This window comes from Cuculus canorus, chromosome 1, assembly GCF_017976375.1.
Source record: "Cuculus canorus isolate bCucCan1 chromosome 1, bCucCan1.pri, whole genome shotgun sequence".
NCBI lineage: Eukaryota > Metazoa > Chordata > Aves > Cuculiformes > Cuculidae > Cuculus > Cuculus canorus.
In genome coordinates, this window is record NC_071401.1 from 126,404,204 (window position 1) to 126,519,330 (window position 115,127).

A 115,127-nucleotide genomic window follows, 5' to 3' on the forward strand; every position below is an offset into this window, starting at 1 on the left:
TAGAATAGAATAGAATAGAATAGAATAGAATAGAATAGAATTTCTGTACATGGAAGGGGCCTAAAAGGATCATCTCTCCCAACTACCTGATCACTTCAGGACTGACAAAAAGTTAAAGCATGTTATTAAAGGCATTGTCCACATACCTTTTAAACACTGACAGGCATGGGACATTGATCACCTGTCTAGGAAACCTGTTCCATTGTTTGACCACCCTCTCAGTAAAGAAATGTTTCCTAATGCCAGTTCTGAACCTCCTCTGATGCAGCTGTGAACCATTCCCACGTGTCCTTTCACTTCATAGCGGGGAGAAGAAATCAGCACCTCCCTCTCCGCTTCCCTTCCTCTGAAAGCTGCAGAGATCAATGAGGTTGACCCTCAGGCTTCTTTTTGCCAAACTAGACAAACTCAGTGTCCTTGGCCACTCCTCACAGGACATGCCTTCCAGCCCCTTCACCAGCTTTGTTGTCCTCCTCTCAATGCATTCAAGTCCATCAACATCCTTCTTAAATTATGGAGCCCAGAATGCACACACTACTCAATGTGAGACTGCACCAATACAGAGTACAGCAGATAATCACCTCTTTTTGTTCATCTGGTTATACCCTGTTTGATGCACCCCAGGGTGAGGTTTGCCCTCTTGGCTGCCAGGGCACACTGCTGACTCATATTGAGCCTGCTTTTAACTAGCAACCCCAGGTCCCTCTCAGCAGAGCAGCTGTACAGCCACTCCTCTCCCAGTTTATACTTATGTCTGGTGTTAGTCCTAGGTGCAAGAATATGATGTTTCAACTAGTTAAATTTCAGACAGTGATGTCTTCCCAATGCTCTGACCTATCTAGACCCCTCTGCAAGGCCTCTTGTCCCACAAGAGATTCAACAGCACCTCTCAGTTTAACATCATCAGCAAACTTACTAATGGTGCATTCGACTCCTGCATCCAGATTGTTGATGAATATATTGAACAGGACTGGCCCTAGAATTGAGCCAAGATGAATACTGCTGGTGCCTGGTTTCCAGCCAGATGTAGCCCCCTTCACTGCAATGCTTTGAGCCCTGCTGTTCAGCCAGTTCTTCACGCAGTGCACCATGAACCTGCTCATCCCACAGCTGGACAATTGCCCAGAAGGTTGCTGTGAGGGACAGTATTTGTAGCCTTACTAAAATCCAGAAAAATTACATCCTGCATTTTCCATTCACCCAGTAGGTGGGCAAGCTTGTAGCAGAAGGGTATCAAATTCGCTAGACAGGACCTCCCTTTTGTGAACGTGTTGACTATGTTTGATGATTGTATTATTCTTTAAATGCCTTTCAACAGCACATAGTATTATTTTCTCCATAATTTTCTGGGTACTGAAGTTAGACTAGCAGGTCTGTAGTTTCCTGGGTCTTCCCTCCCGCCCTTAATAATGCCAGCTAGCTTTCAGCTTCCACTCAGCAATGACCTCCTCACACTCCTAAAGGCCTTTGGTAGATGATTTCATCAGGTAACCAGACATGCATAGTAAGTTCAGTGAAGTCCTGCAACTGGCTCAGTCTTGCCCAAATCCAGAATGTACCAAGTCTTTGTTTGAGGATCTTGCTAAGGGTAGTGTGAGAGGATAAAGACAATTGATATTTGGTACATGATGTGACTTGGTCCATTCCAAGCCACCTGATCAATAGACTTCACCGTCCTTCACAAGAAGTGAATCTTCTTTTAGATGGAACAATAGCAGGGTTGTGCTATGTTAGAGAAGAAAGTTTAGGGCAAAAATTCTAGAAAAGCAGCAAGTTTTGGATTGCCACCAGGCAATCTACTGAGTTCAGATACTGTGTATTATTCAGAATATCTGAATCAGATACACATCTTTATGAAGCCACAAAATGTCTTTCTTTATGACCCATGTGCACCCAGAGTGTTGCTGAAGATCATCGTAGCAATAGCATGTCATAGATATAAAATATGATAGTGCTGGCTTCAGTTCTGTGCTAAGAGATGATGTCTAGCAAGGGATAGTCATAGAGAGTGGGAACAAATTAAAAAAAACCCAACCGCTTATCTGCTGTTTTATCATTCTGGAATGAAGTGAAAGTACAAAACTGCTCCAGAAAAAAAGAGCTACTGAGCTCCTCTTTTACTCACAGCTCTTCAAACTGCTTATCTGATTTTATTCCTAAGAATCACATCTAAAAGAAAACACTCCCAAACTGATTTTGAACTAGTATCAAAAAGAATCAGTCATATTTAATCATGCAAGTTCAGATTCTGAATAATTGGATGCCCTTAGGGTTGGAGAAGCATAATGTAGGCAATATGGTTGGCTAAGAGCAACACTGTGTTGATATTTAGAAATGATGAAGCTCTAAGAATGCAATGGATATGTCTACAGCTTTAGGCAAATCAGATGCCTCTGTATATTGGAGCACCCCCATCTGAAAATATTATCATGATGTATAGAAGGGATATATATTCTACTTTGTCAGAATAATTAAACAAATTTACCACTAAAGTTGTGTCTCTTCTAATGATCATGCTTCCAGGCTTTATCCCTTCTTGCCTTCCTCCCTGTCTTCTATCTTTCTTTTATCCTTTCTTTTTCTTAAGAAGTTTTGCCACAGGCTCTTGGAATTATTTTTTCTATTGGCTAAATAAAAGGGCAATCAACAAACAGAACTTCAGACGCATCAATTCCATTGGCTGCCTTGGTTGTAATTAAATAACTGGAGTTATTAAAGCTCAAGAAATGCCACTGTGTTTAAAACTTTCCACACTCTATTGTAAAACCTCCATAAAGTGGAAAGAAGAAGACTTGACATTCAGCTTAGTCTGTATGGTGACCTAACTAAAGAGGAAGGAATGAATACTATATATAAATACCATAAATGACCACATACACACACAAATTACAGGGCTCCTAGCTGAGAATCGACACTACCTGCTCTTCTTCAGAATGAATTACTTTGTTTCAGAGAGACAAAGAACCATGTCTAGTCTGGCTTCAAACAGTAGGGAGTGGTGAATGGCTGATGTAGGAATGTAAATTGGTAATTAATATTAATTAAATTAATATGTAAATTGTTAAAGCATCTGAAAAATTTAAAAACTTGTTGAGGAGAACCCTAAAAATGAATGATAATTGGAGAAGCATGCGTCACAATGAGAAGCTTAAAAAGTACAAACACAAAATAAAAAAGTATTTACCCAAATATTACCCAGATTTAAAAGTGTCTAAGATATATGGAAGATTAGACTAGAAGATTTTGTGTTTGCTTCTGGCTTTAAATTCTAATAATCCCCTTTATTTCAAGCAATAATAATGAGCACAAACTTAGAATAGGTGAGAACAGGGGTGGAGGAGAAGGGTAGTGAGAGAAAAAGGGAGACTACAACTACACTTAACTAAGATCACAATAATCATACAAGATTACCTTCTTCCAAATGGTAATTAAAGAGATGAAGCCCATTTAGTCCTAGTCCTTCTACGGTGTCTAAAACCAGAGGTGGAGAATACCTTTTACTCTGAGTAGTCTACCAATGCTATGCTATTCAGCTGGAGAGCTCTTAAATCAGTAGGAAAAATGCCTGGGCCTAATTAAACTGTTCTTTGTATGTTGCAGCTGATACTGTTCTGCTCTTTGTGCTACCACTGCAGTGTAACCTCCCTTGTTTTATAAAATAGAGCACAGTTAATTTAAACTCTAAACTAGACAACTGAATGTGGACAGAAAAATCATAACTTGACTTCTATTTGCTGAAGTGAAAATGGTAATGATAATCTACATTACGTACACCTATTTTACAACTCTAGAGAAGACCTCTACCATCAATTGAGATGAAACAAAGGTTTAGTTTCTTATCTGGTCTGTTAAACCTGGTACAACGATAGATCACCAGTCATGTGAGGTGTTTTGCTTTTACTTTGATTCTATGAATTACTTATGTGCACCTTGATGGCTTGATAATTAGAATGAAGTTACTTCCTATAAAATGGCATCAAATAGTGATAACGTAAATACTGAAAAAATAATAAATCAAGCAAAGAATTTCTTGTCTCTCTTTAGGCAGTATATTGTGCAAGAATTGGTTGCACCAGTACACAACTGGTTGAAATATGCATCATTTACAGGCCTGTCTTGACTATTTCTGGATATTGGCTAGTGGACCATAATAGCATCTTGGATTGTAGTGCCTGGGATTAAGACCGTGCTTGCTGTCCCATAACTCCTCATACTCCTTTACCTTCCATGTTAAAGGTGTTCACCTTGAAAGTTACAGAAATTAGCATTCTAGGTACAATGCTGTGTATGACAGAGAGAACATCCTACATCAGAGAGTGAACTCACTACTGCAGGACCCACCCACTGAAGTAACTCTTAGTCAGGATAAAGTAGAAGCTAATTTTATGTAAGATTTGTAATTTCTGATCCATAATATCTAATGATTTTCCCTTTTCTAGTACCACGTTTTGATGCACTCTTCTGCTCTAACTGGGGCATAGGATTTTGTACCTGCAGAGCACAAACCAAAAGAAGGCTGCTGCAGTGCTGCGGTCCTGTGCTTTCTTTTTTGTGGGGGCCCATAGAACAATGCATTGAGCTAGTCATCAGTCACTCTTTACTGAGATCAGTTCTCTGCACAAATACAAATCTACTAGTGCTGGTATAAGGGAGAACGATGGACTCAAGACAGCCCAAGTTTTGATTAGATCGTGCTGCAGTAGAATTTCTCAATTAGCTTGTTTTTCTTAGAATTTCAAAAACCTTCAAAACATTTTCTCATCTGTAAAAGCAGAATTCCATCCTTTCCCTCCTGAACTTCAAGGCGTTGGTTAGGCAAATTGCTTTGGAGTTTGGAGTAGTTGATTGTTTCTTTTTTTCCTTTGTGAACAAGACACTAAATGTTACACCAGCCTTGATGTGCAGTGGATTAAAAGTAAGGAAGACAATAGAATGGGAAACAGTGAAGAAATACCCTGTGGAAAACATTTTATGTAGGAATGTACATGGTAGGTTAGCTGCCTAAGATTTTCTTAGCTTTTTGAGCAGGTTTTCACACCTGCATTGATATCTTTGCTGCCTTGGTTGCATTTAAGGGTAGCTCAGGTAAATAAGGTGGAAGATGCAGCAGTGCCATCAGCTTACATTCACTAGGAGGATAAGATTTTCAGTCACTCATAGAGAAAAACATCTATATTTGCTTTCAGCTTAATAGCTGTTTAGAAGTGCAGTGTGCACAGAGCAGACTAGTGGAAGTCTTAGGATTATGCAGTGTGTACTCAAAGCCATGATGCATTTGAACAATTGTTTTGTATCCCCATTGAAAGGGAGAATGCAGAGGGTTTCAAGTTCCTGGCATTGATTTGAATACTTCTGTGATGTGTAAGAATAAGGGCTCATGCATGAGTCAGTGGAGAGAAGTTAGGCAGCAGATGATGCATATCATGATTAGTTTGAGTCACTTATCCCATTCCCTTTTGCTGCTGCCTAGGAAGTTCTATTGTGGCTTCAGAATCTTGAGAACAAGCTCAAATTGTCTGCTCAGATATGTATGTGATTTTTTTTTGTTATGGAAGAAAGTAACATGTTTTGTACAAAGGTGGCAAGATTTTTGCTGTGAGAGAGAAACCTCACTAAGAACTCTTTTCAAAATTCTCTTGAGTACCTCAGAATGCAAATCATTATGTAGAGCAAGATACTCTTTATTTCCAAGATGAATCGTTAGGTGCCAGGTCTTCTTGGGCAAAACTTGGTTTCTAGCTACTAGTCCTCTTTTCATGCAAATGGTTTGACTAAGTAGCATGCACTTTGTCTACCTAAGCTGTGCAATTGAAAAGAGAGAAGTTTTGATTTTTTTTAACAAAAACTACGAACAGCATAGTCTTTGTAATAGCTTTTGCAAGCCAAACAGTTACATTTCTGTCAGAGAATATAAATTTCAGCAGCTGCATCTTGTTGTTAAGTTAGTTATGAGCATAATATAAGACTGAAGATGAAAACTTGAATGGACTGCAAAAAGTTACACATTGACTTGGCTCTCTCATTTGACTAAACATTGTTTCTGGAAGGCACAATGCATATCTACCTGGATATGACATTTTGAATACTCAGGGAAGGAGTTTATGTCGTGGGGTTCAGGACCTGGAGGTATGGCACAGTTAAGAAAAATGTAACGAAATCATTCCGAGGAAGAAGGCTATCGTTTTCTTCTATTATGAAAGTTCTGTTAGCTGATAAAGTAACATGTTCACATTAAATAAGCGAGAGTCATTGTCTAAGCCAGAGTGGAGTCAAGTCTGGAAACCATCTGTTGATGTTTATGGCGGTTTGAACTAAAACCTAGTTCAAATGGTTTGTAATTAATTGAGTTTGCCATATATTTCTTCCCTAAATAGAAGTACATATTTTTTTACACTCTTAAATGTAATTATGTGCTAGTTGTATTAAGCGACTGCAAATATGTGGATAATACAATGTTATCACTTCAAAGGCAAGATAAATTTCTAGAAACAGCATTAAGCCCAAAAAGAGTGCGTGCACCAATGTTTCAGAATATCCTAGAGATTTTTAGCCTAAGTACCTAAATGTCATTGTAAAAAAATCAGTGTCATTCTCAATGATTCAACACAACAGGTCTACTTACAAATAAAATCCAGCCCATCCTAAGTGCCACCCTTATACGCTTGGCCTGTACTCTGAAATCTCCCCTGCTTTTCTGTCATTAAAAATTAGCTTTTAGATACGTTTACCAGGATAACTGTATGGAAACCAGAAGTTCTTAATAACCTTGTTTACACTCATATTGTGACAAAAACTTCATACCTCGAGTTCAGGCACAGGCAATTTCAAGCCCCTCCTGTTTTCAACTCAGATCTCTGCTGCCACCCTGTGGTCATTTCCTGTCATTGCAGTAGAATGATTATCGTAGCCGCTCCACAAAACTGACCTAGGGTCTTACGAATAACAAAAAAGATTGAGTTTCAAGTTTAGAGAACTAATCTGAGGAATTAATCTGAGGCAGACCCTTTTGTTCTAGACATTTCTCAGCTCATCAAATTCTTTGCAGATTTTTTTGTGTTAAAAATTAAATAGACTGTATTATTTTTCCAGTCTCAGACCAAATTAATTGCATCTACTTGGAAAAATAAATCACCCAGAAACCTAAATCTTGAGCCTTCACATGGAAACTGATATGCAGTATTCCTTTCTGCATGGTTAGCAAATGCAGGTAGTTTTATTAGTGTTAGGACAGTTCTCAATCATCTTAATTTTTGCATCTATCTTTGCACTTGTAGAAATTTGTGTAAAAAGGTTTCCCATTCAGGCCAACAAGCCATTGAATCTGACTAGGTATGTTGCCCTGGATGTTTTTTTCTGCTTCTTTAGCATGGAGGCAACTTCATCAATACAGTCTCTCCAGCCTAGAAGAAATACAGGTTTTTGCAAAATAAGTGTGTTTGTGAAACTCGGTAGTTAAGTTTTTGCAGTTATGAAAAGTTCTCATCCACTCAGCTGTATCTGGTACTTTATCCATCTGGCATCAGATTTGCTGCCATTTCAGCGTTGGACAATATCGCTGAGTCTTTGGGAGAAAAACAAAAACAAACAAACAAAAAACAACAAACAAAGCACTGCAATATTAAGGGTCAATTCATGTATCCTGCTACTCTCCTCCCAGGAAAACAGTCCTGGTCAGTTCTGTGTCCTGGGTAAAGATATATGTTTATCTTTTGCAAGCTGCTAAGACACCTGTCAGAACTTTCTTACCTAAACTATTAAGCCAAACCATTCCAGCTGGATATCCTGAGGCAGGTGTTTGTATAAGAGATGGATGAATGAAGTGGTGAAGGGATTAAGGCACAGAGTCCTGAATTTGTGTTAACAGAAGACCCTTTATTGCAAAAGCAGGCTGCTTTTATGCAACTCTGCTGAATTTCAAAAACCATGGCGTTATCTGATTGGTTACTAACATCTGTCCGCGCGCTCAAACTTCAAAATAACTGTTTAACGGGCAACTGATCACGCCCTGTCCACCGCAATCCCAATTCCTTCTTTGGGCATCAGAAGCCTACAAGTGTTTCTTTTGTTCTTCTGTTTACGGTACTTTTCGTAGTACTTTCCCGGCAATGTTCCTCTGTTGTCCGCTTCTTCAAGGTCCCTCCAGGGCACTCTTCAGCTCGGCCGATTCTGCAGCGCGGCGGTGCCCGGAGACCACCACTGAAGGGCAGCGTAGAAAGTGCATCCTCTGCTTGTTCAAATAAAAGCAAAGCTGGGCTGTGCAACTTTAGGGCCCTGAAGTTCTGTCACTGTTTAAATACATAGAACGATAGCCTCATATCTGGAAAGACTATGTAATGCTCATCCTGAAATCGTAATTAGTGATGAACCTTTAGGCTGAAGTTATCACTCATAAGTTAGAGTTAGTTATGACTCTAACTTTGTCTTAAACTTGTTTGTACCTTTGCCTAATATGCTCTCCTTCTTTATTCTCAGCAGGTTGTTCATGATACTAAAACACTTAAATAATTTTTAAAGCCTACTATTAAAAATTTATGAGATTATTTACATGTAATATCCCTTAATTAAAACATTAATGAAACTACTCTAAAATATATATGATTTGGAATAATTTTTAAAGCAGTTGCTCATCATCAGGTTGTATATGTACACATACAGATGGATAGTTATACAGATCTGATGAACTGGTCTAACAGGACTCTGAAAGAGCGTGTGTTGATGCACTCGCTGTAAAGCATCCAGGAATTAAGAATTTACTTCCTTTTTCTAAGGAAACTTATCTTTGGCATGCTAAAGTTTGCTCCAAAGGGACTTATCTATCCACAGGAAAGTAGAAGCCGATGGCTAGCGCAGGTAATAATACATGGTTTATGAGCTAGCTTTCTTCAGGGTTTCTATTAACGAGGTCCTTTTAGAAGCTGCAGAAAGGCTAGTGAGAGTTTTCACCCTCCAGTGAGCAAGGACCTAATCAGTCATTAGACAAGCAACTGTTAAGAAAAATAATTTGGCTGATGACAAGATTTCTTGCTGCTCCCTCCTCTAAGAAACAGTAAGTTATGAAAGCAAGTAACCTGTTTATTTCTTAGTGCTGACTAGTCCATTTGTACAATATTCCTTCCCCTAGACATGGTGGTCTAACTTTTCCAGATAGGTCAGCTGGCCTAGCAGCTATAAACACAACTGCACTTGTTTGGGTAATTTTCAAATACATAGAAAAAGACAGGCTTGAAACACATATTATCTCCTCTTGCCTAGATAACTAGGTAGAAACAATCCACTTGATCAATGAAGTGAACAATTTTGAAACACTTCAAGTGAGAACTCTTTATTCCTACTTGTTGTAACACATCTGAATAATGGCTTGGGGGGGAAAAAATAGAAGGATAAATAAAAATCTGTCATTTAGGAATTCAAGGCTAGTTCCAACATATGAAATGAAACTGATCTATGACTCAACTGAAGAGTATCAAGACACTGCTTGTCTGGTACTTCCATGCTGCATAATACTGTTGCTGATCTGTAGTAGAGTTCCAGTAAACGAGGAAGAGAAGAGGGATGAACACCTTGCTTTTGTATCCTTCCTACCTTTTAAGAGAGGAATTAATCTTAGCTCATACCTCACTAGATTTATTCTCATTCTTCCTGGATATGTTTAATTGATTGTTTTAGTTGCCAATTATTCATATCAAGATGACTCAAGCAATGGAATTCCCTCACTTCTCTTGGAAGTACATACCAGTATGAAAGCTTCCCCAGGCTTCAAGATTACCCTTTCAATCCCCTTTCATGCCTGCTCACTTGCAGGAGACACTGCCAGTTAGAAGGATAGTCACTGATTACCTCAGAACCTTGTAACCCAGCCAGGGCCATAGCGAGAACAAGGACAGAAACAAAAACTCCCAGCTGAATCACTTTATTAGGATCCATGCTGGAACACGTCTCAGCTGCAGAATATTTCCTATTCAACAAAATTAAGGTCAGATTTGCCATTTTACTGCTTCTTCACCAACCAAGGCCACCCAATATCCCAAATAAATTCTCACTGAGAATTAACAGACATGTCTTGCCCACTGTTTGTTAACTTTCCCTATGTTTTTTTTGGATTCTATTTGTGCTGCGAGCTGAACAGTGATGTTTTTATGCACTGTAACCAGTATCTGTACCTATTTGCTTCCATTTCCTCTCCCCACATTACTTTCCATAGCACAAACACATACATAGAATCATAGAATCATAGAATCACCAGGTTGGAAAGGACCTACTGGATCATCGAGTCCAATCATTCCTAACAATCCCTAAAGCATGCCCCTCAGCACCTCATCCACCTGTCCTTTAAACACCTCCAGGGAAGGTGACTCAGCCACCTCCCTTGGCAGCCTGTTCCAGTGCCCAATTACCCTTTCCATGAAAAATTCTTTCCTGATGTCCAACCTGAACCTCCCCTGGAGGACCTTGAGGCCATTCCCTCTTGTCCTGCCCACTGTCACTTGGGAGAAGAGGCCAGAACCCTCCTCTCCACAACCTCCTTTCAGGTAGTTGTAGAGAGCAATAAGGTCTCTCCTCAGCCTCCTCTTCTCCAGGCTAAACAACCCCAGCTCTCTCAGCCGCTCCTCGTAAGACTTGTTCTCCAGCGCCCTCACCAGCTTCGTTGCTCTTCTCTGGACACACTCCAGAGCCTCAACATCCTTCTTGTGGTGAGGGGCCCAGGACCAAAGACATTATTCGAGGTGTGGTTTCACCAGCGCTGAGTACAGAGGGAGAATCACCTCCCTGGACCTGCTGGTCACACCATTTCTGATACAAGCCAAGATGCCATTTGCCTTCTTGGCCCCCTGGGCACACTGCTGGCTCATGTTCAGTCGCCTGTCAACCAATACCCCCAGGTCCTTCTCCTCCAGGCGGCTTTCTAGCCAGACTTCTCCTAGTCTGTAGCACTGCATAGGGTTGTTATGCCCCAAGTACAGGACCTGGCATTTGGCCTTGTTAAACCTCATGCCACTGGTCTCATCCCAGCGGTCCAGCCTGTTCAGATCCCTTTGCAGAGCCTCCCTACCCTCCAGCAGATCCACACTTCCACCCAGCTTAATGTTATCTGCAAACTTGCTAAGGGTGCACTCAGTGCCTTCATTCAGGTCGTTGATAAAGACATTGAACAGAGCTGGACCCAGTACCGAGCCCTGAGGAACCCCACTTGTAACTGGCCTCCAGCTGGAGTTAACTCTATTTATCACCACTCTCTGGGCCCGGCCATCCAACCAGTTTTCTACCCAGGAGAGTGTGCGCCTGTCCAGTCCAGAGGCTGACAGTTTCTGAAGCAGAATGCTATGAGAAACTGTGTCAAAGGCTTTACTGAAGTACAAGAAGACTACATCCACAGCCTTTCCCTCATGCAGTAGTTGAGTCACTTTGTCATAGAAGGCGATCAGGTTAGTTTGGCAAGACCTGCCTTTCATGAACCCATGTTGACTGGGCCTGATCACCCAGTTCTCTTGCATGTGCTTCATGATAGCACTCAAGATCACCTGTTCCATGACTTTCCCTGGCACTGAGGTCAGACTGACAGGCCTGTAGTTCCCTGGATCCTCCTTGCAGCCCTTCTTGTAGATGCGCACAACAACAGCCAGCCTCCAGTCCAGTGGAACTTCCCCAGTCAGCCAGGACCGCTGGAAGGTGATGGAAAGGGGTTTGAAAAGGACATCCGCCAGCTCCTTTAATACTCTTGGGTGGATCCCATCCGGCCCCATAGACTTGTGGGTGTCTAACTGGGCAAGCAAGTCTAACCACCTCCTCTTGGATCATTGGAGTCTCATTCTCCTCCTCTAACTCCTGGGTTTGTAAACAGTGGGAACAACTTCCCTTACTATTAAAGACTGAGGCAAATAAGACATTAAGTACCTCAGCCTTGTCCTCATCCCCTGTCACTGTTTTTCCTTCTGCATCCAATAGAAACTGAATAATCTCCATAGTCCTCCTTTTATTGTTAATGTATTTGTAGAAAGATTTTTTATTATCTTTCACAGACTTAGCCAGTTTCATTTCTAGTTGGGCCTTAGCCCTCCTGATTTTTTCCCTGCACAATCTCACTTCCTCCCTTTAGTCCACCCAAGACGCCTGCCCCTTCTTCCAAAGCTCATAGACATTATTCTTCTCTTTGATGTCTCTCAAGATCTCCCTACTCAACCAAGCCGGTTTTTTTCCTCCTTTTCTGGAACATGTGGATGTCTTGCTCCTGAGCTGCTAGGATTTCATTTTTGAAGAGCACTCGTGGGCTCCCTTGCCCTTGAGGACTGTCTCCCATGGGGCTTTGCCAACCAGCCTTCTGAACAGTCCAAAGTCTGTCCTCTGGAAGTTTAATGTGACTGTTCTGCTAATCCCCTTTTTCATCTCACCTAGAACTGAAAACCCTATCATCTCACGATTGCTTTGTTCCAGGCGTCCTCCAACCGTCATATCCCCCACAAGGCCTTCTCTGTTCATAAGCAGCAGGTCCAGGAGGGCAACCTCCCTTGTCGGCTCACTCACCAGTTGTGTGAGGAAGTTGTCTTCCACGCACTCCAGGAACCTCCTAGACTGCTTCCTTTCTGCTGTATTGTACTTACAGCAGATATCTGGAAGATTGAAGTAACCCACGAGGATAAGAGGTAGCGATCTAGAGACTATCCCCAGCTGTTTATAGAAGAGCTCATCAGCGGCTTCTTCTTGGCTGGATGGTCTGTAGCAGACTCCTATCACAATATCTGCCTTCTTGTGGGCTCCTCTGATTTTAACCCACAGACACTCAGTCCCTTCCTCACCGTAATTGAGCTCAAGGGTATCAAAGCACTCTCTAACATAGAGGACTACACTGCCTCGTCTCCTACCCTTCCTGTCCCACCTGAAGAGTTTATACCCCGCCATGGCTGCACTCCAGTTATACAAGTCATCCCACCACGTTTCCGTGATGGCAACAACATCGTAGTCACCTTGCCCTACAACAGCTTCCAACTCCTCCTTCTTATAGCCCATGCTGTGTGCATTGCTGTAAAAGCACTTCAGCTGGGCTGGCAAACCTTCAGCCCTTTTAGTCCTTTTAGTAAGGACTTTAGTCCCCATAGGAGACAAGCATGTCCCATCCCTAGTTAGAAAGCCTGGGGTGCATGGGTCACCGTGTGATCAAAGAACCCAAAGCCTTTCTCTTCACACCAGGCTCGGAGCCAGGCATTAATCAACCGTTTCTCTTTGGCCTCCTGCTCCTCATTCCTTAGCACTGGAACGGAAGTAAACACTACTTGTGCCCAGAGCCCTCCATCGTTCTCCCTAGAGTCCTGAAGTCTCTCTTGATGGCTTTCAGCTTTCTGCGCTGTATGTCATCATTGCCGATTTGAAATACTACCAGAGGGTAATATCTGTCTCTTTCACCAAGAAAGGAAGTTTTCTAGTTACATCCTTCACTGATTCCCCCGGTACGCAGCAGACCTCCCTGTGGAGCGGGTCTGGTCTGCAGAAATACTTACTACTTACAAGTATTTATGTAACTGGAACCTGAGCAAGGAAATGCAAATTATCTATATGTCAGAAGATAGTAAAGATAGTGCCCAACACCCTAAACTTTGCTATTAGGCAGAGGAATAATGGTCTAACGAAAAAGACCTTTTCTTCTAAAGGACGTACTAGTATTTTTCAGTACTTTTTCCAGAAGTATGTGTACTTGCAATCAAAATTATTTATACACACTAATTTTTTTTTACCTTTCAATGGAATATTTACTAGTGCTATTAATACACTCTCTTTCTATACATATTTAATATTTATATGTATAAAGTTGGATGCTATGTGCTATGCAGATATATGCAAGTGCATATGTTAACGTATGTTTTATTTAACAAATATGTTACATTTGTATTTATACATATATATTAACATACAATTTTCTTTTAAAAGGTATAAAAGCGTGCTGTAAATATATGAGTATTTCTTGGGTATAGATAATGCAATAGAAATTGTTACAGTGGCCTGAAAGAACACAGAGAACTTAAGAAAACAATTAGCCATAACTGGAAGATTCCGATAGTATTATAAGAGATTCTTATGCACAGTTACAGCTCTGTAAGGCTATCAGTCACCTCAATCACAGAAGCCCACTCATTTGGAATCTAAATGATCTAGACTTCAGAAATGGCAGAAGGTTTAATATTAAATCTCCAGCATGACAATAAAATGACATTCTAGACTTGCACGTGTATTTTCTTCTGAGAGAAATGATTCTTTCAAGCTTGACTTTTAACCACTTTTTAACTTCCTGCAGCTCCGTGTTCAAATAGCTAATAATTCTGTAGTCAGCCTCCAGGTTCTTTCTTATCTTATATATAAAGACTTTATATTTTGTAAAGGCATCAAAGCCACTCCAGCCTCAGAGGTTTATGAGTTTCCTTTCTAAAACTCCTAGTTAATTGGTCTCTAATGAGTTTCAGGCTTCCCACCTTATTCTCTGTCTGTTGGAGGACAAAAGAACTTTTACAATCCCTTTGTAGGTAGTAATGTTTGCTTAAGTACAGCAAAGCAGACCATCTGTTGCTTGGAAGAAGGACAATTTTAAGCTCATTTTTATAAAGGGTAGAAAAGGTGACTGTGGGAACTACTAGCCTCACCTCTGTGCCTGGGAAGATCACAGAGATATGGACTTGATGGGTGGACTGTTTGGTGGATAAGGAATTGGTTGGATGGTCACATCCGGGGAGTAGTGCTCAACAGCTCTATGCCCAGCTGGAGATCCGTGAGAAATCGTGTCCCTCAGAGGTCCATACTGGGACCAGTGCTGTTTAATGTTTTCATCAATGATATAGAGAGTGGGATTGAATTTGCAGATGAAACCAAGCTGAGTTGTGCAGTTGTCACACCAGAAGGACGGGATGTCATCCAGAGGGAGCTGGACAAGCTGGAGAAATGAGTTTCTGTGAACCTCATGAAGTTCAACCAGGCCAGGTGCAAGGTCCTACACCTGGGTCAGGGTAATCTGCAGTTTCAGTATAGGCTGAGGTATGATGTGGTTGAGAGCAGCCCTGCAGAGAGGAACGTGGGGGTGCTCGTAGGTGGGAAGATTGACACAAGCCAGTAATGTGCACTCGCAGCCCAGAGGGTGAACTGTATCCTGGGCTGCATCAAAAGAAGCATGGCCAACACATTGAGGAAGGTATTTCTGCTCCTATACTCTGCTCTCATGAGACCCTGCCTCGAGTACTGTGTCCAGTTCTGGAATCCTCAACATAAGAAGGATACGGAACTGTTGGAACAGGTCCAGACGAGGCCATGAAGACGAATAGAGGGCTGGAACACCTCTGCTAAAAGGACAGGCTGAGAGAGTTGGGGTTGTACAGCCTGGAGAAGAAAAGGCTCTGGGGAGACCTTATAGCAGCCTTCCCGTACCTGAAGGGGCAACAGGAAAGCTGGGGAGGGACTTTTAACAAGGACGTGTAGTGACAGGATGAGAGGGAATGGCTTTAAATTGGAGGGAGGAAGACTTAGATTAAACATTAGGGAGATTAGACATTAGCTTAGACATTCTCCAGGATGAGGGTGGTGAGGCACTGGAACAAGTTGCCCAGGGAAGTTGTGCCCGGGAATCTTGCCCCTTAAGTGGGTTTGTCAGTAATAGAGACTTGACTTCTCATTTTCATAACACGGCCTGCTTCTTTAAAAGCAGGCAGAGTGGTTTTTATTCTCTCCTTATGAAAAACATGATGCTGCATGTTGTTATTATATTGCCTTAGGGTATCAGCTTATTTTACTTTAAGCTAACAAGCTGATGAAGAAACAGCTTCTTTTTTTTTCCCATTTTGGCAGACTGAAGTGGCTGGGTACATACAGAGAGATGCCCTATAGCTCTCAGCTACAGACATGATTACTCTGGACTTGCTGATCTTTATTTTTCTTAAAAATTATTTATTTCTGTTAACAATGACACCTTTATTTCCAGACTTTCCAGAGGGATTATTAGGTTTTGTATTCAGCTGACGCTCCCATGCTGGGATGGAGAAAGATGAAAGGTTTGAATATTTAATTAGGATTCTTTTTCTATCAGTTTTCTGATTACAGCAGAAGGCTGGGAGTTAAAGCGACAGTTTGTGTTCTGCCAGTGTATTTCCAGAAAGAATGAATTCAGTTACTGAGTTTTGTATTACAACAAGAATCAGTGGCCCAGGGTACTTGAGACTGGCTGATGAACTTGAAATGGGAACAGAAATCCAGAAATAATGCAGAGACTATGTGCAAGTTCTGCATGCATCTCGGATGTCACCTGCTAGAAAATGCTGAGACATGGCAGTGTAGGATTGGGAGGTAATTTGACACCTTGTACAAAAGTTGGTCAAGCACAGTAATTGTGCAATTATCCTAGAATGCTAAATTACCACCTGAGTCAATTTATTTCCTTTGTGACATTTTCATCAGTTCTGTAGTCTTTTAAAAGGTGAATTACACAAGGTGCGGTGCACACACATACACACACAAAAAAAGACTGTGCCTGTAACACTCTTTATTTAACAAATTAAGAAAGTAAAACACAATCTTCAAAATGGTTCCCTTCTGAGCTGAGACACAGCTGCATATGATGCTGCCAACATCCAAAGCCATTCCACAGAACATTTTCTGAAAGGCCTTTGAGGATGTCTGTCAATTTTTGTTTCATATCTTCAAACAACAAAAAATATGTTCCTTGAAGCGCTGACTTGATCTTTGGGATCTCTTCACTGTAAGTCTCTGTCACTAACTGAAAAGTTTCCATTGTGGATTTCTTCAGTTTCACAAGACACTTTAAGTTAACTCACTATTCACTCTCGCACATTGACATTTCCCAACTGAGGAAAGAAAAGTTCTATATTTGAACATATGTCCACTTGTACTGAGTGAAGTGATCGAGCTGAGTCTTGTCTCACTGTACCAGGTTAGAACATGTTCTATAATTATCTCTTTGACCCTCCCCTCCCTTTCTTGGTTCCCGAGCTATAGGGTCAGTCTCGGGGTTTTTTTTGTGTTGGGCCTCATAGATCTTCTGGTTATGCAGCATGTCTGATGTTTAAAAGGTGGTTCATTCATGTATGTGTCTTGCAATTCTCAGAAGCGTCTATTATCTTGAGAACAAAATTGTCTAACTAAGTCTGTTTTGCTGATGCAGCAAAACTTGTTTCCTATAATCACTTTATTTCAAGACTATGAATGGGCAATTTTTATTGTTCCAGGATCTGGGAATCTCCCCCGTTCCGGGCCTCAAAGGATAATGATGTGCAAGCTATTCAGAAATGTCTTGCTTGTAAAGCCTGTTATACTCATCAGAGAGGTAGTGCCCCTTCTTGTACTAGCCTTGGCTGAAACAGTCTTGAGAACAAAACCTTTTAGTTCTGCATGTTTGCATAACAGGCACAGGGCTGCAGCTGTAGAAGAGATTAAATTTCCCAGGAGAGAGTGGAAACAGCTGAATGGTGGGGATTCAGCACTGAGATGGTTGATTTATTATTATCTCTCTGTGTTCAGTAAGGGAGACACCTCTTCATGTGGCTGCCTTGTATGGCAATGTGGATGCTACTCTGGCTCTGATGGAGGCAGCCCCGAAGCTCGTCAATGAAGTAACGGCATCTAAACTGTAAGCATGTAAAATGGCTGACCTGAAAGGGCAGTGTCAGGACACCCAAATGGTTCAGAATTGTCCAATAATCACCCAGATCCACATTAGAAATTCACTCGGGATCCAAAAACAGCCAGTGAAAATGACCTGCTCAAGGGTGTTCTATTTTGTTGTTCCCTGCCTGAGTTGCTTAACACCTCTGGATACTCTGTTTTCATTACAAGAAATAAACTGTGTACCTATGCTGATCTAAGAAACTTATGTACCCAAATTGTGTACATATGCTGACATAAAAACCCAGAAGTTAATTCTATCCTTGCAATATATCCTGTTCTTGACCTCTTTTCTCCATTTCTCATTCCTATTTGCTTTTTCTGGATTAATAATTGAGCAGAGTCACTTAGTGATAACCTCTGCAGAAATTTTTCAGTGCTGCAAGGAGCAGTATGGATTCAGATGATACTTTTCCTGTCTGAAGCTCATTCTCACAGATGTTGCTAAACAGAGACATGCCAGAGGGAGCAATATAGGCAGCTGTGGGCAGGAGCCTACTCCCTGTCCAAACACACTCAATAAGAGGAGAATGCATCTAAAGCTTTTGTTCATTCATGTAGCCCTCAGGAGCTGTTTTTCCTAAACTTCAGGCTGTTACCTTTAACTCAGTGAATTTTTCAGGGAGGATGTCACTTTTAAAGAAATATTTCATAGCAATTCTGTGCATTGTGTGAGAATTGCATCCTTCTATTTCAGAAAAAGACTGAAAAAAAAGGATTCGTAGTGGTTTACGCAGGAAACCTAACTACCGTTATTTGCCTGTTTTGAAACAAGGTTCTTTATTTCTCTGTTTCTCAGTTTCTCCATCTGTAAAATATACTGAATTATTTCAGACCCATAAACAAAGGCTGCTGCAAAATTTGGTGAAGTAATATTTCCAAGTGTTTGAGATACTCACATAAAAGCTATTACAGAGCTGTAGCAGTATGAGTAGGAGCATAAATGGAATAAATATTGCACTAAACCATTTTGAGAAATACTGAGAGTAAATATTGTTAATTCTGAGTAGTAATTCATTTCACAGTTGTAATATCTGGGTTTGGGTCAAAACAAACTAAAGAGTTCACAGATGAGAAACTAGGCCAGATACTCTGGTCCTTCTCACAGGACAAAATCCAGAATGTCTTCTGTAAATCACTCCCAACATGCAAATAAGTTTGAATTGAGAATTTCAAGAAAATGTAAAGAACACATGCACTTCATCTCCCTAGTTCCATGGATATTCATTACTTATTCCCATGGAAATCTTTGAAATTCCTATATTTTCCCAAGCATCTCTCTGTTTTTCACTAATAAAATATCTCTGGCTGAAAATTTCTTCAAGACAGATGAAAAAGAATGCAAACCCAGAACTATTTTCAACTCCAAATTTAATTTCTATTATCATTTCTCCAAATTCTATAACCTGCTTGTCATATCTCATTCCCTTTATAAATTTGGGTTATTTCCTTAAGATTTTACAGGCCTGAATTGTCGTTTAATAAAAACTAGAGCAGTGCAATAATTGTAATTAGTTGATTTATGTTAGGCAATGATCTGGCCTGTATTTAGTAACTGACAATGGCACAATCAATGAGTGTAAACAAATAAGTTTAGGAGAGCAATTTACTACTACTTTTTATACTGACCCTTCAATTCTTTGTTAGTGATACATCTGTATTTTATATCCCTGCCGCGTGTATATGTGTACATTGTGCTTATATATGCATGTACACTGATAACATTAAAATCTGCTCCTACTGAAGATCATAGATCTTTCCATTCCACTGAGTTTTCAATATTCTCCTCTAAAACTCCTCCTAGGCCATTAGCTAATTTCAGACTGAGTAAGCATAGAAGCTTCCAAAAGAGGGGCAGTTATGCAAGTATATGTCTCCACATAGTCTTTGTAAATAGAGACATTATGAGACTGATAAACTCCTTTGCATCCTACTCACACTATAAAATAAGACTGAAGTGGGATATAGACCTCGTACTACTTCTCTGTGTATGATAGATTTCTCTTACATGAACGCTAAGAAGGTAGATACACACAGGTTCTGTTTTGCCCTGTTAACAGAGATCATCACTAGGAGCTATGATTATAAACAGGAGTCAAGAAAATTATAATCTATTCCTTTCCCTTTTTGCTTGTCCTTTCTGATGTTTGTAAATAATCAAGTCTTTTCTTTGTAATGCTTCTGCTTGTATTTCATTATATGAACAGTTCTTTCTCTCCTGTCCCTAAAACCAATGGGAAATTGCTTCTTTCATTTCTGAGTGAAAGCCTGAAAACAACCTTGGTGTAAATCATCCCTGGGCCTGTGTGGCTTTGCAGAAGTCGTCCTGGGGGCCCTGGTAGACACCAACTGGACTAGGACCCAGCAACGTGTCCTTGCTACGAAGAAAGCTAATTGTGTCCTGGGCTGCATTAGGAGGAGTGTTGCCAGAGGACTGAGGGAGGTGATCCTTTCTCTCTACTCAGCTCCGGTGAGGCCACAGTTGGAGTCATGAGTCCAGGTCTGGGCTCCTCATTACATGAGTGATGCTGCATAGAGTCCAACAAAAGGCCACTAGAAGATTAAGGCACTGGAGCTTCTCTCCTATGAAGCCAGCCTGAGAGAGCTGAAGCTGTTCAACATGTACAAAAACCTGAAAGGAGGGTTTAAAGAAGGCAGAGGCAAACTCTTTTCAGTGATGCCCAGTGACAGGGCAAGAAGCAATCAGCACAAAATGAAACACGAGAGGTTCTGTCTGTATGTCAGAAAACACCCCTATAGTATGAGGGTGGTTAAGCACCAGATCATGTTGACCAGGGAGGTTGTGGAATATATTTAGCCCTGTTCATGACAGGTTTGCTGCACTTTCAGCCATTTTGAACCTTTAGGTCTCACTAAAGAAGAGGCTTGTTCAGAGGGTCTAAATTCAGGATATTAATTCAGAGGAAGAGAAGTGGTCTGCTGGAATCTGATCCAACTTCTAAAAAATTCCAGTATCCACAGTCAGAGAATATATATTTCTCTTCAAAAACAATATCAATTCACCGTTGTTATAGACGTGTTCCCTAGAAAGTTCCAAAGTGTATGATTGAATACAGCATAGCCAAACGTTGTGTTTGTCTTGTGATACTATGTCTGTATGATGTAACCATTATATTTCTTTCATTCCAACCTGCTTGGATAACTCAGGAGATGAGGACAGAATATTGGCCCATCAGACACTGAAATCAGGATCCTTGAAGTCCATAGGAAGAGCTAACTGACGTAGTTATAAATAATGAACTCATACATAGACATGCACAGGAGATCTGGCTGTCTTGTCCTATTGTTTGGGCTAAAATCTGATGGTTTAGCTTAGAGAGATAATCAGATTATGCTGGCCAAGGCTGTTATAGTTGTCTTGTTGGGTTTTTTTTTCCCCTTTCCTCTTCTTTTTCCTCCTATCTTTTCCCTGTCAATTTTTCATATCACCTTCCAGACCCAAGATCCCAATGGGCTGGGCAACCTCCACAACCACTCAATGGCACTTTTAGCACCTTCGAGATCTTCCTCACCATCACTGATAGCTACATCAGCTACAAAGTAGACCTACCCTTCATATATGGCATCACTTACTCAGCCTTTGCTGTTATTGTTCCTCATGCTCAACCTGCTCATTGCCATGACAGCTGACACTCACTGGAGAGTTGCTCATGAGCTGGATGAGCTTTGGAGACCACGGGTGAGAAAACTGTTCAGCTATGTAAGTCCCTGTTGTGAATTATGAAGAGTTTGTTGGAAGGGACAGACTGCTTGCAGTCCTACAAGCAGCACAGTTGGGACACAAATAAGTGATGCATGTTCAGTTGAGGAGAGTTATGGATTTTCTTATGGAGAGAAGAACTTATGAGCAAAAGTAGGGCTAGATGAGAACTACATGTAAGTGTTTCATTACCTCAAAGGTGATCAGAAGTGTGGATTTTATCTTTGCTACATTGGTCTCATGGCAACTATGAAAATACTGTTTCCACTCTTCCTGTATCCCTCAATGCCTGCAATTACTTACTGCAGGTTGTTGCTGCTACTGTCATGCTGGAGAGGAAGCTTCCATGATGTCCTTGTTCTGCAATCTATGTCCAGAAATACTATCTACGGGACAGATGGAATCTCAGGTGAATTCTGTTAGAGTAGACAACTAAACAAAGTAAATTCACATGTGTATACTCATCAGGAAGGACCATCCTGTTCTAAGAAGTCAGAACCAGTGAAACAAACCACATAATGCAGGATGGGATTGTTGGGATCTGACGTGGAGTAGGACAAGAACAAGGGAAAAGATAGAACCAGAGTTTTAAAGACCTTGTTATATTATATTAGGACCTACTCCCATACCTCAAGCAGAGAAATTTTATCTACAGTTCATCACAAAGTGAGGAACAAGCATCATTAAGTGAGGAATACATCTTGCAGGAGTCCTAAGTAAAAGTCTCAACATAGTCACAACCCCATAAACCATCGCTGTCAGAAAACGCCTCTTCATGCTTGATCTTGAGTATCATCTAGTTCTTTCCATTCACTCCCACTCTTGAATTTCAGTAATTTAAACAATTCCTATATCCAACCTAAGTATCTTGGGATGATACAGAGGTGGCATGAAAACTGCCTCACATTGTTTGACCTTGTCAAACAAAGACTAAAAGTGGATATTATTTCTCTCACACAAAAAGAAGAGCAAATTCCTTTCTGCAGGGGAGGCATCATGTCACAGCCACAAGAAAATGGACCACACCTAGGACTGTGGTACTGAAATTCTGCTACATTCTGACTGTGGCTGGATAAAATAAGTCTCAAGAATAGTTCATTGATTCTATGATATATATTTGTGTGAAGCTACTCAACCTAAGATCCTCAGTGTTAATAACCTAGTTCTGTTTCCTAAAGAGGGCTAAAAAGCATCCTAAATTTGAATAAAACCAGTCTATCAGTCCTAACAATAAACATTACATTCTCACTAAGTTCTCTGTGGACACAGTTAAGCAGCTATTCACATTATCCTAGTATGTCCCTAAGCTCACATTTGGTTTCCTAATTGGTAGGTGCAATAGACTGATCTTTCAGTTTGTAATATTTCACCTGTCAAAAGAGTACATTGCTTCTCAGTACAAATCGCAAGCAACCCAGCTATTGGACACCTGCTTTTCTTGTTGTAGGTTTCTTCATTGGGGAAACCCAAATTTGTTTACCATGATCATTGTTATTATTGTTGTTGTTAGTTTGTTCTTGTTATAAGTCTGCAGAGATGCCAGGTTAAAATTGCAACAGTTTTGCAACTTGATTTATAGTAGAGACATTAGAGTACTTTAAATTACTGACCTTCTTAAAAGAGCAGCACTGATAGATCTATTCTTAGACAGCTTATTTCAGACAGTGCCTTTTCACTCATATCTGTCAAAGTAGCTGACTTCTCTGAATAAACCTGATTTTCTTATTTTTAATTACCTGTTCAATAGCAGAGTCAACATGGTTCAAAGAGGAGTAATGCCTGTTCACAGCAACAGAATTGTTTATAAATGATCAATCTGCTACAGCTGTCCAAATGCATAGACAGCAGTAGGTTTGTAAAAAAAATTACCAAAATGCAATGAGAGAGAGAGAGTTGCGTAGATGTAACTCAAATTCTTAGTTTTAACTAGTGGCACTAATTCTTAATTCTAGTGCCACTGTAAACTGGAAAAAAATCCAACCTTACTTAGCATGGACTGAATTTAAGGGATTAGTTTTGAGAAGGAAACAGCATTACTGCTGCTAGCTAAGCATGCTTGGTCTTGTATAACAGACATAAATAACAGACCAAATTCTATGAACTAGTTCAGGCATAGATGCCAACCCACTGAACTTACACTTGTGAGCTGCTCCTACAGCAGCTGACTGAAAGGCCACGTTACTCTGTCTGTTCAAAGAACAGAGGTCATGGAAGAAACTAGAAAAAAAATCTTGATATATCTTCATGTTTCAAGGGAGATTATTTGAGGAAGAGAGTTTTCTTATCACCCAGACAAGAGTAATAAGATACATAAGCTACAATAGGTTTTTGAGGGCAATTAAGCCTACTCTTCTGTTTCAGATAGCAGAACACTACAAAGAACAGATGGTCTTTGAACAGATCCATGTTACAAACCGGCAAACTCCAGAACACACAGTGATTTCTCATTAGGTCAATGCAGCACTTTCAGTCACAGAGAAGTCGAACAGCTTCATATAGAGACAATGATGATCTTGAATGCCACAACAAAACATAAATTCTGAGGCAGCTGCCGTTTTTCCCATATAGTTTTGAAAAGTGCAGGATCAGACTAGCTTTTTGTAGGACATGGGGATTGCTTTTCCATGCTGTCTTTTAACATCTAGAAATTCAAATTTACATGTGAACTACATCCTTAGGATGCTTGATACTCATGAATAGTTGCTGGCATGGATACATGTGAATTGCCCACGGCATTGCTACCTGTAGCATCAGCTTGTTTCAGGGAAGAAAAAGAATCAGTTTTGTCCTGAACCAAAGTCTATTGTTTAGCTGCATCTGTATGCATAGGAAGTGTGTAGTTGACTGCTGAGAAAGCATGCCAAAGGCAGGATAGATTCAAGCTGGTTACCTTCTCTTAGACTAGCCCCTAGGTTGATTCATTAGCTGGAATCCCTGACCAAGAAGCAGCTCTACCTTCTATTGCTTATTAAAGATAAGTTCCTTGATATTGCTCATCATTTCCTACCATACTTAGAGGCTTCATTCAGCTTAATAGCACGTGAATTGTCTAGGACTAAGTATGTTACAGCAGCTCTCCTTCAGTAGCATTAGGCAGCTTGTGCTCCCGCAACTATCCCTCATATAGTGCTGCCAAAGGATCCTTGAATTTTAAAAAACAAGCGAAACAAAAAATAGGGACTGTAAGCCATATCATCTGCACGTGCACTGAGCGTGCTTGCATGCCAAACAAAAATCACTGTGTAGGTCATACTGTCATTGTTTCCTCAACCTCATTCCAGGCCTACGTGCAAAAATCTTAGCTTACATGCTTGTCTTTGATTACTCTGGGTGAGCAGGATCTGCTTTTGACAGCGTGTGCACAGACATGCAGCTCCTGGCTGAGAGTTCCACTTGGCTGCTGAAGCAGCATAGGTGTGAACATGCTTGCCTGGTGTACTTTTTGGCAGCATCATAACTGACATGCTGGTGCAGACTCAATTGTCTGTCCAGGAGACTGTTCAGCAAGAGATAACAAAAAGGCATGTGCCAGGAACCTCATTAGTAATAATTACAAAACAACTTGCCTTAAAGTGAAGTTCCTCCCTGTTTCCAAATACTGAAAAGTTGGTCTTCAAGCAGAAGAGCTATTAGTGTGCAATATATTATTTCCAATTTCTGAGTTTTCACACAAATGCCTAATGCCCTCATGAAGGTCTGTGCATTGATACCTATGAATTTAATTTACTCAGTCTTCTTATATATTGCATATTATAGATATCACGTTGAGTAAATGTGGACATAAGCTCCTTAATCTTCCATTGCTTCTCTGGCAAAGAATATGGCTCTGTAAAACTTTTTTTGCATTGTTTCTCACTCTTCTTGTGAAGGAATATCAGGTGCCTAGGGGAGCCCCACTTCTTTCCCCCCTGATTCCTATCCCTACCTGTTGAGGGTGCTCATACACTGTGGGATATCCCAGATGATATTTATGGAAACAGAACATAGGATTTCTACTTTCACGTAAGATTGAGAAAAGTGAGAGCAGGGTATTTTCAATGCTTTTGCCATGACTGCCTCTCATCCATGCTTGCAGAGCTGAGGGACCAACACACTGACAAGTAACACAAGACGCATTGTGACACTTTGCATCCCAAATTGTGAAAGAAGTTAAGTACTCTGAAAATAGGGAACACCCTGGAAACAAAGAGAATGGGCAGATTTCTTACAGAAGACAGTTGCCTTTTTGCACTCCATCTGTGACCCCAAGGCACTGTGCAGTTCTAGCCACAATCGGGACATCTTGGCACTATCACAGGGATAGTTTTCAACCTTGCCTTAGAACAGGAAGAACAGCACATATGATGTCCAATCACCACTTGCCTGCCTTAGTATAAGGAGTAAATCCCTTTCTTCTGATTGTGACAGAACAACTTCACCATAACAACTTCACCATAGGCTTCATATGCAATCAAAGTAAATGTCCTGCTGCCTGAACTACCACCAAGCAGTACATTTCACTGCAGCTCCCCATAAAGGGCTATTAAACCTCCTTGTCACTGACGTGAGATTTGGACAAGGCACCTATTTTGTCTCCCACTGCGTGAAGACAGAGAATGTATTTTCTGCATATGTTTCCACTAGGCTAAAAAGAGATCATAGGACTTGAACTAGGTCACTGATTTCTCCACTAATATTGACCACCCAAGGAATGCAAAAAGCATAGCCTTGCTGTGTTTCCCCAAATGGCCCGCAGAACTTCTAGAATATACTCATATGAATATGCATACATGCATTGTTGTCTTCTGGTGAATACATGTGGAAGGTGCTAGAGACCTCTGATTCCTCTTAACATATCATGCTTAATATGCTCTCTGGAGAGGACACCACCTGTTCAAGTCTCAGAAGCTGTAGGCGGAGCTGACAGTCAACATGAAACCATGTAACTGGGTATGTGAGTATTCTAAGTTTGTAGAAATCTCTTAAAAAGCAAAAGACTCAAATTTTCCAGGATAGGACTCACTCTTGTTTGATGTGTTTTACTTCTTTAGAATCTACACACTCTCATTTTATTGCTGTGAATATTTTATTCTTGTTTCCTTGTATTTTTATATTGACTTTTTTGTACCTGAAAGAATGCACTGTTATTCTCCCATTTCAAGTAAAAAGAATTAACAATAACGTTGCTCCAAGGGTGTGATAAGAGTCTGAACTGTGTTGACTATTTTACTGCAACTGCTCCGGTGATCTTCCCATCATATTATGGGATTCTCCAATAACTATTAAAAGTGGCTTCTCAGACTTCAACTGCTAGCTTGACTGGGAGTTAAAGTTACAAGGCTTTTGTAACCTTGACAGATGGAAAAATACAATAAGTTCATGACTAGTTCACAGTGAGCCAACAGATGGGCGCAGATCAGAACCGCTAAGGTTATTTCCTCTTCAGACACAATGAAAGTATCTTTATGTAATGTCTTCATTGGGGTCTTGCTTAACATACTCATTTCCATTTCCCTCTCTATGCGTTGGTGAGGCAGACAAGTGTATAATCTACTAGTTTTCCTCTCAAGCTCAAGCTTTATGTTTTCATACTCCTCCATGAGGACAGATGGAGAGACACAGTCCTAAAACTCTGCTCCTCCTCAAAGTAGATCTTTCCTTAAGCAGACACTAGTCTGTCTGAAGAGAGACAGAGCTCTGTCATTCTGGTCCCTCTCAAGCACCTCTTATCAGACTACATAGCTGATCCCAGTGACATTGTTATTCCTTTTTAAGGACTGAAGTGACTTGTGGGACTTCCTTGATGACTCGACAAGAATTTGTGAGAGATTCACTTCCCTTATTCCAAATGTCTGTTTGGTGTTGACAGCTGCAGGTCTGCATTTTCTTCAGAAACAATATTCAACCAGCTGTGCCCACTGATGTTGCTGGCTAAGATGAGAAAAAGAGCAAGTATTTTTCAATAGCAAAGGAAATCAGATTTTTTGACACACTCTTCAATGTCTGTAAGGGGTCAGAAGAAAACAAACCCCAAATGCTGTCTGCTTGGGATTTCAGAATATCAGAATTTCCTCTCAAGAACAGGCTTGTGAGGACCAGAATCTTTTTGTTTCCCTTTCTACTTGCAGATTCAGCAGGATGGATTCTAGGAATCTTTATTGTTGGAGTCCCATAACTACAGTTGCATAGCACCACGAACTTGCTGCTCCTTGCATCAGCACAAAGGATTAGTAAGTATCCCTCCTGGATCATGGAGCATGCCCAAGAACTGCACACAAAATGACACAGAATTTTGAGGCCTTTACTCTCAACCTCTTTACCAGCTTACAAATCTTATTGCTTACCACATACTGTGCATTAATTAGAACATGAGTTCCGGAGCAAGCTGGCATGCCAAGTGATAGCTCGATGCTCATCTCTATCCGAGTAATGATCTCTCACACCATTATGGCATTCTTTTGGTAAAAAAAGGTGGGTTTTTTTGTTGCCTTCATTATGTCTTTGTCGCTTTGCTAGAATCCCAGCTACAGCAAAAGCCTGCTGATGGCTTTGTAAAATTGTCTGATATCTTTTGCTGGCAGAGAAGAGGCAACAGGTGCTCATGATCTGTCCATATTATTCCATCTCCTCTCCATGTTGTTACAACTTTCCTTCCCTTAACCCACTCCCAGTATATGATGTAAGCCACATGTATACGCCACCAGTTATTTAGCTCTGCTTTTGAATCATGGCAAGGGTTTGTTTTTGCATGGATACGTAGTGTGCACTCTCTGTGTCCATCAAGTCTTTAAGCAGCATACTGACATCTCTTTTTTCTTACAGTGAAAACCCCTCTGAATTCCCCAGCACCTTTCCAGAGCTTGAGACTAGTGGAATAAGGATGGTGTAAACATCACACTTCAACTGTTTCACGCTGATTCAAGTGGACTCGCATGAGCTGGATGCTGTTCAGAATCTTTTTCTGGTGGCCAACGAGAGTGATGCCAATACGCTGGATATCTCTGGAAAAGAACAGAGGATGTGGAAGGTGTTAAAATTGGGTTCTTGTTCTGAACAGTCCAAATACATTTCCCTGTAGATCCAAGTCAAAATGTCTGATCTACTGATAGATATTCCTGCTCATGGCAGGGGGCTTGGATCTTTAAAGGTCCCTTCCAACTCAAAACATTCTACAGTTCTAAGCACGTTCCTTTAACTGGCTCCTGTCTTCTAAATAACACTTGAACTTAGTATATGCTTACAAAGAAGATAACAAGGATCAGCAATAGAGCTTTAAACTAGATATGAAAGGGGAATGGGACAAAACCAGGCTTGACAGAAAATAGCTTGGGGAATGGTGTGCTAGCAAGAACCTTTGGTCCAGCACTCCAAGTGGCAGAAAAGATGCAACGATTATTGATGGGTTAGTAACTACAGCAAGTAGTCACTTAGGTATCAAGACTGTTCCCCTCAGGAGCATGGAGGGACCAACAACCAGACGGAAGTGCATCTACACCAATGCACACAGCATGGGCAATGAACAAGAGGAACTAGAAGTCATCGTACAGCAAGAAAACTATGATATAATTGCCATCATGGAAATGTGGTGTGATGACTCGCATAACTGGAGTTGTGCCACGGTTGGCTATAAACTTTTCAGGTGCAACAGGCAAGGAAAGAGAGGCAGTGGGGTAGACCTTCATGTTAGAGGGTGTCTGCCTTGAGCTCAATAATGGTGTCGATAGGGTTGAGTGCTATGGGTAAAAATCAGCAGAACGCCCAATAAGGCCACCTGGTCAAGAAGAAGAGACTGATGAGATATTCTACAAGCAACTGGAAGAAGTCTCGCAAACACTAGCCCTTGTTCTTGTGGGAGACTTCAATTTACCAGATGTCTGCTGGAAGTACAATACAGCAGAGAGGAAATAGTCCAGGAGGTTCCTGGAGTGTATGGAAGACAACATCCTGACACAACTGGTGAGTGAGCTGACTAGGGAAGTCATCCCACTGGATGTGAACAGAGGCTGTTTGTGAACAAAGGCAGCCTTGTGGGAGATGTGACGGTTGGAGGCCACCTGGGCCACAGTGATCATGAAATGATAGAATTCTCAGTTCTTGGAGAAGTAAGGAGGGAGGTCAGTAGAACGACCACCTTGGACTTCCGGGGGCAGACTTTGGACTATTTAAAAAGCTGATTGATAAAGTTCCATGGGAGACAGTCATGAAGGGCAAAGGAACCCTAGAAGGCTGGATACTCTTCAAGAATGAAATTCTGGTGGTGCAATAGCAGGCTGTCCCCGTGTGCCCGAAAATGAGCCAGCGGAGAAGAAAACTGGCTTGGATGAGCAAAGAGCTTTGGGTGGATCTTGGAAAAAAGAGGAAAGTCTATGAGCTTTGGAAGAATGGGCAGACATCTCAGGAAGACTATGAGGATGAAGTGAGATCATGCAGAAAGAAAATCAGGACTAAAGTCCAACTAGAATTTAAATTGGCTGGTTCTGTGAAAGATAGTAAAAAAAACGTTTCTACAAATATATTAACAACAAAAGGAGGGTCAAGGAGAATCTCCATCCTTTGCTGGACACGGAGGGGACATTAGTGACAAAGGCTAAGGATAAGGCTGAGCTACTTCATGACTTCTTTGCCTCTGTCTTTAATAGTAAGGTAAGATGTTCCCTTGGTAGAAAGCCTCCAGAGCCAGAGGACAGGAAGGGGGAGCAGAACAAAGCTCCAGTGGTCCAAGACGGTGATGCGGCCAACAGGCCAGCTGAAGTGCCTCTATATAAACACACGCAGCTTGGGCAACAAACAGGAGGAGTTGGAAGCTACCATGCTGCTAGAAAGCTATGATCTGATCGCCGTTACTGAAACTTGGGATGAATCCCATGACTGAAGTGTGCTTATTGATGGCTACAGGCTGTTCAGAAGGGACAGACCAGGAAGGAATGGCACAGTCGTTGCCCTCTATATCAGGAAATGGATAGAGTGTGAAGAGGTGTCTCTGAAGAATAGCCACGAACAGGTTGAAATCTTATGGGTGAGAATATAAGACCAAGGCAACAAAAGGAACCTTGTGGTTGGTGTCTTCTACAGACACAACATCTGCAACAAAGGAAGCTTGGCCAGTAGGGCAAGGGAGGTGATTCTTCCCCTGCCAATTCTGGAATTCCCAATATAAGAAGCATATGGAACTGTTGGAATGGGGTCCAGAGGAGGGCTACAAAGATGATCAGAGGGGTGGAGCACCCTTGCTATGAGGACAGGCTGAGCAAGTTGAGGTTATTCAGCCTGGAGAAGAGAAAGCTCCAGAGAGACTTTATAGCAGCCTTCCAGTACCTGAAGGGGCTACAGGAAAGCTGGGGAGGGACTTTTTACAAGGGCATTTAGTGATAGGATGACAGGGAATGGCTTTCATGAGGAAGAAATTGTTCATGATGTGAGTGGTGAGGCACTGGAACGGGTTGACCAGGGAAGTTGTAGATGCCTCCTCTCTGGAAGAATTCAAGGCCAGGTTGGATGAGGCCTTGAGCACCCTGGTCTAGTGTGATGTGCCCATGCCCATGGCAGGGGCTTTGGAACTGGATGATCTTTAAGGTCCCTTCCAACCCAAACCATTCTATGATTCTATGAAATGTTTAGAGACCTGCTGGGTGAATTAGACATTCACAAGTCTATGAGGCCAGATGGGATCCACTCAAGGGTATTGAGGCTGCTGGTGGAGGTGCTCACCAAACGCCCTTCCATTATCTACCAGCAGTCTTGGCTGACTGGGGAAATTCTACTGGAGGCTGGCAGATGTTACACCCATTTACAGAAAGGATCAGAGGGAGGATCCAGGGAACTACAGGCCTATCAGTCTGACCTCAGTGCCTGGAAATATCATAGAGCAGGTCATCTTGAGTGCTATCACACAGCACAGAGAAGACAACCAGGTGATCAGGCCCAGTCAACATGGGTTTATGAAAGGCAGGTTCTGACAGACTTACCTGATCGCTTTCTATCACAAGGTGACCTGCTTAAAGGATGAGGGAAAGGCTGCGGATGTAGTGTACTTGGACTTTAGTAAAGCCTTTGACAATGTTTTTCACAGTATCCTGCTTGAGAAACTGGCTACCACTGGCCTGGACAGCTGCAGCCACTGCTCAGTAAAATCCTATCTAGATGGCTGGGCCCAGAAAGTGGTAGTAAATGGATTTAAATTCAGTTGGAGACCGGTCACAAGTGGTGTCCCCAGAGCTCAGGGCTGTGTCCAGTTCTGTTCAATGTCTTTATGAATAATTTGGATGAACGGACTGAATCTACCTTTACCAAGTTTGTGGATGACACTAAGCTGAGCAGAGGTGCTGATCTGCTTGAGGATAGGGAGGTTCTACAAAGGGATTTGGACAGGCTGGATCAATGAATGGTATGTGGTTTAACAAGGCCAAGTGCTGAGTCCTGCACCTGAGCCACAACAACCCAGTGCAGTGCTACAGGCTTGGGGAAGAGCGGCTGGAAAGCTGCCTGGCAGAGAACAACTTGGCGGTGTTGGTAGACAGCCAACTGAATATGCCCAAGTGGCCAAGAAGGCCAATAGCATCTTGGTCTGTATCAGGAACAGTGTTGCCAGCAGGACCAGGGAAGTGAGTGTGCCCATGTACTCAGCGCTGGTGAGGCCACACCTTGAATACTGTGCTCAGTTTTGGGCTCCTCACTACAGGAAGGACCCCGAGATGGTGGAGCATGCCCAGAGAAGGGCAATGAAGCTGGTGAAGAGGCTATAGAACAAACCTTATGAGAGGCAGTGGAGGGAACTGGGGTTGTTTAGCCTGGAGAAAAGGAGGCTGTGGGGAGACCTTATCACTGTCTACAACTACCTGAAAGGAGGTTGTAGGGAAGTGGGTCTCTTCTCCCAAGTGATAGGTGACAGAACAAGAAGAAACAGCCTCAAGCTGCGCTGGGGTGGGTTCAGATTAGACATCAGGAAAAATTTCTTCACCAAAAGGGTTCTCAGGCACTGGCACAGGCTGCTCAGGGATCTGGTTTAGTAGTGGATAGGTACGGTTGGACTTGATATTAAAGGTCTTTTCCAACCAAATGTTTCTATGAATCTATCACTCTATATGTTATGGCTTGTTCTATGCAGGTGGTTATTACCTGTGGCAGATGTCATAAACATTGTGATGTAGTAGCCTCTCTGGAACAATGACAGTATGTTTTGTATCATGTATATGGGATCAATAATAGTGCTTATAGAAACAGATTACAAATGTGCAATGGTATGGAGGGTGTCCTGAGGCTCCAATAAGACGTAAGGAACAGAAGCTATTTTACTACAGCTTCCCTCTCCTTTTTCATCTGTACATACCCTCCACATAGCCCTTACTAAATATTTCTCACTCTGCTTTCCCTCTCTCCATGGAAAAATCAGTGTCTGGTATCTTCTGCTCTCTGCCCCTCTACTTACTCCAGAGTCATGTGTGATATGACATCAAATGTAATCAGACCAGCCTGGTCAAAATTCTCCTTGTAACAGCCCATCTTGATAGCATCCAACCACTCATGGGCATTGCTGAGCGAAGGGAAATCTGGAGGAGAGTTGCTCAGGAGAGGCTGAGATGGTCTGCAAAAGAGACAAGTTCTAAAATACCAAGTTATCAACATCAGCTGATCACACTGGTAAGGTCAGAGTTATGAGAGGGAGAGAATGTAACCTCTGAAGAGCACAGAATTGAGCAGAAAAATTATATTTGTTCTTTATGCCTTGGTCCCTAAAGTCCCACCTTGTTACCCTGTTTGTAGACTACCTGTGTTCCCTTTTCTGCCTTAGTTTGAAAACAATCAACCCAAGAAATTGATCGTTCCTTCCTATTTTGTACTCTCTCAGGCACATTCTCTTCTTGCTGCCCAGATCCTTCCACACTTTCCGGGTCTAGACCTATTAGCTGGGCAAAGAGTTGCAGTGAGGAGGTTTCTGAGGCACAGAGATGAGACATTATAACTTTTTACCTTTGTGACTAGTTCTCCCTCTCCTAGATGCACTCCTTGGATTAGAAAGCAACCTATGAGACAAGTGCATTTTTTCAGCTCTAACACCCATCAGATAAAAGCGTAACAGTAAAAGGCTAAATAAAATGACTGTTTATATATGGCATTTACTCTTTTCCCTGCCATCTTGTGATCTGAATCTGTCTCAAAGCAATAAGTATCTTTATGTGCTGTTTTTCAGTAAACTGGGCGTGACCAGGCACATTTCCTCTCCCGTATCTGTGACATACATTGCAGTGAGACAAGATGTATAAACGCAAGGAAAAACCCTCCAGGCTAGCCATCATCAGCCCAACAGCCATATAGTTCTGGTGCCATTTACCCCCCGTGAGACTTCTCCTTCGCTGATATCCTGCCTCTGGTTCCATCAGGCTGCAAAATGCAGTTGGGATAAGGGATGCAATCTGCAGTTCTACTTAGTTTTAGCTACAGAATTCCTTCCCTCCATAAGCTAAGGTCTTGTCTTCTTTCATCACTTCTTGTGATCACATAGTATTTTATGATCACAGAATATCTTATGCAGCTGAATCCAGATGTGTCCCTCCCTTTATTTCCTAAGATCCCTCTCATGTTCCTCCTCAGTACACCCCATCAAGAGATTCATCTCCACACACAATCAGCACTCTGAACTCCTCATCAATCATTAAGTCAATCAGGATAGACAGTTCTTCTAACACTCTCCCCCATTTTTTTTTCCCTTCCTGTTTGGTCCCAGTCATAGATGTAAGGTTTGGAAAAAATACTATACAGCCTGATTTACTGCTTTCTTTTCCTCATCATGCCTGCCTAGAGACAAGAGCTATTATTTTGCACTAAATCTTCATCTTACCTGCTGCTCCCAGTGCCAGTGGCTTTGAGGGCAGATGGCTTGCGGATGAGTTTATCTAGGGCACTGACTATTTGCTCAAATTTGGGTCTCTGGCCCCGCTCCTTCTGCCAGCAGTCAAGCATCAGCAGGTGCAAAACAGTTGGGCAGTCCGGGGGTGGTGGCAGGCGATAGTCTTCGTCAATGGCATTAATTACCTGCAGGAAAAGAAGAACAAAACTTTATCACAGCTGGGAAAAGAAAAGACAAACACACTTCAGTCACCTGATGGTATACGACTTTCTTCTCCTTGAATTGATACAGGACAGAGAGGCAGATGTACATTCTCATCACTTTTAAAACTTACATCCTGATTGGACATGTCCCAGTAAGGCCTCTCACCATAGGACATCACCTCCCACATGACAATGCCATAGCTCCAGACATCACTAGAGGAAGTGAACTTGCGATACTGGACAGCTTCAGGGGCAGTCCAACGGATGGGGATTTTGCAGCCCTGGAAAGCAATCAAAATGCAGCCAGAATGTTAATGAGATAAGAACTATTTGTGAAAATGACATAACTGAACTAATCGGATGCCAGTAGCATGACTGAACTCTGAGCATGGAGTGCCAAGCTAGTTGATGCTGTCTTGTAGACATTGTTGGTTTCAATTCAAACTATATTGAAGGTTTCCAGCTTGTTCTATTAACAAATATAGATGAAAAAAACAGAATCATGCCCCCTCACTGCTACAAATCCCATGATGATTTCAATTTTATAGCTCTTCTTTGCAGCATTTGAGAGGAGGAAGACAGTCAAATCCTTCTGAAAGTCACAACCATTTGGAAATCTAAAGCCATTTAAACACTTCCAACCTGCAACAATGATGACTGATACACTGAGTGGCTAGCACAAACTTCTTCCCCTTCCATTTTGACCTATCTGACTGCACGTATTACCTGCCAGAAGAAATATCATTCAGGTGCTGGTTTTTCAAAACACATATGTCTAAAACTTGTTTCATTTATCAGTGATTAAATTCTTCCCCACCCTCTGCATACCAAATGGAACTTTAAATCTGGCTGTAATAATCCCAGCCCTTTTGTGGTATATATAACAGATGTTAGCGCTTCACAGGCAATAAGTCATTTTGATGGTTGGTTGTAAGACCATCAATATACTTATGCCAGTTATCTTTTCTCCAGGCAAAAAACCCAACTCTTTTCTCTAAGGGTGGTAGTACAGGACTTCAATCGCTACTTCAGTCCTTTCTACCTCCTGTAAGAAGGTAATGAAAGGGGCAAGATAACACCTTCATCAGCTTATGAGGTTTGTTCTATTCACCATCATTACACAAAGAATGGCACTGACTCCATTTCACATGGTAGAGTGGGTCGGATATTTAGCTATTTTTTCTTTTTTCCTGGTTGGGAACAGATACCACACAAGACAGAAGTCCCTATCCCACTGGTCTCTTTGGTCTCAAGATGGACCAAAAAAGGTACACCAAATAAAGGAGGAAAACATTAAAATATTACAGATGGCAGTATTACAGTAAATCGCTCCATAGTGGTAACTCACCAGAGCTCCAGTATAGGTAGGATTTGAAGCATCATCCTCCAGAAAACGGGACAAACCAAAGTCTGACACCTTGCACACAAGATTACTGTTGACTAAGATGTTACGTGCTGCCAGGTCACGATGCACGTAGTTCATGTCTGAAAGGTAGCGCATGCCAGCTGCAATCCCCCGTAGCATTCCCACCAGCTGTAACACACTGAACTGTCCCTCCTTCTGCTGCAAGTGAGGAGGCAAACATAGGCTTTTATGGTGACAGAACATGAAGCCAACAGGGAAGAATAACAAACATCAATGTAACAAGGTTGATTTATGAAGTCAGAGAACATATGTCTTAACTTCAGCCGAAATCTGAAGGTTCAGGGACAGCAAATCAAGAAAAGAGGGTGGGCTTAAGACAATGAGTTTCAAATGAAGTCAGACAGTGGTGATCTTCTTCTGAAGACAATCTCATATGTGGCCATATCCTCCTCTAGCAACCTATGCCTATGCCTAGTCTCATTAACTACTAAGATGGCTAAATGAATGGGAGCAGACAAATCTTCTTTCACTGTTTTAATATCTTTACAAAGCATTCTATGCAATTCTACACAACGGGTTCATGTGGGCTTCAAGACATACTTGCCAAAGCATTTGTGGCTGAATTAGCATCTGAATCAGTAAAAAATGGAAGTGAAGTATCTATACAAAAAAAAGTCTGTATTTATGTTTCATTACTAGAAAAAATATTGGAAACTCCAAGTCCAAACACAACTACAAGTTTCATTATTTCATTACAATGCAGAAACTTGAAAACATTCACTGGAATCAAATTTGAAAAACATTATTAGAAAGGCAAACTTTAGAGCATGCACATAAGGAACTGGAAGACTGCATACAAAATAAAAAAATGTAGTTTGTGCCGAAGAAGTCTAAATTAATGATGGGTGAGTTTTTGGAATATTTTCACCATCTTGATCCCAAACCACTTACTCTGGCAATTTGCTATTATTTCTATTGCACCTGAAGAGGGCAACTGAGGACTTTTAGAGACAGGAGTGAAGCAGAAGGATAGGCAAAATTATCAGATCTGAGATTGGCACATAGCAAGATGAAGAGGTAACGGTTGTGGGAGACTCTGGTTGTGGTACCCTGAGGAAGGAATCCAGTGATCCATTCTCCATGAACTCTGTGACAATCATGACTGGTCGGCTCTTGGTGACCACACCCTCCAGATGGATGACATTGGGATGCTCAAATTGCCCCATAATGCTGGCCTCGCTCAGGAACTCCCGCCGCTGTTCATCTGTATAACCTGACTTCAGGGTCTTAATAGCTACTGTGTATTCACGCTTCCCTGGGTGTTTTAGGCGCCCAAAGCACACCTCTCCAAACTCTCCTGTCAGGGAGGGAAGAAACACACCTCAAGTAAGGAAACACAGCAAAGAATTTTAATTTGGTGCCCTAAAATATTCTACTATGGAAGATTTCAGCTGCTGCTTGGAAATAGGGTTACAGGACTGTTCAGATTACTGTAAAGTTCTTGAAGGCTTTGAATTTAGTAAAGTTGGAGACTACATCTTCAGGGTTCAAATAAGGAGCTCTGAGTCTTCAAAGGGTGTTTTAAACTTGGTTTGGAGGCAGCATCTAAGGATGAGTATGTTGAGATGAATTTTGGTAAAAATGAAGGTTATCTATCCTGAGACACTTGGTGTAACATGCTTGGGTCCATTTCAGGCCAGTACTGTATCAGGTCTCAAGGTGAACAAGAAGGAACTTCTAAATCTGCATTGTCATACTACCTGATCCAATGACCTCCTCAATCTTGATGAGGGACACATCAATCTCCTTGGCAAATTCTAGAATAGCTTCATTTGGATCTTCATAGGTTGAAGGATCAATGTAATACTTGGCTCCTAGTCCTGCAGTGGGGGAGACAGCCCAAAACATCACCAGAATCAAATCCCTAGAGACATGGGTGTTAACGAGTCCTGAAAAGAGACAGACCCTTGACATCTGTTGCTCAAGAACACTTACCTCGTGCACTGATATACTGCTGCAGACGGTCTGTGTATGGAGTCTCTCGCCTTTTACTGCAGGACATAAAGGAAAGGAAAGTCAAAACACACACAAGAGTCTCTCATAGGATGTTGGGATAGGCTTCTCAATGCAAGACTCAGAGAATCCTTGAATTTAGATAGAAGATGGATGTTAAGACCTGGCCCATCTCTTGTTAACAAGTGCATGCTTGCTTTCTATGTGGTAGTTTTACATGTCTGTTTGCATCCCCACTTTAGATATAACAAAATATAGGGCCTCCAGCACTACGTTGAAAATGAAATATTACAGTTTAACATTACTGTTTTGGAAGTTTTCTTACTATTCAGGCTAAATTTGCATTCAAATCTCATTTAATTACTACAAGTTGTTCTTTTACAATTCTAATCTAAGCCACCTCCTGTGATGACTTTTAAGTCCTTCAAAAATGTTCTAAAAGCCATTTGCTGTAACGCTTAATTTGTATAAGTTTTCCCTAAAAGTTAATTCTTCTTATTTTTCCTGCTGGTCTCCTAAAAGCATCTACTTCTACTATTCTTTTCATAAGTTGAGCACCCAAAACAAACCACACAGAGCCAGATGGACAGTAAGCTATTCCATGATATGATTTTTGCATGCACAGACCTAAACAGGTATGGTCTTCATTGTTGTAATATTTACTGCATATATGCATCTAATTTTCAGTAACCACAGGCACTGGCATTTCTCAGATTTCATATGTGTGATTCAAGCAATTTTTTTTCCCATGCAATCTAGTTGTTATTCTTGGTTTGCTCTAAATGTATTTTCCATTTCCAAGTCACTTCCTTGTTCTCAACAGTGCTTGCATTTTTTTTCCCAAAATATGTACAACTCATATGCTTTACTGTTTGAGTACAAAACCTTCTAGCTATGGATCCAATTAGCATCTGAAGACAGAATATCATGGAACATTACAATACTTTTCTTTACTAACAGAACTAATTCTCTTATTCTAATAGGATTTGTTGTGTATTATCACTTGTACGACCTATCTATTTAAATTCTGCTAAGATTGAAAAACCACAAACATTTCTAACGTCAAAATCTTTTTTTTCTGTTGCAGAAAGAAACTGGCTTTATTGAGGGCCTGTACCTAAGAACTCTAATTCTCCTATTACAGCTGAAAGTCAGATCTACATTGATGTTTTTTATAGGTTATCTGACATACTAATAGATTTCCATCATTAAAAACAACCAAGTAGCTAAAATAGGTAAGTGTTTCACATTGGTTATTGCTTCAACAATGAGTACCTACAATTTAGAAAAATAAGATAAAATTATAGCATTTGGTTCTATATATATCCAACAATTTAAAGAACTGCTAATTTCATGTGGTTTTCCTCATTTCCTACATCTTTAAACTTACCTTTCCTATGAAGGAAAAATATAAATTAGGTATCTCCACTTTTTCTGAACCACTGTCTACAAATTGCACATGATCCTTCAAGTATAAATTAATTGATTTTTATGGTATTTCCTTTTGTATAGATTCATTTACAGAAACCCATTAGTGTCTTTCCCCAACACAGCTCTGATAATATTAATGTATTCTGGGTTTGATTTATTTTTTTTTAGAAAAATATATGCTTTATTGAGTTGTGCACATAATATCACATTTCCAGCTGTTACAAGAAATCGTATTTTTAACAGTTCAAAACTACAAAAGGAAGCCACAATGCAAACATAACAATATTTGATATTTTTTTCTTTCCAGAAAGAAAAATATGAAAAGAGAATATACACAGAAGAAAACAAATGAAAAAAAGGGAAAAGAACAAAAAAAATAACTAAAACTAGATGTCACTTCCTAAAGTTCAGTAGTTTATACATTTTTTTAAGGTCAGAATAGAAAGGTAAGTAAGTAGTTCCTCTTGTACAGAGGCATAGCAGAGCAAAGATACAGAAATCCATTACTGAAAAGCTAGGGGATTAATTTCAAACCTCAAGAAATTGAAGGAGCAGGTAATAACTGTCACCTTTCTTCAAATAACAAAGCCCCCATTGCTTACCTTTGTACTCCTACTTTTTATTTTTTAAAATTCTGTCCCTCTTCATTATCTCTACATTGACTTATCCACCCTTTTTCTTCCCAAAACAGGAAGTGAAATTTGCTTTCTTTAACCTAAATTTTATGAGTCAGGGTTCCATAGAACGATTGCTGGGCTTTTATTCTCCAAGCAAATAAGCTATTGTCTCTTGGTCCCGAGTTAAAAAGTATTTAGCACTTTATACTCAGTGGATGTAACTACTTATCACACCAGTTCTTTTTCACTATGTTGTTTCATTCTTCACATGCTTGCCTAAAATGCAATTTGCAGTCCCTTTTTTACAGTGATGCATTTAAAAATCTTTTTACACATGCTTTAAAATGCTTCCCTTGTATTCTTATTGCTAACTAGCCAAATATCAGCTAAGTATTTGAGCAGTTTACCACAGGAGAGGCTCCTCAGATAGAAGCAACAAGGCAAGATCTTTCTTTAATTAGAAAATGGCATCTCAAGGACATCTGGATAAATGTAGATCAGGCTGTTTCCCTTGGGATGGGGTTATGTAGCGGGGGTAAGGAAGTTCCACTGTCTGCAGTGCAGGCACTGGCACATGAGCAGGTCAAGGAATTCACCTCTTGAAGATGATGGCAAGGATGGCAATGGCAGCAATTACCAAGAAGGCTAGACCACCAAGTGCTGAGCCCACGATAAGCGGCAGTCGGTCCTGCACCATCTCGGAGCGCTCCCCTAGCAAGAAAGACACATGCATATACACATTCAAATGCAGAGCTGTTAGAGTTTCCCTTCTACTCAACTAGGGCTCACTCATTATTCCATCCCTACCAGCCTTTTGCTTCCCAGGCTAGTCCTGACAGTTCAACAAATGCTCAGCTTGCTTATTCCTTTACCCTTTCAGTCACTGTGCTTCTCCAGTGCTCTCCTTCCTAATTCTGAAAAGCCAGTGCTCCATCAGAATCCACTTTTCTTTCCCCTTGTCCACTGACATGTGAGTAGTCATTTAAGTATAGGCCAGGTCTGCATCTGGTCTTTGATCTCATTGTTCCCTATTAATTTAGCTCATAGATGAGATACATGAGTACCTTTGATCCAGACCAATGAGTAATATGTTACTCTCTACATGAATGGATGATACTGCTGGCAGGCAAACTTCTGCATATATGTCCTGTGCCCCACCTGTCTTTAGGACTTTTACAGAGCATTCAGCTGTAAGATGTCCTGTGGCAGCTGAAGACAAAACTGCAGCGGTGTGTAGTGCTATGTACTGTACTGTAACACCCTCCTAAAGAGAGTTCCACTGACACACTCTGCTCCTGCTGGTCAGAGGCAACAGGGAGTAGGACTGGGGAATATTGTAGCAGCAAAGGTTAAGGGAGTGTAAACAATATGCTGACAGCATGAGGCTTCTCTGAGTAAATAAATCTGCATATGCAAATTATGCCATACAGAAATACAGGTTGAGTAGGACTGCCTGAAAGCAGTCCTTCAGAGGACAGGCTAATACAGTCAGGGAAACGCACAAGTGAAAGAGACTCATGTGCAGATCTGAGTACAAAATGATAGCACTTACCTCGCATTAAAGTCTGGAAATACATCTTTCCACTGTATGGGCCATAGCCCACTGCTGTTCTAGCTCGTACTTGGAAGGCATAGATCTTGCCTGGACTCAGATTTGATATGGTGGCCATGTTGGTTTCGCTAGTGAAGGTGAATGAATTATCCTCATCTTCTGCCTGTGAATGTCAGTGACCAAAACAGAATGTGAGACTTCTGCACACATCACTGGCTCTCCTCATTAAGGAAAGCTAGTTCCATGTCAGCCCAATATTCTTTGAATCTTTACAGAGCCTCCTAACCAAAACTGCTACTCCAGATCTGACTTTCCTGTCGACTGCTCGTTGCTCCTGACTGCCACTTTTCACACCCTTAGGCCTAAGCTTCTCACAAAGCTCTGCCAAAGACCCTCAGTCCTGACCTAAACAAAAGTGAGGACAAAACTACCTCGTCCTTTTGTTTTAGCGTCCTTTTGTTTCTTGCTAAGCCTATTCATTAAAAAGAAAAAAGCCCTAGCCTGTCTTGAAAGTTTGCTTTCTACAGGCTTCAAATGTATTCTCCTAGGAGTATCTGTAGCAAGGACACCTGTAATGCTTTAACCAGGAAGCTGCTAGACATATTATTACAAATAGCAGGCCCCTTTACTGCTAAAAAAACACTAGCTCTGCACACTCCTGCAAAACTATTTATGTGAAAGATAAGAATATGGTATGAGAACCTGTCTGAACAGCCCTATGTACCCCCTCCCCTCAAATCAGTTGGATTAAGAGTCATGAAAGACGTGAATGGAGAACAACTTTATATTTGCCACCCTGTAATTTAAGCACATAAAGAGGTCACTGATATCACTGGTATCACTTAGTGAGTAAGAGAGTGCATTCCTCCTTCTAAAATTTCTTAGAGATGTCTGTCCAGGCGTAAAGACCGGCATAGGACTTCCTTCCACGAACACATGACAGAATGCTGCAGTGAGTCAAGTTCTCACCTATACATTTGAACACTTCACATCTTTCCACCTTCATCAGCTGATGCTGAACATATTAGGTTGTTAACTGCAGCTTTTGAGGGTAACTACAAGTGTCTTCTCTTTTTTCACCTGCATTGTCCCGTTTCCCAGTTGGGATATGCAGATAGACCAATGTTAGATGGAGTGTGTTTTATGAACTTCTGGTTTTGCTGCAGCTTCTTCTTCTCTCATAACTGAAATTTTTCTCCACCTTATCCATCCTGATACAGGAGTACATCTCACAGACAAGATTTCCCTGTTCTCATTTGTGTAATAGCTATACAATAATCAGCACTGCATCACTTTCTGCTCACCTTGTCGAAGTAGCGTAGCTGGTAATCCAAGATGATCCCATTGGGCTGGTCTGGCTGAGGCCATGACAGTGTAATGCTACTGGTAGTACGACTCACCTGATGCATCATAGGGACAGCAGAGGGGACTGGAATAAAAGGGAGGAAGGAGAGATTACAAAGGGATGGCTTTACAATGAACTATAATTGAATATTCATTATGATAAGTTAATAAGTTACATCAGCTCTTCCTTTAATATCCCTTAATTTGCACGATGCAGTACTTGATAAAATAACAAGAAGAAATCCAGGCACAATTTTGCTCTACTGGGAGATATAGTAACTGATGACTTGGACAGAAAGAAAATGCAGAAATCCACATCCAACTGATCACGCACAGGAGTTATGAAATTATCTATATTGGAGCCAGAACATTATTTTGATCTTCAAATTTGCAGCTTTCACATGCAAGATGACAAGGTGTTCAGTGCCACTGCCTTGTTCTAGGATCACGCTTGGACAAATGATGTGAAAGTGGTCATAGCAAAAGCAGAGTACCCTACCTCTCTTCTGCTTCTCCCCTAGATTATAATTCTTTGCCTGGGGAAAAAAATCAAGTATAGTGTATCAGAGTAACGGAGGCCTTTCACTACAACATCGCTGTTGCAAAACAGAAGACAGAGAGCACTGATGTGTTAAGGAACAGATTTTGAAGTCAGTTCAGTGGTCCCAGTTCACCTGCAGATCACAGAGAATGAAAGCATCTCATTTTCATAGCCTGATGTGCAGCCTTATGTTCAGACTAGCTCCTGGATCTCAGGCTAATCCCTGCCAGGACTGTTGCCCAGGTATCAAAACTACCACTGTATTGGGAGATTCTCAGTCTCTCTGTGGACCACTGAACCACAGAAATTCATGAATGGGCTTCTAACCAGCACTACTGCCTAGAAATCTTTTGACTGGCTATTGGGAAAGTCTGAAGCTCAGTTCAAGACTTTGAGACGTGTGTAACTGCCATTTCTTCTCACAAACCCGAAGCTCACTAAATTAGTAGAAAGGAAACAAAATATCATCTTGAAGATATAATGATTAATGATTTCCAACACCATTTGTGCAACTAAAATTACATTAAAGATTACAATGAGAAATAATCCAAGCTACTATTTGAGGTAATTTTGCATTATTTTTTTTTTGTCTTCCTGGAGGCACCATTCACATGTTCTGAAGACAACAGAAGTACAGAACAGTTGTTTAACAGCAGGTCTTTTCCTGAATAAGTTAGGTCTTCTAAAAAACGTCCTCAGAGCAGGAAGGGAGATGAATGGTTGTTAAAAGATGAATGGTTGCATGTGAAGCTTCCTGGAGAATGAAAATCCACAAACATCAATAAATTTATATATGTACACACATTTAGTCTCCAAGATCATGCAAAAGCTGAAAGAATATTAGTTTCTCCTTAGAAAGAGACTTGCAAGCAAAAATTTCAGGATAATTGTAAGATTTTCTTCTGCGTGCCAGCTGTCTGTCCACAAAACACTTATCAAGTTCTGCTTTCTTCTGCAAGCAAATTGTCATGTTGCCAAGAAACCTCTGGGTAGGCAGCTACTGAACCCTCGCTTTCTTAAAGGAAAACATTTAAATTTTCAAGAAAAAATACGCCAATTAAAAGTTGCCAGCTAGCTAACTCCACTCTTTTTAAAAATAGACATAAACTTTGTGGATGCGAGGAATGAAGCAGACATTTAGCAAATGATCAAAAACTGCAGAATTGCATTTTTCCCCCTCATAATTTTGAAAAAGATAAAATACACAATTCAAATGGGCTCCAAACAGCTAGGCAAGTGCGAACCAGTAAAAAATGTAAATGAAACAAAAATGTTAAGAGTATAAGAACCGAAACACAAGAGTATAAAAACCAAAATGCTTCCTCTCATGATTACTCCTTTTATTTCTTACAATCGATTGTCTTTCAAACAAAGCTGCACAACTACTTTACCTCCTAATGACAATGTTATGAGAAGGATGGAAGACAGAGCAATTAAACAAGAATATATTTAGTATTTGATACACAAACGAAGAACATTGCATTCAAATAGTAATGCGAGGACAATGGAATGACTGTTGAGTTGACATTTGATCAAGACAGATTCTGCTTTGTCCTTCTGATGGGACGTAAAGCACACACAGGGAGAGGTGTAAACCTAAATACATAACTGCACTACCAGGGAAGAGCCCACTTCCTTCTAATTCCAAAATAAGATTTTGCAGAATGCTCAGAGTTAAATCTCCCCTCCATTCCTGCTCTCCTACCTCTATTCACTCCTCTCCTTCCCACCCCCAACAGTTATTCTTCCCACCCTTCTCATTTCTTCCCAATCCACAATTTTTTGCCCACCTGGAAGGCATACTTAAAGTCAATGAGCAACAGCTGACCAGTATTTTAGTCAAAACTTGTGCATTCTGAGGTTAGTATATACTATCAATTTTCAGCTGCCCATCAACAGGTTATCTTTTGCCAACAGTACAAAGACCTGGAGCTGATGCTGTGCATAGTGTGTTTAGGCACAGCAAAATCTGCACTGGAACAATAATGAGAAATGGTATGCTACTCAGATGGGCAGTATGCAGAAGCAGGTTACAACTAGTAGAATTAGAAATATTGGGAAACATAAGGAAAAAAAATCACTGGAGTGTCTTTACCCAGAATTACGCTCTGTCCAGCTCTTGACTAAAAGCACCACAGCTTTCTAGAATGTCCCTATTATCCAGGTACGCCCATCACTCAGAGTAACTGTGAGGTGGGAGATAAACATAAGACACTTTGTCTTATGTCTCTATGAAACAGAGTTCAGATGTTGAATATATATGCTTGTCTCTCTTTTAAGGACAAACCTTAAGAAACAGTGGCCAGTGAACTCCCTCACCACTTCAAGTTAAAGAGATCTTTAGACTTCTCCTTTGAAAAATTTCATGTAAGGTGATGTGAATACTAATATTAAGATGATGTGAAACGTGAATGTATTTGTGGGTGGACTAGGTACATATTTCCTGCTGGGAGTGTATGATAAAGTTACACTTCCAGCGTTAATAAACTAGGAAATATAAAGTTCAAAGTTTTATGTCTTAAAACAACACCCAAACTACCCCTCCTCTCCTGCCACAGAAGTGCAAGATGAGTATTTTCCTTTATATGCGTGCTGACTATTAAAAATGTTTATAACAGAACATTGTTTTCAAAGCTTATTTCATGTGTGTCCAGTTCTATATTGATTTGTCACTTATATTCATTTTTCCCCTTTTCACAGCGAATTTATAAATGTAGACATGCTGGCTCTATGTCTAACGACAGCTCAAATTACAGGGCCTTCTTCAATTCAATCTGGGCAGCTGCACTAGATCATTGGAAGTTCCTTTCAATTGAACTAGTCTAGTCTGGTCTAGTCTATTCATTCACTGAGTGCAAACAAGTTGTGTGATCAGACCTCTACGGAAGACTGAAAAAGGACTGCTTTTTGTATACTATTTATAAAAAAGAGAATATATGGAAAATTCTTGCACATATAAAACATAATTAAAGCTTTAAAGCAGTCCAAAGACCAATTAAATACAGCTCCCAAATTCTATTTTTGGTGGCCTGTGAGTTGCAACTCTTTTACATGTCAGAAAAAATTTCTTTCCCAGTAGCACACAGAGATGAATTTAAGACATTTTGGGTATCTTGAAAATACTACATTCTCTGAATTACTAATGTTTGACAAGTTTCTGCTCTTTGCTAATAAAAACTAATGTCCTTGACTGTAGAATCAGCTCAAACCAGCAGCATGTACCTGCAAGCCTAAAAATCTACCTACATCAACAGATTAGGTAGGGAATGATTTTGAAGTAAGTGCTGACTAGTATAACAATAGATGGAGATCCCTACAGCCTTCCTGGCTGCAGAATACACTCCACATTTACTATGATAAAGGTGGAGAGTCCTGGAACAGGTCAGACCATAAAAGGTACTTCAATAACTCTAAATGATAGCTATTATATAGGAGAACACCGATTCTTCCCAGCACTCAGAAGACGACAATATTCAATGTGTGATATGTTGTCATATGGAAAAGAATGCAGAAGAAGAGATCGTCACACCTGGGCAAATATGCTAAAGATACAAAGCTGACAGGGGAAAAATGAACCCTTAGGAGTACTTTTGTTATTCCTACACAAGAAGAAAACAATACAGTTAAACTAAGAGTTCATTCAGAGGACTAGAAACACGAAGTTCATCCTCCACTTTCTTTATTTGCTAGTTTTAGCCTGGGAAAATACAACGGTATATAGCTTTTGACAGCTCTCTATTTATTCTTTTCCTATTTTGATCAAGAAAATGCCTCGCCTGTGTCCCTGCTCTTAAATCATAGAATCTTAGAATCACAGAATGCTTTGGGTTGGAAGGGCCCTTAACAGGTCATCTAGTCTGAACTGCCACAGAAGCAGGGACCTCTTTAATTTGATCAGGTCGCTCAGAGCCCCATCCAGCCTGACCCTAAATGTTTCCAGGGATGGAGCCTTCACTGCTTCCCTGGGCAACCTGTTCTCGTGTTTCCCCACCCTCATTGTGAAAATTTTTTTCCTTATATCCAGACTAAATCTGTCCGCCCTTAGTTTAAAACCATTACTCCTATTCCTGTCACAACAGGCCTTGCTAAAAAGTCTGTCCTCAGCTTTCCTGTGGGCCCCCAGGGAGCCTACAGGCTCATGCCAACTAAGTCTACTGGATTCTTCTGTCAAGCAAACAGCTTCAAGCAACTTATCCATTTCCTCTCATGATCTCATAATCATATTTGGCATTTAACTCTTTTCCACTTCTCACACCATTTCACCAGAAAATATTCTGTCAGGTCCTCTTAAATTTCCTGCCACTACTCATAACTGTCCTTGTTCTCATTCAGCCTCTTACACAAGTCTTTGGATCGTCTACCTTTCATTTCTGCAGTTCTACAGCTTTTGGTATTGCCAGGTCCCATTGCTCTCAATTCAATTGATGCAAAAGGCTGCTATGTATATTTTCACAGGAACAAGGCAACCTGGTCACATAACCTTTATCTTCACATATCTCCATTAGCTCTCATAATGTCTGAATTCAGTTTAAAAAAAAAAAATCAAAACAAAACCAAATCTACTTGCTTTTAAAAGTCTGCATAGATCTGCGCCAACACTTAAGTCTCTGCTGTCTTTAGCTCTTCCTCTTCTGTCTAGGAGTGTAATAACTGCCTGAATGAATAAGTTCAGTAACATGTCTCTGGCAAAAGACATTACTACATGCTTCAGTGGAAGGTGTAGGAAAAAAAAATGGACAGCCGTGCACAGAGCAAGTTATTTCACAATCCTTCAAATGAAAACTTGACTTCTTTCCTGAGACATGATATATTTGTTTACCCTTGTAAGCACACATCAAGATGTTAAAATAATCTAACGTTTAACTAATGTTAAAACATTAGTCAGATCAATTTTTTTTAATAATATGGTTGGATTTTAATTTCTTTGCTTTTTTGTGTCAGTTCCTCTGTGAAGCAGCACACTCCGCTACAGTTACATAATAGCCTTTCCTCATGCAGTTCATGCTATTTGGAACAGATATATTTTTCTATATATCTTGACACTTTTTCAGTTACTCACTCTCAGCAGTTCAAACCTGAGCTGAACACAGTTCCCTTCTCTCTCATCTCATTTCCAGACAGTTTTTCTTACTGGCAATTTGCATGCCCTACTATTACTATCCAAACAGGTTTTATTATTACTAAACAGGTTTCAGATGCTTTTTGCTTTAGAAGGTTAAGTCCTACTACATTAAAGGAAGCTTTTCAGTGCCAGCACTTCTTATTCTGTCTTCAAACACATAGTTACTGAACAGTAGGACCATCATAATCAGGTTACCACAGAAAAACGTGACAGTGTAACCAAAGGAACCTGTCATACTTTGAAGCAGGGCTAGCAGACTCCTAGGGGTAAGCAAACTCTTAGATGAACAGTGCTTTTGAGACAAAGATGAAGAGTGAATAGGTAGCAGGTGAAAAAGAAAAAGAAAAGTAGAACTGTTCAAGCACAGAAAGATACCTCTAACAAAGGGGCAGATGGTAGGGAGGAGTTTTTTTGGATCAGCAACTGGAAGAATCAAGAGAACTCCAACTTACGTATGAGTAAGTGGAATAATGCCAGGGCTGGAGGGTCTTTCTTTTATCACCTTTAATTCAATGGAGAAATTTTTTTCGTTTTGGCCATTTGTTCTGAAAGCTTGTTTTTCTCCATCTTGCTTTTTTTATACCCTTCATACCTTCCTGTCCCCTCCTTGTCTTTTTCAGAATGCAAGATCCCAAAATGTTCATCTCTGCTTATATGATAATAACAGTAACAATAATAATTGTTATAATGACACATCAACAAGCTGTGCTGAAGGGAAAAGCTGCTGAAGGGAGGGGGTATGGATGAGACAGGCCACGTGATGGATGAAGCAGGGCCTTGTTAGCATGGGCTGTCATTATGAATCGAGGGCAGCTCATCTCAAGCTCACTCATAATGATCTTGAGGAAGAAGGGAAAAAAACACAGATACAAAAAGCCATTCAGTACACACTGCTGTTCAAGAAAGTTGACCTCCCCTGAAACTGCTTCAGTAAACAAGAGTGGCACCTTATGAGGAGACACCAAACATACCCAGAGACATCAAGAGATACCTGAAAGAGTAGGAATGGTCAGAAAAGTGAAACAGAAGCAAAAAAAATGAGGGTAGATTTGATGATTCCAGGCAGGAGAATGAAGCAGCTACTCAATTAAATTAACCTCAGATACAGACAAATAAGGCTGAGAAGAGCAGCATGAAGAAAGATAAATCTTTGGAACATTAATAGCACATCCACTTGTCTCCAGCAAAAGCTGAAGGAACTGCCTGGAATTGCCATAAAAATTACCCATCTGTCTCTTTTATTGGAAACAAACACTTGAAGCCAGATTCTTAAAGGGACCAGGTATCCTATACATGCTGTGTTATTCAATGCCTGTCAGGTAATGTTTCAAAGGGAAGAAACGGATATTGGCAGACCTCTGGCATTTTCTAAGTGTATGAAATTACCTGAGGTGTATATATATTCCATTCCTTTCTATAACATAGAAGCAGAAATGAAAATACGTGATTTAACCAAGATCATGACGTCACATCTGATTTTGCAGCATTTTACAAGCTTTATGGAAGCCTGGTTTTGCAGGGCTTTCCACAATTGTACTGTGGAATCTCATTAGGGATTTGAGTTAAACATTTACACCTCTCTAAATGTTTACAGATATTTCCTGTCACTCAGTTCAAATTGTTCCCCCTCTTTCTTCACCTCCTCCTCCTCATTACAGCCTCTTAAACAAGCTGCGTAAAATTCCTCCCTGTATCAGCTTACACATGCTTGTAAAGAACAACATATGCCCAGTCTCTTATTGCTGACATTTAGCAAAATTACATGCCTGTATGCATGTGGCTGCCTGAAGCTACAGTCCTTGTATATGATATTTACTGAAAATCAGAATTTGCTTGATGCTGTTCTCTATTTTCCTCAATACATATAAGCCTTCTGTGTGTGATCCATCAGTCTGACCTTCTCTTCAACTTTTTAATCTCTTCCCTTCCATTGACTGCCCACACAAGACATTAGTATTTTAGTTTAGTCAACCTTATGGTTTAGTTTCTAGTTATAAGGATCACATGATCTTTGATACAACTGTACAAAACATTTTAATATTTCTACCATGTAAAGACAAGCCCCACCTCTTTGTTTCCTGTTGACCCAAGAATAATATCCTGAGGTCACTTATCAGAATACCAAGGTTGAAAAGGCAAAAACAAAGTGGAAGAAAATACATGGCACTCAGAAGAACCCAGAACATTTTCATTGAGATAGGAATGGTGATTCTGCTTCTGGATCCTTTTCAAGATTCTATTTAACATCTCTCCAGGAACTGTAGAAACTGTAATTTTCATATCCTTTCATGACCACACGACTGCACAGTACTAACACATGCCATCCCAGAGTCATGTATATTTAGGTGATGAGTAAATGTCATTGTATACATTCTTTCTTGTCATATAGCACCTATATGTAACTTTACCTGTATCTTTACATAGTGCCTATTTCTCTCTCTATTTCTCCCTTCCTTACTTTGATAAGGCAAAGGCGGATAGATTTGACGAAACACTCAATAGCACTTGTTAAAGTGCACTAAAATATGAATTGAAATGAGGAGAATGGAAGGTGGTGCCTAGGAACAAGAAAAGATGGGAAAACAGAGTATCTCAAGAGTATCAGAAGAGCAACGAAGCTGGTGAAGGGGCTGGAGAAAAAGTCTTACGAGGAGCGGCTGAGAGAGCTGGGGTTGTTTAGCCTGGAGAAGAGGAGGCTGAGGGGAGACCTTATTGCTCTCTACAACTACCTGAAAGGAGGTTGTGGAGAGGAGGGAGCTGGCCTCTTCTCCCAAGTGACAGGGGACAGGACAAGGGGGAATGGCCTCAAGCTCCGCCAGGGGAGGTTCAGGCTGGATATCAGAAAAAAATTCTTCACAGAAAGAGTCATCGGGCACTGGAACAGGCTGCCCAGGGTGGTGGTCGAGTCACCTTCCCTGGAGGTGGTTAAGGAATGGGTTGATGAAGTGCTTAGGGACATGGTTTAAGGGAGTGTTAGGAATGGTTGGACTCGATGATCCAGTGGGTCCTTTCCAGCCTGGTTATTCTATGATTCTATGATTCAAAACATAGAAAGATAAAAAAGAAAACTGAACAGGTGAAAAATGCTAGGAAGACTGACTGAAGTATAAAAAGATGAAATGGAGAAGAGAAGGAGATAGAGAAGGTGAACAGAAAATAAAGAAATGCTCTCTAAGACCTGCTGTGCCAAGCTCATGCTCACAAAATCACCATCAAACCCTGATCACATCCCCTGTCTTGCACAATGAAGCAATACATTCTGTCTCACCCACAGAACTACATCGCCCATTGCTGTCTTTTCCAGAGCAGCTACTGCTCCAACAACTCCATATACAACCACATTAGCTGCTAATTTCAGTTTTTCTGCCAAAAGGGAAGAAAGGAAAGCCCAATCACAGAAAGCAGGAATGAGAAAGGCAGAAGTGAAATCACGGAACTAGCAGGGCAAGATCAAAAAACAAAAAAGACAAAACATACAAATTAGAAGAGAAAACTGCAGGATACAAAAGATAAAAGAAAATAAAATGAGAGACAGTGGAAATTTTGGGACTCGGATGCAGGGGCCTTCTCACCTGACTGGCTGGTGCTAACATTGATGGTGGCGTAGTGGGGTGCTTCTGAACTAAATTCAGTCACCAAGTTGACAGCCTGGATCTCAAAGGTGTACTGCACACGAGCCAAGAGGTTGGAGACTTGCACGCGACTTTCTGTCAGGCCCACTTGGCGTGGTTCAAATTGTACACTGTCGCCACAGCGCACGCATCGTCCTGAGGACCCTGCTGGGCATACTTTGCAGATGACATTGAAGAAAACATCCTTGCGACCACCTAGGTCTTTGGGGAGGCGCCAGGTCAGGAGCACGTTGGAACCAACAATTTCATAGCTAAGGTCGCGAGGAGCAGAGGGAATGCCTAGAAGAGAGAATGAAAGGTCAAAATCCCATGAAAGAATGAGAGGTGAGGGAGGGGAGTAGGCAAAGCAGGGGAAAAGGAACACTAGAACAAGTTGCTTTTTCTTCTCATTCTTACTCCTCTCTAGTAATTTCTCTGAGAAAGGCTAAGGAAAAACATATTCTTTGCTACATCAAACATACACATATACACAAAGGAGCAACTGTACTATCACATTTTAGAGACACAAAATTAACACCAAGTATCTCTGTTTCAAGGGTGTGACTTTTACTTTTCCCTAAAAGAACAGCTAGGGTTTAGGGAAATTCCAAACCTCAGAAATTTTGAATTTTGCAAAAGCTTAGTAAAGATTTGTCTCTACTGAAACCTCTTATTCCCTCCTTTGGCTCCTAATATCTCTGAACTCTTTCAGACTTCAGTTAACCTGCTCCATCTATTGCAGGAACAGAACACCACTTTCCATATGATTACTCCTGCTGCCAGCCAGATTCCTGAATGGCATCAGAGGCAAACTCTAAAAAGTGAAAAACTGCCCACACCTGTGCATTCAACACTTTCCCTGCTGGCACTAAGACAGTGAAGAGACAGAGGAAAATGCAGAGGGGCAAGATGGCAAGGGGATGAGAATGGGGTAAGACAATGGAGCCAGAAAGTGAAAAGCTCAGGCAGGTAAAAATAAGCAGCAGTGTTGCACTGCTAAACCTGGGCATTGATAGAATGTAAGACTGGAATGGCAGGGACAGAGACTGAGCTCAGTAACAGGAAGGGGCAAGGAAAACATGATTTGCAGAATATGTCCCTCTGAAGGCTGCAATGAAATCCAAGAATCCTCACTCTCACCACTATTCTATAGTCAAGAAATATCCATGAAAACTCAAGCAAAGCCTTTCCCCTGTCTCACATTGACCAATATAAAGGATGATACACTTTATTAGTAGAGGTGGATGAGGTCATTTTGAGGGATCTCTCTGGCTGCAATCTAGTTCACTGCTGAAGTATTTGAGTGTTTCTAATAGCTGTGTTTCCCTGAGCACTCACATTTCTAGTGTTGTTAAAAAAAATAAATCATGCTGGAAAATGCACATAGAAGACTGTTTAGAAATATATTACTGATAAGATGAAGCATTAGTATATCAGGAAATGTTAGAATTCAATATTGTTTTGTGATTTTAACTGGCCCATTCAGCATTTGCATTGTGGTATATTATTTAATTGCACAATCACATATTGCTTTTCCCTCAGGATTCTTATCACAGTCAATGCAAAGAACAGACAACTGCTCAGGAAAAAAAATCATTTTCTGCATCTAATTTCTCTTTCTTGACCTATTAACATTCATAATCAACAACTGTGAAAAGTCATAACTTATAAGAATCACAGAGAAGCCAATGAAAAAATAATTATTTTCCTGTATATAAAACCTTCAGAATTTTAATTCTGTGTAGTAAGTATGGTCTTTACACTTTCAGTGATAAAGGGAAGAAAATATTGGTAAACTCCTTCAACAAGCAATGTTTACTCCATGTACGAAATAAGTTTTACATTTAATGAGAAATTAGTATACCATTCTCTCATCAAAAGTTGCATCTTATGCATACCTGGAATGGACTTATTTAAGGTTGCATAAGTCATATAAAATTTGACATTTTTTCATTTGTGAGCATCTAATATTGCAACATCACAGTATTCTCAGAACAGTTTCACCAATGTATCAACATTTTAAAAGCTATAGGGGAACACTTCTGCTTTCTCATCTATGTTCAGTGAGTGGATATACACTGTAGTCAACTGCAGGAACAAAGAAAAACCTTGGGTTATTTCTGAAGTCATGAGAAGAGGTGAATTGCAACTTTTCTGAATCATTCAAGCACATTCTCTCTCATTAACTGGCCTTCTTGCTTTCAAATTCTCCATCCAAATTCTTACCAGTGCAGGGAGCATCAGCATTGTCCGAAGCAGATCGATAGTAGCGGTTCTCACACACACATTCACTGGAACCTGGCAACAGAGTGTGGCTGTGGGCAGGGCAAGGATGGCAGAGGTCATCTCCCACAGATACTTTAAAGAAACCAAGGGGACAGGCTAAGAGGAAGAAAATGGGAAGCAAAAGCAGGAAACTCATTAATTCAGATTCTAGAAACAACGTGATGTTATTTACATTTAACTTGTAAGGAAAAGTTATTACATAGAGCAGTTACTACTGGTTTTGTTGCTTTATGGAGCGTGTACTGTTAAAGTTGCCATTTCAGATCAGTTTATTTTATTCTATACAATAGGTACTTCAATTGATTCACTGGCAGACAAAAGAGAAATCAGTCCAGAGACAGTCTTGGCCATCTGAAGTAACTGTCTTCCTTTTACGCACTCAAAGAGCTTTGGCACTAGAGAAGCCAAAGAGCAAAGTCATCTGAGGACTGGAGGAGTGGCTGGTACACCAGACGGCTGTGCTACCATTCAGTGAGACCTGGACAGGCTGGAGATTTGGGTGGAGAGAAACCTAATGAAGTCCAACAAACACAAGTGCAGGGTTCTGTACCTAGGGAGGAACAAACCCATGCACCAGTACTGTTTAGGGGTTGATGTGCTGGAAAACAGCTCTGCAGAGAAGGACCTGGGAGTCCTGGTGGACAACAAGCTAACCATGAGCCAGCAATGTGCCCTCAGGGCCAAGAAGGCAAATGATATCCTGGGGTGCACCGAGAAGGCTGTGGATAGTGGGTTGAGGGAGATTATCTTCCCCCACTACTCTGTTACAGTGAGGCCCTATCTGGAGTACTGTGTCCAGCTCTGGCCTCCCCAGCTCAAGAAAGACAAGGGACCACAAAAGTAAGTTCAGCAGAGGGCTGCAAAGACGATCAGAGGACTGGAGCATCCCTCTTAGGAGGACAGGCTGAGAGACATGGGTTTATTTAGCCTGCAGAAGGGAAGACTGAGTGGGGATCTTATCAATGCTTATAAATGCTTATAATCAGTGCTTATAAATACCGAAAGAGCAAGTGCCAAGAGGATGAGGCCCCAGCAAGGGGCAAGAGGCACAAACTGGAGCACAGGAAGTTCCACCTGAACATGAGGAAAAACTTCTTTGCTGTGAGGGTGACAGAGCACTGGAACAGGCTGCTTAGAGAGGTTATGGAATCTCCTTCTCTGGAGATATTCAAACCCCACTAGAATTTGTTCCTGCCCTAGAGGAACCTGCTTTAGCAGACAGGGTTGGACAAGATGATTTCCAGAGGTTCCTTCCAACATTTAGCATTCTGTGATTCTGTTATCTGGCTGGAAATAGGTATAACAGTTACAGCTATTATCCACACCTCCTCCTCCCCACTCAATACAGCCACAAAAATGGATTTCTTATGCTGCCTTCAATAGTTTAATTGCTTAAAGTAATGTAAGCTACCATGGCTGATTTTGCATCAAAAATGGGAGCAGGTACTTAACTTGGCAGTACTATTGTTTTTCTGCAGGTCTTGAAACTTCTCAAGAATGAATAAAAGCCTCTTAATTTAGTCAAATTTAATCTGCAAATGCATAGGAGCATGCCTAAGCAAAAAGCTGACATAAGGATGGCAATCCATCATACAGGGAAAGAAAAGGAAAAAATAGTAATTTATTAACAATATGGAAGCATGGCACATTCTATGTTTGGCAAAGATACTATGCTGAATTACCTAACAGGAGGTGCTTTGATCTTACAGTGAAGTACTAGGATAAAACTTCTACAAGTTTTCTGTAAGTTTTCTGTAAGTTTTCTAAAGCTGATTCTCTATACAAATTGATACAGTCTCTAGATTTTATGGACTAATGAGCTCAGGCCAAAGTTCATCTGTGGAGTGACATTTGGTTAGTTAATTTCACAATGAATATGAACATAGGCTATCCAATGAATGTTACAAAATAGAACATAGGTTGTTATTTCCTGTACTTACAGGCTTCCACTTCCAACAACAATACTTGGAAATGTTTCTAACCCACGTAAGTGTTGAGTGGCCATTTATGCCTCGTAACAAATAGACAGATTCAGAAAAAGAGTATCTTGGTTATCCAACCTTCTTGTCACATGTGTTCAATTCCCTCTGTTTTGAGTTTTCAAGGGCGATTGTAGAATTTTTGAGACATACTGTGGGACTGCAGGTATGCAAACCGTAACAAAGCTGAAAAGGTTACAGCTGCAGTCCAGACATAACAGCCAGTAATATCTGTGGAGTCCCATCAGCTTTACACCTATTGAAACTATGAATATTATGAATGGGAAGTTCTCATCAACTCATTGCATAGTCATTTAGTGGAAATTTACCATTTTCAGGAATCTTCCTTTATGTATTTCAGATTTGATAATACTGAGCTGAACTGAATGCCCATGTCTTTATTTTCTTACAAGTAATTTTATTTCATCAGTTTCTTCTTGCATCAACCCTGTTCTCAAGCTTTTACCAAAACTGAGAACTAACGGCACATTCTTTCTACCTGTCAAGGTAGACCCTGGAAAACAGTTCTTTTTCCTTATTCAGTGCTAAAGCTTGACATCAAGTGGGACAATGACCTTGTTGCTAGTCACAATAGTGAAAATTAACAGATAATGATAATGTCTGCAGTCTATATGATACTAAAATGAAATCTGTAGAGGACGGATTTTATCCCTGCAGTGCAAACACATATTTACCCTACAAGAGTAGTGCTAAGAGAATTCAGGTAACTTAATCTTTAGTCCAGTTGCAAATAGAAAGCTAGGAAAAGCTGTGAACATGGAAGAATTTGTCTGGTATTTAGTAAATAAAATTTATTTTAAAATAAACATGGTTGTGTTAAAAATAAACAAACACTATTTCTACATTGTGCTGGACACCATGCTCACAAACAAGGAAACGATCATGGGTGATGTGAAGGCTAAAAGGAGCCTGGGCTGTGGTGACCATGAAGTGGTGGAGTTTAAGATCCTAAGAGGAGTGAACAGGGCAAAAAGCAAGCTCACAACTCTGGACTTCAGGAGAGCAGATGTGATCACTTTGGGGATTTGCTTGGAGAAGTCCCATGGGATAAGCCCCTAGGGAGAAGACTGGCCCCCAAAAAAGTAGCTAATGTGCAAGGACTACCTCCTCCAGATGCAAAAGCAGCCCATACTAACAAGAGGAATTCAGGCAAAATATGCCAAGAGGCCTGCATGTTTGAACAAGAGGCTTCTAGCTAAACACAAAAAAGGAAGTATACAGAAGGTAGAAGCAGGGACAGGTAACCTGGGAGGAACATAGAGGCACTGTCCAAGCTTGCAGAGACATGATTAGGAAACGCAAAACCTACCTGGTATTCAATCTGTCAAGGGATGTCAAAAGCAAGACGGGCTTCTTTAAGTAACTAAGTGGCTAAAGGAAGACTAGAGCAAATATGAGCCGACTGCCGAGTGGTAAAGAGGATCTGGTGAGGAAGGATGGGGAAAGGACATGGAAAAGACTGAGGTACTGAATGTCTTCTTCACATCAGTCTTTACTAGCAAGCCTAACATTTAGGAAGAAGAGATTGAGGCGGAGGGGGCTCATAGCAGTTTACTGCTTCATCACAACGGAAGGATGAAGAGCTGATTTCTTTCCAGTGACCAACGATAGGACCCAAGGGAATGGCAGGAAGATGTGCCAAGGGAAGTTACGTTGGGTATTAGAAAGAGATTTTTCACTCAGGGGTTGGTGGAGCACTGGAACAACTTGCCAGGGAAGCAGTCATGGTGCCAAGCCTAACAGTATTCCAGAAGCATTTGGACAATGCCTTCAGACAAGTGCTGTGGGTGTTGGGGTTGTCCTGTGAAGGGATAGGAGTTGGACTCGATGACCCTTGTGGGTCACTTCCAACTCACATCATTCTGTGATTCTGTGAACCCCAGGACCCAGAGACCAGGGGAAGGTCTGGAGTAAGAAAGATCATCTTCTTGGTAAAAGATCAGGTGAGAGAATACTTAGGTGAACTGGATCTACATAATTCCGTGAGCCTTGATGGCATACACCCACAGGGGAGCTGGTTGATGTCATTCTGAGGCCATTCTTGATAATCTTTGAATGATCATGGTGATGGTGAGGGATGCCTGAGAACTAGAGGAAAGCGAATGTCACTCCTGTTTTCAAGAAGGGCAGGAAGAAAGACCTAGAAAAAAGCAGGCAGCTCAGCCCCACCTTGATCCCTGGGAAGATGAAGAAACAACTAATCCCGAAAACTTTTTCCAGGCACGTGAAGGACAACAAGGTAATTGCGAGTAGCCAGAATGGATTCTCAAAGAAGAGCTCAAGTTTGATCACCCTCCTGTGATGGCTTAGTAGATGGAGAGAGAGCAGTGGATATTGACTACCTTGACTTAGTAAGGCTTTTAATACTGTCTCTCATATTATCCTCATGGAGAGGATGGGCTTTAAGCACTGTCACACATAATAGCTTCATGGACAACCTGATGAAGCGTGGGCTGGATGAGCAGATAGTGAGGTTAATTGAGAACTATTCGAACAATTGAGTCCAGAGGGTGGTGACCAGTGGAAGGAAGTCTGCACCAGCACCTAGTAGTATGACCTAGTGGTCAACACTGCAGATGACTACTGTGCTGACTGCAGACATAACAAATACACAAGCTGAAGCGAGTCTACTATCACTAGGACTAGCGTGTTTTGCTTTAGTGAACATTACCATTTCAGGACCATCCCAGAGAAAGCCTGAACAAGAGCAGATTCTCCTGAAACACCTCCATTGTGTGTGACTCAGTGGTCAACACTGGGTCCAATACACTTCCTTTGGACTTGTGGAAGAATAATCCCATGAACCAGTATACCCTGGGGGCTGAACAGCTGGAAAGCAGCTTTGCAGAAAGCATCCTGGGGGTCCTAGTGGATTCCACATTGAACAGGAGCCAGCACTGTGCTTTTGCCTTGCTGCAAAGAAGGTAAATGACATCCTGGGCTGTATTTGGAGGATTGTTGCCAGCAGGTCGAAGGAGGTGATCCTTCCCCTCTACTCAGCTCTGATGAAACCATGTCTGGAGCACTGAGTCCAGTTCTGGGCTCCTCAGTAGAAGAGAGACACGGACACACTTCAGAGAATCCAGCAAAGGGCCACAAAGCTTATTAAGGGACTGGAGCATCTCTTATAGGAGGAGAGGCTCAGAGAGCCGGGACTGTTCAGCCTGGAGAAAAGAAAGCCTGCAGGGACTCAGTGTGCACAAATACTTGAAGCAAGGATGCATAGAGGACAGAGAGAGGCTCTCTTCAGTGGTGCCCACTGACAGCCCCAGAGGCAATGGGCACAAACTGAAAGACAGGAGGTGTCCTCTGAACACAACGAAACACTTTTTATCATTAGTGTGACTGAGCAGTGGAACAGGTTATCCAGAGTCTCCCTCCATGAAGATAATCAGAAGTGGTCTGATCATAGTCCTGGGCAACCTGCTCAAGGTGACCCTACTTGATCAGCAGGAATTTGAGAAGCTATCCTCCAGAAATCTCTTCCAAACTCAGCCATTCTGTGATTGCCCTTAAACATATGCAAATTAAAATGTCTGGATAGATACATGCGGTCTTGGCTGCCCCGCTGCCAGATCTCTCCCCACATACATGATTGTAAGTGTGCAGGAAACAATGAATGGAAAGTTCTTGGCACTAGGTTACATCTCATTTCAGATGTCCAGAAGGGAAATGAGAATACGATTGGCAGGTTGCCTCTGATGAAGGAACTTGAGATAAGAGTTTAAAGGAGACAGAGAGTGTCACGAAAAGCAACAAGTCTATAACTGAACCTGCTCAGTTCAACTCATATAGAAATGGCATCTGGAGAACCGTGGAGTGGACTCCATAGCAACTTAGGAGGCAAGAACTCTCCAGAATGATTATTTTTGCATTGTTTATTAAGGAAAATCAATGACTACATAAACATATAATCTCATGCTGGCATTTTGGGAAGAGATGGCTGATACAGAGACAGGATAACTCTCATTCTGCTCTTGGGTATTTTTAGTTTCAAAAGAAAACCAGCAAAATGAAATCATGCACCATACCGCAAGCAAAGCTGATTTGCAGCGATCAAATATGATTCATATCTTTTCCACCTTCTGAGTACAGTAGACACGAACTGGTTTCCATGTAGCTAAAGAATGGCCTCCACAGGTAGGGAGCTGCTTACACTCATAAGCACTTTTATCCCTTTCCAAAATTGCCTAGGACATGCTAGCTCACTGCATGCAGGACTTTAGTACACAGATGGCAACAATAAGTGTTCCCACGACATGGAGCTTTTCCTAGCATTGCTTCAGTGCAGTCACGCTATAAATAGATTATCAAAGGTCAAGTCAGGAGAAGAGAAAAAAAATCCTGTGGCAAAAGCCATTTCCTTTTATTTCAGCAATAAAAGTGAGCCAAGGGCTGTCCTTCCACACGCAGACAGAATCCATCTCTCATTTGTTTCTGAAGGATGTATTTTGTTCACACCACAAGAGATTTTTCAGTTTACATGCACCTTACATTCCCTTCTTAATGCAAATCATGGCATCATGTCCACTTGCTGTGGTGCTACAATCACTGCAGATGACTACTGTGCTCGCTGCAGACATAAAAAATACACAAGCTGAAGTGAGTCTATTATCACTAGGACTAGCGTGTTTTGCTTTAGTGAACATTACCATTTCAGGACCATAACAGAGAAAGCCTGAACAAGAGCAGCTTCTCCTGAAACACCTCCATTGTGTGCCTGCAGAACAACTTCACACAAAACACCAAGACCAGTTAAGCCACAGGCCTTGTTAATGGGGATAGTATGACTTTTTCATCCCCCAGGCACCAGCACTTTCCTAGAAAACACAGATTTAACTCTCATTGATTCACAACATCCTATGCAAGGACAGAGGGCTGCAGAGCTAGCACCTCAGGGGGCTGAGCAAGCTGCCACTTCCCATCACATCAAAGTTACTATGAAAGAAAAAGGCAGAGATCAGAGTACGCAAGCTCTTTTCTCTCAGCTTGTCTCAGTAATTTTTCATATATTGGCGCAGCGTCAGAATGCCACAACAGTTCAGCTGGGCACAGCTCATCTCAGAAACACCGACCCAATTTTCCTCAGCTCCACCCTACAACACACGTCCCTGCAATGCCTGTATTTGCCTGACTGCTATCTAGAGACAAGTTCCACCTGGGAGGCCAATTTCTGACAGACTATTAACAGTAAGAAATACCAAAACCAGCAGAATGTGGAGTCAGGGGGAGGGAAGGTGAAGAAAACGAAAATGGAAAGGGAGACAGACCAAGAACCAAAGAAGTTAAGGGAGAAAAAGAGGCATTGAAAGGCTCACATGGACAATAGGGGCAGAAAGGAAATATTCCAAGAGTAACCCAAAATATAGTAAGAGAAGAGGGAGACCGGGAAGGGCAGTTGGAAACTTCAAGTGAACTTTGTGTATCCCCAGCAGTGTTTTAGGGAACATGATATAAGTGTTACTCTGACTTTTTTGTACCAAGATATGACCTGGAACTGAACCGGGACATAGGAAAACATTTAGAAGAGCATAACATTGATCTCTTCTTGACTGAGACAAGTGATCTCGTTTTTATGTGGGGGTTTTGCTCGCAGGTGTCCTGCGAGGCAGCAGGAATGAATGCCAGATACGAGAGAATTTGAAACGAACATAGTGTAAAAGCAGGCTTTGGAGTCAGACTGGGAAAATGAATGGACACAGCTGAATTTGAGGCCTAAGGAAAACTGAATGTGCAGAGCTACAGTCTCAAATGAGACTGACTCTAGGCAAAGCAGAATCAGCATGGAGTTTAAAAAAGAAGATAACTGGTATGGGCCATGCCACTTGCTTTATCTAGATAATGGCAGGCACAGCTAGAATAAGCCCTGAACTGAATCAGCTGGAAAGAAGGATGCTGTTTGACAGTTATGGAGGGCAGGATGATGTAAAGGACCTAATAATTGTATATATTGTAGAAATATGATTTAGACAGTACTTTCTTATAATGCAAGAAAGATGGCTCAATTAGCATGCAGAAGACACACTAGAAAAGAAAAATCTAATTAACTTTTAGATGAAACCCTCCTAGTTTTAACCCCCAGAGATAAGCCTATGACTATCTTATGGCGATAGGAAGTAGTTTGCACTGGGGCAGGCTGTTTCTACAACAGTTCAGGTGAGGAAGAGAGAGTGGAAAATCACAGAAACACAAGGAGAGAAGAATGTGGCTTTTTTAAGATTTTTAAACGGAAAAGGAGAGATTCAAATCAACTGAGACAAAATAAAGTCACTCGGATCTGTTTCCCACTGAACTGTTACTAGGAAATGAAATGAGATGAGATGAGATGAGATGAGATGAGATGAGATGAGATGAGATGAGATGAGTAAGGAACTTCTAGGACAAAGAGGTGGAGCTGAAGCAATTATTAGCTAGTTACATACCATGAAGACTGCCAGGGAACAGCCTGTGTAAAGAAAAAAAAGGCAAAACTAGAAGCAAGATTTGAGCAGGGGAAGTAAGGAATATTAGGAAAGGGCAAGTACTAGATATAGGAACAGCAGGGAACTACTTGAAAAACACCAAAGTGTATGTGCACACAGCAGAATTAGGCTCGAGAAACTGAGGTAAGGAGCAACACATAAGACAAAAAAATAGGTAATTTAGCACAAGGCACCGAACATTACTATCAACTGCGAGTTTACCTCCAGGTTAAAGCTCTTATTCAGGATAGGCTAAGACAATGGGTTTGTTTATTATAAAGAAGAGAAGGCTGGGGTGGGAGAGAACTTATGGCTGGCATCAGCCACTTAATGGGAAGATATAAAGGTGTAGGAACAAGGTGGTAGAACACAATACAATAGACACAAGTGTATTAATCTCTTCTTACGCCTTATTACAAGCTCCTTCTATATAGGAAAAAGAAATTTCACCATTGGTTCATCAAATACTAGAACAGTCGTGCAGGGACATCGTGGAATATTTATCTTTATGAAAACTAGACTAGACTAGAACTTGAGTGACCTAACCCAATTTGGTCCTGCTTTGAGCATGGAGTTGGAGCAGATGACTTCCACAGGTCTCTGCAACATATTCTATGGTTTATAGGAAGCATCTTCCAAGTGATTAAAATTTGAGAAGACCTTATTGTGTATTTTTTATAACTGTATATGCAGAACACCGAAGCTTGTGCTTTAACATAAAACTTAACATTTCCTTAGCCTCACATTGAAAAAAAGTTTATCTAGGCTGGATACTTCCGTGGGACTGAGTAGAAAAACAGATGTGGAACTTGATTGGCATAATGGACTGGGAATTAATTTGTATTTGGACTTGAAAAAGAAAAAAGGATAAACTCTGTATTATTAAATTAACAGTTGTATTTCAGTGATTTTTTTCAAGCTAAGAACTCACCTTACTTTTTCATTTGGAATTCAGCTTAGCACTTTATCAGGTAGTCATTTATCCTCTCTTTTTTCCTCCACATTGTAATTTTTTAAATATTTTTTAAAATATCTCAGTCATGAACTCTAAATATTATTTTCAAAAGCATCTGGTAACTTGAACTCCATGTGACTTTTAGGTAACAAGTGATGACAAGCAGTGGGCAGTGAGGGAACCCCAGTTGTAAATGCATTGTGGGGATGGAATATAACAATTAATTTCAGTAATGAATCTGTCGATCTGACAGAAGACAGGGAAGAACAGCCAATAAAAACAGAATTTTGGGAATCAGTAGCCTAAGATGGCCTAATCACCCAGGACTTCAGTGTAGTCTTCTGTGGATGTAGTCTTTTTGGACTTCAGTAAAGCCTTTGACACAGTTTCTCACAGCATTCCACTTCAGAAACTGTCAGCCTCTGGTCTGGATGGGCGCACACTCTCCTGAGTTGAAAACTGGTTGGATGGCTGGCCCAAAGAGTGGTAGTAAATGGACTTAACTCCAGCTGGAGGCCAGTCTCAAGTGGGGTTCCTCAGGGCTCGGTACTGGGTCCAGCCCTGTTCAATGTCTTTATCAATGACCTGGATGAAGGCATTGAGTACACCCTCAGCAAGTTTGCGGATGACACTAAGCTGGGTGGAAGTGTGGATCTGCTGGAGGGTAGGGAGGCTCTGCAAAGGGATCTGAACAGGCTGGACCGCTGGGATGAGGCCAATGGCATGAGGTTTAACAAGGCCAAATGCCGGGTTCTGCACTTGGGGCACAACAACCCTATGCAGTGCTACAGACTGGGGGAAGAGTGGCTGGAGAGCTGAACAGAGGAGAAGGACCTGGGGGTAATGGTTGACAGCCAACTAAACATGAGCCAGCAGTGTGCCCAGGTGGCCAAGAAGGCCAATGGCATCTTGGCTTGTATCAGAAATGGTGTGACCAGCAGGTCCAGGGAGGTGATTCTCCCTCTGTACTCCGCACTGGTGAGACCACACCTTGAGTACTGTGTTCGGTTCTGGGCCCCTCACCACAAGAAGGATGTTGAGGCTCTGGAGCGTGTCCAGAAAAGAGCGACGAAGCTGGTGAGGGGTATGGAGAACAAGTCTTACGAGGAGCGGCTGAGGGAACTGGGATTGTTTAGCCTGGAGAAGAGGAGGCTGAGAGGAGACCTTATTGCTCTCTACAACTACCTGAAAGGAGGTTGTGGAGAGGAGGGAGCTGGCCTCTTCTCCCAAGTGACTGAGGACAGGACAAGGGGGAATGGCCTGAAGCTCTGCCAGGGGAGGTACAGGCTGGATATCAGAAAAAAATTCTTCACAGAAAGAGTCATCGGGCACTGGAGCAGGCTGCCCAGGGAGGTGGTTGAGTCACCTTCCCTGGAGGTGTTTAAGGAACGGGTTGATGAAGTGCTTAGGGACATGGTTTAAGGGAGTGTTAGGAATGGTTGGACTCGATGATCCAGTGGGTCCTTTCCAACCTGGTAATTCTATGATTCTATGATTCTATGACTTGCTGTTTCTGGCCTTCTACACAGAAAAAACAGAGTTGCAGGAAACCTTGCAAGCAAGGCACTCTATGCGTATACATCTACAGAAAGAAAAAGAGCTAAGGTCCCAGCCTTCCTTTTTCCTCTGTAAACTGTCATTCTCCTTCATGAAAGTTTAGCATGAGAAAAAGTTGACTTGGATAAAGCCAAAAGTGTATCCCACACACAACACATCCCACATCACCTAGAGGGTTTACTAAAAGATGTTTTATCACACTTCTATTTAGCTGGATAAATTGGCCATATAGTAAGAAATAGCAGGTAGTCTTATGAAACTAAAGAAAGAAAGCATCTGAATTCATGATAGGGGGCAGGAAAAAAAGGGCTTTCTATCTAACTGCTCAGAATGGTTCTTGTTAGATTTTTTTGTTCTAAATAGAGGCAAAACGTGGTCCAGGAAGAATTCCACAAGGTTCCAAATGGCTGAGAGGGGAGGCAATGCCTGCACACTCCTTTACTAAAGTGTAAGAAGGAAACTTACTTCTCTTTCCTATCCTTGGCTCATTCTTTAGTCTTATCAAGAAGAGTTCTCTGCAAGATCATCAATGGAAATCTGCCCTTGGGCTACTGGTTTTTTTTCTGTATTTCATACAGAACACTGCAGCAACTCTGTACCACAGTGTACTTGTGTTCTCAGAAAGAAGGGAAAACATACAAAAAAATCTTGGAAAGGACTTCATGCAAAGGAACACCAAGCAAGGGGATAAACTATGCTGGCTGAACATGGCTCCAGTCAAACAGCAGGAACACATCCCTAACAGGAGAAGAGATGAGGAATGGTGACCAAGCCAGAGCAGTTGATTTAAAATATGAATTAAAAAAATATACCTTCTAACATAAAGTGTTATTATTTGGTTGTCTTTGGCTGTTCTAAGCTGCTCATGGAATATCAGGAAGTAAATGACTGGAACAGTGTTTCGTAGTTTGGTAGACTGTCATTATTTCAGTTATTTCTTAACATATTTACCATTTTCATCTATTTCCAGCTTCTTTGATAATGGGGATGCAAGGGAGTATCACCTTTCATTGAATGCTACAGAAAACGAAAGATAGATTTTTAAAAATCACTATTTTTATTTGCCAAGCCTCATTTCCATATTTTTTAGTGCCTTAGACTACTATCTAATACTAAATTATTGACTGCTGGTTTACCTTAATTGTGAACAAGTCCTCAATCACTTCATGAAACAGGAACTTAAGTTAACATATTGACAGACATTAACTATCTATTGCATTTGCTTTTGGTGTTAATGTCTTATAAGGAGCGGCTGAGGGAACTGGGCTTGTTTAGCTTTGAGAAGAGGAGGCTGAGGGACGACCTTATTGATTTCTACAACTACCTGAAAGGAAGTTGTAGAGAGGAGGGAGCTGGTCTCTTCTCCCAAGCATCAGGGGACAAGACAAGGGGGAATGGCCTCAAGCTGTGCCAGGGGAGGTTCAGGCTGGACATCAGAAAAAAATTTTTCACAGAAAGGGTCTTTGGGCACTGGAACAGGCTGCCCAGGGAGGCATTTGAGTCACCATCCCTGGAGGTATTTAAAAGACGGGTGGATGAGATGCTCAGGGGCATGGTTTAGTGGTTGATAGAAACCATTGGACTCGATCATTCTGGAGGTCTTTTCCAACCTAGTGATTGTGTAAGAACATGTCAACATCTTTGACTCAACGTCCCAGTCAAACTCTTATTTGAAAAAAATTACAATCCAGCTTTAAAATTGTGTCTGCAGCCAAAACTGTGCTCTACATTACATTACATTTTTTAGAGTACCAAGTGTGGTGCAGTAACATTTACACTGCTGTGAGATCTTGAGTAGATACATACTGAAGCCAAGGAAGCATCAGAAGAGCATGGTACACAAAACTGTATAACATAAGCAGCTTGGTCTGATAGACTGTCATAAACTTGAGCTACAAAGACAGTCATGACACCAGACTGAGTATTCAGGCTTGGCCACATTTTCGTTTAATACTATTACTGGGTGATATGCAATTTATTCTGCTTCCTCCTACAAGCACTTCACAGAACATACCATAGACCTCAGGGCACAGAGGATATTAGAGGTAATGATAATACAATTATGAGTGATTTTTCTTACCGAGCTAGGCTCATAGATGACTGCTGCATGTTCACGGTCCCATGATCAGGCTGCTACAATTTCCCCTTTCTTTTATTTTATCACTAGCTCCAACAGCACTAGCGAAAGGGCCCAAACTAGTCAGGATGGTAGAGTGCATCAGGTCTGGGCTCAGCTTTGCTCCATGTGGCATCTCTCCCCCAACACCGTTGCCTCTTAGCAAAGAAGTGGAACTATGTTAGCCTGGTGAGTTACAAATCCTGATAAATCTGTACATGCAGCTTGACAGGCTGGCTAAGTAGAGTTTCCAACTATATTCCTAGCACCAAGAAGTGGTCACTCCAACTCCAGTCTGAGGCACTAAAAGTGTCAGAAGAGGCTGCCAGTAAGCATTCTCTGTAGCAAATGATTTAATCTCCTGGCTTTGTGAACTTGGCAAATACCAAATAGTGCTAATACAGAGAACCAACAAAGAAGTGCCAGGTGCCTGCCTAATGAGTGGGGGAAAAGGGTCTCTCACCTTGGCAGGCTTGTTCACCATCAACAGGCTGGTAGCCAGCCTTGCAGTTGCATCGTCCAATGGCCACCATCCACTCCCCTTCTCCATTGCAGTGCAACCGAACACCTGAAGACCCAGTCATGCTTGTCTCTTCAGCATTTGGTACACACGTTCCTGGTGACTCTACCAGTGAAGTCCTCTCACCTCCAGCAAAAGTTTCAGGGAAGGAGGCAAATCCTTTCACCACAGCCGGGCACTTGTAGAAAAACACTTGGACTGCCACCAGGGACATGCAGGCTCCTGAGTCCTGGAAGGCTAGGTAGAAGCCACGCTTGGTGAGTGGCCCAAAGCTACGTACTTTAACATTCATCTTTACCACCTTCCCAGTGCTGTCCACCTGGGAAAAGCTTTCATCAGCTGCAATAGTATCCACTTTGGTCCAGGGGCCCTCACGCCATTCTGGTAGCTCCTGAGAGCCTGTGTCAGCCTCTGACTGATGGTAGTAGACTGTGAAAGTTTCCTTGCAAGAAGAGGCCACAATCCGCATGCTGGCACAGTCTCTCACTGAGAAATGGAGACGGACATGGACTCGGTGAGCTCCGCGTCGCTCTATGAAGTGAGTACGCAACCAATTATTCTGACCTGGTTCAGCCACGTTACAGACTTCAAAGGTTCGGATCAGACGCTTCTTGTCATCCAGGACACTTACCTCATCCCACTATCATGGATACATGGGGAAGAAAAGGAAGAAGAAATAGTAAAAAAAACCCTATGGATTCAGTGTTCAATACAGAAATACAGAACAGGACTTCTTCCCCTCCCTTCTTGCCAAGTTTATGACAAGACTTGAACCTGCCAATAGCATGTGCAGCACAGCACTCTAAGCAGGACAAACTATGGCCCGGCAAAGAGCTGTTTAAGCCTGCAAGCAAGAACTGTTGTGACAGAAAACACAATTTATGCAAACCTGTCAAATGTCATGGAGAATCCTAAAATTAGAATCACACTTTCTTTCCTCCTACTTTCCCACCTCTTTATCTCCAGAGACAAAATGCACAACACAAACAAATGAGACAGTGAAACAAGACACTGTTCTCTAGAGAAAACATTAAAGCAGAGGTACCTTTTACTCAACTTTATCACTTTATTGGAGCTGTGCTCTGCCATCTCCAATGCACACAAACCAACTCAGCGTGGCCATCATGGTGGTCCAGGATCTGTTTTGTGCCAGGAGGAAGGCACAAGTGAGGGACAGAGATGGATGGGAGCAGATTACTGCACAGACCTGTAAGACAAACTCCTCCTTAGCCTCTCAACTAGCTTTGCAGAATAGGTATGAGGTCTCGGGTATGACAGACGAAGCACATAATGAGATAAAAGAAAAGGAATATGTGTAAGCAGTCTTGCCAAGGTCACATTGACCAACTCCTCACAACAAGACCTGCATTAATACCAGTGCCAAGAAGAAACACCAAGTTATGGTCCCTAGTGACTCCCTCCTGTGCAAAATGGAAGCACCTATCTGCAGTGCAGATCCTCTTTTTGGGGAAGTTTGATGCCTTTGTGGGGCATGGATTAGAGATGTCATCAGATGATGGAAGAGCTTAGTACAACTTTCAGACTACTGTCCCCTCCTTCTCTTTCACATGGGTACTAATAAAGTCGCAACAAGAAGTCTAAGGTCGATCAAAAGAGATTTCAGAGTCCTGAGAGCAGTGCTAAAAAATACAGGAGGACAGGTAGTGTTTTCCACAAACCTCCCAGTAATGGAGAGAGACTCTGGAAGAAATCAGAGATCCCAAGATACCAGTATGTGGCTTCAGAACTGGTCCCTCCATCAAAACTTTTGGTTTTATAACCACTGAAGAGTCTTTGAAGCACAAGGTATGCAATCCACCTGTCCCAATGGGAAATGAGTCTTTGCTCCTAAATTGGCAGGACTGTTTGAGAAGTCTCTAACCTGTAACTGATGGGGAAAGGGGATACCAACTGGAGAGCTGAAGGTAAACCAAGGGTTGGCATGGCATTGCCTGAGGGTGGCAGTGCTAGTGGGAACATTTATGCTGCTCCTGGGAGCAAGGAGGGCTCAGGAGCACATCTGAAATGCTTGTACACCAATGTAGGCGCTATGAGAAACAAACAGGATAAACTGGAAGCGTTGATCAGTTTCCTGGAGCTATGGTATCAGTGGTATTAGTGAGACACGATGGAATGAGTCCCACAATTGCAGTGCTGGGATGGAGTGCTACAGGCTGCTCAGGATGGACAGGCAGGGCAAGGGAGGTAGAGGAATTACCCTGTAAATAACGGAGAGATTTGTTTGTACAGGTCTCGCAGTTAGGGATGATATGGTGAGAATCTCTAAGTGAGGATTAGGGGAACGGAAAATAAAGCAGATGATGTAGTCGGTGTCTACTACTTATCACCCACCTATGATGTTAGCACTGATAAGTTATTCTATAGGCAATTAGTAGAAATCTCTGGATCAGTAACCCTTGTCCTTATGGGGGATTTCAGCTTCCTAGGCATGAACCACAAATACGATACTGCTGTCACACACAAACCTGTGAAATTCCTGAAGTCTGGGGAACAAAATTTCTTGTCACAAGTACTCAGCCAACTAGGAAAGATGCCCTCCTAGACCTCTGATTTGTGAATATAGAAGGACTGATGAGAGATGTGATGGTTGGTGGTTGTCTTTGCCACAGCGGTCAAAATGTGGATGAGTTTAAACTTTTCAGTGTAATGAGAAAAAAAGAACAACAGAGTTTCTACCCTGAATTTCAAGAGAGCAAACTTTAAACTATTCAGGGAGTTACTTAGCAGCGTAACCTGGGAACCTGCTTTTGAAGGTTTGGCAGTCTATAAATGCCGGCCAATTTTTAAGAACCACCTTTCAGAAGCACAGAAGCAGGCAATTCCAGTGGGTTGGAAATTGACCAAATTGGGCAGAAGACCAGTCTATGGAGCTCAAGATAAAAAAGAAATGGACCTTTGGAAGCAAGGTCAAACTTCGCAGGAAGATTACGGAGTTGCAGTTAGTACATGCAAGGAAGAAACATGAAAAGCCAAAGCTCAGATAAAGTTGAAACTGGCCAGTGTTGCAACAGACAACAAGAAAGGCTTTTTTAACTATGTTATTGGCAAGGTGAGGTCTAACGAAAACATCGGACAGATAATTCTTGAAGGTGGTCACCTGACTAATAAGGATAAAGAAAAAGCGGAGGTATTCAATGCTTTTTTTTGTCTCAGTCTTTAATAATTCTGATAGGCTGTGGGTTGCTCAGTCCCCTGAGCCGGAGAATCACAAATACAGGAATAGTGACTTTCTATTTGAGAACGCTGGAATTTTAAGGAACTATTTGTATCAGCTCAATGTTCCCAAGTCCATGAGGCCTGATGGGATTAATCCCAGAATGCTGAAGGACCTAGCAGATGCTATGGCAGGACCCCTCTCAATCATCTAACAAAGATCTTGGGAGTCTGGGGAGGTCCCTACTCACTGGAAGCTAGCCAGTACTATTCCAGTTTACAAGAAGCGTGTCAGGAAAGACCTAAGAAACTACAGACCTGTTAGTCTAACCTCAGTTCCTGGAAAAATTATGGAGAAAAAATTATGGGTACTATTAAAAGCGTTTAGAGAATAAGGCAGTTAGTTCACAAAGGGAAAGACCTATCTAGCTAATCTGCTATCTTTCCATGCTAAAGTCACTCACCTAGGGGATGAAGGGAAGGCGGCAGATATAGATTTCCTGGATTTTAGTAAGGATATTGATACTGTCCCTCAGAGCATCCTTCCAGACAAGTTGTCCAGCTGTGTGATGAGCAGGTACATGGTGCACTGTGTGGAGGATTGGCTGAATGGCTGGGCTCAAAGGGTTGTAGTGAATGGAGTTACATCTGGCTGGTGACTAGTCACCAGCAGGGTTCCTCAGGGCTCAATTCTGATTTGGAACAGGCTTCCTAGAGAGGTGATCGATGTCACAAGCCCATCAGTGTCTAAGAGGCATTTGGACAATGCCCTTAATAACTTGCTTTAACTTTTTTCAGCCCTCAAGTGGTCAGGCCTAGACAATCTTTGTAAGTCCCTTCCAACTGTACTAAACTATGCTATGCTATTCTACTCTGGTTAGTCTGTGTGGAGGAATGGCTGGAGATCTCATTAGCATTACCGAATAATGGTGGAAGGAAGACGGTAAGGAGGTGGCAATAGTATCCCACTCAGTATCCTCCTCTCTTAACAATCTGTCTTTGAACACCATACTGTGTTCAAATAGTTCATATGTACAAAATCCATACACAAGACTCATTGGTTCCAGTTTCCCTTTCTTCATCAGCTGCACACACACCTTCCCAGCAGAGGTGCAGCCAAGAAAAGGACAAAGGAAATGCTTACCCCATCAGAAGGATGGGTGGTCCAGCCAATCTCTGACATCTCTCCAGTTGTATCCAGAAGTATTTCTGTTTAGATTTAAAAATAAATAAATAAATAAATAAATAAATAAATAAGCAAGCATTTTGTGTTTTTCCAAGTCAGGCTAAAATCTTATCTATCCCTCATAGATTATATATGACAGACTATGTCCATAGCAGTAAATTAAGCAGTGCCATGACAGGGGCAGAGGCACTAGGCACATAATCATGCTACTTCATGGTTAGTAAGTTGTTTGGCAATATTCTGGCCAGATGAAAACTTTCCCAGACAAAGTGTAAGAAGAGTGATAATGTGGAGCAGAGTTACCATAATGAGCAGCACACATGGGACCACCCTCTTTTCAGAAAGTAAAGGGTGGGACAGAGAGATGAGTTATATGAATGCACGCCAACCTCCTCAGGACCATGACAGCACATTTAATTTGCAGGTGTAAATGTGGGCACAAGGCTAAGACACTTTTGTTTCCAGCTCTGGAAACAAATTTTTGCGGGAGTTTAGGATGGTGATGTAGTTGATTCTGTGATAGATTCATTTTGTGGGCCCTAGGCTGCAAAACTCTAAATGAGTCCAGTTTTATCAGAAAGTCAGCGTTAAATTGTCTAATACTTAAATAGCATTATACTGCTCAGGAGAAGGGCCCGTGCAGAACTTCACAGGCCTAGCTTATTCCCAGAACCAGTGTGCATTTCCATTGTTTTTTAATCTACCAATGGGTACAGACACTAGACATGACTGCTCTTGGAGATGCTATCCTCTGTTCAGGTACAAAGAAATAAAGCAGAGATTGTGAAAGTGTAAGCTACATACCTAGTATTCTCCAGAAGTGAATGTTAAGGTCTGAGACAACCCTGGAAGTTACTGGTATGCAAGGATGTGAGCTTTACTGTGTACATTTATAGTAAGGAAATAGGGGAAGAAAAATAGGTATTTACATGTGTTGATACATACTGTACAAATTGACTGCTTTTTCTTAAAAGCTGGAAAGTCAATTTCTTTTGTTTGCTTATTTTAACTTTCATTTTTCTGTCTCATTGCTTTGTTTAGAAAAAAAAAGAAAAAAAAAAACCCAGAGAAAACCAAAATCCAACAGCAACACCCAGCTTCTTTACAAACAGGATTTATCATTCCTCTTGCAAAGGTTTAATGATATCATTCTCCCATGTTTTATGCAGGACAGATCCTCAATAGTTTCTGTTTCCAAGTTACGGATTGCTGATTTCACTGTCCCTATCAATGCTCCTGGAGATTTACCCGACATTAATCAGCAGAAAGAAGAGACTAGACTCATCATAAAGCAAACATGATCAAGTGAACAAGTTTATCCAGACCTCAGGTTTCATCAATGCCCCTGAACTGATGTCCTCTATATTCCTGTAGAAGAACTTCCATTTCTTAGGCTTTCCTGAGAAGCCAATGCAGTTCCTCTCTTCAAAAGCAGTGCAAAATACCGGGGCTCGCTTGCCAGAACTGAAAGGAGCTACTGGTTACAGCTAAAGCACAAACCCATTAGAATTACCTAACACACCATAGGAAATGTTGAGGAGCTCAGTACTCAAGGATAGCTCAGCTCAGACGGCTCCTCGGAGAGGCAAAACATCTGTGAAAGGCCTATGCCTCCCTGAGGCACAGTCCTCTCCAAGGTTGTCCTGGCAGCAGAAGGACTTGGCATTCCCCCATGCACATTACTGTCTGAATTGCACAGTTTGACGCAAGTGTTGCACTCTGTCATGTCAGTACTTTGCCACTGGGATGGCTTTGATATGCTGGAATAATATTACAAAGCCATTTTTCAACAAAGAATGAACTTTTTTTCTAATCAGGTCTGAGTGTCCCACTCAGCACAGTATAAGGCAGCTACCCCATGGAAACTTGGAGAAAATAAAATAGAGAAAAGTTATCAGGGCATGGAAAGCCAGATAAAAAGTGAGAAAGGAAAGCAGAAAAGAGAAAATAAAGATGATCTGCTTAGCAGCCTGGGCTCTGCCATGACTAGCAGGAAGCACAATTCTCCAGATGGCTTCTCATCAATGACCAAGGTATTTTTATCAAGCACATGAATCTTTCACAGGCAAACAGGTACAGGAAGCCTACAGCAGACAGAACTGTCCCTGTCACAGTGAATATTTTAAGTCAGGAAGCTCTAAAAATAATAAAAGTACAGAAGAATGTTGTGTGCATAAATCTTATTTGGCGACCTGCACTCTGAAGTCCCTCAATGTTTTTCTTCTTTTTTTCCCTCCTACTGGCTGTATGCCTTGAACCAGTTCCCCACTCTCACTAACTACATGTACGCTCACAAATATAACACACTGTTAGACTAATCTCTAATTCTGAGGCAAACAGGCACAGTACGGCTCATATTCAAATCAGGAATGGTCCTTGGTCCATCCTAACCTCTGACCTGCACCTGGGCACTGCTTAGGAAAAGGTTATTAGGCATAGGCCAAACCGTTGTCTGTGCTAATAATTTAACAGTATGAATGACTACATTGCAGTGCGCAGGTATAAGCGTTCACTCTGCCACTTTATTAGTACTGATGTAGCATTCCACATACTCTGTGCTGGACCAGACCAGTATTCTGCTGCTCTTCAGTGCAGATAGCAATGATCTGTTCAGCTTACACCCCTTTTGACTTGCTCAAAATCAAGGCTCTTGCAAGATCAGATCAGACACAGACCCATGGCAGTCCACAGTGCTGCTTGAGACAACACTTACTGAGGTGATCTCAGAATATCAACAGAATAATATTCCACTCTGGATTAAAAACAAGGAATAATGAAAGTATCTGAGCAATCTGGAAGCTTTTAAACACATGAAATGATGACAATTCTTCTTTGACTCCTGCTTTAATCTTACATTTTTGAGGAATGAAATTCCAATAGCATATTAAGACTGCTATTTTAGTTCAAAGAAGAGGAAAATAACTGATCTTTCTCCTGTATTTCTCTTCCTTAGCTAAAAAAAAAACCATAATCTTTTATAGCAGAGCAAAATCGATTCATTACACTCTTTGTAAAACAATATTTAGAATTAACAACATACTCATCTGTGTCCTCTGTTCTTGCAGGCCAGAAAAGGTGAAAAAAAATATACTAATTACTTATGCTAGTACCAGTCTATATACTTGTGCCACAAAGCAATCTCGTGGGCTGTACTATACTACGATGTCAACATCAAGATCAACTGGGCAGAGGTGGGAAGCTGCTATTAGAGATCAGGATTTTCAGAACAGACATTTTAATGATTTTCAGATTTTGGTTACTCTATACTTTGAAGCAAGACACTTCAGTGCTCCTGTTACAGGCAAATATTCCCCTGACGCAAGAAGATGACAATTGACCCAAGGATGATTGATTCTTGGACAACCTTCATGAAGGTAGAGACTGCCTAACAGCTTTCTGGATTGAAGAGCACTTGTCCTCAGTGTTTTAACAGTGGAGTGGTGCAAGAAGAAATTATACAACCCAAGTCCAGGCAAGCTATAGCTGCTGAGAAGAAAGCTGGTCCTGAAAAGACAGTGAAAGAATCCTTTCACATGTAGGATTAGAAGCTGTTGCCAAGAATAACCAGAACATAGAATCACAGAATGAAAAATGCTGGAAGGGAGTATAGAGGTCATCTCAATTCATAGTCCAGGTCAAGTTACAGTAGAATTCTGTATATATCCAAAAGTACACATACATTGCTAGATAAGGCAAATGGCATTAGGGTAAAAGATAGCATTCAGAAGGTTCGCTTTGCTATGCAGCTGAATGCCCCAAGCAGCAAAGCCTTAAGAGACTTCTTGAAAAAGAACTGAAATATTACTGGGCTTATTCTGCCTTGTATGATCATGCCTTGAATGTGAACAAGTAGGAGGACTGAATGCTCTCTAAGAGGGCTGTAAAGCAAAAGCAACCTTTCGGCTTGTGCAAAGATATTGTAAGGGGTTGCCAAATCCAGTAACCTCATAAAAGCAAGGCTTCTGCAGCTCCATCTCCCCAGGTCCAAGCAATAGAAGGGATGAGTCGGTATTCCCAATAGGCACACACACAAACACATGCAGACACTGTACATATACAAGTGGCCATCGACAAAGATCAGCACCAACAGAAACACTCACCAGTCACGCAAACAGAAAAAGCACCACCAACGGCCTCACCCTGCTCCCCTTTCTGGCTGGTCAGGATGAAGGTCTGTTAGTGGGAAATATATATGCATTTATATACAACATGGATCCCTGCAATAACTGTCCTTAAACATCCAGTCTCCAGTAGCTGACCTCTGGATCTGTGGTCTCATTTGCTGGCACCTGCACATAGAAGCATCTGAACCTTGAAGCCTCACTCCTGTTCCTAGTAGTTCAGACGCTTTCACTCACCAACATATCCCTTCTCACACAGAGGCACACTACGGATCCTCAACTAACTGGCCTTAGGCATGCAGTCTCCCCAGTAGCTGGTCCTGGATTCTTGGTCTCCTAGGCTGCTGGCACTTGGACATGAGTCCCCAGGGCCCAAACTCAGTTGTTGTAGCGCTTCCTCCACTTCACAGATTCCCACTTACACATACAAACACACACACTCACTCACTCACTACAGATCCCTTCAGTAATTGGCCTTAGACATTCACCCCATGCAGGAGCCGGCCATTGAATCGTCTTGTCTCCAGCTGCACTGAGATACACAATATACAGACAGGACTCTAAAAAAAAAAAAACAAACAGAACTTACGGTTGCCCCCAGTAGTTGTCCTGGACCTCCTGAACCCCTCAGCAGATAGCTCCTCCAGCTGTATTGTTCAGACACACACACATACAAACAAGTGCCTCATCCATCCCCCAGATTGTCTGGTCTCTCCTTGGCTTCGCAACCCAATTACTCTACTAACCAGCTAGTCTGGCTTGATATTTGTTAGAGATCACAGAGTCACTCATATAAGCTAGCTCATTTCAGTTGCTGGCATCACAGATGCACAGATGCCATTATCTTGTGGTCCAACTTAAGTTCCTGGCACTTGATTTTCGTCCCTTCCAGACTCTGCAGTTGCTAGCAGCACTGACATATGGGCCCCTATGACCTATGGTTCAACTCCAGTTGCTGGCATTTAAACATCAATAAACATACAAACTCACAAAATAAAGCCCCAGGTAACTAGTGAAAAACTGAATTTAATAAGAAGGTAGGATAGACTGTGGTGATCAGGTGTGGGTCAAGGCCTGATAGCCATACTGATCAGCAGCCTGTTTACATTTGACATGCCTCTTATGTCTCTACTTGCTCACACTTGATCCTCCCCAAAAACACCTTAATCCCTCCTTTTCCACACCTATGGTTCTTCCTATAAACAACCCACAGGAAGTTCTGCAAAAGCCCCAAAAGATCTTCCCTACACCCCACAGTAAGTCCCACAACCCTGTTGGCAGTAACTCCTCTCAATTTGCAAGGTGTTCCAGAGAGCACTTCCACTGACTTATTATCTTAATGAGCCACGTTCCCACTGAATGGGCTGATGCTCTTGTGACAGCCCTAGGAATAAGTGGGTCAGAGTGCTTATTTCCCTATTAGGTTATTCATGTTCCCCTGCTTTTCCTTGTTCCTCTGTGCTCCTTCAAGTTTGGGGAGATGAGCCTTTTATTATGTAACTGAACAAATATATTTATATATGCAGGCTATCACTTAGAGACAGAACACAGTGAAACCTTTGGGAAGCATTAAACATACTTGAACTTCTTCCAAAACTAAACAGCTATTTTGGCAAAGTAAATGTATTAATGGCTAGTGACACATGCAACAATAACAAGTATTTTATTTTTCAAGAATGAGTTGACGAAATAGGTAAAAAGGTACACAAAAATAGCAAAAAAAAATTTAAAAAATCCAACTTGAACTACTCAACACAAAGATTGCTGATTATTTTTTATCAAAAAATATCTTTACAGTTCAGCTATGACTTAACGGGAAAAAACAAGTTACAGCATATAAAATATGCTCCCAATATAAGAGGATACAAAACCAGCCAATGTGAGACAAATGAGTTTGACTGTTTTCCTGGACAAACCTATATTTTGAAGTCATTCCTGCAATGGATGTTCTTGTACTACTTCTGTATTCACACTGAATTAAAAACCTATTTGGAGCCAATGTGATTCATATGTACTAAGTTCCATGAAGTATAATATTTTTTTAACTACTTGCTATGTTTCAGCAAAATGCTGACACTACCAGATCACTGAAGTTGTCATCTTGATAAAAGAATTCTCACACCCCTCTCAGAAGTTATGTACAATCTGCAAAAGAGAGAAAGGACAGCCAAATGGTCTAGGATAAGGAAATACACAGCTATTTGCAAGGTAGCACTGCTTTTAAACTTTATCAGTGACTGTATTTTCCTTCTCTATTCTTTTGCTAAAGCTCTAGGGAAACTGCCAGTATTAGCATGTTACACAGTTCCTCTGCTGATGTCAGGAAACACAGATATCAGGAAGTGAAAAAAAAAAAAAAAGACATTAAATGCTTAGTTTCAACTTTACTATGCATCAAATTAAATTATTATCTACAACTTTCCTAGAAACATTCTTCCAGGGCTTAAGAGATTCATTCTGCAAACACAAACTATTGAGTCTAGAACTTATCCAACTGCCACTGCCATCAAACTGGCTACTTCTGATGATAGTACAGTTTGATTTCTAAAGTTCATCTATGTTTTTCTACTTATTTTTGTTTTATAAACACTAAAAATTGAGCTTGGGTCTTCCAAAGTTTTGCTGAAGTCCCAGATAGCATATATTACAAGAACGCTGTTCCCTGTCTTTGAAGCTTTAATTAGCCTTGAATATAATCAGTATTAATTACAGCATGAATAGCCTCTACTGGCCTCCAAGCAGTGAAAACTAGCCTGCAGCTTGTGAACAGTTTCAGTGTAGGGCTATGGTACATACCTGTGAACAGGGATGTCCTAGCACAGGGACTACAGAGGAATCTATTATGGGAGAAAAGAAATCAAGTGGAGCTGCTGAGACTTAACAATGAGATAACCCAGACACTGCTCCCCTTAAAAACAACCTGCACATTTAGCCCAGTCGCATTCCCTTCTTAATGTCTGGGTTTTCAACCATGTGGCAAAGATTTTGGCATGCAGGGAGGTGTCAGGAAAGAACCGAGAGGAACATAACAGAAAACCTTTGCTAGGATTTTAGTAACTCATTTGAGTCATGAGGAACTGAAGTAAAAAGTTAATTTACTTTTTTTTCCCCCCCAAGTAAAATAACATCCATTTTGACCTTTCTTTGTATACAATAAACCGAAAGGCAATGGTGGTTTTGACTGTGAAGACTACTTTTGAAGAAAGAATAGTTTCCTCTCCACTTCAAGGTCAAGCCAATTTCAGCAATCAATACATTATTTTTCAATAACCCACGATGACAACAAATTAATAGAAAAGACAGAAGAAAAAATTATATAAGAATGCCTGACACCACAACCTTTCTCCTGAATACTCCCTTTTGCCAAGGAGATACTTTTAACGCAAAAAGTTCCTCCTCATATTTTGAACTTCCAGAAGATACTTAGAGAGGCTGTACAACCATTCTGCAGGCTAGAGAGTTTATTGTAAAATAAGTGCAGTCACTCACATGCAGAGCATCACATTCCTTTGGAAGACGTTTAATGAGTTCTGTGAAATTAACTCCAATTGTGTTTACAGCTGTAAACATTTATAAATCAGTCAAACCAAAACCGATATTCCACAGAAAATTCAAGTCTGTGCCCTATTTCATTAACAAGTTATCACGTGCTCTCAGCTATTTGACCATAGCCCATCAAGCATTCTTAAATTCTATGCTTTACTAACTTTTACAATTAGAAAGGTTAACCTACAAAAATGTTAAATGATAAACCGTAGGCAGTAATTACATACATATACAGATACAAAAGTAAAATATCCGTGTATTTCTTTATGCATTTTTGAGAAAAGGAAACAAAATCTATTTTTTCACCCAGCACATAGCTCATAAACAATGAAACCTTATAAACTCTTGCAGAGCCATAAATATTGGGAAACGCAATCTTAATGAAAACTTTTGTGCAATCTTGTTTCCTTCTATAAAGACAAAATATGATTACAAATGTTTTCCATTTCCAAAACAGCCTTCCCTCCTGCTTCCCATGCAAGTTTCTTTGTATTCTAAAAATTAGACAGACATGCTCATTTCTAGTGAAATTGTCGTATTCAAAACCTAGATCAGTAGAAAATAAGTTCAGCCTAATAATTCCAATAACAACAAAATCATCTTCAACTGCTTACAGAACTTCTTTATTTCTGAGTCATGAAGGGGTTTAAAGTCCTATTAGTTCCTCTTAATGAGTACTGCCCTCCTTATATCTGAAAAGCATTCTGCATAGAAGTGCCTGCTTTCTTCATAATGCAAAGAAAGATAGTCTGAATACTTCAGCTACATTTCTCCCTCTCTCTACAGCTTCTCCTTCTGCTCTTAACCATTCCCGCTAGAAAATTTCTAATAAAGCTTAGTTTGAGACAAAAAGTGATTTACATTCAGATTGTTCAAATCTAACTCAAATGCCTGAGAAACACTTGAAAGAAAAATTACCTTCATTGATTTTCCCACTCAGTCAATCCTCTTCAGTCAGAGGTGAGACGTATTTATGTAAAACTTCTAAACTTACAGAAGCTAAAGACAAAACTGGGCATTCCCTACATTTTTCACCTTAAATCTGGAACCTGAAGTTCAGGTTTCTATTATATACAGTAATAAAAATGGTCATGGGCCTTTCTGGTTCCTTATGGATAGCTCTGTAGCAGAGCAAAGCTTTCTATACAGTTATCATCACACTTTCCTTCTCCTAATGCATAATTCTTCTTTGCCTTTTTACCACAACAAAAATACTTACCTCTGAGATGCTTATTAGCTTTTAGAGTGCAATCAATCCATGGACTATGCAGTAGCCACAATAAAAGGTGCAGACTCTCCTGACTCTCAATTGGGAGCTGAAATTCAGCTCACAGGCACCTTTACTGCTTCATCTCCACAGGCAATATTTTACTGTCCTATTTTAATGCAGGCAATTCAACCAGGTGATCTGTCAAGCTGTATCACACAGTGTTTTCTAAATTCTTTTATCTCTACAGACTTAGAGGAGTGACCCCCGAATTCCAAGAATGTCAGTTTCTACAGCATCACTTCATGTTTGCAGACAATGGATTTCCTCTCCCTTTTCTATCTCAGTTCCTCTACCAGGAATAATATAGTAGTTTCTCAGATAATTTTTAAATCAGCAATTAACAGAGTCGCAGAGATTTAAGAATTTGTATTAAAATCTTGCTTTGATTGCGTCCTCTCTGAACTCTCTCCCATTCCATTCCCCTCCTGTTAAGAGAAGGGATACTTTAGCAAGATTTCCTCTTCATTATTAATAAGAAAAACACAGTAGTTTTTAATTCTCCACCCTCTTTTTCTTTGAGCTCACACTACTGTCCTTTCCCTCCCTCTAGGTCTTTCCTTCCTTGTCTCCCATTGGTTCTCCCCCTCCCTCCGCTCTTTTCCCAGAGGCTTTCACATACACAAGAGATGAATGCTCATCACAAAGCAGTGCGGTCCATCGAGCACAGTAGCTGCAAGGATATTTCTTGGAACAAATGAGAGGATTGTTTACAATACATCCGCCCTTCTCTAACTCTCTCCCATCTTATCTCCTGCTCTCATCACCCTCCCTCCCATCATCTGTTCTTTACTTCTTCCATTTTCTTGGCCCCTCTTTTCCTCTGCCCACCTTTTCTCAGTACTGTCTTCACTGCTCTCTCCCTCTTCTTCTTTGCTGGCTCAACACAAACTGCCTCTTAATGTTAAGGCAAAGCATTCTCTCCATCTCTGCTATATGAGGCAAATTGTTCAGATGGCGGAGACAAAAATGCTTGGTTTTAGCCCACTGAGTGCTGCCTTGTAGAACAGCATAAACATCAAGAGATTGTTTCACAAAACAAACATGGTGTAAGAACAGGAACACAAGAATAAATTATATGCAAAGCATAAACAAGGAGCTTATTTGTGGGGTAAAAGTTTTATTCTTGGAGTCTGTCACTTCTGAGATGGCTAGTAAAAATGTTCATTAATGTCCTTTGTAAGATGGATTGCCTGTCCCACTATAAACAATACTAATATCTTTTTACATCTCATGAGATACTGATCAAGCATCAAACAGAAAGACATGCTCAGTGTTCATCCGGTCTAGGATAAGCAAACTGGAGAGAACACTGTTTTTTAATCTCTCTAGAGAAAACTTTGTGAAGTCATTGCACTATATATATATAGAATCTTTTCTTACCTTCTAGTGAGGTGACTAGATGAAAGAAGCAGAACATCCAGAGCCGACCCATTCCCGCCACTCTTCTTGCACTGATGCCAGCATTAGAATCCATGAATATTCTCTGCAGATACCATCTCCAAAAACCACACACCACTCCCTTGAAATTGTCAGAGATATCTTGGAGTGTTTTAATAACTTCCCAAATTAAACCACAGAGGCCTTCACATAGAAATACTGGTTACAAAAAAAAAAAGAAAAAAAAAATAGAAGGTGGAAACAGAAATCAGGTCACAATAATACAGAACTGGCAGGTTTTATACACCCACTCCATCATTTATTACTTCTGAGATACAGGTGAAAAAGAGTAGTACAGACCCAGTATCTTCCATATACCCACATCTCCCATCCTGCAAGATTTCAGTCCCAATTGTTTTGTACTGTACACACAGCTTTTGAGACATTTATGGGACCAGTGAGAATGGGGATCCTAGATTGGTGTTCCTACAATATAGGCTGTATTCTTAATTACGTCCTGATCCTTTGCATCTTTGGTAATGTCTCTTGGAAGGTCTACATTCCCCTTCTCCTCTATGCTTTCCAAATTCTGTCTCTTATAACTATACTTTGCCTTTTCAGGACTATGCAGGGCAGTAGCCATGACCAGAGAGTTTTCTTTTTCATTTATGACAATACAAATCTGCACTGATGACACGCTTGCCTACTGCATTTCAGATGCAGGCATTTGTATCTTTAAATGTATAACTGTACAACACTGCTGAAGCTGGATAGTACTTTTCCCATTAACATGTGAGAAAGCAAATGTTGTGAGGAGAGTTTGCATTACAGCCAAGAATGGCACATAAGTTCAAATTTATTATCTTAAGCATGAAAAAAACCAAACAAAATCAAAGAAAATTCCACCACCATTAAGGATCTGACATAAAGGCTTATCTCACAGTGAGGGAGCAGCACTGCATTAGATCAGTCCAGCATAGTAATTTCCTTAAGCAAGGTATTTCAGGCTATAACTACCCAATTCTCAGCTATCCAGAGGTATATTATGGCAAAATGTAGGTTACATGAAAATAGTCAATATGTTTTGTTTCTTTAGGTGCTCTTCACACAGAGCATTGAAAACATCTCAATATTTTCAGTGAGACACTGAAGCGTATCTAAGGAGAAAGAAAAGTGTCTCAGGCAACATAGAGAAATGGCTCAATAACTTGGCTAAAATAGGGGAGAAAAGAGTTGTAATTAGAAGAGGCAGCCTCACTGCAATTATCTGAAAACCTAGCAATGGGGGATTTCAGCAAGTTCAGCATAGCAGAGAAATAAGCAGGCTGGGGAGTATGACAAAGGCAACAGAGGGTGATCTGATTTGATTTACTAAAGAGGAAAAGAAATTACTGGGCAGGATGGAATAGTTCTACTACACTGCTCCTAACAAGAACCTAGAGCACAGAACACAGATGAACCAAAGGTACCCTGGGTATCACTAAAATATAAGGAAACTAAAGAAACCTCGAGAAAAAGCAAAAGCTTTGATGGGAAATTTATGAGGAAAGAGAAAAATAAGTTGAGGAAAGAGAAAAATAAGTTAAGGAAAGAGAAAAATAACTGAGGAAAAACAAAGATTAACTAGGAGGATGGAGGTAATACAGGTACTGCATATTAGTTTATGAAGCAATGTACACACCACAGATGAAAAACACCACTGAATGAAACTGCAAAACAAAGAACATTCCAGGCTGAATGATCACTAAACTCTTATTTACAGAAAGAACTATCCAAGCACATAGCAGCGCTCTCCAGGAATAGGGCTTAAGACTACTGCCTGAGCCACCAAAACCTAGACTGAATACATCAAAATCAAGCCTATGTGGAGACATAAATGCTCAGCATTTGTGCTGCCAGTCAACCTATAATATTACGACACCTAAAAGCCTTCTTTTCAGGTCAGCTAACTCCTGAGAGATGACTTTTAAGCATTTATCTTGAAGGCAAATAAATGCAGAAACAGAGGTCAAATAAACTCAAGAAAATTTTCACTTCACTCAAAGAGACTGCGTTCATTCAGAGAAAGTTTGAAAACAGCCCACGATTCAGACTTTCCCAATGTCACATACCTTACAAGTGGCAGAGCAGGAAATAGAACCCCAATATGATCTGGACACTGGATCTCAGGGCAAAGTCTTGAAACTACTATATAATATGTAAGGAGGAAATCAGTTTGCTTCCATAAAAGACATACAACTAAAAACCCCTGCTACCAAGAAGCAGATACAAACCAATTTCTTGCTCCAAGGAAACCAATCGTTGTCCTTCCGTCCCCACCTGCATACCTCTCTTAAAACATCTGTTCTGCTTAATCCTGGTAGACCCTGAATGCTGGCAATGTTGCACTGCTCTTCATGAAGCATCATACAGCCTTTGTCTAGATTAGACTAGAAAATTATTATTCCTTTAAATAAACTGTGACTAAACTAAAAAGCTGGTTTTGATTTAGCATTTAAAAAATGTAAATTGGTCATCTTTTTGATTCTACACCTCAGCGAAAAATGCTTACTCTACAATGAAGGGTAGAGGAGAACGTTATGGAAGCATTTAAGGGAGAGTAGGAGGGAAGCACTAGCTTCTCTGAATTAAAGAGTACCAGTCACCTAAATTGCTAACCAGTGCCCTGCCCTTCCCCCCCAGCACTTGATGTGTGTAGAATTTGACTACACCCAAAGACACTCATCTTTAATTCTTTAGTTCTCCTACTATTTCTTCCCTACATCAAACTACTTAAATAGAAACCTCAAACCATCCCAACTTTTAAACCCTCTTCTCTTGCCCACACAAGAACCTTTCCATGGTCTTCTCAGTTTGTTCTTCTAAAACTGCTTTCAGACAGATTAACTCTCCTTGCTGCAGAATCCACTATCTTCCATTTTCCTCTGAATCCAACTGCAAAGTAATACACCTTCCCTGCAACCTGATCCTTTGAAAAACTTCCTTCTCATCATCTTTCTCTTCCAGCTACACAGAACTTGTCATTCATGTACCAACTGTCAATCCTTTTTATGCTAACCCTTCCATAAAAGATTCTAAACCATTTTGGGGAATATACTTCCTTGGCTGGTGGAGTGATCTCCAGCTTCTTGGAGATTCCATTCAGTTCCTGAAAATCATAAAACACTCGAGAAGCATAACAGTTCTTGAGGATCCAAATGTCTTTTAATGATTCAACCCTATAAGACAGAGAAGATCCCAAGCAGACAGAAAAGACAGTTATATATTGCCTTTGCTTTAGTACCATGATCCAAGAGACAGGAGATTTAAGTCTGTGGGTGATCTGCTTATGATATTCACCAATGCTATCATGATTGTTTACTTTGGTATCATCACTGTGGTATTTGGACTACCAAAATTTAATAGTGTTCAAGATCCCAACAAGACAATCAATCATCACCAGTATTTTCAAGAATTCTAGTTTCTTAGCTGAGCAACCAGTGAGGGAGAAGAGTTATTCAGGAAGCTTGCCAAGGCAAGTTCTGAAAATCTCAAGGATGGAGATGCCTCAGCTTCTTTAGGCAACTGTTCCAAGCAGTGCTGAACCATTCCTGGGAATTTCTTTCTTCCTTCTTACATATAGTCAGAATCTTCCTTGCTCTCTTCTGTTATGTTCTTCAACATAAGAGTCAGCTCTTGCCCAGAACGTCAAAGCTGCTTCTACACACGACCACAAACACAAACCATTTCAGCTGAAAATCCTTGAATATGAAATACAGTATGCTTGGCTTAACTGGCACTGTTTATAACCTGCTTCTTCTCACCAGACAGAACCAGAATGCTCAAATTTTTCACTTTTTCTGAACTCAATCTTGAAATAGGAACACTTCAGTACAGTGCCTAGGCAAACGATCCTCAGTGATACAGAACAGATAGCAATAGCGCTCCCATATGTACTGGGACAACTGACACTTGCACAGGCCTATGCTTGTGAGATTCCTGTCCCAAAAGGGGGCTGCTGTGTGCCCATCCTGTACTTAAACTGTGGCAAACCTGAAGTGTTTCATGCAAACAGTATATCTGCAGCAGTTTCCTTATGCAAATAAAGGATTCCCTCAAAGTTCAACGGTCAGTGGCGACACCTGAAGAGCCACAGGGCACTAAATGGGCCAGTATTGATTCAAAATCCTCTTCCATCAGTGCATGTGTTTTCATTAGAAGGGAAGCAGATTTGTTTCCAGGTTTGTGTAATTACTTATTTCAGAGTACCCCAATGGCATATGTCTTGAGTCTTGATGGAAGTGGTCATGCACATGACAAACCTAAGAAGGATCTCCTTAAGTTGGAGTGCTTTTTTTTCTTCTAGGTTTGCCTGGCACTCTGAGCTGATCAAGAACAGTGACAACTAGATAAACTGTATTCATTCTCTGCTGGCCACAGGTTCTGGTGGACCTGAACTTTAAAGAAAACCTCTTCATTTCCAGTCCTTTTGATTCCACTCAAACATCTTTAGACAGGCCTTCACTGAAGGTTGTTCTAGCTTAGTATGCAGACAATATGTAGCCAGAGATCAGAAAGTAATGGACATTGACCCTATTCCCCCTGACAGATACCACCTGCAGAATTTGACATTGAATAGCAGTCAAGCATTCATCTGAACCATGCACACATCTGGGTTCTGCAGGAGGAATTCAGGCATGCCTTTGGGATTAAGAAAAAAGCTAGGATTGTTCAGGCACTACACAGCCTCCTGGAGAAAAGACGAAGGCCTGACAGGTTTGGTGTTTCCATGAATGGAATGTAGCTGTTCCTTTGAGTTCTGTGAAATTAAGAGAAAACTAGAAGCAGCAAGAAGAACTATTAGTCCCATAGCCCCCAATTCCTACAGGAGGCTGGTGGTGAGTTCCAATATTCTATTCCCTAAAAGCTGACTAGAGTGTGATGCACTGCAGAGATGATGCTCCATACTGCACTACTTTGTAGAAATCCTAACTCTAGTATTTGTCCAAGTATCTCTTTCCCAAGAGGCACAGAGTCATATGGAAACAATGGGGCTGCCAACACAGTATAAAAATTGTCAGTTCTTAATGAAGAGTTCCTGACAGCCTTCCTTATTGGAAGAACACTTGTGTTTTTGAACATGTGGTCAAGAGAATAAAATTTTTTTTTTGCTTTAGTGCAAACTGCATTTCAAAATGCAAGAAAGAAAACTGAAGCAGATCAATGTCCATCTAATCAAAGTTTTCTCTGTGTCTCCAGTACCAGAAAGACATGCCATTTGGAAGCACCTTGCAAGCCTGACCTCTATGTGGTCCACTTCTCTACTGCTCCTGTGTCTCCCCCAGGCTCAGTGCTGGGTCCAGATCTGTTCAATATCTTTATCAATGACCTAGATGAGGGGATTGAGTGCTCCCTTACTAAGTTTGCGGATGACACTAAGCTGGGAGGAAGTGTTGATCTGCCTGAGGTTAGGGATGCTCTACAAAGGGATCCGAACAGGCTGGATTGATGGTCTGAGACCAGCGGGATAAGGTTTAACAAGGCCAAGTTCTGCACTTGGGCCACGACAACCCCGTACAGCGCTACAGGCTTGGAGAAGAGTGGCTGGAAAGCTGTCTGGCAGAGAAGGACCTGGGGGTGTTGGTTGACAGCCGACTGAATATGAGCCAGCAGTGTGCCCAGGTGGCCAAGAAAGCCAATGACCTCTTGGCCTGTATCAGACACAGTGTGGCCAGCAGGACCAGGGAAGTGATTCTGCCCCTGTACTTGGCACTGGTGAGGCCACACCTTGAATACTGTGTCCAGTTTTGGGTTCTTACTACAAGAAAGACATGAGGTCTGGAGCATGTCCAGAGAAGAGCAACGAAGCTGGTGAAGAGTCTGGAGAACAAACCATACGAGAGGCAGCTGAGGGAACTGGGGTTGTTTAGCCTAGAGAAGAGGAGGCTGAGGAGAGCCCTTATCACTGTCTACAACCACCTGAAAGGAGTCTGTAAAGAAGCGGGTGCTGTTCTCTTTGCCCAAGTGAGAGGTAATAGGACAAGAGAATGGCCTCAAGTTGCACTAGGGGAACTTCAGATTGGACATTAGGAAAAATTCCTTCACCGAAAGGATTCTCAGGCACTGGAACAGACTGCTGAGGGACTTGGTTGAGTGACCATCCCTGGTGGTGCTTGAAAGACAGGCAGGTGAAGTGCTAAGCAATATGATTTAGAAGCGAACAGGTACTGTCGGGCTTGATGATCTCAAAGGTCTTTTCTGAGTCTATGATTTCTCCAGCATCTACAAATACAAGATTAGTGTTGCTAGAAAGTATACTCCAATCCATTCCCTTTGGTATCTCATTATAAACTTATGCCTGTGCAACAAAGTATTTTTACACATTTTAAATTGTTCTACTAATAGAAGCTGAAATTGCGATAATGCCAGATTTTTACTCTTTCTATTCTTCTCAACCCAACGATTTTTCCAAACCATTTTGTTTCCTCACACTGCAATAATTCTTCTTCCTCCTTCATCGTTAACTGACTCCTCTAGGCCTATTTCACAACAGAAATCATTACACGGGTATAGCTTCCTTCTGCTACACTTAGTTCAACAGATTCCCATTGTACACAAAGCATCTAGATGCAAAATAAATGCACCTCAAAAATTCTTCAGGGCAGAAAAAATGCTGTACCTTTGCAGGCACAGTCTTTCCTCCTCTTGCACGTTTCACACTATGACTCATAACAGCTTAATACTATCTCTCAGTGAAAAGCATTAAAAAGATAAATGAGTACAACATCTTGGAGAGTCAATAAACTACTACTCCAGTTTGTGCTGCACACTGATTAATCACATTTATGCAGAGAACAAGAAGTGGAATTGATTCATTCTCATTCATGATATACAGAGAATCATGACACTGTTACACATCAAAATGCCCTTGCAGCTACAGTCAAGGATCTCACTAGGATAAATCTCACAATGCTGTTGTGAAAAGCTGTCACTCGATGCCTGTGAAAAACCTTTGAGCATGACATAATACTGCCTACCTTCTTTCTTAGACAATAATTACAATAACTGCTATTCCCAGGAATCTTTCTACATCCCAAATAGTAAGTGAATGGAGGGAGAACAACAAATAATTGTTCAGGGTTTTAATATTATGAAGATAACGTGGTTTCCTTAAAATAATCTATCACTGGGGCACATATGGCAGCACAGAAATATAGAAATCATTTCAATAGGTGCTGTATGTTGCCCTTCAATGCTCTGTTACTATTTGAGATTATTTTGTATGGCTCCGAAATACTTTAAAAATACCTGAGAAGAGACTGGAATCTGTAACAAATCCTTGTGGACATTTTATGTTCTGTCCTGTTTATTACATTAATTTTAAGAGAAATAAGCTCCTGGTGTGCAGCTATAACTAAGTTTAAAGACATTCTTCCTCAACAACACACTTCATAAAGGATTTCCTCTAGCTGGCTTGATCACTAGTTTCTTACAGAATATCTAATTAGGGTCATGTCTGTGTCTTTTGGGATTCTTTAAGTTTACAATGACAATCCAAAGGTTGATTTTTAATGCTCTCCAAAGAAAGGGGTTTATTTCTGTTTCTACCATGGAAACACCGGGAGACCTGAAGCTGATCTTCCATGCTCTGATTATACATTTCCTAGTGGGAGCCAAGTCAAGAACTTCCATAGCCCTTACAGGGAAGAGAGGCTTATTATCATGAATTTTTATTAAGCCCTCGAGGCTCAGATAGGGTGCCCAAATTAAAAGCATAGTCACTCAAACAAACTCTACAGTCACTTGACTGAGCTGAATCATCTTCAGAAGGTATCTAAGGTATGCGCTAATTAAAAAGGGGAGATAAGGACAGCTAAGCAGCCCCCTTCAGACAAGCCCTTAGGTGCAGTCTAACTATCCTGGGAGATTCTTAGCCTTTATGCTGCCTTCCAACCCAAACAGATGGCCATGTTAGCATTTCTTTTGATAACCATGGTGCTTTCCTCTCAATTTCTCTTCTCTGCCATGACACACACAGGTGGCTAGAGAAGCCTCAAAGCTTTGCTTGTGACCTTAGTTTATCTTCCTAACCAAAATTCATTCACCACTGCCCTGTGCTTCCACAGACTCTTTCAACGGCTTCCCATTATGTTTCTGTTAAGCCTAATAAGATGGACACATATCTCTTGAAACTACTGCAATTAAAAAAAAATAATTAAAGATACACACTCTTTCTTCCACTCGCTTATTAGGTACTTGAATTACATGCATATTAAATGCAACAAAGCTCATGAATAAACACTCTTCCCACCTCAGAGGATTTGACCTAACTGATAATTTTTATGGCTCATGTACTTTTCCAGGAAACAACAGTAATTATACTCAACACCTGGAAGCACAATCCCAGCTCTAGCGTATTATTAATGTTATAGAATGAAATATGTGAAGACATGCATTATTATGTATGTTATCCATCACTTGTCCAACTGTTAGAAATTCTCCCCCAAAATAACAGGAATTGGAGTGATACAGAAATTAGTCTTTGAATTTCTATACAGTAAATAATGGAGACTGAAGAAAAGGGAAAAAAAGAATCAGCAGCTGCCTATCATGTTTATCTTCTTCAATGAAAAAAGAAGATAACAGCTGAACCTACTGGATACGGTTTCACTGTGCTCTTAACAATTTTATCCTAATTTCTCAGGAAACTTCTCAAACTTCTTTCATAACAACTCTGCAGAGATCCTTGCATTGGCACTTTTACCTGTGTGGAAATGAACGTTATGTTTTCAACTTCAAGTATGATTTACCTTTAACAAGTATACTTCTAACTGTACAAAAGGAAGACATTAGGGTTCAGAAAGGAAAAACACTAGACAATCTGCAACTCTATGGCACAGCAGCAAACCTTTCCCAACACCGCCGTATTTCCAAAATCCTACGCACAGAATTTTCTGTTTAGGGGGTTTGACTTAAGTGTCCCTGAAGTCAGCTATTTTATTAACTGCTAGGTGAAAAAAAATTCTGTGGAAAATTGATATTTGTTTCTCTGGTACAACTGGCGATAGCTAAGTTTAAGTAAACTCTTCAAATTTCACAGTAATTTTATGATAGAACAAGTTTTAAAACAACAATAGAAAAGACACATACTATTTTGGCATTAAGACAGGGAAGGAATATAAAAAACTTTCACAAACAGAATTTAAGAAAAGGATGCTTGATGTAAAGAGTATGACCCCAAAAATCATGTTCTCAACTATTCAGCAATGCTGATCTTCCTTCTTTTTCATCTGAAATTAAAGTTTTATTATATACCAAGTTCTGATTGCTCATGAACAGATAAAGAGGCCAAGCACAGTGCTGGCAATAGCCAGACAGGCAATGTCACAAATTAGACAAATAACCTTGACGTTCGCTGACCAAGTCTGGAGAGCATCTGCAAATCTGCATAAACAAACTAAGCACAGAGCTGCAAAAGGGCCTTAAAGGCACTATCAAGGCTCTGGATAAGAACTGAAGGGAGGGAAAGTGAGAGGGGCTTACAAAAGTGAGGTATGAATAAGCTTAAGAAAAAAAGATGTTTCACACCAATGCTGTTTACCATTTTAAATTGAGAATGTAGCCATACATGGCATGTCTAGAAATACATTAACCAAGATCTACACACTACACAACACACAATGCAGGGCAAAGAACAAAATGAGAATACTTTTTTTAAACTGCTCCTTGGGGACAAAGGTTTGCTAAGCCCTTTATCAAGGATTAAAATTTTCTTCAGCTGCAGTAAAGAATCTTCATTTTTTGTAAAAATGTAGTTACTGTCTTAATCTCTAATATTGCTTTCGACTTTATGAGATTTTTACAGTAAGGAATATTAGTATAAGCAGAAAATGCATGTGATTTATATTCACAGCATCTAAACTTATGCTGTCCATTACGAGACAATGGCAGCAGTGACAGTCAGTTAAAAGGCAATGTTCCTCTTCCATGGGAATTCCCTGTATTTTGAAATTGCCTTTCATTCTATGAGAGAAATGGACATTTTAAAGACAAAAAGAAGACCACAGAAGAACTAATAATATTAGAACATGCTCATTTAAGTGATGCGCTTTTTATTAACCTTCGCTCTGTCTACAAGGAGGCAACTTGGGTTTCCATAGAATCTGATTCATAATTTTAGGATTAATTACAATTAATTTTTTTTTTCTTTTCCATTTTAATCAGTTCTACAGCCTTGGGCTGTCATAGAGCTTGGTTCTCAAATTGTTGGCTGTCTGCATCTGCAGACAGAGGCTACTTTCATTTTCAAAACTATTAGCATTATTTATCATGACTGTTTTTATTCCTGTTAAGAGACACAAGAAAAGAATGCTTCTTTGTAAAACAAGGCAGAAAAGCATTGAAGCATAATCACTTTAATGACTTGTTGTTTGCCTAATCTTGCTATTCAGACCTCCTCCTTGAGCCGCGCTCCATGCAGATGATAACCAGCTAGTTTCCATCCCATTATGCTTTCACACCTATTGCAAATATCAGTTTTCAAGTTCATAAGGTTGCCCTCAAAGAGGCCTGTAATGTAACATACTGCCTGAGTGAAAGAGGGAATAAGTAATTATCTTCAGTCAAGCCGATTCCCTTAAATTCTGCTGACTGCACCAACAAGCTATACAATATACAAGCTTTAGCTCCAGCATGTAAATTAGAGCTTTTGATGTGGAAATATATGCACAAAACTAGGAAGCTATGAGAGAGAGAGAAAATGGCTCAGAGAAAAGTTCTACCACACAGTTTTCATCCTTATATGACCACTCATTGCCTAGACAGGCATTTTGCCTGTTCCACCATTAGTCTGAGCCTCATATTCCCATTAGGCACTAAAACACTACAAAATAATCTTCCACTGCTCTGACGAAACTCCACAGAACCACACAGCCAACAGTAAATATAGTCCATTTATATATTCACTTTTGCAGGAGGTACTGCACTGTGCAGCAACAACCAACTACGGAGCTACCTTGGTAGCAAGCTCTCAAGGCACTGTAAGAACACAGAGACGGGAACGATGAAACCTAGAAATTATTCTGGGAAAACTTTAAGAAAATGGATTATTTGTTCAGTTTTACTCTCTTCAGTTTCAGACTCCAAATCCATAATCTTCATTCAGACTCAGTCTCCTTCCCTTGTGGTACCTTGGTCTCGCTCTTCAAACAACTTAACTAAGCAACAAGAACCAAGAATACAAGGGTCCTACTCAACTTCACAAACATCTGACTTGGCCTTCAACATTAATTTTCTTTTACCTTTTGTCAATGAAATACAGATATTTATTTAGAGGACAACACTAACGATTCATGGTTGTTCAAGGCTTAGACCAGGCTCTCACTTTGGTTTCAGGAATCATATGGCCCAAAATTGCCTCATGTCTAGGAGACAGTTGAGAGAGCAATGAGGTAGAAATAACAGCTTAAAGAAGAGAGGTGAAATCAAGGCTGCAAAGAAGAGAAAGATGACCTGAAAGAGAATGACTGGGTGGAACAATTACGTGAGTTCAGTAAAGCATCCTAGGGAGCCCATGTGCAGTGAAAGCCACCAACAATTTGAACTTGTCACTGGCAGAGCCTGCAGAACAGCTTATTCTGTTCTCAGGTCTTCCCATCCTGCATTTCAAGTTCCTTGTTTCTACCCTCAGGAAACACCAACATTATGTGCCACTAGTACTTCAGTAGAACAGAAAAAGTCTTAAGACGAAAACAGAAGACCAAGGAGGGTACAGTAGAAAGATATTTCAGGTTCATAGCATCTTTTTCTAATGGATATTTGCATTATTTTTTGTACTAGTAAATGAAAGCAATAACAGAAATCTCAGAGCTCACCCTGCATCCTCTATGCCTGCAAGGCTTATTTATATTTCAGTGTGGATGTTGGGGCTCACTGTTCTTGTTATAATCATGTCCAACCCAACTTCAAAACCAAAGGATTACACCCAAAACACAGGAAGTGCAAGACACCACTTCCTTTCCTTGGATGCCAACTAGTCTTGGTTATAACACAGCACATCCAAGATGCATTTACAGTCAGGAAGATAGTCCGTGTCCCAGTTGCTGGTGAGACAATAATAACAGAAACTAAAACAGGTGGATGGGCATCTTTAGACAATGTGGCCTACAGTCCCCAGTCAACTGCAAGATTTCTGTCTGTATATTCCTTTAAGTTTTCCAAGTTATATTTTTAATGACATAAGCCATAGGTCTTCTGTGACTTCCTACAATCTACTTAGACCCTTGTGAGAACAAAATATGCCTTAATACTTATGCCATTAAAGGCTACTCAATAGCCAAAGTGACTATTAAGCACGCATTCTTTATTGCAGCGCTGGGCGGCATAGGAGATCACTCCTCCCAATATGCACGCCGAGTGTCGTTGGTTAGACAACTTACATGCAAGTTAAACATACATATGCATATAAGTTCTGGAAATCACGTTACATATTCATTATTTTTCCAAGAACTCATTATCATAGTTTACCACCTGCTCCCACATGCACATTACAGTCTCTCGGTGGTCTTCAGAGACCTCTGGTGATCGTTTACTTCATCTTCTCCATCAACTGAAGCAGCCTGTTCTCCTTGATAAGCTCCTTTAAGCTAAACATTGTTGCAGTGCTTGCATATGCATTTCACAATACTTGACCTCTTGCTGCTGCCTGTTTCAACTAGTATTCCATCATGCTAGGCTTTTGCTTCAATCATTTTCCTAGCTATATTTTTTAATGACATAAGCAATAGGTCTTCTGTGACTTCCTACTATCTACTTAGCGTCTTGTGAGAAGAAAATATGTCTTAATACTGAACCTGAAATCATTCACTTTGGGCAATTTCAACCAGCCCTTTTACTTTAGCCACATTGCAGAGGATCCCATCAACAGTCTCCTAGGAACTACAGATACTCCAGAGTAACCCTTTTTCAGTTCATCATTAACCTAGTTCTTATTAATAGCAATTCAAATATTCCCTACAGTCTCCTAATCACTTCTGTTGCTCTTCACTGAGCTCCAAGTTCACCAGTGCCATGGCAAAGAAGTTCACAGAGTGAAATACAAATAGCCCATGGGCATTTGCATTAATGCCACAAAGTCAGTGGTTGTCCAATTTCAGTGCCACGGGTTCAGAGGCACAAGTGAAAATATAGTAGAAAACACTGGGTTGATTTGCTATGACCAGGGCGGGGGAGGGGAAGCAAAGGCTTTTTTTCCAAAAGAAAAATCTAAACACTAATTTAAAATAAATTTCTAAGGTTTCAGAGCAAGTTCCCCCTTCCCATTCTGATTTCTATCCACACAACCCTTTAAAACACTATTAGATGCAGTGGATTGGTACAGACTACCAGTGAAGAGAAGCAATTTAGGAACAACAATTCAATGAACCTATTCTGATCCTTTCCACTTGAGTTGCCCAGTAGTAGTCATTTTACCAGAGAAGCAAAACTTGCTTCAGCTTAATTCTTTTAAAGATCTGAACATTTTTACTCTTTTCCAAAGACTGATTTGTTTTCTTTACACCCTGTTACCCCACACACTCTTTAGGAAACAATTTTTTATGCCATTCTCTCCATGTAACAGGGATCTATCTAGTCACTAATTTGCTTTCCTTAGTTGCAGGAACCTGCAGCTCTCCAAGACCATTTCTAATACAAGACAAGGAAAATTATGCAGGAGAAACATACAATTGTCAATATCATTCTTCCCGTCAGCATTAAGAGGCCTTTTTTTATGTTATGACACCAAATGTTCTTCTAGTGCTCAGCCAAGAGCCCTGAGCAAATAGCTGCTCCAGTAAAGGGCTCCAAAAAGTAATTTCTCCTCAGCATCTGATTCCACATACATGTCCCAGCAGAACACAACACCAAGACACATGCAACCTACAGAAAATTCCCTCTGTAAAGTCTTTATCTATCTGCTAGATTCAAACAGACGACGGATTCATATTCAGGTGAGCACAATTTGTTCTCAGATCTTGCTGTACTGTACCTTTAGCAATTTCTAACATGCTCATATACTGGACAAGAAGGCCACCAAGTTCCTCTCTGCACTAGTAGTTAAATGAATATTCTTCAACAGGACTATTCCATTCCTGGTACCATAGCGATGGCAGTGACAGCTGCTGATATGGTGGTCCCTTTATGACCAACATATGCTCCAAATGGGATTAGCAAACTCACTGTGAAGTGAAAATGTCACTACATATTTGCAGTCCCATTGCTGCTGGCACCAGCTCAAAGCCTACTGACATTAGCGAGGGAAGGGATCATCGGGGAGACAACTGCAGGCAAGCATTCCAATCCAGCTGTGCTTCCAGCAGCTTCTTCCTGGCTCAAAACCACGCAGGAATAAATTCAAACATCTTTCTGATACAAAAACCATTTCAGATTCTGCTTGCTGATACCAAACTGATCCTAGCTGTCTGTGAAACTTAACATTCGGAAATTCAAACAGTTTTATAAACAGTCCAATTTGAATTTCCAAATTGAAATTATTCAAAACCTGCCCAGCAATCTTTGCAATGATATCCTTCTTGTGACATCCCACCCTCTTCTTAATAGTTAGGAAGATAAGAAAGTTCTGCCAAGGCACTCTGCTTCCATTTGAAGACATCATCAGGATCTGAGAGAATCTGTGGTAAGCCTAATGCTAAAGGCCTCCACGCAGGCATCTGTATCCCACACAATGCCTCTGAAGTGGTCAGCTGGGCCAAACAGGTTCATATTATGTGAGTGTTTTTCAGTAAGAGGGGTAGAGATGAGGTCATTTAGGGAGCTTTGAAAGCTCTACAGTAACTTGGAGGAACACCGGTATGCTAAAAGAGAAACAAGTTACAAAGAGCTAGTAGTCCTCAGTCTCTAGCTTCCAGGGTTTAATTACATGATTTAGACACATTGGATATTTTCCAGACACATGTCACAGAGAAAAAAACTGTACTTGGAAACTGCAGAATCAGCAGAGGAATCATTTACTTGGCAAGCCTGGAGAGAAAAAAAGAGAAAAAGCCTGTCTGAAAATGAAGTTATGTATCCTTCAATATACAGGTCTGGGCTAGTGAGAATTTCCACCCTAAGGTGAACAAAGACCTTTAGGATCCAGCCTCATATGTAAGGCGATAGTCTTCAGACTGGATAGGCTGTGTTCTCATGGTATCCAGCACCTTCTCTACTCCCAGAATACTCACTTTTTTCCTCTTCTTTAACTGTTGTTAAAGAGTGGGCATGAGCATGTTTGCACGCATATGGGAGGGTGGGTGTGCACATGAAACATCTGAACAAAAATTTTCTTGGCAAGTAAGCCCTGAGTAGCAGAATGCACAGGGGCCTCTTGAGGCATGGAAGATTGAAACCAGTGACTAGAAGAGCCTGCCTTACAAAGCTGCTTCTTTTCTCAGAAGTGGGCTCTCCAACAATCTTGAAGTAACACTTCTGCGACAGGAGCATCAGCCTGCTCTACCGTGACTTTTAAAGAGGCAAGACAATGTCTTCCAAATAAAATACTGTGCCAGTACCTCCATGAAGTACACACTTATTTTTCTAAACACCACATGTATTAATAGTACACTTAAAATAATATTCTTGGTGGCAGAGGAATATTTCTTGAAAGCACAACACATGCTTCTGTGAATAAAGTAGCAGTGTAGTTCTTCTCTTCTTACTCCAAAACTCCTTGTATATATCAAATGTGAGGAGGCTGACAGCATTAAATGGCATTTTCTTACTCAGCAGACTTGCTTCTCACATGTCAAGAGGACCATGGCTGGCACGAGTAATTAAGGGGGATTTATCCTTTTTAAGGTCTGTTTACATAGCACAGTTGGCATCACTTGAAACAGAGCTAGTGTGCTGCTGAACAACATCTACAGAACTATTTACAAAATCCATGTAAGTTATTCTTGTGCACACCTCCTGAAGTCCATGACACCAGGCGGTTGTGAAAGAGAGCAAATATGGCAAATAGGGAGAAAAGAGGATGTCCACCCCAAGACCTAACAAGCAGAAGCTAAATGACAAGGTTGCAAAGAGTTGAATTTGTGGAGTCAGTAGCTAGAAAAAGTATGTTAACTGTATTGGTGTAAGACGATATAAAACTTCCTAACAAAATACAAATTTTCCTTTTTTTAAACAGTAAGATATAATAGTAATATGATATTAAAGCAGGTTTAAGAAAAAGTATAGCAGAAAAAAAAATCACAAAATTATAGGAGGCTCATCAGTTTGCCCCTACAGCTTTAATCAACCTTTTTCTTCATAGAAATAAGTCTTTCAGCTTTTGGGGAAAAAAAATTATATGACCAAGACCAGACGATTTGGAATATTCTTAACAAACTTCTTTTTGTGTGCACAGTAAACATATACAATACGACCACACAACTGAGAAATAACCTCCACAACATAAATGTGCTTAAGAAGTTCTTTGAATTCACCTATAGGGACTTTAGAAGAACCTTCCACATAGAGACTCCTGAGGGATCATGCATGGATAACACAGAATAGTGGGTTTTAGGGTGTGCCGACCTATAAAGGACACTTATGAAATCCGAGGAAAAGCATACATAAATCTCACAACAGTGTGGGTATCCAGGGAAAGAGAGTTGATCATAAAGCAACTCTATCTTAATGCAAGCACACAAGGTGAGAAACTATAGTGATCTCCTACATGATTCTCTGCATATGGCACATGCAGTACCAAAGGGGAGAAGGAGAAGACATCTGCACCTGGGCATAAAGAGGAATACACATAGTGAATTTCTATAGGCATGAAAAACACGATTCCTAACGGATCAACTCTCTTGTCAGACACATCTGCCTACGGGAACATAAGAGCTGGAGAACAAGCAGTTGTCTCCTTGGAGCCACCATCTGCCTCTACCTTCAATGTAAAACACTGGTCATTGGTCAGCCTACAAGTCAAATAAAGAAGGCAAAGATAGCAGCAGCCTTAGGCAAAAGAAAAGAGAGGAGACATCTTTCCACCCTTCAAAAACAGTCTCTATAACCCAAGGTGTTCTTGCCACAGACAACAGCTTGGAGAGCTGAGAACCTTACAAATAAAGGAAGAAAACATGCCTATCTGCAGAGTTTTTGGGATTAAATTAAAGAAGATACAATTCTGCTTCATACAAACTCAACTGGCCCAAAGTAATGGTATTTCCAAGTATCAAAAAACATGGCCATAAAAGAAATTCTAGGCAACTCAGTGAAAGTACAAGGAAGTCAAATAGCAGGAAATTCAGAAGACAAGAAAAAGTATTTAATGGCTAGTGGAGCACACATGCTTGCCAAGGAATTGAAAACTGCACATAGGCAATTCAGCTAAGAGGACATGCATACAGAAGGAAGTAAAGGAAAGGATGCAAATGTGCAGTTATCTGAAGCTCGCCAAAACACTACCACACTGAAGTCGTGCAAGGTGTTGAATTTCGAGAATGAACTTCTACGGAAAAACAAATATTTTTTGTTCAGCACAGAGATCAGGGTAAAAGGCAAAAGAAAGGCAAAAGGAAAAAGATGATTAGACTGTGGATTATCTACTCCTTTCCTGCTCCCAAAGGGACTTCAGCACTACAATTCTTTCAAACTAGGAATGAAGAAAGACATAAAAGATAGCCACTAAACCTTGCATTAGTGGCTTGGGACAGCCACTTGGGACAGTGGATCAGCTGTGACTAAAGAAGAGGTGCACCCACATCCGGTTTCCACATCTCTGATTAGAACCTACATAACAAGGAACAAGACAGCCTCCCTCGTTCATCCCAGCTAAGGCTGCAGATCTGCCTCTGTGACAGATGTGTCTGGTGGCAGCTACTGTTCCCACTGTCTTAACTTCGTTGTTACCATTTGCCTTCTCACTTTCCTTCTGTATCAGTCTGCACGCCTTGATATCACTGCTAATGAAGGATGCCCCTTGGGAGATTTGCTTCACCATCTTTACTCTCTTATTTCTAGAACTTGAGGGGGAAGGCAGGTGATATTCACTGCTCCCCAACCGAATGAGTGTGGTAATGGCATAAGAAACTTCACAGTAAGTGAAATCATCTTAGCAGATCCAAAAAGGGCAAATTTAACTGCCCATCACAACGACCCCTCCCACATTCACAGATTTATTTAGCATGAATAGTAGCAACTTGCATCATCTCTTTGAAAACTAGGTTAACATGCCATTTCTCTGCGACAAGCAGTCATACTGCCAGCCATCTGTCTCCCAGAAAAGCCCACAGAGAAGGCCACAATGCCTTCCTTTCATTGTTCCTCGAGGATCAGGAACCTCCACCAGTATAATCTACCCGTGCCTTCCTGCTTCAGAGACTTCAAAGACACCAGTTCAACTATGGCTCTTCGAGGAGCTAAAGAGAAAAAAACAACACGCATAGGAGCAGATCAAAGAAACCGTGCATGCGTGGAAGATACCTGGTTCTTCTGTAAGCAGAGAAACCGTGACACGCTGCCATACAGCTTTTCTCTCCTTGCCCCATGGCATCTGACAGAAGACGTGCGCTCGGAAGAGGGTCTTTCTGGGCACTCCCGAGTGCCAGTAACACAGCCTTTAAACAAAAGACACCGGGAAACGAGGGGGAAAAAAAAAAAAGCCAAACCAAACCCACAATCTTAGGAGTTTTAATCCCTTTCAGAAGCGGTGCTCGTTCGTTCCGTGTCCTCCCCCCAGCGGCAGGCACACGGGGGGATCCTCGACCATGGCGCTTTTCCTCCGATCTCTTCGGCCGGGCTCACAATCCCCTTTCCCTCCGGCTCGCTTGCCCGCCACGGTACCTTTCTTTTACAGAATTCCACCCTTCACTTCCCAGCATTTACTTTCGCAGGAGCCCTTCCCGCTGGAGCCGTGCCGACCGCCCTCCGCAAAGTTGGACAAAGACCATTTTCACGGGCCGGTGCCAGGTCCCCTCGCTGCGCACCCGCTGCCTCTTTGTCCCCCAGACCGTGACCCTCGACCGGTGCCTCCAACAAGCTGGATGCTCGCCAGCGCTCCCCGTTCTTGCACTCCTGCCCAAGCGCTTCTCTTGGGAGCGTCCCTTCCTCTTCCCGACCTCTCCTAGAGGAGCATCCCTTCCGCTCGCTTCCCAGCGCCGGCTTCGCCCCTTTCCCGGGGCTCCTTTCTCTCGCTCGCCTCCCCGCCTCTCGCCCTCCCCCCTCTCCCGCCCCGCCCCGCATCCCTTCGCCGAGGACCGGGGCGGCAGAGGGGTGGCGCTCCGAGACCCCACGCTCTGGAAGCGGCGGGAGGCGCGGCGGTCACTCCCGCGGCGGGGACCGTGCTCGCTGTCCCACCTCCGCCGGGTCCCTGCGGCCGCGGGGATGGAGCGGGGCCGCCCGAGCCGCTCCGCCGGGTTCAGACCGCGAGTCTAGTCCCTGTTGTTCATAGAATCGCTAGGTTGGAAAAGACCTCTGAGTTCAAGTCCAACCGTACCTGCCCACTACTAAATCAGATCCATAAGCACCTCATCTACTCGTCTTTCAAACACCTCCAGGGATGGGGACTCAGCCACCTCCCTGGGCAGCCTGTGCCAGTGCTTGGTAACCCTTTCAGTGCAGAAATTTTTCCTAATGTTCAATCTCAACTTCCCCTGGCATAACTTGAGGCCATTCCCTCTCATCCTATCACCTATCACTTGGGAGAAGAGACCAGCACCCACCTCACTACAACCTCCTTTCAGGTAGTCGTAGACTGCAATAAGGTCTCCCCTCAGCCTCCTTTTCTCCAGGTTAAACAACCCCATTTCCCTCAGCCACTCCTCATAACACTTGTTCTCCAGACCCTTCACCAGTTTTGTCACTCTTCTCTGGACACAATCCAGAACCTCAATGTCATTCTTGTAGTGAGGGGCCCAAAACTGAACACAGTATTTGAGGTGCGGCCTCAAAAGTGCAGAGTACAGGGGAAGAATCACTTCCCTGGACCAGCTGGCCATGCTGTCTCCCATACAGGCCAAGACGCCATTGGCCTTCTTGGCCACATGGGCCACTGCTGGCTCATGTTCAGTCAGTGGTCGACCAACACCCCCAGATCCTTTTCGGCCAGGCAGCTTTCCAGCCACTCCTTCCCAAGCCTGTAGCACTGCGTAGGGTTGCATTCACGCTCCTTCCTGCTTCCCCCACTCAGCATCTTTCAGAAAGGGATTTTCCAGGTAGGTTTTCCCTCACCACAGTATCAGATCTGCAGGCCAAACCTGCATTTGCACTGTCCACCTTGCTGCCTTGCTGCGGGGACACTGAGTGTGCCTGCAGGTTTGTGGACCACTGTCAGTTTCATGCCAGAAGGTGCAGTGTGGCAGGACAAGAGTAACAGCTTTACCTGAGCTCAGTATCTCTAGACGCAGTTGAAATCCATGTTGCTGCATGGCATCCGTTGTTGTTCTGTGGCAAACTAGCTTAAAGTTAGCGTGTATATGCTTACTTTTACTCCAATTCCAAATGCTCAAGATCAAATGTCACCAAGGCTAGGTGCTTCCTTGATTCTAGGTGCTAACAAACCTCAACTCAACCAGCAATGGTGTGGATGGATCAACCAGGGTTCCTCAGTTCTCCCAAAGGAGAAATTCAGCCTCCGAACAAAGGACTGGAAGCATCTTTCTGGGTCACCTCTGTGTCCTGCTAGTGCAAGAACAAGAGTCTACTTACTCAAAAGCCAAATGTCACTAGGATGAATATGGACAAGTGCCAGAGGATGGCATGCTGCATAGCCCTCTGACTGCACCTGCCGTTCAGTGAGTTACACGGGCAAGTGGCAGAAAGTGAAGGTACTGTGAGCTACAGTGCCGGCACAGTGTATCAGTTAGGACTGAATGGAAAATATATAAGAACTCAGTGGGTTACAATTCACAAATACTTCTGTGATAACACAGAGCAGAATTCTGGGCTTGTGCTGCCTTTGTTCGGTTTCAAGTATGAGCTTCGTGTTACATACAACATAAAGTGGCTATGAGTCCCTTCCCCTTCAGTGTAAAACACTGGTGCACATACAAAAGCACAAATGCACATTAGACACTACACTGCATGATAAAATGTATAAACTTCTGCTTAAAAGAAGTGCTCTCATCAGATAGCGTCACAGCTCAGAATTCAAAAAGCTAGAGCTAGTTTCCACACAGCACAGCCTTTTGTAGCAGTTCATGTAGATATGCAGAATAATACAAATACCTACATCATCCCAGACAGCATAGTTTCTTTCTTAATCCTCTCTGTGGAGGTTTCTAGATACCAATTACAACAGATCTCTTTCCTTCCAACTCCCCTCCCCCACTTCTCCCTCATTCCTTCCTCCTCCCTTCTCCCCCCTCCCCCCAGCCTGATTCTAAAAGAAATTGCCTTCAGGAGAAATCGCAGGTACTCGGCTCCTCTTGGAATCTGGTCCTTACTTAGTTCGGTAGTAAATTTTTGTGAATACATTTTCCTTTCTTCCTTGCTTTAGGGTATGAGGAGCATCTGGCTCCCAGAAAGAAGCAGTGGGACTATACCATCGCACTGGGATCTCGAAAGATTTCAACTAGCTGTTTTATTCAGTAGCTTCAGAAACCCTTCCTCCCCGTTATGCTAATGGAATATTCCCCCCAAACCCCCCTCTTTCGCCTTCTTGTGGAATGAAAGCCAAGCATGAGCGAGTTGCCACTTTGAATGGAGAATTTTAGGGAAAGTTCCTGTGCTACAGGGATGCACGGATGCACATGCAACATCCAAAACCTGTTTAAAATTCCACTTGGTGGAAAAGTTAAGACAACAGTCAGTCCTTTACTAGGGATTAATTTTAAGGCAGTGTTTAAATGTTCTTTGCTGCAGCATTTTGCAATGCATTCATTTATACCTTCAAAAACTTTCCCACCTTCTGAAACCTTCCTCTACCAGGCAGATAATCACATTATAACAGGAAAAAATCACTCCTCTCAAAATACTAAATAATCACAATGCAGATGTGACAGAAATAGAGAAACAAAAGCTATCTATCCCAAGCTACCATGGATGGATCAGATTCTCAGGTCAATTTAAAATGTCATAGAAACAGCATTCCTTATGCAACTGTGTGACTGCATGATATAGATCAGTGATCTCCAAAGTGGGGTGCATGCTCCCCAAAGGATGTACGATACAACCCATTGGGGTGCAGGAAAGAAATACTAGAACTTAAGTAGTACATTTACATAATCTATAAATAAGTAAATATATGTGTATTGAGCGGGGGTATGGTAAAGGTTTTTTACCAATTGAGGTACATGATCAAAAAGTTTATAAACCACTGATATAGACAGTCATGTGCTCCGACTTACATAGGCAAGTGTTCATTTTAAAGACATAGAATTCCACACAGTGGTGCGTTGTAAATATCCAGACACACAAACAGATATAATAATTTTTAAAGCAAAAGAAGATGCAGTTATTAAAACAATGATCAGAATAGCAAAGCATAATCTAGTTCATAAATAATCTCCTCACTGTGTGAAACATGTTACATCTTGAAGAAAAGAGTTGGAATGTGCAGGGCAGACCACACAAACCAAAAGAAGAAAACCACCCATGAGAGAATAGCTGAGGAGGATAAAAGGGAGAGGTGAGGCTAAAACAGAGGGAATAGGGTTTCAAAGGAGAAAGAGAGAAAAAGGAGGGTAAAAGTGAGAGTTGAGAGACACAGAAAGCAAGATACACACGGAGTGACTATTAAAGACAGACAAGGAAAGAAAGGGAAGCAAAGAAGTAAGGGAGGAGCTGGGATTAGCAAGTACAATAGCAGGCAGAGGAAAGAGTAAGAGGGGTATAATTTATACATGAGAGGACATGTTTGACAAGCAGTTTTGAAGCAGAACTACTTTCAGTGGATAAAGTCTTCAAGAAGATTTTCTCAAGAGCAGATTTGTCACTTCAAAAGTCTGAAATAGCACGTTTTATTGCCCAGGTTGCTGAAAAATAATCCCACTGATCCGTAAATTAAGACTTTATAACACCCTTCTGGATAGCATCTATTACGGTCTTCTTTTGTTTGTTGATATGTTTGGTGAAGTACAAAGGTATTTTCTCCCTAAGAAAGTCTAGCTTAGAAGGAGGAAAAGCTTACAGAAAATTAATAAAAAATAACTGAAGAGAGTCTAGGGAAGCTCAGAAGTGCAAGAGGACTGATGTACAACTCAAGACAGATTGTGAAAGACCGGACCCTGTACCTTCACAGTCTTTGCATTGGGTCTGAGTAGCTATTAGGATACAGTCATGCATTTTTTTTTTAATTTTTTAATATTTATCTCAAATAATGAAATTTTCTACAAGCAAGGAGACTTCTTATGGGTTTCAGTTCTCCTTGAAATAAGCAGTGTGTTTCTGCTTACGGAGCAGACTTGTTTTCTGCTTTGTTACTTCTCTGCCATTACTCACTTCTGCTTAGAGCATTGTTTCTTGAGCTTTAATAGAAATAAATGTAAAGCAGAGAGAAAAAAAATATCTACACTAGCTGAATACGTAACCAACCTGCATTTTTAATGACTATTGTTGTTAAATATGTGTATCAGTTCTTATGAAAATTCCCTATCAACCAATTTTTATAGTACAGCAGTATATTAACTTTGTTTATATGTATATATTAGTTCACTTTATACACTGTATTGTCATGAGATAGTGACATTTTACTGAAGATGTTAGTATTGTTCCCACTTAATTAAAAGCAAGTGAAGGACAGCCTCATCCTGGAAATAAGGACTTTGCTTCTTGGAAGCCTAGAGCTGTCTGTGAAGGATAAAGGATACCCCTGGACAACCAAGATAATGCCAGCATCCTAACCTATGTCTTTGAAACCTTCGAGCATCAACTTGCATCATAGATGTGCAATTATAGCACAACTGACTCCAGGGACTTCTGGCTCAATAGGCAAGCAGTAAGAATGCTGCAAAAATGTAGTTGCTTTGCAACTACAAGAGTAACGCTTAGTAATCAGTAGCGTGGGGCTAGCAATTAGTCAAATCGTGTATTACCTGAACGCTTGAAGAGTATAAGAACTGTGTGTAACCCCACATTTGGGTTGCCCCAACTTGGCTGGGACACTTCATGCACATATAAATATTTACCCTTGTGATTCCATACTTTGCATCCTAACCACTCTTCTCAATTGGCGTGAGCCAGTTGCAAGTTTTTGTGACAGTCTCAAAGGTGAAGAAACAGCTAGACTGGTGCCAATTCACTGGAGTTGCAATCTAAATGTCTGTTATCTATCCATTTCCTAGCAGTCTGCCTATACAATCCAAGCGTTTTGACACACTCAGTGTGAGTGCTGGTGATGTTCATAATCCTAACACCCAGAAGGTATTTATGCTATAGACTAGGATTTGGAGAATATTTGAAAGGAAAAGTAGCTGCCTAGGAATCCATGACTGATTTTGCAATAGGCTTAGTTCCATGCATGGACTGGGCATTCTGGGTGTGTTTAGTCAGTTCTGTGTAGACCTGCAATCCAACTGGGTAAGTTCAGTACTGGCTGCTAGTTTTCTGAAGCTGCAAAGTGGGGAGGGGAAGAAAATTCATGACCCCCAGAGCTGTGGCTCAGGAACAGAGAAGTGTAGCAATAAGTGAGAGAGATGTTTATTTATCCTGTGCATATCACTTAAGTCTTATGAACTCTTTTGAAAGTATGATTGAATAGACATATCTTTTATAAAGGTGTATATCTCTCTTGCAATCTTCTCTGTATTCTATCAAGCAACCGAGAGTAGCCTTTTCTTTGTGCTGCTCCATGTTGGTCCATGTCCCATGTTTCACTCACTTCCTTTGGAGGTGTGCTGTGTCCCTGATTCCTGACCAAGGATGAGATTTCTAATTTCCGTTGTATTTGTGAACAGGATCTGGAAACTCTTGTTGGAATAGCATAGACAAAATACCACTGTACTTTTTTCTGTGATGTCTGACTTGGAACGATGAGGGGCTCAAACAGATTGCCATTATCCAAGTGTTTGTTGCTTCAGTAAGAGTGTTTGGAAGTATTCCATACTTAATAGTAGATCTGTGCTAGATTCAGGTGACTGTTGCTCATCTGAACAATGACTCCAGAAAGCTGCATATGATGTCAAAAAGCTCTGTTTTCTTTTGCATACTTAATCTCAAGCAGAACAAGTGGACCAAAAGTTATTTAGATGGGAGGGGAAGTTACGTTTCCTAAGTGCCCTGGGATTTAAGAAAAATTGCTAAAAATATCCCTCACATGTAACTTGTTCTTGGAAGCCCAGAAGAAAAATAAGGACAGTAAGTTACTAGAGTTGAAAGGCCGAGTGATGAAAGTGAAACACTCTCAAGGAGCTGAAAGGGAATGGAGCTGAGGTTCTGTAAGAGAACATTATGTACCAACGGACTGTTTTCTTTGGCTCCAAAACTGGGCATCTTGCGCTATCCTTTGTCAAAGCACACGGTCTCTGATCCTGCTTAAGATAACAGTAAGGATTATACAAATGACTGCAGTTTCAGTTTAGCTCTTGCCTGAAAAAGGAGTATGAAAGGAGACTGACAAAGTTTGGATTGGAGTGAAATTATTTCTTTTGTTTTCTTTCTCAAAGAAAAAAAATGTGGAAAGTGTTAAAACAATTATTTTTGTTCAGTGTGAAGTGTTCCTTTTAACATTTATTTAATGAACTCTTCAGAGAAGGAAGCAAATGGCTAGATACATAAAGCTGCTGGCAGAATAAGTGTTTAATGAACAGAACAAGCCTGGTAGTTCCTGGGTCCCAGTCTGTAGCCTGGGTGCCAATTTATTCCTCAGGGAATGCTTCATTCCTTGGAAGATATGGAAACTGCTCAGCAGGAAACATGAGTTTCTCTGCGCTTGTGCCATCTCCAGTGCACAGATTGGCATCCTCAGGAACCTGGTAGTGACAACATATTTGTAGAAAAGAGTTTAAAATCGCTGTAGTGAAAAATGGGAACTGCTTCCAAGGCTGTGGTCATACAAACATTTAAACACCACAAGAATGTAGTGCCTCTACTAAGATAGAAAGCCCTACTCTCTCTTTTCTCTGCCCAGAGCTGTATGTCCTCATCATCTTTCCTGTGCTGGCTGCAAAGATCTGTGCAATGGCCTGGACCAAGGAACTGATCTGCCTAAAAACTAATTCAGAAAAAATATATGTAAAATTTTGGAATATATGTAGGAGACTTTGTGAAGCTGTATAAATGCTACATCTGGAATATGGTTGGTGAGGCAGAGGATGTACAGGCTGCAGAAGGAGAGACAAGACCTCCTCTTTCAGCAGCAACCCAGCTGATCTATGTTTAAAGTGAACATGGAACAGGCTGTCCAGGGAGGTGGTCGAGTCGCCTTCCCTGGAGGTGTTTAAGGAACAGGTGGATGAAGTGCTGAGGGACATGGTTTAGGGAGTGTTAGGAATGGTTGGACTCGATGATCCAATGGGTCCTTTCCAACCTTGTGATTCTGTGATTCTGTGATATGCCAGTCCCCAGAGTATGAGGCCTGTAATACTAAGTATCCCATAATAGGGGTGGGGTTTCACTACCCCTTGCTCTTGCAGTCTGACTGAAGCAGTTCTTTTCTCTACAGAGCATGAAGATGGAAAAGGAAAGAAAATCCTTCAGAAACTATGGAGGAAACTAAAACTAAACTTGAAAATGCCTCCAGAAATTGTTGAAAAGCTGTTATTCAGTAAGTTGGCTCAAAACTGGGTGGTCAGAAGTGGAGGAAATCACCAAAGTTTAACTACTGTGCAACACAAAACCATAAAATTCCTATGTGTTAGGCAGCACTCCTGCAGGAGGTAAGTAATCACCCTGAAGCTAAGAGTAGCAATGAACAACTGCTCCATTTGTCATGTTGGGGAATGATCCATTGCAATAATCTCAACTGTTTTCCATGTCTTCCTGAGTATTTATTAGAATTAAAGAATCATAGAATATCTTGAGTTGGAAGGAACCATAAGGGTTGTCATGTCCAACTTTGTGCTCCTCATAGGACCACCTAAAACTAAACCATAAGACTAAGAGTGTCATCCAGATGCTTCTTGAACTCTGACAGGCTTGCTGCCGTGACCACTTCCCTGTAGAGCCTGTTCCAGTGACCAACAATGCTCTCAGTGAAGAATTTTTCACTAATATCCAATATGAACTTCCCCAGATGCAGATTCATTCCATTTCCTTGTGTCCTATAGCTGGTCACCCGAGAGAGGAAATCGGCACTTAACTCCTCTACTGCTCTTCTCAAGGAAGTTTTAGACTGCAATAGGACCACCCCTTAAGGTTGGCTTTTCTAAGCTGAACAAACTAAATAACCTCTTGTTTTCAGGACCTTTCTCTGTCTTGGTTGCCTTCCTCTGGACACTCTTGAATAGTTTGATATCCTTATACAGAGCCACCCACAACTGCACAAAGTGCTTGAGGTGTGGTCACACGAGTGTGGTGTAGAGTGGGACAATCACCTTCCTCCACCAGCTAGCTGTGCTGTGCTTGTTGCACCTCAGGACCTAGCTGACCCTTTTGGCTGCTGGGGCACACTGCTGATACATATTCATAGAATCATAGAATCACTTTCAACTTGCCATCAACCCAAACCCCTAGATCTCCTTCTGCAGGGCACCTCCCCACCCTTTCATTACCCAGTTTGTGTGTATTAGAATCTAGGATGTGAAGAGAGAGGACTAAGATCTGGGAAAAAAAGAAATGAGGAAGAACTTGCAGAAGGCAGTGTACTTCTGAACTGATCTCAAGAGAATACAGACCCAGTGGAATTGTTGGAGAATGAGTAACAAAATCTTCCTTGTGCTGAAATCTGCATACAGGGGTTCAAAGGCTAACGATAATATGTAGATGGTCTAGTATTTCTCTATTTCTTTCAAGAGAGCATGGAATTCTAGTTCGTTGTGGATGTAGAATCACATAAAGCACGCAGTTTAGAAGTGCCTCTTTCAAAATCCACGTGCTGGGGGCCAGAGGAGGCTCCTTTGCATTTCTGTGATTGAACAGCGTCACTCGGTGGACAGAAGTGGTATTGTTCGCTAATGGAACAGCATGCTGTTTTACAGAATCACTAGGTTGGAGAAGACCTCCAGGATCATCGAGTCCAACCGTTCCTATCAACCACTAAACCATGCACCTGAGCATCTCATCCACCCGTCTTTTAAATACCTCCAGGGATGGTGACTCAACCCCCTCCCTGGGCAGCCTCTGCCAGTGCCCAATGACATTTTCTGTGAAATTTTTTTTTTCTGATGTCCAGCCTGAACCTCCACAGGCGGAGCTTGAGGCCATTCCCCCTTGTCCTGTCCCCTGACACTTGGGAGAAGAGGCCAGAACCCTCCTCTCTACAGCCTCCTTTCAGGTAGTTGAAAGCAATAAGGTCTCCCCTCAGCCTCCTCTTCTCAAGGCTAAACAATCCCAGTTCCCTCAGCCGCTCCTCATAAGACTTGTTCTCCAGCCCCCTCACCAGCTTCATTGCTCTTCTCTCCCAGAGCCTCAACATCCTTCTTGTAGTGAGGGGGCTAGAACTGAACACATTATTTGAGGTGCGGTCTCACCAGTGCCGAGTACAGTGGCAGAATAACCTCCCTGGACTTGCTGGTCACACCATTTCTGATACAAGCCAAGAAGCCATTTGCCTTCTTGGGCACCTGGGCACACTGCTGGCTCATGTTCAGACGCCTGTCAACCAAGACCCCCAGGTCTTTCTCCTCCATGCTGCTTTGCAGCCACTCTTCCCCGAGTCTGTAGCACCGCATAGGGTTGTTGTGCCCCAAGTGCAGGACCTGGCATTTGGCCTTGTTAAACCTCATGCCATTTGTCTCAGCTCAGCAGTCCAGCCCGTTCAGATCCCTTTGAAGAGCCTCCCTAACCTCCAGCAGATCGACACTTCCACCCAGCTTAGTGTCATCTGCAAACTTACTTAGGGTGCATTCGATCCCCTCATCCAGGTTTAGCATCCAAGCATCACAAACAAGAACAAAACCTGCAGGTAGGTGTATCAGCCTCTACTGACCTCCAGCTGATGCTTCACATGAGTACCATTTACTAGGAGAGGTACAAAAGTATTGTGTATAAAATTTTTTGAAACACCATGGAAAAAACAAAGCTTGGAAAAGTACTAACATCTGTTTAAGGGTACTTATTAGCACTGCACAGTTCAGGGTAGATTTATTTCCTTCAATCAACTGAACTCAGTAGAGAAAGGATTTTGAAACTACTTACCACATCATTAGTGTTGTAGGAATACTCATGAATTCTAAGTGACTATGATTAATCAATACCTGCTATGTTGCTGGGTTTCTCTGTGCTGCAGAAAGTATCTTGAAGCAGTGGGTGCTCTCCGTTTAAAGTCAGCATTGTCCTAGTGACACAGAGTGGTGCTACACTGTGGGAAATTTTTAAAGAAGAGTTTTTTTGTCTGTGGGTCCTATTTCCTTTATGATGCTCATTGAAGATGTACTCTTTCAACTGAGACAGTCAGGGTCTTGAGTGCATCAATAAGCCTTAATTGACCTGAAGAACCTCATCTTGCGCTCTCCAACAATGCAGTCACTGTCTGTTGGCCCAGGAACTGTATTTAAGCTCAGATATAGACACACATTCCCTGTCTAAGCTATGTTGTGGGTAGTGCTTAGTCTTTACCTTTGCAGTTTCTAGCTTGTTGATTTGGTTTGTGGAAGGAAGGTGGACTCAACTTGTCACTTTGTGTTTATCTGATGATCTGTTGATGAAATCTCTTGTAAACAGATCTGATTGGGTACCGTGGGACTGTGACTTTATCAGTGAGTATGCTGCTTTTGCCCGCCTTGTGGTCTCAGATTTCTTCTCTTGTGGGAAGAAATGGCCTTCTTCCCTTCCCTTCATTTACTGCTCCCTGAAAAGCTCAATATTAATGTCCTTATCACTAGTTTTTTTTAAGTTACTGTCGTATTTTGCTTAAAGCTAACATTGTTAGTAAATTTTGGTGCAATAATTACATTTTTGTCTGTAAGTGCAGTTCCTTTCTTAGAATATCTCTGTGGGTTTTATGCACTGTGGAAAACTAGTTGCAACTGGTGAAACAGAAATTAAAACATAACAGCCAATTTTTCTTCAGTGAATGAAGTTGCTGTAGAGAAATATCGTCTGGAGTACTGTAATTTGGACTATCTATGGTGACTTGAGAATGAGTCAGGGTGGTCTTGCGTGGGTGTTACCACAGCAACAAAACGCCCAACCTTTTAGCAACTTTTACTCGATTAATATGTGGTTCGTTTTGATCAGCCAGTCAGAAGCATAGAAAAGAATACTCTCAAAGCTCATTTTGAGAATTTGTCTTTGTTGATAATATAAAGACATTATACTATTAAGATTTGGCCTTTTGTGCTAACTGGTGTACAAATGTGTACAAGAAGATGTGGAGAACCCTAGACTAAGCACTTTAAAAACTAAGGGACCTAAGACTAGAACTCTCTTCAAAGTCAAGTGCCTCTGCCACATGATCTAAAGCCCCTTCAGCTAGTGTTGATAACATTGTCTTTTTTGCAGACAGCAAAAAAATAAACGGGCAGCAGAATTCCACATGCAGAGTCAGTAAGTTGGGAGAGACCCCTCCTTAAAAAAAAAAAAAAATAAATTATGTAAGTTGTGCAAAAGGAAGGCAATGCTAAATTCTAAAGAAAAAACAGGGTGAAATGCGGCTCAGTCTGGGTGTCAGAGAGTGAGGTATTTGTATTCAAGTAAGCTGTGGTGCACAGTTCTCTGTCAGCAACATCAGATTCTCCTTGCATTGACAGTGTGTATTCATTTACTAGGAGGAGCTGCAAGCTGCTTGCCTGGGAGATACTTTTTGTTGTGTTGCTAGGTAAGATGTACCATTGCTCTGCAGATCCTACTATGCATTTGCTCTTGGAAAAAGTACTAGTGATCTCTCATGAATATATTTACTCACTGCCTGTTCTCATCTTGATACTCTTCTTTTCTACTTAGTGGCCACTGGCTTGGTGCAAATAAGTTCTTGGGAGCATTTTAAAGGCAGAATGTCATGCAAGAAAGGCCAGCTTAAGATCTTTGCCGATGACACAAGGCTATGTTACTTTGCCAAAATACAGATGTTGACTGGAACCTTAGTCAGATGCCATTAGAGTTACTGAGATAATAATTCAGTCCTTGTACAGACTAGAGCAAGGAGATGCCACCCTAGAAATACAGAACGTTTTATGGAAAATGTCATAGAGTTACTTCTGCATGGCCTGTCAATGAAGGTTGTGCTTCTGAGTACATACTACTGTATGTAGTTAGTTCTCATGTCCATTTGTTCATTAGGTTGCAAAGTGCCAGGTATGGTTGTAACTTGACTTCAGCTTTCATGTTTCCTTTACTTCTAAAAATGCCATTGATCTATTAGTAAGTTTCTCTTGTACCTTAATAAAGCAGAGAAAGAAACTAATGTTTCTTGTACAGAACCACACACTGAAGCTCACTTTATGCATAAAAGGAGTAGTAGTTTTGACAAGGTGTAATCAAGTGAGCAACAAAGAGCTGTAAAAAAAGGAAGCAAAAATGGTGAACTTGTTTCTGTGCTTTGCAGCAGGGTTGGTCAGGGCACCCAAGATAAACAAACAAACAAACAAACAAATAAACAAAAGGTGAGAAAAAAATAGCTTCAAGAAAAGGCTGCAGCTTCAGATAAATACAAGACTGTTCTTGAGACAAATGTGGAAGCTTAGAAACCTTGTGGTGAGATCAAAGACTGAGCTGACATGTCACCTTTGATTTGTTTACCTCTGTAGTAGAACAGCTTAGCAATGATCTTGAGAGTCTAATCAAGAGTTCCAGAACAAGAGGAATACTCTTTAAGGAGCAGGTAGAGGCCTCTGTAGGCAGGCACTAGGCTGAGTTCTGAGCTAGGGAGTGTTTTTGGGTTTTAGACCTCTCCCAGCAGTAAGCAGAACAGCTGTTTTTTGTGCTCATAACTACCTGTGAAGCTTGCTTTAGCAGCATTTGTACTTTTTTGACTTAACCACTGTTGAATAACAGGATATTGTGGGTTAGATCCTCTTGAAATTCTTTTGCTTTGTATTAAATACTGAAGTATTTATTGTTCAGACATAGAATCTTTCCTATCTGAAAGGTATAGGCTATAAATCTGTATTTTTTTATACAACATAAAAATATTTGTCTTTAATCACTTTGCAACACTGTACGCTAGAGAACTGGTGTGTCTGGGTTCAGATCCTGGCTTGAAACAATGACAATGGAAGATTTGAATTTAGATATTCTCCTTTAATATTTTCCCTGTTATATTGCTCTAGACCACTCATTTGTCCACAATCCCTCATAAACACAGAGGAAAATTCTAACAATGTGTTCTGTGCTGAAGCATGTTTCTTTTTCCAGCCCATTTACCAAGATCTTATGACAAATTTTACAGCGTATCTACCTCACCAGCTAGGTACCTCATCAGTTACTTCACACAGACCTCCCTCCCTCAGCTGTATTATGTTGGCTTTGTGAAATCCCATTTTTATAATCAGCTCTGAGATCTTTCTCCTACAGGTAAAGAACCTGTGTATTTCTGAGTCAACAATTTCAACTAAGCATTTCACTAAGTTTAATGACAGATGTAGATATCTG

The 115,127-nt window shown here is 41.3% G+C and overlaps 1 protein-coding gene across 5 annotated transcripts; it reads right to left on the reverse strand.

Moving 5' to 3' along the window:
* Positions 1–15,273: 15,273 nt before the first annotated feature.
* Positions 15,274–104,032, reverse strand: EPHB6 (EPH receptor B6). 5 transcript variants are annotated; one of them, XM_054050549.1, is made up of 17 exons: positions 103,946–104,032; positions 82,563–82,778; positions 72,204–72,268; positions 67,829–68,525; positions 54,217–54,372; positions 51,952–52,290; positions 42,677–42,801; positions 41,373–41,535; positions 40,417–40,531; positions 37,755–37,810; positions 37,520–37,639; positions 36,869–37,116; positions 35,742–35,957; positions 34,525–34,674; positions 34,182–34,375; positions 32,772–32,927; positions 15,276–28,347 (listed from the first exon to the last, which is right to left on the reverse strand). In XM_054050549.1, exons 1-17 carry the CDS (start codon positions 103,974–103,976, stop codon positions 28,239–28,241), a joined length of 3,156 nt encoding a protein of 1,051 aa, XP_053906524.1. In that variant the 5' UTR covers positions 103,977–104,032; the 3' UTR covers positions 15,276–28,238. The 5 variants fall into 5 exon arrangements, with proteins under 5 accessions (XP_053906732.1, XP_053906524.1, XP_009564964.2 ...); XM_009566669.2 differs by lacking the exon at positions 103,946–104,032 and adding an exon at positions 100,986–101,657 and having other exon boundaries at positions 15,277–28,347; XM_054050622.1 differs by lacking the exons at positions 15,276–28,347; positions 103,946–104,032 and adding exons at positions 33,314–33,366; positions 100,986–101,660 and having other exon boundaries at positions 32,778–32,927.
* Positions 104,033–115,127: the final 11,095 nt, after the last annotated feature.

What these genes read in the sequence shown, in the direction of transcription:
- EPHB6 (XM_009566669.2), bottom strand. Translation starts at nt 101,055, where the DNA reads ATGCCATGGGGCAAGGAGAGAAAAGCTGTATGGCAGCGTGTCACGGTT. An exon ending in TTTCCAGACTTTAATGCGAG is followed by an intron (nt 40,532 to 41,372) that starts GTAAGTGCTATC and finishes CTTTCTTGCTAG; the next exon opens with GGGAGCGCTCCGAGATGGTG. An exon ending in CTTGCCATCATCTTCAAGAG is followed by an intron (nt 37,811 to 40,416) that starts GTGAATTCCTTG and finishes TATGTCCTGCAG; the next exon opens with TAAAAGGCGAGAGACTCCAT.